The sequence below is a fragment of the Malaya genurostris genome, chromosome 3 (assembly GCF_030247185.1).
Source record: "Malaya genurostris strain Urasoe2022 chromosome 3, Malgen_1.1, whole genome shotgun sequence".
Taxonomy (NCBI): domain Eukaryota; kingdom Metazoa; phylum Arthropoda; class Insecta; order Diptera; family Culicidae; genus Malaya; species Malaya genurostris.
Genome location: NC_080572.1, coordinates 128,562,247 through 128,706,425, shown reverse-complemented (window position 1 = coordinate 128,706,425; position 144,179 = coordinate 128,562,247). Strand labels below are relative to the sequence as shown.

The 144,179-nt window shown below is 37.4% G+C and overlaps 3 protein-coding genes across 5 annotated transcripts; all 3 read right to left on the bottom strand.

Annotated features, from left to right (window-relative positions):
- Positions 1-3,728: 3,728 nt before the first annotated feature.
- LOC131439386 (transcription factor ces-2) lies at positions 3,729-6,168 on the bottom strand. 2 transcript variants are annotated; one of them, XR_009231111.1, is made up of 3 exons: positions 6,044-6,168; positions 4,249-4,529; positions 3,729-4,194 (listed from the first exon to the last, which is right to left on the bottom strand). XR_009231111.1 is itself a non-coding variant. In XM_058610324.1 (3 exons), the coding sequence occupies exons 2-3, from the start codon at positions 4,459-4,461 to the stop codon at positions 4,090-4,092; spliced, it is 318 nt and encodes a 105-aa protein (XP_058466307.1). In that variant the 5' UTR covers positions 4,462-4,529; positions 6,044-6,168; the 3' UTR covers positions 3,729-4,089. The 2 variants fall into 2 exon arrangements, 1 of the variants encoding a protein (XP_058466307.1); XM_058610324.1 differs by having other exon boundaries at positions 3,729-4,190; positions 4,245-4,529.
- Positions 6,169-31,562: 25,394 nt separating this feature from the next.
- On the bottom strand, positions 31,563-51,812 carry LOC131437632 (uncharacterized). 2 transcript variants are annotated; one of them, XM_058607105.1, is made up of 5 exons: positions 51,653-51,812; positions 49,039-49,278; positions 48,770-48,969; positions 48,638-48,710; positions 31,563-32,292 (listed from the first exon to the last, which is right to left on the bottom strand). In XM_058607105.1, exons 2-5 carry the CDS (start codon positions 49,258-49,260, stop codon positions 32,119-32,121), a joined length of 669 nt encoding a protein of 222 aa, XP_058463088.1. In that variant the 5' UTR covers positions 49,261-49,278; positions 51,653-51,812; the 3' UTR covers positions 31,563-32,118. The 2 variants fall into 2 exon arrangements, with proteins under 2 accessions (XP_058463088.1, XP_058463089.1); XM_058607106.1 differs by having other exon boundaries at positions 49,039-49,289; positions 51,653-51,811.
- Positions 51,813-59,870: 8,058 nt separating this feature from the next.
- LOC131439577 (tubulin-specific chaperone cofactor E-like protein) lies at positions 59,871-126,273 on the bottom strand. The gene is made up of 9 exons (XM_058610751.1): positions 125,506-126,273; positions 99,281-99,397; positions 88,017-88,146; positions 87,491-87,957; positions 87,033-87,119; positions 69,971-70,070; positions 69,714-69,898; positions 69,519-69,650; positions 59,871-61,011 (listed from the first exon to the last, which is right to left on the bottom strand). Exons 2-9 carry the CDS (start codon positions 99,391-99,393, stop codon positions 60,822-60,824), a joined length of 1,404 nt encoding a protein of 467 aa, XP_058466734.1. The 5' UTR covers positions 99,394-99,397; positions 125,506-126,273; the 3' UTR covers positions 59,871-60,821.
- Positions 126,274-144,179: the final 17,906 nt, after the last annotated feature.

Below are 144,179 nucleotides of genomic sequence, written 5' to 3'. Positions count from 1 at the left end.
AAGCGAACTCTCGACGTTGACGAGTATTCGTCTGTACGTCTATTACCAAGTTGCTGATGCACGCTTTGTATAATAGGAGTTTCGGAGGAAAGATGATTATTTGGATAATCATTAACATAAAGCGGATACCTGTCTCGAGTACGCTGATGGTCATACTGTGGGTCCTGAATCAATCGCGGTACGAGTGACTGGTGAGCGAGACACTGTTGTTGTATCGAACGCGAAAAGGAATCTCCGCGGAAACCTGTACTGGGGTGATTCGAAGTATAGATTGAATTACGATTATGCTGGATGACATCCAGAGCTTGGTGCTCATTCGGCCAACCCGAGACGTTCGGACTATGCCCATTTACATCTTCCGCAACTAATCCGGAGTCTTCACCTTCACCATGACGTTCCGTATCCGCCAGCCACGCCTCAATCTTTGACGCAATGTCAGCTTCATTGAGTTCCGATAACGATGATGATTCACTACCGTACTCCTTCAGCAACTTGTACTTCTGTTCGAGAAACCGTTTCTCTAAATTTAATTCCTCTTCGAGTCTCTATAGTTCGAGCTTCTTCAGTCGCCTTATTTCGCTTTGGACGGAGCTGCCTTTGTGCTTGAACTTTCCTGCAGTTGAACTGTGCACGGGAAGATTTTGGTTCTGTTGTTCGACATGATGAGAGGACTTAGTGGAAGGGTCACGCGGAGCTTTGCAATTAGGACAAGTCCAGCTTACATTAGCAATGTCCTCCGTAACTTGTGCACATATGAAATGAAACCACTGATCGCAGCCATCACACTGCACCATCTCTTCGTTATCACGCTCTTCACACAACTGACACTGATATTCCCGAATTCTTCGGACTTCGCGTATTGGATTCCGTCTATTATTAGCCGCGGAACCGCTCGTCGATCCGGCGTTAGATTGTCCGACATTGACATCATTTGCATCTTAATTCTGCCCAACAACTCGGGACTGGTCGTTGGTAACGTTAACTTTTACCTGGTTTCTGGAGCTAGGAAGAGGTACGACAGCGGACAATGTACTTCTTACGTTTTCCGTCGCACTGTGTGTTACAATTTGATTATCACATAGTCCTACGAACCCAGGTGTAGGTATTTCGATGTCGCTTGGAGTAGCTATTGGCGATTTCTTCGACATGTTTAGAAGAATTTTTTTAAATGTTGCCGAGAAAGCGAAAAGATCAGCTCCAATTCAATAATTTATTACACAGTGAAGTAGAATTAAAAAATTCCTGCAAAACATTGCGTTAGTTCATTGAACAACTTAAAGTAATATAACTTACTTCTAGTGAGCTAGCTTTCTATAATAATAACGGCAACACCGCTTAAATTCCAGTAACGTACAATCTGCTCACATTAATGTTAGGATTAGTATTTCTTACTTTCACACTAATTAAGAGAAATTCTCACCTTCAGGCTACCAATAGTTTGTATAAATTAGCCAGCAGAATAATGTACTATTAACAAACCTTTCTACTCTTAAGTAAACACTCTTCAGTAGTATGTTTAGGTGTAAATTTTAGTAGTTAATATAAATATTTTACTGTTAAGTAAATTTACTTAGCGATAATGCAAATAGCGTTCACTGATACTTAGCGTCGTTTTTAGAGTATCGCAATGGCGGTTTTTCTTCCGAGTTTAACCGTGTGACGCTTTTGTCGAAGACTACCCCTTCGTCCGCTTCGTCCAGTGTTGCAGCATCAGATGGGGGCACCGAAGCACTGCTTTTCGATGTGGCGTTGTCAACAATGTCATACAACTGAAAATTTTATCATGCAATTATAATCATATTTCCGATAGCATGTAGCAAATATTATGTTGATATGTTAGATGCAATAAAAGATATTCACGATCAAAAACTTATCACTCTCTCAGAGGGTAAACTTTGAAAAGGCTCTCCATAGTAAAGTAAGTCGTATTCAGTAGTAATTGTGGCCCTTTACAACATGGAAGCAGGAATTCAGTAGATTTATTCTTGGTTACTTTGTCTTTCGATTCTATACGGCCCTAGACTGGTCCTTTTAAAAAAATAGTTAGTATCAACCTCCGATTGGACCCCAACCCCTTCAAAGGTTTATACAGTATTTCCCTTGCTTTAATATGAAATCCCGAGAATTAAGAAGTAACAAATATGACATAACATATTTGATATCTAAATCAGACGTTCGGTTGTTTTATTTAGGAATATTTAATTACACTGTATCACGCATACAGAACCAAATGTATATTTTCCCATCATTATGCAATTCAATGTAGAACTCATCATTATTTCAACTGGGAACGAAAATAACCTATCTATTCAACATTTGATGTACTCATAATTTATACAATAAAATATAAAGTTACATCTAGTTCGTGAAATCTGTTACACGCTCTACGATTGTGTTGTAGTATGTAAAGTATGGGAAAATTTATTTTTCACAATACAAATGTGTCATCAAGCAATTCATGTCTGAGTTTGACACCCTATTAACCTTGTGCTGCAGCTTAAACAAAGGATCACGTGTAGTTTTGGTGTTTTCACCTGTTACTATCACACACTATATATTATGGTCGTGATAAACTGTCGTGAAGGGGGGCGGCCCGTTTGGCATAAGGTCATTTGGCATAATACCGTTTGGCATAACGCTGTTTGGCATAATGGTTATTTGGCATAACAGTTATTTGGCATAATGGTCTTTTGGCATAATGGTCATTTGGCATAATGCCATTTGGCATAGTAATAATGGGATTTGCAATATTTTAATCTAATGAAAATTGTCGTATGTGTTTCGATCGATTGATGTTGTGCAAGGGAAACTCCAACGAAATATGTGAAACCTTTTTATATAAGCAACTCACTTAGTGCCAGCACAATATTCTGTTCGTCATAGATGATTCAGGTCGAGACGGCCGAAGGCCGCGAGTGCGCCGGCGACCCGCCGTCGGAAGCGCCGGCCACTGCGGGGGGGGCAGCGCCCCCGCAGAAATCACCTCTGTCTAGTTGCGGGCGTTTGCCCGGATTACCCAAAGCTAGGAGCTATCCCTCAGTTAAGTCCGAACGAGCGGCAGCGAGGTCGGACACCAGGTCATTAAAAACGATGCGGCGTAGCCGCATTAGACTTTTCAAAATTGCACTAAATTTGAACAATTTCTATTAAGCAGCATGTTCATCTGTTATGCCAAATGACTGTTATGCCAAATGACCATTATGCCAAATGACCATTATGCCAAATAACCATTATGCCAAATAACCATTATGCCAAACGGCGTTATGCCAAACGGTATTATGCCAAACGACTTTATGCCAAACGTGGTAGCCCCGTCGTGAAGGGTTGCTTGGGTGGTAATTTAATTGATGGATGTGTTATCATCTCCGATTGGACCCCAACCCCTTCAAAGGTTTATACAGTATTACCCTTGCTTTAATATGAAATCCCGAGAATTAAGAAGTAACAAATATGACATAACATATTTGATATCTAAATCAGACGTTCGGTTGTTTTATTTAGGAATATTTAATTACACTGTATCACGCATACAGAACCAAATGTATTTTTCCCATCATTATGCAATTCAATGTAGAACTCATCATTATTTCAACTGGGAACGAAAATAACCTATCTATTCAACATTTGATGTACTCATAATTTATACAACAAAATATAAAGTTACATCTAGTTCGTGAAATCTGTTACACGCTCTACGATTGTGTTGTAGTATGTAAAGTATGGGAAAATTTATTTTTCACAATACAAATGTGTCATCAAGCAATTCATGTCTGAGTTTGACACCCTATTAACCTTGTGCTGCAGCTTAAACAAAGGATCACGTGTAGTTTTGGTGTTTTCACCTGTTACTATCACACACTATATATTGTGGTCGTGATAAACTGTCGTGAAGGGTTGCTTGGGTGGTAATTTAATTGATGGATGTGTTTTTGTTTAACAGATAATATATGTATCATTATATTGATGTTTATTATACTCGCAAGGCGTAATTATTGATCGTTTTTGCTCATTGGATATGTTTTACTTATGGACGAAAACTATGAAAAATATTTTAGTGTGATGTTTGTTTTTTGATTGGCTCTTAACATTTCATATTAGAGTTTGCGCTAGTGCATATAGCTCCTCCCGAAGAATTAATATTTGTGACTTCAATATTGCATTTTCGCGTTCGAGCAAGGCAGCTTTGAACGCTGTCTGGAATTGATTTGTATTAGGTTATTTGTAGTGCTTCAAAAACATCAAACCTACTCTATCCTCCCTCAGTTTCCTAGCATCTCGAGACTTTTTGGCTGCTTCGTTGTTACGTTTTCGCCTTTCGAAGTATTGATCGTCCTTGTTTTCGGTTGAAATGGGATTTTTTTCATTTCGTTTCTTGTGTGTTGGATTTTTTATAATCCAATTACTCGAAACATTCGACAAAAATCCTTGTTGCAATTTGGTACGAATCATATGTGACATCATTTGTCCATGAGTAACAGTTCCAAGCAATGTATGTTTAGGGCCAGAAGTATCCAAGAAAATATGATTATCTGTGCGAAATAGAACAAATTAAATCCGTAAGTTTAGAAGTATGACGAAATACTTATATCATTTATTTACAGGTTTTAGTACCAGTTTTGTGCGAAGTAAACATAACTATTGAGCAATTCCACAAATTACCTGCAGAAAAGGTGTCAAAATCAGGATTTTTCTTCAACTTCAATGTAACTTTGCACATGATCTCAGAATGACAAACCATTTGTTTTGTATGGGTTGAGATATCAATTCGACTCAATTGGCTCATACAGCCGTACCGTATAGTGCGCTGAAGCTGATGGATAGATTTGAGTACATGTCTTACCAATTTGTTCAGCATGAATTCAATCTGGAACATAAGAACTATAAGGCACCTTTTCATATAATAATACTCCAAATTGATATCAAAACCACATATTTGGATGGAATGTTAGAGGAAGAAATATTCAAGAAATCACCGTTTTTTTTGCAATTTCTTGGTCAGATTTCATTCAAAATTATGAACTATTGGTAAGGGAGAGTGTTCGGTTACCGGCACCCTTTTCTTTTAAGCTTATAACCTCTGACTAAGTGCACATTATGCTTACATCTATACATCAATGGAAAGCTAAAGTCTCTAGCTAACAACTGAAACAGAAACTAAGTTGATATTGTATTAGTAAAGTGATAAATAAATATAAATAAATAATAATTTAGTAAAGTGATAAATTTTGACCATTTCAAAATAGGTCTTTGGTTACCGGCACCCCAGGAAATTTCGCTAAAAATGGAAAAATATAAGTAAAAACTGCAGGTATTTAAAGAAAAAACGAAATTTATTCTTTTCGGAGGCATTTTGGACAAAAGTCTTCATTGTCTGATGGTGACTTCGCCTTGGCTCTCTTGGCCAATGATTTGTATTGTGGCGTCTTTGGTGTTGATAAGACCGGTCTTCCACGGGCTTCGCGGGATTGAATACGTTGCTGCAGTCGAGTTTCTTGGCTTCTTATCCACTAAGCAACGTTTAATGCCATTAATCAGCGCAATGAAGTTTATTTTCCTTGACTTGGACGATTTGTTTGAAGTCGCATGGCAAACAGAGCCAGAGAACCAAAGTTTTTACTTATATGACGGTATTGAAGCCGTCAAGTTGTCCACGTGTTGCATTTCACCTGAGATACCAGGTAATACAATAAGTTTAGCTAGCAAAAACGAAAAGATCGCGCCAATTTAAAAAAGTGTGTAATTTCTGACGAATGTCTGCAAACAATCGAAGTTTCGAAAGTCTGTAAAAAGTCTTTAGACTAAAAAAGGATTACATGTTAAGTTAGACAATGGATAATTTACAGTCAAAGTTTTAGACTTGGCATCTCTGCATATCACTGACAATTTTTCGCGATTTGTCGAAAAAAAACGGGGCACCGGTAACCGAAATCGGTAGACATTTTGAAAATTACGAAAAAAACTTTGGTTGCGAAAATATTGATAGCATCCGGTGTTAAATCACGAAATAGATCTATTTCACCACATAAATATTCAATCCACTCACCTTTCCGATTGATACTTTTCAATTTAGGATACTATGTCATAAAAAACTTTTGTGTTGATTTTCACGCAATTAAAATTTGTTTTAAGTGCTGCAAAAAGTACAAGCGTCTGTTTGCTTTGGTATTCCGCACAAAAAGAAAGTGTTGCTATTACACACACACATGACATTTGTCGGAATGACGTTAGGGGCTGTCCATAAAAGACGTCACGCCGCAAGGGGGAGCGGGGTGTTTCATAAAACGTGACCTTTTGTGACAGAGGGGAGGGGGCGAGGTTTTTGGAATGTGACGTCCAATATTTTCAATGAGCGCATTTTTGAAATACCTAATTATATTACTACTTTGCCCTATTACCTGAAAAAATCTCCACAATAAACGTTTACATTCTATAGGAAAACGTGTATTTGTTGATGTAAAAGCTTCTTCTTGTAAATTCGGAAATGAGTGATGCAGGAAATCATTTCTGTTGTGATCAGCAAAAGTGCACGGAGGAGCGAGTAAATTAGCGAAATTAATAATTTTTGCCTAATATGAGTAAAAAAGAAAAAGATGCCTTCAAACGGTTTAACTTAAGTTATGCACTGACAATTTTTTCAGTAGTTTGATTTTCTAGTACTGATAATAGTATGTCATAAGAATTTCTCTTATCTGATTCTGATGCAGTTTATTCAATTGTACTCCATTTGAAAAAGGGCGGGAGATCAAGGATTTCAGACGTAGATCATGTCATGTCTTATCTTGATCATATGTGATTTTCCTCCACCAACATCAAAGCTTATCGAATCATCCAATGATTGAACTTATATAAATCAAGAATCATTTTAACCCAAACTCACTACCCATTGTGTGACGGAAGATCAGTACCGATATTGATCGATGTGATTTAAAATTCACTGATCAACTGATCTTGAAAAGATTCTTCGGCATTGATCTCGTTTTGATGAGGTTTTGGTCTTTATTTTCTCAGTCCTGTATGCTACACTAAGGAAATATTATTCTTTACCTAAAACAATAATATATCTATGTCGATTTTTCCCTTATATTTATATGGTTTGTCATACATATTGAATGTATTGAGATGAATTTTATTTATTTTGAATTCGTGACAAGTGACATAGGGGGAGTGGGGGGTCTTTGCTTCTGTGACAATTTGTGACAAAGGGGGGAGGGGGAGTAAAAAATCGTCAAAAAAAGTGTGACGTCTTTTATGGACAGCCCCATTATCTGATTTCTGTCAAAAGTTACGGTGGGGTGCCGGCAATCGAACACTGCCGGCAACGGAACATCTTCCCCTATTATTGAAATTCATCAAAAGTGTTATAAATTCAGGTTTGAACCCAGGATTTCATTTCGGGAGGGGCCCACAAATAAGAAATAACGCATCTGACTGATCATTCTTTGTGTGTCTAGTTCTAGGTGTGCATCAAGTAGCTTTTAATTTTTTCGAAAAGTGAGGGCAAGTAATTAGCAATTTAAGTAATTACTCACATACGAGGTCTGTTCAAAAAGTTCCCGGAATTTTTTAATTGCGCGCGTCTGGAGAGTCCGGTGGTCAAAATTTTTTTTTATTGTGTTGGTACATATGTCCCTAATGTATGGTGAAATTTTCAGCTGTATTCATTGTTTACATTCTGTCTTGTAGCGGCTGGTGTAGACGTGTTTTTTTGAGCTCGGCGATTATTGTTAGTTTAAACAATGGAAGAATTGAAGAGTCAAAGAATTTGTATTAAATTTTGCGTGAAAAATGAAATAAAGTGTAACCAAGTGTGCGAAATGTTACAGAGAGCCTACGGTGAGTCTGCTATGAAAAAAACAAGTGTTTACGAGTGGTATAAGCATTTCCAAGATGGCCGCGAAGACGTTGAAGACGACGAACGCTCCGGTCGACCCAGCACGTCAATAATCGATGAAAATGTGGGAAAAGTGGAAAAAAGGCTTATGGATGATCGCCGAATCACTATTAGAGAAGTTGCTGATGAAGTTGTAATATCAGTTGGCTCATGCCATCATATTTTTTCAAATGTTTTGGGCATGAAACGAGTGACAGCAAAATTCGTTCCAAAATTGCTGAATTTTGATCAAAAAAACAAACGCATTACCATCGCTCAGGAGCTGTTAAACGACGTCAACGACGATCCAAATTTACTGTTTCGTCTAGACAATTGGGTCGAAACTAATGGCTTACATTCAGATACACAATTCGGCTTCCGCAGGGGCGAAGGAACGAACGATTGTCTTGCGTTGCTCTCAACAGAAATTCAAATAGCATTTGCTCGGAAAGAGCAAATGGCATCAGTTTTCTTGGACCATCGGAGACAATCAATGTTTCGTATGACCTCAAACGAAATATTGATTGAAAATGCTACGCAAATTCGATATCTGAGAAACTAGAAACAACACAAGAACTTCCGCCGGAGGAAGAGTACACGTTTTTGGCTGGCTTGATTCTCGACACCGCGACTCAAGCTGAGACGAAACGTGTACCCGGCGCGAAAGCCAACATCCGTCCTCTCAACCCGTGGTGGAACAGTGAGTGCTCAGGATTGAACGCGGAGAGATCTCTTTCATTTTTTGAGTTTTGGAAAAACGGAACACCTGATAATTTTATAAACTACGCGAAATCAGACGCTTAAATAAAAAGCTTGATTAAAGCGAAGAAAAGTGATTATTGGCGTCGATTCGTAGACGAATTATCGAGAGAAACATCAATGAGCACTCTTTGGAACACAACCCGACGAATGCGCAACAAAACCACCACGAACGAAAGCGAGGAACAGCTGGATATTCGATTTCGCTAAAAAAGTATGTCCTGACTCTGTTCCGGAACAGACGATCATGCGCGTCGCCTCATCTAGCAGAAACGAAACACCTTTTTCGATGGTCGAGCTCTCGCTTGCGCTTTTATCGAGTAACAATAAAGCTCCGTGGTTAGACAAAATCAAATTCAACTTGTTGACAAATTTGCCTGACTTTGCCAAAAGGCGCTTATTGAATTTATTCAATAGGCTTCTTGAAGATAATATTGTCCCACATGACTGGAAACAAGTAAGAGTTATCGTCATTCAAAAACCAGGGAAACCAGCCTCCGATCACAATTCGTATCGGCCGATTGCTATGCTTTACTGTATCCGGAAATTGTTCGAAAAAAGGATTCTGTTTCGTCTAGACAATTGGGTCGAGACTAATGGCTTACATTCAGATACACAATTCGGCTTCCGCAGGGGCGAAGGAACGAACGATTGTCTTGCGTTGCTCTCAACAGAAATTCAAATAGCATTTGCTCGGAAAGAGCAAATGGCATCCGTTTTCTTGGACATCAAGGGGGCTTTTGACTCAGTTTCCATAAACATCATATCTGAAAAGTTGCATCAGCATGGTCTTTCACCAATTTTGAATAACTTTTTGTATAATCTATTGTCCGAGAAATACATGTATTTCGCGCATGGTGATTTGTCGACAATACGATTCAGTTACATGGGTCTTCCTCAGGGCTCATGCTTAAGCCCCCTTTTATACCACTTTTACGCAAACAACATTGATGAATGTATCAACACATCTTGCACGCTAAGACAATTTGCCGACGACAGCGTTGTGTCCATTATAGGATCCAAAGCTGCCGATCTCCAAGGACCGTTGCAAGAAATTCTGAATAACTTTTTGTATAATCTATTGTCCGAGAAATACATGTTCCGGATTACGTACGCCCTCGAGTGTTCCCTAATATATTTCATAATAAATTTAGAGCAGTCAACTGTGAAAAGGTGTTTTACACTGACGGATCAAACATCGACAGGTCCACAGGCTTCGGCATCTTCAATCAGAACATCACCGCTTCGTACAAACTCAGTGATCCGACTTCAGTTTACGTCGAAGAATTAGCTGCTATTCAGTACACCCTCGAGATCAATGAACCTTGTCCAAAAACCATTACTTCATTATCACGGACAGTCTAAGTTCAATAGAAGCTCTCTGGGCAATGAAGCCAGGAAAGTATCCCTCATATTACCTGGGGAGAATACGGGAACACTTGCGAACTTTATCTGAACGGTCTTATTCAATATCGTTAGTCTGGGTCCCTTCGCATTGTTCCATTCCGGGCAATGAAAAAGGCAGACTCATTGGCTAAGGTGGGTGCATTAGAAGGTGATATTTATGAAAGACCAATCTGCTTCAACGAATATTTCAGTATCTCTCGTCAGAAAACTCTCGAAAGTTGGCAAACTTCAGGGAGCAATGGCGAACTGGGACGATGGTTACATTCCAATGCAATAAAACCAATATCCCTATGGTTTCGACGGAACCTTGGTTCAGGAGGATGAACGTGAGTCGCGATTTCATTCGTGTTGTGTCGCGTCAAATCACTACACTTTCAACGCACATCTCTGGCGTGTTGGGCTCGCGGAGAACGGTCTCTGCACCTGTGGCGCCGGTTATCAGGACATCGAGCATGTCGTGTGATCGTGGGTAGAGTATCGTGACGCCAGGTCGAAGCTACTGGAATCCCTTAGGGCCCGAGGTAGACCGTCTGAGGTTCCGGTTCGGGATGTGTTGGCGAGCCGGGATAGTTTATATATGCTTCTCATATACCAGTACCTTAAACACATTGATATACAAGTGTAATGTGTTATTCTTCGCTCAGAAAGTATAATCTCCACCTACAGGTTCGACACTAACATCCCCCCGATTCTCTCGATCTCCGTCCCTGTCCACCATCTTTATTGGAACTACAAGATCTTTTTTTGTCACTAACTTTTTCGTTCCCCCTTACCTGTCACCCCGTTTCCACAATATTTACTTTTTTTTCATTCTCTTCCGTAACATCACCATCATGGCCCACGGAAGAACGCTCCATTCGAAAACCAGCATGCGGGCCACCCGCCGGGCCTTCGTAGCCTGGGGGTGTTTCCCGCGGACCCACACGGACCGAAGGATGCGACCAGCATAGATAATTACCAACGCCATCTGGAAGACTCATGCAATGTTCAATTCATCGACTAGTGTCGGCTTAAGCAGTGTGCCTAAAATTATATTACATTATTGATTAAAAGAAAAACAATAAAATCTATATTAGCAGGAATATTAGCGTCAACAGTAGTAGCAAAACTGTCAGTAACATTAGTAACACCAACAACAATACAAAATCACCGACACTTCCAAAACACTCACTACCTTCGTACAACTAGCAGACGCACGCGTTCAATTTTCTGGACATCCAAATGCAGGAGCTAGTATCATTTCGACATTTGTGAACTTCAAACGGGGTGAAACAATTATCTCTTATCGAAATAATCCAAAAGAAGTACATCATCATCATACATCAAGAATATGGAATTAAGTCGGACGAAGCCGTAGCAGACCTCTACGCATATCGAAACTATCAGTCCAGTGAGCGGACTTGTCGCTTACAACAAGTACGCGAAAGTACCAACTAACTTCTTTCGAAGTAATTCTAGGAACTGAAACAAGCTGGGATGAAAGTGTCAGAAGCGAAGAAGTTTTTATAAATAACTTTGATGTATTTCGGCACTACCGAAATTTATCTCTTTGTCAGAAAAAATCGGGAGGTGGAGTCCTCATAGCCATTAACTCTTGCTTTCCTTCTGCAAAAATTATTACTCCTAAATATAAAGAATTTGAACATGTATGGGTCAAAGCCTCAATATTGGGTGAAATTCATATTTTCTGCTCCGTCTAATAGACCTCTGCAATCAACTCAAAATAGCCATAAATGCAGCACATGAAGAATATAAACGCAAAATGGAAAACGAAATAAAGCCTTGTCCTAATAATTTTTTTTAACTACACGAAAACTAAAAAGCAACAATTTTCCATCTCGTGTGCATCTCGATAGACATATAGGAAAAAATAGTACAGAAATCTGCAAACAATTTGCAATTTTTTTTTCAAGAAGTATATACATCGTATTCAGAAACTGACCGTGACCGTGAATACTGTTTTTTTCATAGGTACCTGCATTTTCCAACCTCATCTCTGTAACCTATCTATCAGAACACGGCATGACATGACATGTGCTACCAGTGTTGGTGATTGCCGAAAATTTGACAGAGTATTCTGTACACTGCCCATACAGAATCGGATCGCGAAACGAGAATAAGCGACCGTTTGTTTCTTCAGAGAGGATCCCCACAACAGCGTGCTAACCTTTGATTCTCAGAAATGTCATCGAGAGAAATTCTCTCTCGCACTGGTGTCTATTCTATGTTAAATGAGCCATGCCGGGCGTTTGTTGTTGTGATGATATTAGTCTCTCTTTGATGACACTGATTCAATCGTGTGAAGAGTGAAGAGTGAGAGTTCTTTGATACGATAAAAGCCATCCTTGTGTGCTACACTGCAAGCATCACATTTGATCGCCATCAAGAGCAATAGCACTGTACCTTGGGCAGACCCTGTCAGCTTGGAGCGAAATCAATCTTCAGTTCAGCAACGCCATCGCACGGTGTCACATTCAACATATCATGTCGATTGTATGGGTACGCAGTGCTGCTATTTTAGTGCGCACGAATTTGACATTTCTCTCCCTTACTTCTTTGTACGAGATTCGATGCGGACTCGCTTGAGGGCGCCATGCTCGCAAAAAATGTTGTTGCCAATGATTTGTTCGGAAAATGTGAGAGCTGGATATCTTGTTAATATGTTATGTTTCTTTGCTTTGGGTCAGGTACAGGCAGCACACCAAATTCAGTGGTGACCACAACGACGGCGGAGCAACTGAGATAGCAGAAGACGATATCAAAAGACTGCCAAATGGAAATCGTAGCTCTTTACGACAGAGGAACAGAGACAACAGCTATTGATATTATTAATTTACAAAAAAACAGTTAATGTAATGGATGATCTCAAAAATCTTAAATACTCCAAGGGCTAAACATTATCCAGAGGGTACCACTGGATCAGTGTATAAAAAAATTGCACGATCGATTCATAAGTAAACACCACTTCAATTTAATATGCTTTTTGATTTGAATACGTAACCAAAGCGATTTGTTTCAAGATTTCATGTGCACTTTCACTAAGATGCGAGATTGGATTATTTTTCACTTAGCTTTAATGTGTTTTTCCTTTGAATGTGATGTATTTTGCTATTGAATCGAACTATACTTCATTTTCTAGTGGGAATGAGTACAGCACAAATGTATGTGCAAAACACTTCAAACGGTCAACTCTGTATCAATTGAATTCTATGTGGAAAACAATGTGACATTCTCATGAATTGCAAATAGAAACTAGAGGTAACGATATATTTTATCGTTTTATGTGCATTTCATATAAACGTAGCATGTTTTTCGCTAAATATTAACAGTTCTTACACTCATTTTATGAGTTAAGTGTATATTTTCATGAATTTCATGTGTTCTACAAGCAGTGATAGATCAAATGCTTTGCACATGATGCTAGCGTGCAAATTTTTCAGTGCACTCTATTTTCGAAAAACAGAAAAGGTATTAAATTTGATGCGAATTAGAAAGGATTTGACATCAAATTTTTCTGAAGTTGTAGGAATCTCTAAAGTTAATAGAGATAAAATTCGAGTTGTTGTTAGGTCGTCAAATGGTGCGATAACTAAGTCCTCACAAGTCCCTATCTCATGCCTCCTCGAGCGTCTATGATGACATTTGGTCAATAGAACGGCGTCGACTGGGTGCTATCGGCTTCTGCGTTAGTAGCAAAATGAGAGGGTGCGAAATGGCTTGTAGGCTGAAGCCCATCCTAAAGTGCAGTGTTTATCATAGTATATTACAACATATAATTCTGTTGTTTATTACATCATGTATTATTATTATTATTATTATTATTATTATTATTATTATTATTATTATTATTATTATTATTATTATTATTATTATTATTATTATTATTATTATTATTATTATTATTATTATTATTATTATTATTATTATTATTATTATTATTATTATTATTAGAAGAGCGTAACTTACACTGCGAAATTAACTGTTATATTGTATCATAGCATATTATTTCACATATTATCGTCTTACACTATTTTATGTTATTATATACTATGTTGTATGGTATTATAGTGCATTGCATTATATCATATTATATTGTATTATATTATATTATATTATATTTTATTATATTATATTGTATTCTATTATATTATGTTATATTGTATTGCATTATGTTGTATTATATTATATTATATTATAGGCTTTATTAATTTATTTATTTATTTGTCGTCAAACTATAGTAGACCATTACATTGTATTGATCACATTTTAACACGTGTGATATTTTATAAAATAAACATTAATGTGCATTATGTTCTAGGACCTAGGTCGTATTGAATTAAAATATTGTTTGAGCTGGGCTGTCGTCATTGTAAAGTCAATTGCTCCGCAATGCTTATTATAAGTTGACATCATTTGATTTAGTAGGCCAAATTTAGCATAGTTGGTACGATAATGACTTATATAGAATATAGCTCGGTTTCGTAATTGTCGGGAAGGTATATAAAAATTAAGTTTAGACAGAAGTCCAGATGAATCAACCCGATGTGTAACGATGTTATGTATGAATGAAACCATTAATTGTTCTCGACGCTCTTCTAGTGTGTGGATGTCAATGAGCATGCAACGAGCTTTGTATGATGGTAGAGGAAATCTTGCCCAACCTAACTTACGGAGTGCAAATAATAGGAATTGCTTTTGAACTGATTCTATACGTTCCTTGTGAGTGATTGAGAATGGGGACCAAACAATGCTACAATATTCAAGTATAGACCTTACGTAGGCAATATATAATGTTTTAATCGTTTAAGGATCGCGAAAATTATAGCTGAAGTGATTTATAAATGCAAGCATGTTATTAGCTTTGCCTATCATCGTATTATAGTGATCGATGAAAGTCAACTTTTTATCTAACATTACTCCTAGATCTCTAATTCAAATACATCTTTCTACTGTTTGATCGCCTAGTTTAATTGTGATATCTGGTGTGTTTTGTTTCCTACTGAAAGCTATTACTTTACATTTATTGACGTTAAGTTTCAAAAGGCTTTTGTTACACCAGACATGGAACGTTTGCACTTCATCTTGAAATACCACCTTGTCTACATAACTTTTTTTTCTAGGATCAGCTTCATGTCATCAGCATAAATCAACAATTTTATGTGTTTTAAAATAAGAGATATATCGTTTACAAATAAAATGAATAAGAGAGGGCCTAGATGAGAACCTTGTGGAACTCCTGAGGTTACTAGGACATGGTTGGATATCCTCCCTTTAAATCGAACCATTTGCTGACGATCAGTCAGATACGACTCAAGTCATTTGAGTAGTTCAGGACCAGTTCCTATTTTTTGTAGTTTGAATAATAACATAGGTATATCAATGCGATCAAATGCTTTGCTGAAGTCAGTATAGAGAGCTTCTATCTAATTACCCTTATCCATAGCAGCCAGTGAGTAATTGACAAATTCGAGTAAATTTGTATTAGTCGAGCGACCCTTAAAAAATCCATGCTGCATATTAGTGATTCTATTTTTAACTTGATAAAACATTTTTTCATTGATTATCGCTTCAAAAAGTTTAGGAATGCAGGAGATGATTGCAATTCCTCGATAATTACACACATCTGATTTTTTTCCACTTTTGTAAATCGGTACCAAATAGGAGTCCTTCCATATTTTAGGAAAAATACCGGTCATGAGTGATTTATTGAAAAGCCAATACAAGGGTGTGGCTAGTTCTAACGATAGTTTTTTCATGAATATGGGAGGAATTCCATCAGGTCCGGGACCTTTAGAGATATCTAATTTATTAAGCGCTTGCATAATATCTTGGACACTAATGTGATGAATATTAATGTCACAAGCATGTTCAGGGAAGAAATTAAAATATTCACGGTCTCGATCCTCTTCGGAAAACGTAATATAGGTTTCTTGGAAGTAATTTGCAAATAGTGTACAAATATCTTCCGAGTTGTCAGCAGTCTTACCCTTGAAAAACATTTTTGAGGGAAAATTATTAGATTTCAGTTTTTGTTTTACGTAATTGAAGAAATTTTTCGGGCAAGATTTGATTTCACTCTCCGTTTTTGAATATTACTTCTCGGAAACGGTTTCAATTGCCAGATTCAATTGATCACAAGTTTGTAAGTAAGTTCCTAAGTTGACGCTACTACTGTCTCTTTTATATTTTTATGGGCCTTCTGTTTTCGATTTTTCAGATTTTTAATGTTGTCATTATACCATATTGGATATTTATAGTTAAATCGTCGCCTGATTCTCTTAAAAGGTACCTGATCTTTAATAGTATCAAATAAAATCTTATAAAACATTTCCACAGAAGTTTCAACATTAGACTCCCTGAAAATGGTTTGCCAATCAATGTTACTTAATTTTAACTTTATGTTATCATAATTTGCCAAGTCATACTGAAAGACATTGTCATACTCATATTCATCGGGTCTTTTATACTCATGAACAAATATAGACAACTCAATTGCAGTGTGAAATCTTTCATTTTTCCATAAGGGGGTAAGGGATTCGGTAAGACAGAAGTCTTCTTGTGAATTTGTTAGCAAAAAATCTAAGTAACAGTTTTGCTGATTTTTAACGTGATTAATTTGGTTGAGTCCTAAGCATGCAACTTGATCAAATATATATTGGAGGGTTTCATTCTCTCCTACCACTGGTAGTAGGATGCTCTCATTTTCAGAGTCTGGGAAAAAGTCAATGTCACGTTGATTGAAGTCACCATAAATGTGTACTTTCATTTCGGAAGGAAGGTTAGTTATGATTTCTTCAGCAATCTGGAAAAACTTTTCATATACTTCTTTACGGGTGTTGTTTGGGGGAAAATACACTGAGCAGAAAATATGTGTTTCCTCTGCCAGACGAGTTTTTACCCATACGTGCTCGAATTCTTTAATTTTTCTAGTGGTTATGATCTCAGCATTAAATGTTGTAGAAATAGCAATTAGTACTCCACCACCCGATCTCTTATCAGACATTTGCAAATTGCGATCATCTCTGAACACATTGTAATTATTGCCGAAAACTTCTTCACTCCTAACACTTTCATCCCAGCTTGTTTCTGTAGCTAAGACTATTGCATAAGAACTACTTAATATTTTATTACAAATTTCAGTCATTTTCAACGCACTTTTCATTCTATTAAAATTCTGGCCATAAACTATGACCTCCAATGATGACTTATTAAATTGTGCAGCATTATAATCAATAGAGTTGTCGTCGTTTTCTTCTCCTAAGGGGTGTGTCAATGACGCCGAAAACAAGAGTGTTGAGAATTGAGCGCGCCGTACAAAGTAGCTGACGCACCTTTTGGAGTCATCGGGTTGCATCGTTGCGGCGACCATCGTGAGTCATTCGCTGGATATGGATTCAATATCTCACCTCTTTTGAATTGAATGGTTGGTCTATTATTTGCTAACGGTCTAGAAAAGCGGTCTTTCGTAGCAGCAAGAAGCACTCTGTCTGGTGGGAGGATGCTGTTGGGTTGTCTTCGTATTAGATGATCATTAATAGGATAACATGAGACACGAGTATTGCAATTCTCATTGTAATTACTATGATTTCTCAAATTGTTGCTGCTGTTGTTTACAGTGTTGTTCATTTTCAAATTCTTGAATAACTTTTTTTGCTTTTTGTGACTTCTAGCTTTTGCAGCTTGTTTCTGCTGATGTAGTCTTCTAGATTCTCGCGCATCGTTCACTCCAGTCCGATTTCCATACTTTTTAACGCCAAGAAAGCGCAATCCAGAATTATCTACTTTGCATAATTATGCCGCCAAACTGAGGCCTGAGTCATTGGACACTGGTATTTGCACAGGTTTCTTCGCTGCTCTCAAAAAAACTTGACTTGATTTCGTCAAGAATGTCAATGGCCAATGTCGAACTTACGTTCATGGCGCAGCTGGCCGCAGTATCCAGAGATAGCTGGTAGATATGGTTTAGCTCGTTATTCGTATCACGTAACTCAGATGATAATTCGGAAGTCAGTTTTTTTAAGTCATTGTACACATTTTCCTTCATTGCTGACATTGCTGTATCGAACAATGAGGTGACATGGTTTTTAATGGCAACAACACTGCCGGTCAAGCTGCTATTTTTGTTTATTGAAATCAATTCATTTTCTATAGTCGTAAGCAATATTTCTTGGGCATCTATAGCCTCATGAACTAAGCTTGGCTTCTCTTGTTGCATCGAAAGTTTATGCACAACTTCCGTGTTTGAATGGAGTTGACGTTCAAGAAGCTTTTGTTGTTCAACTAGTCTATCGAGGTCCATTTTTGCGTTAACAAGCTCTTGACATGACTCACAGCACGGCAGTATATAAGCGTTTACGTCAATAACTCTTCTATCCCTTCTCCGCAGTGAACCCCGCTGAATAGACACTCCAACACAGGTGGCGTGAAAATTTCGTGGGCATCCAACACATGTCCACATAACCAAGTCGACGGTGGTATCCAAAGCACAAATTTCGCAGGTCATAGTGAATAATAAACAAATAGCAATATTGTTTTGATTAAAAAGCAAATTAAATAAACTCGCGCACCGCGGCTCTTGGAGCAAATTAAAAACGCGTCCGAACTGGTTGACGACAATGATACAATATTATGAGTAGTACTACGTACCTCTGTGCAAAAAAAAGGCGGGTGGGTATATCAGAGACATAACTGGATGTCGTGAATACGAAAACAACTGACATGTTCCTTAACACTTCCGAATATCAATTAGTTGATCAATTGTATGAATTATGCAAGCATTCCCCTTTTTCAAATTTTTCGCCAAATCAAAGAAGGCTTCACTTGATCTCGATTACTGTGAATTTCACACAGCGAAAAGTGCACAAATCTAACCAAACTGTTCTAGATTCGCACTAAACTGAGGATTTGCGAACAACAAATCCTAATAGTTCTTTAGAAAACTTTTAGAGCCATTAGAACGGCTGATTTTGTGTAATGCTCTCCACCGTTGTTTTTTCACCAATGCTAATGACTGGCAGCTGTGACGTAATCGCTCTTGTCGAAAGCGAAACTAGCTGTGCAGACGACACTAAACACATCTGCTCGCAGTGGCGATAGAATCCAAACTGTTTCAATTTTTGTTAGGAGCTTTCTTTTTATGTGATTTCGTTTGTAGCTTTTTCACTAATGGGCGGTCCTAACGGCTATAAAAATAGCCGCATACAGAATTTTAATGTCGATTTATTCATTTCGGATTTGCATAATTTATTGAAAGAAACTTTCAATATGCTGTAGGGATTCGTTTCTAGCATTCAGAAGGACCAAATTGAGGAACTCACTACGATATTCAACACTTTTCGGAACATTTTTCTCGAACGATTTGTTGTACAGCAGCAGGTATTTTGTTTTCTTCCTCAGAAAGCGTTCTGATTGGCTGGTGTTGACATGGGTCAAATGAGACATGTTTTTCAATAGTGTACTATTGAAATACTTCAATGCTTTTGCTATACACGTTTAAGTTGAAAAATTTCGATTCTATTGGTAGTTAGATTATATAAATCCTTTCACAGATCACTGAGCTATGAGCTTTAAAAATACGCGCTTTATGGATTATCTCTTTGATACTCATTTATACCAAACATTTCAGAAAAGTTTAATTTTGAATTGTTTGAGATTATGTCACACAACTGATAATTTTATCATAAAATTGTCATCATATTTCCGATGGCGTGTAGCAAAAATTATGTTGATTCGTTAGATACAACAAGAGATATTCACGATCAAAAACTTATCACTCTCTCAGAGGGTAAATTTTGAAAAGGCACCCCATAGTTAAGTAAGTCGTGTTTACGACAATATAAATTTGTTTTCCTTATAAGTTATCATTTTTAAAGTAAATTTTAACTAAATATCAAGGTCGTCACAAGGTGAGCTTGGTCCTCACTGGTTCCTGTTTCATGCCTACACGTGTATCTGTGGTGACAATTGGTCGATGGAATGCGTTGATGGCAGAATGAGAGGATGAGAAATGACATATAAATTGAAGTATAATAATATCATAGCATATCGCAACATATCATTTTATTCATTCTATTATTTATTATATAATTCATTGTACTATATTATGTTGTTTTTTTATTATTATTTTCATTATTATATTTATTGTTATTATTATTAATTTGTCATCAATAATAATAACATATATTATTTTTATAGATGTGGATATTATTATTGTTATTAGAAGAAAAATATTCTACTTCCTGCAGTATTGCGAAGATAGAAGAGCATAACTGACACTTTATATTAACTGTTATTTTATATATTGATTTATAATATACGTTATACTATTATTTTATATATTTATTTATAATTGCGCGCGTCTGGAGAGTCCGGTGGTCAAAAATTTTTTTATTGTGTTGGTACATATGTCCCTAATGTATGGTGAAATTTTCAGCTGTATTCATTGTTTACATTCTGTCTTGTAGCGGCTGGTGTAGACGTGTTTTTTTGAGCTCGGCGATTGTTGTCTTGGTGACGTTGGGTGCTTCCACGTGGACGATTGTGCTTTTGTTTCGACATCATAACTGTACACCCATGTTTCATCACCAGTTGTGACCCTTTCAAGTAAATTTGGATCGTCGTTGACGTCGTTTATCAGCTCTTGAGCGATGGTAATGCGTTTGTTTTTTTGATCAAAATTCAGCAATTTTGGAACGAATTTTGCTGCCACTCGTTTCATGCCCAAACATTTGAAAAAATATGATGGCATGAGCCAACTGATATGCCAACTTCATCAGCAACTTATCTAATAGTGATTCGGCGATCATCCATAATCATTTTTTCCACTTTTCCCACATTTTCATCGATTATTGACGTGCTGGGTCGACCGGAGCGTTCGTCGTCTTCAACGTCTTCGCGGCCATCTTGGAAACGCTTATACCACTCGTAAACACTTGTTTTTTTCATAGCAGACTCACCGTAGGCTCTCTGTAATATTTCGCACACTTGGATACACTTTATTTCATTTTTCACGCAAAATTTAATACAAATTCTTTGACACTTCAATTATTCCATTGTTTAAACTAACAAAAATCGCCGAGCTCAAACAAACACGTCTACACCAGCCGCTACAAGACAGAATGTAAACAATGAATACAGCTGAAAATTTCACCATACATTAGGGACATATGTACCAACACAATAAAAAAAATTTTTGACCACCGGACTCTCCAGACGCGCGCAATTAAAAAATTCCGGGAGCTTTTTGAACAGGCCTCGTATTATATTGTATGACATTGTATTATATTATATTAAATTAAAATATATTATACTATATTATGTTATATTATATTATTTTGTAGTATTTAAGTATTGTTATTATTATTACTATTGTTACCATTATTATAATCTTTATCATTATCAGCTACATTTTCATTTCCATACTACACATTTCACTTTACACATATGTTATTAAATTGTATCATATTATATTACGTCATATTTTGTGGTATTATATAACATTACATTATACTATATTCTACTATATTATGGTACAATGTTTGGTATTGTTTTATATAGTATTGTAATGCATTACAATACAATAAATACACAATTATAAGTGTATTATATTGCATTGTGATGTATTACATTTTTATATTCTATGCATAATAATATTTTATTATATTCAGTGTCGTATAGTGACCAAACTATATTATAATATATTATGGTATATTTTACTATATTATGTCACATAACATTATGATACTATTATATTCATCATAAAATATTATAGTAGACTATAATACACTGTACCGTACGATTTTGCACCGTTTTATACTATATTGTTTTTTATTGTATTATACTGCCGGAAATTATATTAAAGTGTATTATGTTACATTATATAATACTATGCTCAAGTACATTGTAAGGGAAGAGGAATGGGAGTGCATCAGGGTATCTTACAAGTGAATGACTGGATGAAGGAGTGAAATGTCAACCCGATTCACAGGGGAAAGCTGTGTGTTTTCCCCAGAAGGTCTGAAATGAGTAAGACGCACCCTTCTAAAAAACAAACCATCAGGCAGGTTTAAGCTGGTACAGCGAATTCTTTTATTATATGGCCGGATGTTATTGCTGGAAGGCGCCGGGTCCTCAAAGCCCATTTTGGCCTTCTTAACAGCAGTAATATGAAAGTTATCAAATTCGGATCTACTGTAAGTCTACCTGCATCCACTGGTAATGCCTTGAACTGATGGTGGCTTCACACATACATACATACATACATACATAAAATTCGAGTTGTTGTTAACGATTTGAAACAGGTGAACGAAATTGTAACCTGTAAATTATTTGCTGCTGAATATAGAGTTTACATTCCATCGAAGGAGGTGGAAATTGACGGTGTTGTGACTGAAGCAAGTCTGACAGCCGATGATTTACCTAAAAATGGAGTTGGTCGTTTCAAAAACTCCATGCTTGAGGGAGTTAAGATACTCGAGTGTAAGCAATTGTACTCAGCATCTATTCTCGATGGAAATAAGTCTTATCGTCCCTCAGATTCGTTTCGAGTAACATTTGCCGGATCTGCGTTGCCTAGCCATGTCTATATCGATAAAATTCGTCTTCCTGTTCAGCTTTTTGTACCGCTTTTAATGAATTGCACGAACTGTAAAAAGTTGTATGTCCGAAGCTACTTATTATAGTAATAAATCTAAATGTATAAAATGTCAAAGGCCCCATAAGAACAATCTTTGCGATAAACATATTGAAAAATGTGTTTATTGTGGGGAGAGTACTCATGATCTCTCAGTATGCGCTGCATTTAAGTTGCGTAAAGACAAAAAGTACGGGTGTGTAATGTCAGAGACATAACTGTATGTCGTGAATATGAATAAAACTGACACGATTTCTTTACACTTTCGAATTCGAACACTGGCAAAATTACGATTCTAGATATAAGCAAAACGAATCATGATTTGGGAAAAACAGTAGATTTTCATGTTATGATAATACACCATGATTAAAAGTTCTGGGATCATGATCCATTAGAACTAATTTCGCTGAAATTTAAGCGTAACGCACTTGACGTTGTTGGGTATAACTTCAGGCGTGTTTCTGCTACGATGGTAGGGTAACAGAGGTATTTTGGCCACTTCATATATTTTGGCCCACCTAACAAACTTTATGGATTTAATCGATGTTAACCCTCAGGGTACGGACTATAAAAAAGTTACGTTCAGTACGGACAGGGTTAGCCTAACCCGGCGACTTTGATTGGGTGTATATCGAGCTGTACTTTGTCAATTTGAATAATTTTTTTTAATTTTGTGTGAAATTGTCTCAAAAATATAATAGAGTTGTCAGATTAATCATTTAACTGATTGAAAAAAAATTACAATGAAAAATGTGAACGGGTCTTGAATTTTTTTTGTAAAAAACGTTATTTTTTCAAAATGCAGTAACTTTTTGAAAAAAAAAATATTAACATTGTATAACTCGCATTTGAAAGGTAAAAAGTAGTTCTTACAAATGTCCATAACGGTTTTTTGATTTATTCCAAAAACTATATTTTTTTGAAAAATGAAAATACACGTTTTTTCGAGTTAGCGAAAAAACGTTGTTTCGTTGATTTATGATGATAAAGGTTAAAATTAATTACTTTGAGCAGCAACGCTTCGAGTGATTCGACGCGTTGCCATGTTTTTAATGCGTGTTCTTTAACAAAAAATTACAAGAAACAAAATTTAATGAGTTATAATTCACTACGAGCAGCAAAGATTTCGATATAAGACGTACGTTCAAGTGATTGAGATCTACTACAATACTTCGCTTACACCATGTACAACGCGTTATTTTGAGGTTAGAATCTACAAAATTAAGTAAAGAGTACGTATTCTTACTTACCTTTTTATTCCTCAGCGGCAAACAGACGAAAATTAAAACTTAATTTTTTTTTGAAAATTTTGGATTTTGTAACGTTCGATACGGACTGGGTGTACCACACCCGAGCACAATGTTTATATGTGTCTAGCTCGGACACAAAGCGGAGACTGACTCTGCCGCTTGGGCCTCTAATAGTGTGTACCTATAAGTTTTTCCCCCCCCTGGTCCGGACCCCCCTCGCCGACTTCTCTTCGTATGGCGCTTCTTTCAAATTTCGCTCGGGTTACGGTAACCCAGTCCGTACCCTGAGGGTTAAGTAACCCATGTTGCATCCATTTGAAGCTAATCACATTAAATAACCTATTGCGGAAGGGTTTTTCAAAGATATTACAACATTTGGTGGATATTTTTACAAAGTGGGCCAAAATAAAATCAATCCTAAAGTGGGCCAAAATACCTCTGTTACCCTAGTCATTGCAACATAAATTCAGACGTTATGTTTTAACATATGAAGGTTTCGAATATGAATTAAATCAAATGATGTGATGAACGTATTTTTTACGCGATTTTCACTAATGTCTCAAATGATATACATTTGAATTGCAAAACAGTGAAAAGCACGACGAATTTCTTTTAATCTGAATCATTACAAATTAAAATGTTTTTTGAAAAACGACGACGCCTAAAATAACGTGTTTACTTGCGTTCATTGCTCCAGTTTTGATTTTGTGTTTCAGAATTCAAACGTTTTAACAAACTGCATGATAAAACACGTGTGAATCAAACCTCTTAAAAACAAACTCTATGTCGAATTCTTGCAAATACCACGGAACGATTTTTCCTTATTTTTGTTTTCAAAAAATCGTTTGCCAAATCGTCTTATCTATATATATAAAAATGCAGAGATCATTCTTTGTAATCGCATCACGTAAGAACGGATGGACGGATTGAGATGCTTTTTTTTTTGTTTGATCAGTTTTTACCCCCACCGGGTTCGTACATCAAAAAAATTAGGAAAACTTACCGGAAAAGTGGGAAAAACCAATAAAGTTATTTTGTATGGACAATGGAATTTTCCACTGAAAAAGTCGCAAATGATTGCTAGATCATCGATAGGTGTTTGGCGCATAACGAGTTGCATAAGTGTTTGGCCGTCGAAGAAAGGAATACTAGATCGTCGAATAAATTTTTTGGCGCGCAACGAAATGTTTTGTGTGGAGAATTCTCATGCTTACTTGATTCATGCGATTCGTCATTCCGAGCCACGTGCTGAATTGGGTATCAACATTATTGCTTGCCAATGGATTAATGATGGAACGCATATGAATGTTCTAGGTATACCGTAAAACTTTCTTATATGGATTCTCAAGACCGAACTCCACTATTCGTTAATTGTAGGTGGAGTACTAAGTAGAATAATGTGGTGTCGACTAATGAGACGATTATTGGTACAACTAATAAACGAATGCAGTGTTCATGTAGAAGTTAATGGACACTCATTTACTCATTTTATCTTTCGTTTTTTTTTACAATATCAAACTAACTAGAGATCGTGATAGGAGTGAGGAAGAATATGCAAATTGTAGAGCCATAATACTCAAGGAAGAGTAAGGATTTGAAGATAAAGTGCGGTAAAACACGACGTAACAAGGTTCATTTGTGTAAGCAGAAGGTTTCTCGCATCGTGTAAGTATCGGCTTTCCCAACTACTCGGGTTCTAATTTGCCCGGCTGACCCTTGGTTACAGGGCGGCTCAGATACCACCTTACTTCACTCTCCCTCTCATTAGTTCCTCTAGCTGGTAGTTCCTGGCAAGGTAGATCGGGACGATGACAGCTTTTGTCCTTTGCTTTTAACCAGGGAGGTGAGCTTGGCTCCTTTGTTGGAACCTCCCTAGCGACGGTGGCGAAATAACGCCGGATCGATCTACTCCCCGTAAACGATCTCAGAAGTCACCGCAGTAACTTCCCGGGGAACCTTTTCGACCCTGTTTCGTTCTCCTTGGCTATTAGATGTGAAGGAGAGCTCAGCTCATTCGACTGATCCTTCACAGCGAGAACGGCCGGTTCAATGGCTCTTTTACATTTAGCCTGGGACAAGTCCCACTTTGGTGAGCCAACACCGCACACTTTCACAATTCACAACCAAGAACCGACACTTTTGACGGGTATTATCTTGCCGTCACATACGCGCACTTCACGAATTCGCTATTGTGGCGGACAACTATCACACTCTGACGAACGACGTCTGATCTTCACCTTGGTTGAATTTCTTCTCTCGGGTTCGATGTCAACAGACCACTCTTCCAACTGTCATCCCAGCATAAACCGGTGGTTTTTCAGCAAAGGGAGAGTTGCAACCTAACTAAGCCCAATGTTATTTATTTACAATTATTCTAAAAAAAATTACAGGAAAATGTGAACAAACAGTGGAAACAGTGGTGAGTATGACATTGCGTAACATTACACACTGTTATGAATGTATACAGAATCATGTGATTCTCCACCCAGTGGTAAATTGTTACCTTAGTGGTTTACAATTCAAACTTTTACCTTCTATCAGACGAGTCGAACTTAGCGATGCGAATCATCCGAGTCTCTGGTATGTCAGAAAGTAAATAATTACTGATTAACAAGAATTCATAAATAAACAATATATTTTTTGTATCGTTTATTTATGCCCGGCTATAACCTAATTTTGGTCGTGCGCCGAGTAATAAAATATGAAAAAAAAATTGTTTTATCGCTAAATTGTTAATCGAAAATTGTTCCTGTGATTATCACGCTACGAACATTCATCAAACACGACTAACTAATATCACCAGACTAGCGAGAAGTGACGAACTACAAGTCGCGAGGGCAGCTTCTGTAAATTTGCGGAATCAATTTAAAGTAGTCATCTTAGTTATGTTTGCTTCACTTTTTATCCCATATGTCGAAACCATTAGTTTGAACCATCGCTGTTTGATGCACTGACTCAAAAGATGACATGGTGATCGGTGCATTCGCTCAAGTTTTGCGTAACAAAAGCTTTTAACATATTCACAATATATTTTGATGAATTCGCCGCATCCAAATAATCAGTCAAATAATGGAAAGATACATTAACAGCATAAGACGTTTGACAATTTTGTTATCCGAAAACATAAATTCAAAACAATAATTTCGGGCGAGACGAAGTTCGACGGGTCAGCTAGTTTAAAATATTTATTTAAAATCTTTATATTGTCAAATCTCTATCAGTTGTTGGGTGAAACAATACAATTATGAATATACCTCAGTATGAAATAAATATTTTCAGTAGCTTTTGTTTTTCAATGCCTGCTTCTTGCCTTACCATTACTCTATTAAGCAATTTATCACATCACTTGAGGAAGAGGGTTCAAAGTGATATCCGGGTAGAAAATCAGAGTTACGAGCTCTGAAAAAATACATTTCTCAAGTAACGCATTTTCGGACCATGATTAATTTTCATGGGAAAAGACTTATTGCTCATGGTTTCATGACAAGTTAGAATGATTAATGTCATGACTAGTTAATCATAGTAGCAGTAACGGATTTCTTTTCATGAATTGATAGTTGATCGATTGTGTGAATTGCGAAACTTTCTCCCTTTTCATTACTAAAATTTTCAACGATTTTTGACGTCGATTATCTCATTTCGGTTTTGCATATATCATTGAAAGAAACTATCAAGATGGTGTACAGGATTTATTTCTGCCTTTTAGAAGGCCCAAATTGTGGAATTCTCTACGATATTTAGCACAGTTCGGAACATTTATCTCGAACGATTTTCACACAGCGAAAAGTGCACGAAGCAAATCAAATTGTTTTGGATTTTCACTAAACTGATTATTTCTACCTTCGATTTGCAAAGAAGTAATCTTAATAGCCATTAGAACGGCTGGTTTTATGTAATGTTGTCCACTTTTCGTTTCTTGTTTTCTTTCTCTCCAATGCAAACCATCAGCAGCTGATGCAATCGTTCTTGCTTGAATTGAAACTAGCTTTGCGAACAAACCGACACATCCGCTCGCAGTGCCAAGTGATGCCAAACTGAATCAATTTTTCTGAAGAGGCTTCTTTTCACGTGATTTCAATTGTAGCTTTTTCACAAATGGGCGGTTCTAACGGCCACACATAAAGGCATTTTTAGAAATTTGACGTCGTTTATCTCATTTTGGATTTGCATATTTCATTGAAAAAAACTATCAAGTGCTGTACAGGATTCATTTCTGCCTTTCAGAAGGACCAAATTGTGGAATTCTCTACGATATTTAGCACAGTTCGGAACATATTCCTCGAACGATTTTCACAGCGAAAAGCGCACGAAGCAAATCAAATTATTTTGGATTTTCACTAAACTGATGATTTCTACCTTCGAGTTTATAAGAAATAATCTTACGGTCTGAGGACAGAGAGTCGCGTGTTGAGTTTTAAATCGACCACGTGGCTCGCTCAATTCCCTTTGCGCATCGCATTGTACTCTCTCGTATATGAGCCAACTGTACCGGGTTGCTAGCATACATTTTATTATTTTGATGAGAAGTTTTATCACATTAATCTATCGTATGGGTTGGACATTACATGGATTCCAATGAACAATGAAAAAATATTCAACTTTCACAAAGATAGAATGTCTGTGTGTTTGGCAGCCTTGTCGAGGAAATTTTATTTCTCTCTCCTTTTTCAGAATGCTATCAGGAAACCAAAGCGAAAAAAATGGCGGATGCATTGAAACTGACTTTGTTTCACAAAAAAATACAAGACTTTATTTTTATAGCGATAACATATATGTTTTCATGTACTAATCGCATCTAAACTAAATTATCTAGACTTTGTCACGGTAGATTTATGACACAAGCCTTCAAAGCCGAGATATTCAATGAACAAGTAGAGGTATGCATTTCCGAGCGTTCCATTTTCTGCAGTTTCCAGTCAGAAAAAAATACAACACGATTAATTTGAAACTGGAAACTAGCAAAAAAAAACTACCACTTTACGGTACTGTCCTCAACCCTTAATAGTTTTTTAGATAACATTTAGAGCCATTACAACGGCTGATTTTATATAATGTTGTCTACTTTTCGTTTCTTGTTTTCTTTCTCTCCAATGCAAAGCACCAGCAGCTGATGCAATCGTTCTTGTTTGAATTGAAACTAGCTTTGCGTACAAACCGACACATCCGCTCGCAGTGCCAAATGATGCGAAACTGGTTAAATGCGTCTTCTCGCTTTGACGACCGGAATGCAAATGAGAACTACGACCAGAACGTTTGAGGATTTTAACCACGCAGAAGGTGCGCTCTCCGATGCCGCTGTTTGAATGCGTCTTATCGCCCCGACGTCTGCTTTCATCCAACGCACAAGAAGAAATGATCGATTTTCGACCACGGTTGCCCTTTTATAACGTTCAGTTTAAGATATGTGCCGGACTACCTCAAAATCGTCGTCCTTGCGCGAAAAACCCAAGCAAAAGTAAAAAGTTTTCCGTGCTGCATAAAAATTTTCAGGCAAATTAATTTTTGATTTGTATGTGGTTATCTCACACTGTTCAAAATATTATCCTAAATACCTGATCATATTTTTAATAAAATAGTGAAAGAATTATGTTGCTGCCGTTAATACAAGTCGAAATATTCACGATTAAGTTCTGCCCACGGCTAATTTTGAAAAGGCGCCCCATAGTAATGTAAGTCGTATTCACGACAATTTTTTTTATTTCAGGTTGTTTGTTCGATTTCGCTCTTAAAACACATCAGTAACTCAATGTTACAATAACTTTTGATGGTACTTTCCTTTTTTAAATAGTCGATTGTTCCAGCTACCTGTTGTATTTTCGGATGGCTTTCCCCGCTTAAATGCGTTTATGACCCCGGAAAAACATATTGGATCCATGTTTCGTTCATTGTTTCATACAAACACAACAAATCTTTTTAATTGCGACTAAACAGTGCCAAACAACTCTCAAATATATCGAGTTGGTGTGCTAACCATCTCAGCACACCTAATCTCACGAGCTTTGATTTTGCGATCATCCAATACGATTATCAAATTTGCCTATTTTTTCCGGATGACAGAATACCAGAAATCTTTGTTTCTAATGGATCCAAGTGCGAGTAACACTTCTCAACTCATTGCTGAGTGCTGGACTAGCGCGGTTTTTCCCCTTAAGAAGAAATGTTTTATCAATACAAAGAATTCGTTATTTACATTTTTTTTCGTAAATTAATAAGTAACTTCTCTTATATAACGGTAGGTTTAGTGTTTGTGGTACGATTGACGTGAAAATTTAACTAACTTTCGAAACATAAGAATAGTTTGACATCATACGTATCCCCAGCAAGCCGTTCTAGTTTTATTTATTCGACCAGTTCTTCTGTCAAATTTAAAACTGGTCTACGATGCCGTTCTATTTTTTGTATATTTGAGGGCATATTCAGGAGTGTTCTAGCTCTAGATGCATAATTTATGTCAGATTTAAAATTTAAATCTAGAAACTATAACAAAATAAACTGGCAGTCCCAACAGCATTTTATCTGTGTTTTAAATTTGACAGTAGAATTGGTCGAATAAATAAAACTAAAACGGATTGCTGGGGATACGTTTGTTTAAGTTTCATTTACTTTATAAACCACCCATATGAATCTTGCAGCTGCTGAATTTGCTCTGAAACACGAGTAAAACACTGCTGGGGTTGCCAGTTTTTCTTGTTATAAAATTTTGTAGCTGACATAATTATGCATCTAGAACTAGAACACTACTGAGTATGCCCTTAGGATTTGTGCAGCGTTCAATTTTCAGTTAATCTTATATTTACCTGTTGGTGAGTAGGAATTATCACGAATTTCTATCACATGCTTCGTTGTATGAAATGATATTATCTCTTCACTACCCATAGAATAATTCGATTTCAAGAACTCCTAAGCAAAGTTCGGTGTTCTTTCCTGTCTATAACTTCGAAATGTAAACTTGACGGGACAGGTACGACACAGTGAAAAATGATTACTAATATCCTGCACTAACAGTAATAATGCACGTAAACCGAAGGGTGACAAACATTATCTAAACACGGTGCGTCTACTGCAAAGAAAATTAATATATGCATTATTTCAATTCTCAGCATTGGTATCCCTCTGTCGTAACGTTTAGTTCAGCAATGCTGATTGGTCTAATATTGAGTTTTCACGATAGCACCACCCATTATATGCTCCCACAAGCCACACCTTCTAATATAATTTGAAAACACTGTATCATATAACGGTTGTGTTGATACTCAAGATCGGGACTAAACAATTGAAAACAATATATATATATATATATACACAGATGCATTGCAAATATAGTATATTCTTAATCTATAAGTATTACACGAGTTTGCAAACATGTATATATTTAGAACCATGATTTATATATTTTAAGTTACAGAACTTTTATGTATATTCATAATTCAATACAAGTACACTTAAAATTGGTCGGTATGTGGTTATATATATATATATATATATATATATATATATATATATATATATATATATATATATATATATATATATATATATATATATATATATATATATATATATATATATATATATATATATATATATATATATATATATATATATATATATATTAATATGTAACAATACTTCAATAAATCCTACGTTATCCTAACTTGTAAAGTCTTCATACTTCACTTATTTAACAAAAATGAGTATTCGTTCGATTTTTTTAAAATAATGTTATGGCACTAATATAAAAAAATAATTCTTCAAGACTATAGAATTGTGTCTTATGAAGGATAAATTAATATCACGAACCTAGTTCGCATTGTTAGATTGTATTTATCAAAAAGTTTAAATTTAAAAATTGTTCAACCTCATCGGTTTTCACAGGGAAAAGAATCTCATCATGAGATGTTGATCTTAAAATTGCCAGAGCTTCCTATGGTTATTCAATCGTGAATAATCGCTGTGTATTTTATTTATAGGTCAAACCAGTCAACAAACGTCATACAGAAAAAAATATGAAAACATCATCTGCGTTATGAGACAAAAAAAGTAGCGAATGTCCAAATATTTGATCGGATGTAATAATGCAATTCAATTAGGCCGTTTAAACTTCGCGATATGGTGTCCATAAATTGGCACACGTTGACATGGCAGAAAACATATTATATTCTCTAAGTTATGTATCTCTCTAGGATTCGGAATAGATTGGCTTAGTTGATCACTTTGTACATAATCTTCAGTTTCTCGTGCGGTGGTTCCACAACAAAAATTTGATCACCATCTCCGTCCAAATATTCAGAATATTTAATTTCACTTTTAGTAATAAAACCGAGCGAGCTCACGACACGTTGCGAAAATGCTCCTGTGGCATCTGTTTTCATAATCTGGAAGAAAGAAGAACTTGAATTAAATACAGTATACTAAAACATGAAAAAGTGTTACATTTTGACGTGAAGACGTCTCGCTTTACTGTGAGGCGCCTTCACCCTGTGGACGTATGGGTACTACACTATCGTGGATATCACGAGTTGTACTAAGTGCAGCCGATCATCAAGCAGTAACAAGTTCATGATAAAACGCTAGTTTCGTAGTAAGTATGGTCTCGTTAGTAGTTAAAATATCAAAACTTACTAACAAGTATCAGAAAGAGAGAGTTCCAGGACTTAATTTCTGATAATTTCTGAACTCAGTTTTCGAATTCAATTCAGTTTTAGAAATGATTTATAGATTCCAGATTCAGAATTCAAAACCTGCATGCTTGAACTTAATTCAGGTTCATTTCGAAAAATTTATATCTGTTTCTCCTGATGTCCATCTGTATTGAATCGAAATATACCCGGAAAATACAGCATAATAAAATGGATCGTCATGTACTACCAATTTCTAAGGAATAAATGCAGAAGAAAGCATAAAGTAGAAATCCATAGATCAGCGTTGGAAATTTTCATATAAGATTTTCGGAAACACCAATTACGACCATTATTAGACGTTGCCCAATAACATGTATTAAACATAGCAAACAAATCACCGGTTGGGCTTGTCGTGAATCGAAAGCTCTTTTTACGAACGGAAACGGAAGTTCGCAAAAACAAACGCATTTTAGATGATATATTAGTAAATGAAGGTTCTAACTTCCTAAAATTAGCTTTAGATTTTATATATATATAATAGTGTTCCACAATGGCTCCATATGAATCACGTTGCCGATTATTAGGTCTAATACGCTCGAGAAAAGAAGGAAGATTGCAAAGGTAGTATTTGCAGCGAAAATATTAACATCTGAGATTGACAGTCCGAATCTATTCTCGCAGTTGAATGCTAGTGCTCAAGCTCGTTCTCTTCGTACTAGACCGGGGTTCTTTCATCGGCCTATAGAAAGATCGAAATTTCAAAGAAATTCCTCGTTTCGGTCGATGTGTTCCTCTTTCAACGAGTTCTTTCATTTATTTGAGTTCAACGAACCTGTCAGACTTTTCCATAATCCTATATCAAAACTGTATCGCAAATTTAAGTACCCCTCAGTAACTCGTAATGAGTAAAAATTTCTGAAGAGCCCCCCCCCATTTTTCACGAGGTAACCGATTTTACAATAAGTGTTTTTGTTTTGTTGTATTAGTATCTACGAACATGTTTGTGAAATATTTCGTCGATATTCGAATTTTTTATACTATTTTTAGTTACATTAACATTTATATACCTTTTCATTGTAATGCTTCCTGAAACTCAAGTTCTCTTTCGAATTATACGAAACTTTGCAAATGCATAAACAACTATTTTTGTCATAGAATGACGAGAAAATTGTTTAAAAATGTTCAATTTTACTAAAATTTCTACTTAAATTTTCTAAAGAAATCGATATTAAAGTACCTTCTTCACGCGATTTTTGTTTCTGTTAAATGATAACATGTTGCATATGTTATTGGTTTTCATAATCAACAAAAAAATTTTTGTGCTCAAATAGGGTTTTTGAAATATTTGATTTTTTGTATACGCGCGCTGTATGCAAAGTGCACCGTGCGAGCGAATCGGTATAGTGCGGCAGGGTTCGGTAGGGTGCGATGTCGTCAGTGTGATTGAAGCGAGTTGCGACAGGTTTGGACAAGTAGGCATAGAAAATGATTTTTCGCCTTTCTCATCTCAACTTTTTTTAATTGTAGTATTTCGATTTTTTAGGTAGATTAAAACAGCTTTCTCTATTAAATGTACGTCAGGAAATTTATTGATCACATATTATTTTACAATTTTTTTTTAGTTTTTCGTGTGGTTTGGGCGCGAAAATAGTCAAGGAAAAAACAAAAGTTTGTGATCATTCCGGAAAAAAAGATTAACGATACAAGTTCAGTGCATTTACTGCACTTCATGAGAAAGATTTTAAAATTAGGACCAAATGGAATTCTATCGCAGCCTCACATGGGAAAAAATTTATCTTTGCAAGAACCGTGAAAAGACACGCGTATAAAGTTAGTTTGCATCAAATCGAAACCAATCGAATTCCAACTGCGCATAATCTATTCAATTGAGTAAAGGATTCATTCAAACATATAAACTTTGATTTTTGCATGGTAAACGAACCAGACATTCAGGATAGACAACAACAACATCGATTTAAAAACGTAATGGCGATTGAAACTACACGCGAATGTAAGATTTTTTCCAACAATTACAATTACACATTATTTTCATATTATTCATTTTCTCTTATATATTACAGCAAAAATTCATCGAAATACAACAATTTAAAAAAGTTGAGATGAGAAAGGCAAAAAATCATTTTCTATGCCTACTTGCCCAAACCTGTCGCAACTCGCTTCAATCACACTGACGACATCGCACCCTACCGAACCCTGCCGCACCATACCGATTCGCTCGCACGGTGCACTTTGCATACAGCGCGCGTATACAAAAAATCAAATATTTCAAAAAACCCTATTTGAGCACAAAAATTTTTTTGTTGATTATGAAAACCAATAACATATGCAACATTTTAGCATTTAACAGAAACAAAAATCGCGTGAAGAAGGTACTTTAATATCGATTTCTTTGGCAAATTTAAGTAGAAATTATAGTAAAATTGAACATTTTTAAACAATTTTCTCGTCATTCTATGACAAGAATAGTTGTTTATCTATTTGCAAAGTTTCGTATAATTCGAAAGAGAACTTGAGTTTCAGGAAGCATTACAATGAAAAGGTATATAAATGTTAATGTAACTAAAAATAGTATAAAAAATTCGAATATCGACGAAATATTTCACGAACAAGTTCGTAGATACTAATACTACAAACCAATAACACTTATTGTAAAATCGGTTACCTCGTGAAAAATGGGGGGGGGGGGCACTTCAGAAATTTTTACTCTAATGTCAAAATGAAACCACTGTTTAAATATTTAAATTGGCAACACAAGTTATTAAATTATTGATTTTCAATAACAGCTACCATGGTTACTATTTATAAAGAAATGTAGAATGTAAATAAACGTGAAAGTGATAAGCGGCCCTTACACGAGCATTAAAAATGTCATTACTGAATTATTAATGAACGTGTAATGGTGCAGTAATGACGAGATTTCAAACAAATTTGAAACACATCATTACTTAGTTACATTAAAACTGACATTTTTAATGCTCGTGTAAGGGCCGCTATATGGTTAATGTTACAGGGATTAATCCGAAGTACTCCGTCCGACCGAAGTTGGTTTTCTATTTGGGGTCACCAGCAAGGCCAAAACTAAATTTGATTTTTTTGAAAAACTTGAATGGTACAAAGATCATGTAAAAAATGGAACTATTCTGAACAACATTACTTGAATAGTATGGTCAGATTATTTGAGTTACACTAAATCAAAACATGTGTGTAAATATTGGTATAAACTTTATGTTGTAACTAACATGACTCATGTTGAGTAAATATACTATCCCAATTTAATATATAACCCTGGTTTTCCAAAAATTTTGAATCGTTTTGGTATAATGATACCAACAGAAAGATAGTTATTTCATGTTAAATATTGAAACAAACGAATACATTTTATTACATGTAAAGGGCAATTAACAATCTTAGAAAAACGGACATTTTGCACAACGCAAAAGTAATTTTCTTCGCTGTCGTTGAGCGAAAATTTAAAAAGAATTATTAGTTTGTTGGGTACATCTTTTTAATTAAACTAATCGTCGTTGTGCAGAGTGCAGATTGAGAAACAAAATTTAATTGTATAGAGAAATGTACTGAAGACTTTACTTTGTATCTGTAGTGACCTTTAAGTATTTCATTTTAGGCGGGTGATCGATCTTTCAGTTTAGTAACAGAACTTTGGACCGGTCAGCATTACTACTCTTCCATCAGCTAAAAATCAGTAGTAACGAAGAAAATATCCCACCAGTTGTAGAATTGAGATCCTGAAAGCTATTCTGTCCCAAGTACAAGGCACTGGTGCGACTGATGTACACTGAGCTAAATTTTCTTTTTCACATTATGTGATATTCTAATGATTTTGCACTATTAGCATTTCCAATAATAGTTACAACGACGACACGACCTGCCACTCGTCTATCAAAACTGTATCGTAAATTCAATTACCCCTCAGTAACTGGAGATGTCAAATCGAAAACACTAGTGATTTTTTTTAAACTGGCAGCACAAGTTGATATATTTATTGATTTTGAATAACAGTCACCATAACCTTGGTTACTGCATATCGAAGGCAAGATAAATGTAAACAAAATAAATTTTAGATCGGTTATTATATTACGGAACATTTTAATGGATTTACATGACTCGAGCGAAATGTAAAAATTGAGGAGTATGAGTTATGTCTTTCATAAAGCCAAAAAGTTCAAAATTCAGGTCTAGACTTGAAACCTTGAAACTTGGTGTGAGAAGGAAGGCATGGAAATGACCGACAACGAGCTGAGCGAGGCTAGTGCTCTGCGGTACCTGCATAACGTTCGGTAAAATGATTTCTTTGTGGAATTCCACTAGTAATCCTCGAATAGTGGCCAAAAAGGTGAAATACTGTTTCCACTGCTGCGCAATCAACCGACACAAAACAATTTTGACACCGGCATATTACACCGAATCCTACTGCCCAGAAAAGCTAGCAGTTGAAGTGTACGGATGAATCGCTGGAAGCAGATCATTGCCCTCGTTCGTTGGTTTCATCCATAGTTTCGATTAAATTCCGAGAATCGAGTTCATTAAAATGCTGTTCTGCTTAATTTGGACAAAGTTTAACACTAATAGAACTATTCCACCGCTTTCAAAACATGTTTATTTGTTTTGGGGTTCCTTGATAACTGTCCATAGCAACTTAAACAGTGTTGCTCGAGAAGATTATTTTTATCATTTACAAGGGGTCGCTAGATTTGTGGTAACTGGCGGTGAATCGTTAGCGAACATTTTTAATGTTGATTTATCTTCGGAGTGCCTGGTCGTGTCGTCGGTTACAAGATGTGTTCAACATCATGTCATATATATGATATAATCTTATGAAACATAAAACTCTTCTTAACGTTATTTTTACAGGATTTCCATATAACGAATGGAATTTCCAGTCTAAGTCAAATTTATTGGCGCGTCTTATAACCATTACTAGATATCCGCACAACATACATTGGAACAATCTATGAAGCGCATATTATATTCACTTCGAATTTATTTATATAGGTTCATATACACCATATGACTAGTTTTATAAAATTATATATATATATATATATATATATATATATATATATATATATATATATATATATATATATATATATATATATATATATATATATATATATATATATATATATATATATATATATATATATATATATATATATATATATAACTTTCAATGGAGGTCATACGAATAGCAGATAATTGCCAACTTCTACTTTTCTTTAAGGATTCAAGCTTTACTAGTATTCCATTCGGTAAGGGAGCACCTCATGATATTTGCGAAAGAGAAGTGAGATCCCGAGACTGAAAATAAAAAAAATGAATCTTACTAGACAGATAGAGTAATGAAATGTACCGGATATATATTTCATGGCCCGTTAACGCATATCCTTGAACGAAGTTGGATGAGCGTCGTGTCGTGTCAGCGATTTAAAATTACATTGAGATGCGGAACTTCCTGAAAAAAATGGTCTGGAGCAGTTGATGAATATCGAGGACACAACTATTCACGACTTTCATCGGATTTCCATACAAATTATATGGGATATTTTTATAACTTTCATTATGATAACGTCCAGTTAGATTTTACGTACACATTAAATAAAGATTATAAGTTTCCATATAATTTTTATGAATTATATTCTGCATATGATTCATATGACAAATCTAATGAATATAAATAAGATTTTCATTTCAGTGTAGCATTAGTGTAAATGAGCTCGTAGTAGTTTGATGTACATCTTTCGCCTAGATGCAAATGAAGAATCTATCAGATCCGCTACGTGGATTCTACCGATTAAAAATTAGTTGAATTTTTTATTCAATCTCTGTCCAACCAAACTTAACGTACCTGATACAAGCCCTTTCCGATATTCCGGGATCCCTTTTATCAAATTGTTTTTTTAATTATACTAGGGTCCCTTGGTAACTAGCTCGTAGCAACTTAAACAGTGTTGCTCAATAAGATTATTTTTAAAATCGTTAAATTGATGGTAACTGGCGGTAAATCGTCAACAGACAATTTTAATGCTAATTTTTCTTCGGAGTGTCTGGTCGTATCGTCGCCTGTACTGTAGACAAATTATTAGGCTGAGCATTTGACCATTTGTTTAAGTATTTCAACGTAATTTGTATCTAACTGTTTTAGAATTGTTTTTGTAATGTGAGTTTTTGAAAAAGACAGGTTTGGTGCCTATTTGAAAATGGAACATTGTACACCAACTGAAACGGGTTTTTCTTTGTCAATAGTTATTAGAAAAATCATTAAGACATAAGCCGGATGATAAAACACAACAATAAATAAATGAGTGTGACAATCATTTGCCTATTTTTCAAATTTAAATCTGTTGATGAGAGAGTTTCAAAATTGCATTTTTAATAACATTCTGATTGATTGACATCTTGTACACAACTCTGTAATTTTTTATTCTCTATTTTCAATCCTGCGTTATATGGAAATGCTTAACGAAAACACACCTTGAATTGAATTCACCAAAATACACCTTGAATTGAATTGAACTTGAATTGATTCACAAGTGGCATCTTACTCTGCAAAGCGGCATCTCTCTCAAAAAAAAAATCTTTTTCTGATAATTTATTATGATAATCATTGATTTCTCTCCAAATATATCTATTGGATCAATAAGTGATATTTGTAGTGATAAACGTGTGAAGCGTAATTTATGAGTGACGCCTTAAAAGAAATGTTCAATCCTTTTCATTTTAGATTTCAACTACACGACGACAGAAAACGCAATGAAATTTATGACACAAGATGGTAAAGACTATCACTTTTAACAGTGATTATTCATGATCCATCACAACTATTTTGTTTTCCTGATATCAGCTTATATGAGGAAGATGACGCAAGAGTTGCACAGAATTTAATGGGTAGTGTTAAGTCCAATGTGCGGATATTTACCCTAATCATAACTAATTGGCTCAAGTGGCACGTTCCACTAGTAATTTGGAGATTTGTGCCTTTGCAAAAACATAGTACATATGTGTTTATTTGCTCTCCGAGAGTTTCATAAATATCCGATAGTATTTCGGTAATCATAGTTGTCTGCTACTTCTTTTTAGGGTACAATCCTTAAATTATTTTAAAAATTTTGCATTCACCGAATATTATTTAGATATGCTCAAGATCAGGCACGGCAACTATGGGGAAAGAGCAAGGCACTTTTTGTAGTTCGTCTCCGTAATCGTTCATATTTCGTAACTAAATTACTAAAATCAATAAATAAATTTTCTACAATGAGAAATGTGCTATATTTTAGCAGCAAAATGTTTGTGATAGTATCATAACATTCGGAAGAGAAACTAAACTTGCTTAATTGTTTGCTTTTTATTTGCTCTAACCTTTCCGTTCCCTTCATAAAAATGGTTTTATATATTACAAAGTTCAATCAAGCAATCAGCAGATGAGCGCTGAGTGCACATCAAACATTAGAACCCATTGAGAGACGATTTGTGAGTTGTGAATTGATGTGTTTGTACATCAACACATTGAATCAGATTCGTATGACACTGTCTCGCTTGTATTCCCCATCCACCAGAGTTGCCATGAGCGGCCACCGTTCGAATCGATGCCATTTCAATCCAATTCTCAACACATGTTCTCGTATGCTGGAAAACGCATTCGGTTCAGTAGTCAGTTGTGTTTAGCTCGAGACATGAAATTCAATCGTTTATGGTATACATAACGCTACGGTTCGACTTTTGTTTTCGTACATCAATGCTTGTGCTCGTTTTGAGTACCAGCAAAAACAAAACCGAAAATCAGGGTTGTGTTGACAGTTTTAGCTAATTTGAGATTTGGTTAAAATGTTGGTAGTAGAATAGCAATACGATAAAAGAATGCGGTTTCATTATTTTAATGTTGGAGTCATTTGAATGTTCGGTAAGCGAAGAAGTAATAGCACAGATATTTTGAAGTAGGACTACGTCTTTCTTCACTATGCTCACTACTGCACCCATTTTCAAAATTTCACGACACGAAAGTGTAACGAAATTACTCCAGATTTGATTTCTTAATAACTGTTTCCCTGATTGAGTATTTTCTATAATTCTTTCACGAAACGAATGTAAGATTGTTGCTAATATCACGTTTATTACGAAAACATTGTTTAAATAGAGAAAAACCAGGTCCAATCACGAAACATTAAAATTACCCGAATCTATAAATAGAACCTGTTGGATGTTTGCTAGCTTCATTCGTCATCTAAGACTCTATGTAGATAGATGAATTACCTACTACGACTAATTTCAATTTTGTTTATCTTTTATTCGCAGCTGATAACCTACCCACGCTATGGGTAAAACGCGCCATAGATCCGAGAAGGATCCAAAGGATGCTAAGCGACTGTTTGCTGAGTAACAACCAATACACTGGTCTGCCAGTTGATGTCGAAGAGGAACTGCAGAAGAAGGAAAAAATGCCGCCTTTCCAACTGAAGGACTTCCCACCGACTCTACGCTCGGATTTCAACACGCTGATCAGCAAAGGGACTACAGACAACAATCCGTTTATGTACTGAAGGCTACAAAATAACTGTTCCGGCTTTGAACCACTACAAAGGAGTGGAATTGTACCTGAAGCAGACAAAAGCGGAATACTTCACACACGATATTGCCGCCAACAAACCTATTAAGGTGAAATGTAGCGGAATGCGAAAATCGCGTTTTTGATCAATTATTCAAAAACTAGACCGATTTTCGAAAAACCAAAAACACTTAAGTTTTCGAAATCAAATTCATCATAACTAAGTATTCTTAGAATTTTGAAATTTTGCTTTGCCGAGCCGTAATTGGTTTTTGAAATGTATAAACGGTAACTGTTCCGTTCCACGGGGATGATTTTAGAACTGAAAAGTAGTGTTTGTAGCAGAATTTCACAAAGAATCTGAAAATGCAACTCAAAATTATAAAATTTTAGCTAAAACAACCGAAATTTGAAAAAGTTTACATAAACTTTTCCGCATTTTTTTTATTGCTTGCGCGCTGCTGTTTCGTATTGAGGTGGTGTGAGAAATGCACGGTGGGCACGGTGGCATTATATCGTGAGCAAAATTACATATCAAATAATGACGCGAATTTATGCAGTATTGGGTTTTGTGTTGAAATAAAAACGAGTTGAATACAATAAAATGAGTATTGTAAGAAATCGTTTATTTTCTAAGTAGCTGTAATTGATAATGCTAATAATGTCCAACTCTGTTGTGTTCAATGCATTGATGTTGCTGAAGCAATAATGCTTGGCTGTGTAATATCGTAAAACAGGTATTATTTTAGATTGTAGCATTTTTTTTAGCAAAACTAAAACTTCAACATTGACAAGCTACTGAATGAATTGAATACAAGCCAAGTATTATCGTTCATTAACCTGTGATTCAAACAATAATAATAAACAACTCGAATAAACGTCGTCAAGCAAAGCAAAGTCTTGGTATTACATTTATTGTTGAATATGACCATTTGTTTCAACAGACTTCGCAGCCAAGGAGTGGCGGAGCCGTATTGGGAGAATACTGAATCCACACCAGGAAAATGTCTGGGTTTGGAAGTCTTGGAATACATTACTTTTGAGAAATTTTTTACAAATCTATATAACGAGAGGTAAACCCACTGCGCTCATAAAATGCGCGCAAAATTTTATCCGCTTCAGTTGAACGAACCGTCGCACAAAGCGTACCAAGAAAAACGGCCACATAGAAACAAGAACTTTTTTCAATGATTGAGCGCAGTGGGTTTACCTCTCGTTATATTGGCTTGTAAAAAAGACTGGACGTAATGGATTTTATAATTCTTCACACTTTGAATATATGCTGATTCAATCATCATTGTTAGTGATTACTCTTACACTAGAGCTATAAATCATGAGTAATTATGAATGATTAACATGAGGTTATATGTATATGTATTGACTAACTTGCTAACCATGTATATGCCTGATTTTAGTAGCAAGCATCGATTCTCCTTCAAAAGAACGGTTGAAGACAAGAGAACATTCAAGTATTTTCGATATCTTTGCCAGTCGTTCACCAGGCCCTTCCCGCCGATGAGATAGAATTTACGTAAAAGTATTCACCATTAACTTTTTTTCGGAAGCGACTTTCGGAATTGTATAGCATGATGAGTCTAGAAATGTCTTTTTCAACGATAACGAACCGAAGACCAAACAGCCTCTGGCCTCCGGTGCCAGAAATCATCAATAGTTTAATAATTTCTTAGATTACATTATTGGAATACATTCCAATTATAACTAATAGTTCATCATACCATGCAGTTTAAATTATTTAGTGAATCTTTTCTCAAGCACATATTTGGGGCACGAAATTAAGTTATTTCGTACTTCTTTATTATTCAATCGATTTTGAAAGCAAAATCAAGCGTTGATTCATTGTATTCATAATAATTGAAAAACCAATGAATTCCAATAAGCTTTCCATGCTGACTGGCTCGAAGCTGGCCCTCAATGTATATCACATTGTTTGTATAAATGACAGCTACTTAGAAAATAAACGATTTCTTACAATACTCATTTTATTGTATTCAAGTCGTTTTTATTTCAACACAAAACCCAATGCTGCATAAATTCGCGTCATTATTTTATATCTATTTTTTGCTCACGATATAATGCCACCGTGCCTACCGTGCATTTCTCACACCACCTCAATACGAAACAGCAGCGCGCAAGCAATAAAAAAAATGCAGAAAAGTTTATGAAAACTTTTTCAATTTTCGGTTGTTTTCGCTAAAATTTTATAATTTTGAGTTGCATTTTCAGATTCTTTGTGAAATTCTGCTACAAATACTACTTTTCAGTTCTAAAATCATCCCCGAGGGACGGAACAGTGACCGTTTATACATTTCAAAAACCAATTACGGCTCGGCAAAGCAAAATTTCAAAATTCTAAGAATACTTAGTTATGATAAATTTGATTTCGAAAACTTAAGTGTTTTTGGTTTTTCGAAAATCGGTCTAGTTTTTGAATAATTGATCAAAAACGCGATTTTCGCATTCCACTACATTTCACCTTAAGGTTGTACTTCGAGGACTACCCGACAAAATGGAAGCCGAACTAAAGCAGGCACTGTCGGAGGCTGGCCTTTGATGGTGTTTAAAATGAAGCGACATAACACGAACAAAAAGTATCGAGATCAACTGTACTTGATTCATCTGGAGAAGGGCTCCATCACCATGCGTCAACTGAAAACGATCAAATCGTCATTTCATATAATCTTCGAATGTCAAAAGTATAAACCGGTACATCGGGATGTCACACAGTGCAAGAACTGTTTGAACTACGGCCATGGAGCGAGGAATTGCCACATGAAAAGTCGGTGCGGGAAATGTGCCGAATCACACAATACCAGCGATTGCGTACTAGATGACATCGCAGTAAAATGTGTGAACTGTGATGGCGACCATCCATCTACTAGCAAATCGTGCATACATTTGCGTTGCCTATTTGTATGAGAAGAGTGATACTAATCTAAAAAAACACCCTTCTTAGTCCACTTAGTGGAACTTTCATATATCTTGAAAAATCACCATAGGAGGGAGTACATGAAATTTTCGAAATCGAAAAAATAATTTTAATGCCAAAAGGCTTCGTGAAACGTCGAGATTTAGTGTCATCTCTAGAAAAAAAAAATTTGAAAAAATCGACTTTTTAGGACTTTTAAGTCCCAGAAAGTTGATTTTTTCAAAAAAAAATTTTGATATGACACTAAATCTCGACGTTTCATGCAGTTTTAAGAGTTTCGGCATCAAAAAAAATTTTCGATTTTGGAAATTTCATGTACTCTCCCCTATGGTGCTTTTTCAAGATCGAAAATTTTCAAACCTTAACCAGCTGGGCAGCACCTTTTACGCATGTCAGATTTAGCTCAAATTTTGCATGAGGACATTTTTCGAGGTGCTTAAACTTTTGAGCATTAGCGCTTTACGAAATTAGAGGTGATCCCAAAATATTGGCACCCTTATATGTATAAGAGCGGTAAAGATCAACGTATTTTGTCGGTTACGTCACTTATACCATCATATCTCTGGAACCAAAAGTCACAGCCATTTGATCTTTGAGCTTGATCAATGACCCGAGAGTAGCTTTCAAACGAGCCCAAGTTTGTTAAAGTCTTTTCAGCCATCTCTGAGAAAATTGAACACACACACACACACACAGACATTTTCCGATCTCGTCGAACTGAGTCGAATGGTATATAACACTATGGGTCTCCGATGCTCCGTTCGAAAGTCGGTTTTTCCTGCAATTCTTATACCTTTCTATAAAGAAAGGCAAAAAAGAAATCTAATGAATGTTGTATTTATTGATTATAATGGCTGCCATTTGCATAAGTTTTTTCAACCATACACTATTTTGACAAAGTGTTCAAATATACTTTGGTAGAGAGAAGATACTTTCCAAAAAACTAAAACAAAGTTTGTACTTATTGATTTAATATTATTGTCCGGGAAAATGTACGGAAACTTTCAATCGACACTGCATTGTTTTTTTTTTCGTGTTGAATCACAACGAATACGGTAACCGATATGAAATCATTACTTAACTTTGTTATGTAGTGTATGACATTTACATTGTCAAATTTTGTTGCGGTGACCAGAAATATGGCAATATTGGATTTTGAAAAGGCATTCGATAATATGTGGCGCGATGGCCTGGTGTTTAAACTGCATCGATATAATTTTCCGATGTATTCTGTAAAAATTATCAAAAATTATCTTTCAGATAGAGCATTCCAGGTTTCTCTGAATAATGGACTTTCAGAATAATTCATTATTCCTGCTGGTGTACCTCAAGGAAGTATTCTAGGTCCCATTCTATACAATATATTTACATCAGATATCCCACCTCTTCCGGATGGTGATGTTCTGTCACAATTTGCTGATGATACTTCCATTCTTTACAAAGATCGTGTCATTAATGCTCTGAAGAATAAACTACAGACAGGTCTGAACGCTCTAACTGAATATTTTACAAGCTGGGAAATTGTGATCAATGCAGCAAAAATTCAGGTCATCTTGTTTCCACATTCAAGATCTCCAAAACATGTTTCATCAGACGAATGCCGAATACGATTCGGTGATGAGGTCATCCAATTGTCCGATGAAGTTATCTATCTAGGACTCACCTTTGACAGACATCTGATATTCAGGTCACATGTTGACAAAATCGTTCAAAAATGCAGCATACTCATCAGGTCTTTGTATCCGCTGATTTGTAGAACATCTAAACAGTGCCTGAAGAATCAGATGGCTGTCTATGAACAAATCATCTATCCCGCAATTGAATACGCAGTCCCTGTTTGGCGGCACTGTGCACGAATGCACAAACTTAGGCTTCAGCGCATTCAAAGTAAGATCTTAAAGATGATTCTTAATCTGCCCCCTTGGACTAGAACTAATGAAGTAAATGAGATGGCCTCTCTGGATATACTAGAATAAAAATTCGAACAATACTGCACGAAATTTGAAGGGAGGTGCTCAATCTCTGTAATACAAATAATTCAAAATTTTTCGTATTAGGTTAGGGATAATTTTAAGTAGGTAGATATTTTTTTAATAATTAAAATAAATATTATGATTAAACATTAGTATGTAAAACAAGAGTAACTAAAACACCTATTATTAATAACGAATCGTATGAACAATAAAGATGAAAGGCCAAAGGGTCAAAACACTTGTACTGCAAAACGTTGATGTAATACACAAAAATAAAATTAATAAACAAATATTTATGCAGAAAAACATGTTTGCTAACTCCAGTCTATGAAAATATGTGAACGGAGACACATCGGGTGCGCAGACTGCCATCTGATGTATTTGTCTTATCGCGAATATGTGATCCGCAGTGGCGCGGGCTCCAGTAAATCCCGCTTGCTACGGCCATACGAATTCCGTAGCTTTTGGTGATAGACGACGGAAAAGGAAGGGAGAGTACCTGGTAGGTGGAGTTCAGCGCGATAACTGCAACAATCTAGCTTATCGCCCTTTTTGTAGACGGGACATACCACTCCATCCATCCATTCCTGCGGTAGAATCTCCTCCTTCCAAATCTTAGAAATCATCCAGTGCCGCGCTCTAGCCAGTGCCTCTCCTCCATGTTTGAGCAGCTCGCCTGGTAACTGGTCATTGCCGCGGCTTTGTTGTTTCTCAGCTTACCGATCTCCTCACTTATCTCCGACAGATCAGGTGCTGGGAATCTGTCGTCGGCTGAGCGTGCACCCAGATTGATTCCTGTGCCGTTCTCTGTATCTTGTGCTTCGCCATTCAGATGCTCGTCATAGTACTGCTTCCACGATCACCTCACGTTTGCTTCACCACCACTGGTATCTCTGCACATTTCGGCCTGTGGCGTGTAACCTCTATGTGAGCGGTTCACCTTTTCATAAAACTTCCGTGTCCTTTGCGTGGTACAGCTGTTCTTGTTGTTGATCTTGGTCTTCCTGGTGGCGCTTTTTCCTCCGGAAAGCCGTGTTCTTTCTGTTTCACGCCTGTCTGTATCGTTCCTTGTTCGCTCTCGTGCGGTGTTGCAGCATCCTCGCCCTTGCTGCATTCTTCTCTTCGACCAACTGCTGACATTCGCCGCCAAACCAGTCATATTCTCGATGCGATAACCTCGTACCTAGTATTGTAGCAGCAATGCTACTCACGGCGGACCTTATGTTCCTCCAGCCGTCTCCAAGAGTCGCCGCCCCAAGCTGCTCTTCCGTTGGTAGCAGTTCAACATAATCTGCTGATGCACTGATGAGTCGATGATGAAACGTAAAAACAAGAAATAAGTCATATGCACTTTGCACAAACTGGCTACCCACGAGGTACCAAACCCCCCAAAATGACGAAAATCTGTTAGCGGTCAGTATGCCGTCGAATTTGTTTCATTCATTCGGCACGTCAGGTTAGACATAGCGCTTCGGCGCAAACAAGTGCTTTGTAAAATGCATTAACTTTACGTCTGCTCAGCGGATTATGTTGATCCGAGGGTTTTGCATCAGCAGTTCAACATAATCTGCTGATGCACTGATGAGTCGAAGACGAAACGTGAAAACAAGAAATAAGTCATGTGCACTTTGCACAAACTCGCTACCCACAAGGTACCAAACCCCCAAATGACGATTATGACAGTTGCATATTGGAAATCCTTCATGAAGCAACTTTCCAAATGCTTTAGTTTTGATAATCTAATATGGGCGGAACTTAAAGCAGTTATTTTGAAGATATAAAAGAAAAGTAGCCAATCGTTCAGTTTTATCTTTGTAAAAGATTGGTGAAAGTTTGAACGTGCCTCAATACATGCAGTCAAAATACGACACGGCAAAGGTCAAGGTCCGCCATGTCAATTGCGGAGCGTGTTAAGCATCACAGAGAGAATAAAATACAAACGCAATCTTTTAAAACCGAATGGTCCTTTTCAATACTACAAATCTTAAACGGTCAAACTGCATCAAATCAATTGTTATTACATCTAGAATGCAGTCCTACGTCAATCTCGCGGTTATGTCTTTGGGATTACCTACTCCAAGTTTTTCATCTATTCACCTTCCAAGCAGATTAAATAATGGTTTGGAAAAAAATCACGTAAAGCGTAAAAGTATATAGGGTAACAGAGGTATTTTGGCCACTTCATATATTTTGGCCCACCTAACAAATTTTATGGATTTAATCGATGTTAAGTAACCCATGTTGCATCATTTTGACGCTAATCACTTTAAACTACCTACTGCGGAAGGGTTTTTCAAAGATATTACAACATTTAGTGGATATTTTTATAAAGTGGGCCAAAATAAAATCAATCCTAAAGTGGGCCAAAATACCTCTGTTACCCTATTATTGATACATTGATGTAATCAAAATATCCATTCAATATACAAACCTTTAGAATTCGAAATATTTTTTTTCTTCTAATGTATAATTTTAGGAATAAAATTATATGCTTTTATGAAAACACCAAAAGAAAAGTTTTGAAATCACATCCAACAAATATTCATGCTTATTATATTTAAATAAGAGCACGGAAGAATACAAACTTATTGTTACCTGAAATCCCATTTCCACTGCAATTTCTTCACTCTTCTCCATCAACTTTTTAGCCAATCCCTGTCCTCTAAATCTAAAATAGATTATATATTTTCTAAATTCTCAACAACAAAAAACTCGTCTACCACGCACTTGGAATCAACGGACAATATTCTTATTTCAAAGATTCTATCAACATCAAATTGTTTAAATAAATTAATCCGTAAGTTTTGTTCATAGAGCAGTTTGAAAATCTTTTTGAAGTTTTCGTCATCAATATCGTTCAGCTTATCTAAAGATTTTTCTATATCACAATTCCCATGGAGAATGCCGTTTAAAGCTACACCTGCAATCTGAAAAATGGATTCAAAATAACAATTTCTTATTTATTTCATTTTTCGAGCTGTTTGTTGTTGCCATACCTTTCCCTCTTGAGAAATCGCCATTACACTAACGTTATCCTTTAACGTAGACAAACTGTGTAGTTCTAAAAGACTGTGACCCTGTCCAGGGTCAGTTAAATGAACTGCTTTGTTTAACGGTTCATCGGCGAAAAATGTTTCCTTCAGATGACCAATCACATCGTTATAATATTTACTGGTAATTATTTCCATATGCAGATTGTGTTGTTTGCTGCTCAGCATGATTAATCCGTGGATAATCTAAAATTATGCTTTTTATAGAAGGTAATATGAAAGTTTCTAGTGAAAAACGAACAAAACAAACAAATACATGATCTATTTTGATTTTATTTCGAAAATTATAATAACAAACAAGTAAGTCTAACAGTTTTGTAAAAATATATGTCTGATTTTGAATCTTCCCCTGACTCTCTTGATTCCTTTTGCATATGTGTGTTTAGGAATCTTGTTGAGTAGATTTGATTTCTCTCCTCTCCTGTTCTTTTCCCGGATACCACCAGGGAATTAAAGCGAATAAAATGGTGGACGCATTTAAACTGACTGTGTTTCACAATAAAATATAAGACTTTACTTTTATCGCGACAACATATATGTTTTTATCTACTAATCGTATCTAAACTAAATTATCTAGACTTTGTCATGGTGGATTTAAGATATACACCTCTATTCTGTACTTTGATCGAATGAAAAAATATGCATCCTGTAGTTCGATCAAATGATGCTTTTGTATGGAAAACTCGAACTCGATCGAGATACAGGATATAAAATTTCGTGTTCGATCGAAACAATCCAACTCGAACGAAATACAGAATCGGGGTGATAAGCTTTCAAAGTCGAGAATTCTATGATCAAGTCGATGTATGTTATTCCAAGCGTTGCAATTTTCAGCAGTTCTTCAGTCAGAAAAAAACAAAACGAGCGGTAACCCCAATGAATCATTCTGGAAATTTCACAGAATATTCTCAGCTAAATTTCGAAGACAGGTTTCTTGGGAACTTCGGTTCTTGAATCAATCTTTATTCAAGAGTACAAGAATCAATCTTTATTCAAGAAATACAATTGTAGGTCAACAAAACGGGCGTAACACTATAATCTTTCATTTGTCTTTATTTTAAATCAGTTCCAATTACGTTATTAAGACGATTCAAGGATTCGGCTAATTGACCCTTTCGGTGAAATGGATTTCTACGAAATGGCTTTCGGTGAATGCTGCTGAATGCGTCTTACAGCGTTTTATTTCAATACTCCAATGAAATGATTGGTGATTCCATATTCTACTGGAATTAGAGCGCTGATTATGGAAACCGAAAGATATTCAATCATTAAAAAAGTTTGAATTATTTTTGGACAGTGAGTGTAAACCATTCAGCAAGCCTAAATAAATTGATTGTAAGAAAAAAAAACTTTTTAATTTAGGAAAATTAACTCCCCTCATTTACCAGATTACCAGTTAGATTTATCGATTATACTGGTTCTCGGGTTCTGGTGCAGGGGCCACCACCCAAGTGTAGAGTTTGGAAGGTAATTTGTTGAGTGAAAGAGAGGCGTAGGTTGTGGGCCGTTGTTCATTGAAGGATTCCTCGTCGAGTTTTTCGCACCGTCGGCGCTGGAAAAAACTCGGCGAGGAATATCGGTGGCAACCAAATAGATTTTATCCCGGATCCGGGATTCCAATACACACGCCGGCAGCTTAGTCATCGTCGATGAGGAAAAAAACGTCCCGGATAGTCCCGGACGGTCCCGTCCCGGTATAGTGCGAACAGGCTATTATATATGAGAATATGACTGATATTAGAAAGGTATCATTATACCACTATGTGCATTAAAACAGGTTTATTACTTAATCTTAAGTCGAATTGGTCTCGCCATTTGTGCAAAACAAAAGATTTGCATTCTAAAGACGCGCGAGAAGCTTCATCCAAATCGGAAAAAACCAACCCTGTTTTTGCCATATTTGCTTCTGTTTATTTCTGGGATTACTTGGTATTTTTTCTAATTTCGTAAGAAGCTACACTGATTAGAAAACTTTTGTAATCGTTTCAAAACAATGTTGAATAATCTGAAGATCAGCAACTGTTCGTCCAACATCAGACCAGATGTGTCAATCATGAGCCACGGTTATTAATTTATTCTCTGTATGTATCATGTAATGAGATTTCCTAATCGAGTAACAATTTGACTTTTTAATATATTTTTCAACAATTTCGTCCCACTGCACTTGTCATGCCCTCCCCTATTCACTAATTCTCGCATAGACATAGAAAGAAGTCACGTCTGCATGACCCATCAATACTTTAATAAGGCTCATTTCATAATCTACACACGGAGCTAATCGAAGTAAAGAACAGCATCAGTGAAAGTAACTGCGCGTGAGGTGGCTCTTTATTGACAATGATAATGAGTAAAATAATTGAAGTGCAGAAGTATTGCAAGGCGATTATGATGAGAGTAAAATTTGCTGTATCCTTGAAAATAATGCGTTTCTTCAAGTTGGTGAACGCATTGCACGCCTTATTTTATATGTAACAAATTAAAAATTGATAGTTCAAGTTTGAGTTTATGACAATTTTTTAACAAATCATTTTATTCATTATATAGAACTAGACTTACTAACCTCTGAAAAGTAAAGCTTTTACTTTCTTTAGCAAGCTCTGTAATATAGGTGAAACGCGTTCTGGATACAAAATTGTGGATGCTCACCCCAGTTGTACAAACACCAAACTGATAAGGGATGCTATTAGACTTGTTCTGATATCATGAACGTGATAGCAACATCACTATACAGTAAGAAACACAAAAATCATGACACTTGCTAACCATAAACAAAACTCAATTTATTTTCATATTTAAGCTGTTTATATTTGTATTTTAAAATTCAATACTCATGCATTTTATGAACATCGATAAACATTAAATACGAAAACAACAAGATCTTCGAGTAATTTTTTATTTACTACCTCTCTAATCTGCAATATAAATAAAAATTCTTGAATGAGTTTTGTAAACATACAGTATATAATTTCAATAATATGTTTGCTTAATAGCATATTAAACTTAGGTTGAAAAATAATTTTAGTCGGTAATTTATTAGAACACTTGAAGGTGTTACTTCCTATCTCAGATATTTACACAACCATGTACGCCTTGCGTACATGCTATGGTTTGTACGCATGTCACGCATTTCTAGCAGTAGGATTTTGATACAAGAGCTAGTGAATTCTTGGCATTTTGATTATTGTACTATTTTGTTTATGTCAACAGTCGTTGAATTCGTATGGCTGTTATTATTTCAAAATTCAGTTCACCTTTTTTGAAAATAAAGCAAAGTAACTCATCACTTAATGATAAAAATCTTCATCGAAATTTATTAGTAAAATGTTGAACATCTTTCATATAGAAAGGTTACGTTATCACTATGAAAAACCAACTGTTGAATCGTGGCCCGGTGGACCGAGTGTCATATATCATTCGACACGGTTTATCTAATTGACAATATCTATATATGTGTTTATGTGTTTAGGTTGGCTCGAAGATGGCTGAACCGATTTTCACAAACTTTGATTCAAATTTAAAGTCTTGTGATTCTATACGGAATTCCTGAATTTTATTCGCATCCGACCGCAAGAGAGTGAAAAGCGACGAAATAAAACTTGTGTAAAAGAGTGTAGCCGGGCATGCATATAAAACTGTCCTCAAACATAAATTAAAATGATATAAGATGTTTAAAAGGCAACATAAATAAAATTGAACATAAATTAAATTGATATAAGCTGTTTTAAACGCAACAATGATACCGCTCCCAACTGTCAGAAGCACTTCCGAAAAGAGTGTCAAGTTAGAGCGTAGAACGGACACATTTTTGCGCAACGCTGTGCAGAGTTTCAAAAGCACTGAAAAATGCAAACACCGTCGAAAAGCCCTAACCGAAACACTTCAACACGCAGATAAACAAACAGCAAACTATTGCTCTATGTTAGGATGACCGCTGATGGAAATACATTCTATACAGGCACGTACCCAGAGGGGGGGCCCGAGGGGCCATGGCCCCTCCCGAAATCAGAAACAGAAACAAAAAAAACGTTTGATGCGAAGCTAAGAGTATAAAAACTAAATAAAATGAAAATTAAATACGGGGCTAAATAAAAGACAATAATAATAAGACACTTAACACAGTTCGGTTTCACATCTCATCCAAGTCAGTCGATAAACCAAAACCGCTTACGTTCGGGACAGAAAAAACCAAGTACAGTATTGTGTAGTGAACAATAGAACGATCTCGAAATGAGTGAACCAAACGAACAAAAGCTACCGCCAGTACGAAAGAATACAATACTTCGATACGAGAACTTGAAGGTTTGCTTAAGGAGCAAATGCATCTTGACATTAAACGTGTTCATTTACTTCAATGCAATAAGACAAAAATGTTGTTTATATCCAGTTCTATAAAGAGTTGGATGCAATTCAATTCGCTAGAGATAATAATAATGTGCACTATGTGGAGCATGAAAATATCAAGTACAACATTCCAGTATCCAGCTATAGACAAAACTTTTATTGTTATGAAATCATATATAAGTCAATTTGAGTCAATTGACGCACAGAATAAATCAATATTACTTTGAAATCGAACACGCTATTTACGTTAAACCCAACGAGAAGCCCATATATGGAAGATAGTGCTATAGAAGTGCGTGTGCATGATCTTCCCTCAAGCGTCATCGATCCTTATATTCGCAAAACCATGTCCCAATATGGAGAGATTCTTTCTATCGAAAAAGAAAAGTGGAAGAATTTTTTCCCCGGTATTCTAAAACCGGACAAGGAGACAACTATACCAAAGAACAACGGTACTTCCTTCACACCAACCCCAAGCAACCCGAGTACACCTGTGACAGTCACCAACAACAGTGAAGCATTGAAACCATCCAACGTATCGCCTATAGAACAAAGTACACCAGCTGCAATTAACAGCTTACCATCTAACCAACAAGCAACTGCAAACAATGTACAATAAGGCGCATCTACAGCAACTAGCAACGAATTCAACAACAATACCACGGCAATGGATGACGAGACGAACCACGAACAAACTGCCCCTCAATCCTTGCAGGAGGAAAATGGAAGCTCCTCTCCCCCTAGAAAAAGGGTGACAACGAGATCCAATACAAAAAAAGGCGGGTGGGTAATGTCAGATACATAACTGGATATCGTGAATACGAAAACAACTAACATGTTCCTTAACACTTCCGAATATTAATTAGTTGATCATTGTATGAATTATGCAAGCATTCCCCTTTTCCACATTTTCGCAAAAACAAAGAAAGCTTCACTTGATCTAGATTACTGTGAATTTCACACAGAGAAAAGTGCAAAAATCTAACCAAACTGTTCTAGATTTGCACTAAACTGAGGATATTTCCTTTCGATTTGCGAACAACAAATCCTAATAGTTCTTTAGAAAACTTTTAGAGCCATTAGAACGGCTGATTTTGTGTAATGCTCTCCACCGTTGCTTTTTCGCCAATGCAAATGACTGGCAGCTGTGACGTAATCGCTCTTGTCGGAAGCGAAACTAGTTTTGCAAACGACACAAAATGCATCTGCTCGCAGTGGCGATAGAATCCAAACTGATTCAATTTTTGTTGAGAGACTTGTTTTTACCTGATTTCGTTTGAAGCTTTTTCACTAATGAGCGGTCCTAACGGCTATTAAAATAGCAGCATATCGTATTTTGATTTCGATATTTCATTTCGGATTTGCATTTCATTGAAAGAAACTATCCGGATGCTGTACGGGATTCATTCCTACCTTTCAGAAGGACCAAATTGTGGAACTCACTACGATATTAAACACTGTTGGGAACATTTTCTCGAACGATTTGTTGTACAGCAGCAGATATTTTGTTCTTTTCCTCAGAACGCGTTCTGATTGGCTGGTGTTGACATGGGTCAAATGAGACAGGTTTTTCAATAGTGTACTATTGAAATACTTCAATGCTTTTTCTTTCAACGCTTAAGTTGAAAAATTTAGTTTCTATTGGTAGTTAGATTATATAAATCCTTTCACAGATCACTGAGCTATGAGCTTTAAAAATAGGAGAAAGGCAAACGCGCCTTATGAATTATCCTCTTTGATACTCGTTTATACCAAACATTTCAGAAAAGTTTAATTTTGAATTATTTGAGATTATGTCACACAACTGAATATTTTATCATAAAATTGTGATCATATTTCCGATGGGGTGTAACAAAAATTATGTTGATTCGTTAGATACAACAAGAGATATTCACGATCAAAAACTTATCACTCTCTCAGGGGGTAAATTTTGAAAAGGCACCCCATAGTAAAGTAAGTCGTATTCACGACAAAAAAATTACCTAAAAACTTAGCTAAATCGGCCACGTAAAGCATGTACGCAAATAGGCCTGAATAAAATATCTTTTAAATAAAAAAAACCTGTTTTAATCCACCTAGTGGTGTAATGATGCCTTTCTCATATCAATCAAACTATCATATATAATACTGTGGTATTCTTCAAAATTATTTTTTTTTTCGATTCTTAAAAGAATAATCGAAATAGATTTGTTTGACCGTCTACTGATAAAAACTATCAATTGGAAATGATTTGAGGTCGATTTAGAAAACTTTTCACGGTTTTTCGCTCTTTTCTGTGATGGTATAATATTTTTAACACACTTTACCCAATATTTCCGACAGTTTCACTTTTTCTGTACCATTTAATTCCACTATTTCACTGTCACGTTGTTACACTTTCACAGAGTCACTATACTTTAATGAAGCATAACAAACGTTACAATACAGATACGCGTATTTCGGAATGTTACTTACATCCTTCTTCAGTGTATCGGTTTTATAAGTTATTAACAAACTTATCGCGCCATCTATGAGAAAAGTTAGAACACATATTTTCTTATTTTTGCACATTTTACCCTCATAAAGTTAGTGCAAAAAACGTTACATACACACATACGCACATACACACACATACATACACACACAGAGACATTTTGCGTACTCGACGAACTGAGTCGAATGGTATATGACACTTGGCCCTCCGGGCCTCGGTTCAAAAGTCGGTTTTCACAGTGATTGCATAACCTTTCTATATGAGAAAGGCAAAAAGACACTTAGCTGTTCTGGATGACTGGGAAATGAAAGTGCGTGAGCTTACCATAGTTGAGCAAGATTCTGCTACTTAGAAAGATATCCTGCCGCTGCAGAATCTTCGCACATACTTATTTAGGACTAAAACGACGAGCGCAAGTGCACTTCGAATACATGTTTGGCTGGATCCATTATTATACGCCAGAGAAATGAATGATTTCCCGACAATGGACTGAAGTCGTCGCGGCATGAGTGCCTGGAAGGGAGGCTCAATGGTTCGGAAAGATCATGATGCCGGTTTTCTGGGATTGTCATAGTGTACTTTTGGAGTACTTAATTGATTAAAGACCGAAATCGCTGTGAAAGGGCCTTACATGAAGCACATGAGCATCGCTACCATAGTTAAAATCAACGATTTAGTGCTCCAATCATTTGCTCATCCACCTTGTTCACCTGATTTGGCCTTCTTGAACTGTTATCTGTTCCAAAAGTTTCGTTTTGGAATTTTCGACCGCTACTTCCGGAACCTGATACCAAAACATGTACAGCTCAAGTAAGTTTGTATGACCATTAACTAATATAATCAATAAATTTAGAAGACGCTTTCCGTTCTCCACGAATCGAAGTAAGGGATCTATCTCGGACCACTTCTCAAAATTCATCACAAGTCTTGTGGATTTGTGTGCTCTTGAAATGGACGTTTAGAAGGTCTTAAACATGCGGGATTGAAGTGGCATGACAATAAACGTTAAGAAATTTAATACAATAACCTTCTCTCGGTCATAGTCACAAATTTTATTTAAATACCAAATAATGATAGTTCCAGTGTAAAAGTTTAATGTGTCTGTTAAATCTTCAATAACATTATTTTTTTCATTCTGGGCCCCTCCCGAAACCAAATCCTGGGTACGGGCCTGATTCTATATGCAGCCACGACACACAGATCGACCGTGATAAGCATTAAGCGAAATTTAGCTAACAGCGAGGTGGCATTGGCTTTCCCCGTACTCACAATAACACGACACACACAGAGCGGACCTGCATTTTAAGTAAGTGAGATGAAATAAAAGCAAGTGATCATCCCAAAAATCACACTTCACATTCGTACAGGAATCAATTTGTTCACTTGATCAGGACTCCGCATGAGAGACCACGTCACGAGCCCGTGCTGGTCAAGGATCCCGTATCTAGATTAGGAAGCCTTTCGATTCTCAAGTCGAGTAAGATCCCACTGTCATGTGATGGCGATTATCGTGTATTATTAGTGAGTGGAAGGCAGCGGGGTGCGTTATCAGCTGGTTTGTGGAAGGAGCGAGAGCACTCTACTCCAAAAGTCCGTGTACTGACTTACCGTACAGTGACGCTGGACAGAACCAGCGCCAGTACGAAGATTTCAGCGGCTAACAAATCGGGACTGACAATATTGCACAAAGAGCTAGATTGCCTGGTCTTTCATTGCATGCTGGCACATTGAGGCGACGAACGGCAGTGAGGCAGAAGCCTGTACAAAGCTGACATGAGGAAATGAAGAGCTGGTTAGTTTTGCATTCTGGCATTTAGGAAGGTGAGCGGCAGTGAGGCGGAGATTGGTTTAATGGGTGGCGAGGATAAATAGAATAAGTAATAAATAGAAATGAAAATCAGTGTAAATGCATGGATTTGGTAATAGTAAGAAAAGGAAGAAAAAGATAAGGAATAGAAATAATAAAGAGAAAGAGAAGATTGAATGTCGGGTGACAGCATGTAGGATTGAATCAAGGGGAGGACGCTTAGAACAATGTGCCAATCACACATTAACACAATGCGTTGGTGCATTTATCATTATCGGCACTCGCGTTTTCATACAGTTGCACAGTAGCGGCACACAAAAGGCTCAGTTTTGACAAGTAGCTGTTTCATGGGGCACAGAGTGGCACACTTAGACTCACAGTATATCAAGTGTTTTTTAGAGGCACAATATAGTTTGTGTTAAGCGACTCTCCCCTTGGATTGAATATATTATCATGTACCAGTATCGTAACACATTTTTATTTGAGTTGGTGCACATTGCCCTTAGTGCTTGCGTTTTGGTCCACTTTTGGTAGTTCTGCTCTACCACAGCTAAAACATTGTAACACTGGCGCCCAACGTGGGGCAATTCAGCTATGTCAGCAGACTCAATCTGCCAACCATACTCACTTCATTCGTACAAACAAGTAAAACATCGAATCAGATGTGAGCAGAAACACTTTTTAGGAGCTATGGAGTTCGGGATAAGGTATTACAAAATACGGCGGTAGACAAAAACCAGAAGCACCGCGTGCCGTTCACGAACCGGAAGAAATCGTATCGGACAATCCAAAACATACAATCTATGAGTGGTAAGATCTACTTGCCCCCCCTCTGGGTACGTGCCTACCACCAATGATAAACGATGTATCGTGCCATTTCCGGATACGAATTCTAATTACATCGACGGAAACAGCCTTGGGAAAAGGTCATTGCTACAGCCATAGTACATGCAAGCGAGTTCGCTCATCAATGTTCCTTTCGGCATCTTTCTCATTCGGAGCGCTCCGATCTCGTGTTCGGTATCGTCAGCAGTTGTTCGGATATCATCGAAAGCGCCCAGTCGTTCGATGGCAGCAATTTTTATACATGCCGACAATATTTGCGCCAATACTATACAATACATGAATTACCAGTATATATTTTTATTATTAAATTAATTACAAACTATTTATTTTATAATGAAACGATTTTTATTACCTTTATACAATAGAAATTAATATAATTCACTTTTTTGAAAGCTATCTGTTTAATTATTTCGATTAAAAGAAAATTGTAAAACTTCAAGGTTTTGGGAGTAATTCTGTTGATCGCGCCCCTATTGCCCTGAGAATTTTATGTAAATAAATCAAGGTTTAAGTCAGAAACTAACCAGTAAATTAGTGTTTCAGAATATTTACAAGCATAAACAGAAAACTATGGTTCCACCCTGACCAACCATTCAAGCACCAAAAGCAAGATGCTGATTATTTGGTGGGATCAAAAGGTATCTTGTACTATTAGCTTCTTAAACTAGAGAAAACTCGAAATACTAATCACGGATGAAATTGAACCAAGTATTGCTCAAAAATGACCAGAGTGCACCGCACGGAATGAGTCATTTTACTGCACAAAAACTTCCCAGAAAATACAGGAAAAGCAGACAAAAACATCATTTAACTCAGATGTCCCACCCGCCATAATCTTCAGACTTGGCCTCCTCTGACTATCATTTTTTTCATCGATGTCTCGCGTAATTTGCTGAGCAGTACTTCGATAGTTATGTAGATGTGTGAAAATAGCTTCTGGACAACTGGATTACTTCAAAAGATGACCAGCTCTTTCGACGTGGTATTCGTGAGTTGGTGGAAAGATGGAAAAAATGCATAGCTTTCGAAGGCAGACACTAACTAACAGACTAACAAGACAACTTATGAGAACAGTATTGCAGGGACAATTTGTCAATTTTTGAGAAATCGATGTAAGTTCGATTATAATTCGATAATTAATTCCCGTGCTTCCGAAATCTGTAGCCGGTACCGTAATGAGTTTTTTCAGTCGCTAAACGGAACGTTTTTCAAACTACTTTAAATCAATGTTCAGTTTTAAGGTATTCGAATTGCGAATTGAACTCACTGTTACTCTATGTGATATTATTGCTAGACATAAAATAAGAAGGATTCATTGATGCATATTCTTTTATATTTCTTATCACTTTTCTTACTATTTTTCTAATTCATCACAATACATGTATTATATGATACTTTGTTTCAATATACATTTTCGTTTAGTATTAGTATTAGTATGCCTGTTTCATTTAGTACGGATAGATTATCTTTTGTTTCGATAATTTTCTGAACAATTCTTCAGAATACGCATTCACTTATTACAATAGATTATTTTACATCTAAAGGCTCTTTTTCTTTTTTTTTCAAAACGCATTGTAATAAAGTTACCAGCGTTAGTCTAGCTTATATTATTTGAAAATTGCACCCCTAATCAATGTTCTAGTACAAATTACTTATTCAAGTCAAACACAAAGAATAGCTGCCGACATTATTTCAATCAGCCTCTTATCAATCTCTATATACACAAGTCTTTTTTATGCCGGAGATACGTACCGCACAAAACAATCGCCTAGAAAAACCACATAACGTCGAAGTTCTCTAAAAATCCGCAAAATTTTGAAAATTCACGAAAAAATGTTGGGCCCAGATGCCTTAAAAATTCATGAAACGTCGAGATCTCCTGTTGATGTCGAAAATTTTTTTGTTTTGAAAGTCTCAGAGTCGACTTGAAAGTATTGGTTTCGAGAGTGGTGTTTTCGACGTTTCATGCAAAATAAACTGAGAGAGACTTAAGTGTATATGTGATACATAGAGTAGTAATGTTATATAATATAAACTGATAATAGGAATAAATCTACGCTTTGTTAAATAAAATATTATTACAAAACATTACAAATATACTAAGCGTTTATTATGTGACATTAATTTCTATTGCCTTGTTTTTAGCTGCGAATGTAAATTTAAAATGTTTGCTTCATTGTAAGCGTCAATGGCAGTCCAATTTTTACTGTATTCAGTTGAATCTTCCAAATACACACGAAAAATGAACTAGTTTTTTGTGTGTTAATGTTTCTGGTCTACGATTATCTCGTCACCAGAACGGATGTTGTAGCTATATAATCGTTTGTGTGGATACTTCATTTCTTCCAGCCCTTGCAAGTCACGTAGATCTTGATCGACGTAAAATAATCGCATCTTTGCAGCGGGCAATCCGACGATGCGCTCTAAACGTGCTTTAAGATCAACCACAGTTCTACGTGAAAAAAAATAAAAAAAATATGTAAATGTGTATAATTATATGTATATATTTTAATAGGTCTATTATACCAATAGTCATCACATTAGTAAGTCACCATATTATTTCATCGATTACTCGACTTTTGATCAACGAATTGTGATAAAATCGAACACAATATCTTCGCTATGGCTGTAAGAAGCAATATCGCAGAAAAAAAATGTTCGAAAATTGTGAATTACTGCTGTTATAGCAACGCGAAAACTCGAAACGAATACACCTAATTTCATCTTACTCTTAAAGTCAAGCTATCGAACAGGGACAGCAGATCTCGAGCGGAATGCAATACTATTTTATGTCTTAGTCAATCACATATAAATAATTTACAATGATTTAGCATTATTTCTGCAACTAAGAAGCGGATTTATTTGATTGTTGGACATAGTAAGGTCAAATTGTTTCCGTTCTTGATTATAGTGACACATTATTCGATAGACCGGACTATTTTTGTCTTTCTCATATAAGCCCCGGAGAGTCGAATGTCATACACTATTTTACTCAGCTCGACGAACTGAGCAAATGTATGTGTGTTTGACAAATATTGTCACTCACTTTTCTCGGAGATGACTGAACCGATTTTCACAAACCCCTATGAAGTTCCTGAATTTCATTCAGATCTGACTTCCGATTCCGAAATTACAGGGTGATATGCACCGAAAATGTGAAAATAATATCACCCACTTTGCTCGAAGATGATTGGTTCCATGGTCTCATACAAAGTTCCTGAACCGATTCTCACTAGCTTAGATTCAAATTGAAAGTTTCATGGTCCCATACAAAGTCCCTGAATTTCATTTGGACTTCCGACTACCGGTCCAGAATTACATAATGATATGCACCAAAAATGTGAAAATAATATCACTAACTTTTCTCGAAGATTGCTGAATCAATTTTCACCATCTTAGATTGTACTGAAAGGTCTTAAGATGCCATAAGAATATTCCAATTTTCATTCTAATCAAACCCATGGTTCCGGAAAAAGCATGCTGATCATAAAAATGTTAATTTCAACAATATTTTTCCATATAAGCACCTCTTTATATTGGCTAGTGAATTTCTCTAGTTTGTAGAACATGAGAGTCTGTAACCAAATAAACCATTGATAGACCTGTAAGTGATTTGTTGAATTTTATCCAAGTCCGACTACCGGTACATTTTTGTAGGTCATCGGGTGCAGATGTAGCGTGGAACGCAAGTGCTCAATAAGAAATCTAAGTCGTCTTAAATTCATTCAAATTTATTAGTTTTGGAATCCTCATGAAATTTTAAATAAATTGTTCTCTGACATCAAGACGATGCAAGTAGTTGTTTTCGAGATATTGTGAAAACAAAATCAAAGAACAATCACTGGTTTATAAAAATCACAGGTTTAACAAAGGAGTACCACCACATAGAAAAAAACCTGTTTTAATCCACCTAGTGGTGTAATGATGCCTTTCTCAAGTACATATATTATTGTGGTATTCTATTCAAAATTTTTCTCTTCGATTTTGAAAGAAACCAAGAGATTGTTTGTGCATTAACTAGTATAATATACACAATAAAACAGTTCTTCGATTGCGTAGGTCATCCTTAAGAAAACGAAGTGGGTTCACTATTATATGCACTTCCGGCACCGGAACCCGAGAACCGGTATAATCAAAGTTGGTTCGTACGGCCACTATATATATATATATATATATATATATATATATATATATATATATATATATATATATATATATATATATATATATATATATATATATATATATATATATATATATATATATATATATATATATATATATATATATATATATATATATATATATATATATATATTGTTTATTATTATATGGTTGAAACCGCCAACTAACATGACATACAAACTCTACTAGTACGCACTCTTAATTACGATATAAATGTTTGTTGCATCCGAAAATATGCAGTAATTTTTGGTAGGACCATAAGACCTTTCAATTGACCCTAAGATTGGGAATAACGGTTTAGAGTCCAGTTTATAACATTTTTTACGGTTTTTGTTTCACCAGTTTAAGTGACGGTGTACAATATTGAACACACTTTACCCTATAATTCTGAAACCGGGAGTCGGATCCGCATGAAATTCAGGAATTCCGTATGGGACCGGAAGACCTTTCATTTGAATCTAAGTTTGTGGAAATCGGTCAAACCATCGCTGAGAAGAGTGAGTGAGATCCTATTTCCGGTGCTTCCGGAACCAGATACCGGGAACAAGCATAGCCGGATTCAGTTTGTTTAGTTGCCTACTGATAATGACTATCGATTTGTGTAGTTTTGAGACCAGTTTAGAATTTTTTTTACGTTTTTTGTTTCGCCGGTTTAAGTGATAGTGTACAATATTGAACACACTTTACCCTATAATTCCGGAACCGGAACCGGAAGTCGGATTCAGGAATTCCGTATGGGACCGGAAGACCTTTCATTTGAATCTAAGTTTGTGGAAATCGGTCAAACCATCGCTGAGAAAAGTGAGTGAGATCTATTATATATAAGTATATATGACCTACCGCTACATCGATACATGATTTCGAAGAAATACCATCAGCGGCTTCACTGGTCTTAGCATGTCCCAACATAGTGATCTAGCGGATGATTTGACGAATCAAAATGTTGAGGTGTTCAATAAAGGGATTTCAGGAATTAATGTATCTCCTATAACAGTTAGAGAGCTCAGATCTAAAAACTATCATCAATAAACGTATTCCAAAATCGTTGAAGGCATCGAGAAACAGCTATTTGACCATCCACCACAAAATGAATCTGAAGAAAACAGTGAAAGCTAAGGCTGCAGCATGTGAGTGAGATCCATTTTCCAGTATATGATTACTATCTCTCGCCGTTAATCGAAAACCGGGAACCAGGAATCGGAAATCGTTATTCAGCTTTAAGTGACAATATGAACATTTTGAAATTCTTCACCCTGTAATTCCGCAACCGGAAGTTGATACCGGATCAAATACAGGAAATCCGTTTGGGACTTCAAGACTTTTCATTTGAACCTCATTTAGTTCAAATTGGCTAATCCATCGCTGAGAAAAGTAATGTTTTCGTCTGTATGATAGTAATCGCATCACGCAAAATTTGGACGATACCTTATTTTGAAACAGACCAATGAACCGAGCGTCATTTTTTTTCGTTCAACAAATCTGGCAGACAGAGGTCCATTGTTGAGCCTTTTTCAACATGAGAAGTTGGAGCCCAATTGGACTAATTTTACTGGAGAATTTAGAAAGTTTTTATCCACTCATTTATTTAAATGAACAGTACATACCTGTAGAATACTTCTATTTTATGTAGAATAACAACAAATTTTCTTTCTATATGAAGATAGCACAAAATTTCCGTACAATTTTTGTCAAAGTAAAAACAACAACAAACCGATCCTGAAAACTGAACGATTATTTCGTGCAGTATACCGTTTAATATACGCTCAACGACTAACAAAATATAGTCGCTTGCTGAGTGGAAAATGATGACGATGATGCTCAGATTGTATATTAATCCTCCGCGCATAGGACTAAAACCAAATACGGTATAAGAGTACGAATGAGAGCAAAATTATGAGTGGGAGTAAGAGTGTGAGTATCTATGAAGAACAGCTTCAGTAAGAGAGTGCACGCCGACGAGTTGGCCAACGAAAGAGTGAGCGGTGGAATATGCACACTCACACGGGAATTTTAGATGTATTGATGGCACACGAGTGAGAGTTATTTGCACAATACGAGCGAGCTTAGCAACATTGCTGGAATGTTCGTGAAATGTTACCCTTTTTAAAACGGAATTGGATATTATTCTAATATTGAGGATTATAAGAAAAAATATACATAAGAAATGAGTAATGTAAATAATTACATTTTTTAACTAATAGAAATAATGGATCATTAAAGGTTCACTCAGTAAAAACCATTCAAGCGAAGAGGTTGTGCTTCGATTATACTGGCTCGTGAGTTAACGGCTGCAGGTAGTTAAAACTGCTGGTGCTAAACACCAAGGCAATATTCGGGGCGTTTCCCGACTGGAAAGCTTGCAACGAAGCCCATCCCGTTCATACGCACAGAGGTGTAGAGACACAAAGGAGCCATCGCATAAAGGTGCGAAGACGAAGGGATGCAAAGCCACAGAGGTGCTAAAGCAACCCAGTGCTTATCTACCAGGTACCAGAATTTGTAAGCTGCGTAGGATCGAAAGAGACGACATATATCGCGAGGTGCTACACTGCAAGCATCACATTCGATCGCCACCAAAAGCAATAGCACTGTGCCTGGGGTCAGGTACAGGCAGCACACCAAGTTCAGTGGTGACCACAACGACGGCAGAGCAACTGAGATAGCAGAAAACGATACCAAAAAACTGCCAATTGGAAATCGTTGGATGAGCTTCACATCGTTCTTTACGACAGAGGAACAGAGACGACAGCAACAAGATAGATTTAATTTATTTTTTTTATTTCTCTTATAACTGACATTTTTGCTATACATAAGTTTTCATTTTGATATTATGAATTTACAAAAAAAAACAGTTAATGTAATGGATGATCTCATGGAAGATCATCCGAATCCGATTTCGGATACTAGTAAGATCTTAAATACTCCAAGGACTAAACATTATCCAGAGGCTACCACTGGGCCATGGATAGTCTATTTTCGAAAAAAAAAAGAAAAGATATTAAATTTAATTCGAATTACAAAGGATTTGACATTAAATTTTTCTGAAGTTGTAAAAATCTTCAAAGTTGAAAGAGATAAAATTCGAGTTGGTGTTAACGATTTGAAACAAGCGAACGAAATTGTAACCTGTAAATTATTTGCTGCTGAATATAGAGTTTACATTCCATCGAAGTAGGTGGAAATTGACGGTGTTGTCACTGAAGCAAGTCTGACAGCCGATGAAAACAAATAGCTTGCAAGACCTTTTTAAAACTAGGAGGAGGAACTACTCAGAATTTTGAAAAATTCTTGATTTTAGAAACCAAGTACAAGAGCATACTTCGGCCCAAGAAATGTAGCTATCCTACGCAGAGCATTATTTGGGAGTCTTCTCCAAATAATGGTTCCATTGATAGCCCCTTTTCATTAATGGAATTTTCCATAGCACTCATGTCTTGTAGCAATAACGCTCCTGGGTTGGACAGAATAAAAATTCAACTTGGTGAAAAATCTACCCGACCTCGCAAAAAGACGTTTGTTGGAATTGTTCAACATGTTTCTTGAGCAAAATATTGTTCCACCTGACTGGATGCAAGTGAAAGTTATCGCCATTCTAAAACCGGGGAAACCAGCTTCCAACGACAACTCATATAGACCCTTTGCAATGTTGTCCTGCATCAGAAAATTGTTCGAAAAAATTATTCTTCGACCTCTCGACACTTGGGTCGAGACGAACGGTTTGTTGTCAGATACTCAGTTTGGCTTCCGTAGAAATAAAGGGACGAATGATTGCCTTGCATTACTTTCGTCTGACATCCAAATTGCCTTCGCTCAAAAACAACAAATGGCATCTGTATTTTTAGACATTAAAGGAGCATTTGATTCAGTTTCCATTGATGTTCTCTAAGACAAGTTCCATCAACATGGACTTCCAGCAATTATAAATAATTATTTGCACAACCTTTTGTCAGAGAAATGCATGTATTTTTCACATGGCGATTTGGCAACATTCAGAATTAGCTACATGGGTCTCCCGCAAGGCTCATGCCTCAATCCACTCCTCTATAACTTTTACTTGAATGACATTGACAGCTGTCTAGTAACCCCATGCACACTAAGACAATTGGCAGATGATGGCGTGGTTTCAGTTACTGGACCAAAATCTATTGATCTGCAAAAACCATTGCAAAATACCTTAGATAACTTGTCTGTTTAGGCTGTTCATCTGGGTATCGAATTCTCTACGGAGAAAACAGAGCTGGTAGTCTTTTCAAGAAAGCATGATCCCGCGCAGCTTCATATGATGGGAAGAATTATCAAACAGGTTTTGACTTTCAAATACCTCGGGGTGTGGTTTGATTCCAAATGCACGTGGGCAGGACACATTAGGTATCTGATAACAAAATGTAAACAATTAGTAAATTTTCTTCGAACAATAACAGGATCTTGGTGGGGTGCTCATCCGGAAGATCTAATAAAATTGTATCAGAGAACGATACTTTCAGTGATGGAATATGGATGCGTTTGCTTTCGTTCCGCTGCAAACTCTCATATTATCAAACTTGAGCGAATTCAGTATCGTTGTTTGCGAATTGCTTAAGGCTGCATGCATTCGACACATACAATGAGTCTTGAAGTTCTGACGGGAGTTCTTCCATTGAAAGATCGTTTTTGGAAGCTTTCATCGCGACTGCTAATAAAATGTAAGGTACTGAATCCCCTGATTATTAATAACTTCGAAAGGCTAGTTGAGCTTCAATCTCAAACAAAATTCACGACAGTATATTTTAACCATATGTCACAGAAAATCGACCCTTCAAGATATATTCCTATCCGTCACAGCCTCCTATACGTCCCTGACTCAACTTTATTTTTCGACACATCCATCCAGCGCGAAGTGCGTGGAATCCCGGAAAACCTCGATGGAAATCGCCAAATTATTTACAAGTAGGTTCAGGCATATCGACTATGAGGAAATATTCTACACGGACGGATCACGAATTGAAGGTGCTATTGGGTTTAGTATATTCAACAATAATGTTTCGGCTTCATTTAGGCTTCAAGAACCTGCATTTGTATATAGCAGAGTTAGCAGCAGGTCATTATCGTTTGAGTGTAATCGTCACATTATCTCCAAACCATTATTTTTTCTTCACAGATAGCCTGAGTGCAATTGAAGCCATTCGCTCAAACGCTGCTGGCAAAAATAAACCGTTTTTCATGAGCAAAATAAAACAGTGCCTGAACGAAATATTGAATAATAATTATCAAATCACAATAGTTTGGGTCCCGGCTCATTGCTCCATTCCAGGCAATGAAAGAGCCGATATTTTAGCCAAACGTGGTGCTATTGAGGGTAAAATTTATGAGAGACCGATTGCTTTCAACGAATTCTATAGCTCGTCTCGCCAAAGAACACTTGCCAGCTGGCAAGCTTCTTGGGATAAAGATGATTTGGGTCGGTGGATGCACTCAATTATTCCGAAAATATCGACAAAGGCATGGTTCAGGGGACTGGATGTGAATAGGGATTTTATTCGTGTGATGTCCAGACTCATGTTCAATCACTACACGTTAGATGCACATCTCCTTTGAATTGAACTTTCCGAGACTAATCATTGTGCTTGTGGCGAAGGTTATCGCGATATTGATAATGTCGTTTGGACATGCGTGGAGTATCGTGATGTCAGATCTCAACTAATAAATTCCTAGCGTACCCAAGGTAGACTATTAAATGTCCCAGTTCGCGACATGCTTGCTTGTCGTGACCTTACATACATGAAACTTCTTTATCGTTTCATTAAGCCCATTGGAGTTCCAATTTAAATTTTATTTTATGTTAGACCCCTTTCTCTTCCTTGAGTTTAACTAATAGTCAGCTGAATAAAAGTGATGAACTGATACAAACAAACCTAAATAATTATAAGATCATTTACAAAATAAATGTATTTTATTCAATGTAATTTATAATAGCAAATAGCTTGATGATGTTTAGATTAACTAATGAATACCAACATATGTTAATAATATGATATTCGAAATGTATTAGGTTTGAAGTACTATGTATTGTGGATGCCACGGCGAAGAAAAACTTATGTATATTGCCTATGAAATAAACGAATTTATGGAAAAAAATATCATCATTAAAGGTTGGAAATTACCAATAAAAAAAGATTCCAAAAATTTATGATTTAAATGCCATCAAAACTTTTAGGATTTGGAGTTCCTGGCAAGATTTGTCGCAAATTGACCCAAACTTGAACAAAACTCGTCCATTAGTCTAAAATCTGCTGCAAAAGTAGGCCATTCTGAAGCCATCAGATCTTCCCCAAGGCAAATGTGCGAACTGATTCAGTGGAGCATCAAGGTCGTTAATCTCAGATTGATCCAAATTTTGACCGATTCCCTGGTAAAGCAACATTTGAGGAGGAAAAAAGTGAAACCAAACGTAAGCGTACGCTAAAGTGAAAAACTAGAAGCGAGAGCTAAAAAAAGTTTTTTAATTATATCTAAAGTAAATTAAACTAGACCCGAAGCAAAGATATTGTATCCGATCTTATCATAATTCATTTATTAAAAGTCGAGTAATCTCCAAAATAATATGGCGACTCTACTAATAAGATGAATAAGATGATAAGATCTTAAATTACCCATCGAAAGGAAATAATTATACGTTATATATTATACCTCTTTCAGATAACATTACGCGAATCAATTCTAAGTCTTAAACACGGTAACTATTCGATTAAGTATATTCGAAATATGCATGTTGAACAATAAACATAGTATACATACCTATAAACGTCAACTGTTCTCTCCTCACTAGAATCCCCATACGTGAATGTGATTTTGACTTTTCGTTCGGGTCTGAGATCAATATTTACAAGTGGATCCAACTTTCCATGCACAGCAGTTAGTTCAAAATATCTATAATAAGAAATATTTCATGAAACCTGTATATCCATAAGAAGCATAAACTTATATGGAAACCTTTCTGGACGGTCACTTTCTGGTTTATCTAGATAGTAGCGAATGAAAGAACGCTCTGCATCTTCACGTTCCACGGGACCAATGACATCTCCACCATTGAGGATTTCGATATTCGGCAAACGTGCGACCAATAACTGCCGCCGTTCATGCTCAGTTGAATCACACATTTCCCATAAAGGCCAGCACTAAAATTATTGTTATAAAAATTAGACAATGGGTTTGGATTCAGATAGTATAATGTTTTAAACAGCACCCACCTGAACACGTAAATTTTTTAAAGCTGGAAATTTTGATAACCGATCAATATCGTCCCAGGAATTGATGTTGGCATTGCTTAAATTTAATAACACTAAATTCCTACAAATAAACGGAGAAACATATGACAAAATTTATTCGTAATTTTTTATTATTCTTATCCTATTATGGTATGTAACCAGCCAAGTTGCGTTCGAAAATATTAGAAAAGTAATAACTTGTCACACGTGAGTTGTAGAATGCACACGTTGCATGCATTCGATCATAAAATTAAGTGCAAGAATTTTACATTATTCATATTCCTATGTAAAAATAACTCAGCTTTTCGATGCGAATAATTTGAAAATCGAAAAAAAAGTAGAAAATGCCAAAATCGAAAATAAACTTAATTCCTATTTTTTTCGATTTATCTCCTTATATTACATTTTGGTTAAGATGTTGAAAATAACAAAGCAGGCAGTTGTTCTTTTTAGTCAACAACTCGTACAATAGCAACGGTTGTCATTAGTAACCAAATGATATAAAAGTAATTGTCAGTCTTGGGAAAACTCAGTCGTTAAATAAACTTTGCTCTTAACGTTCAACCGTATTTCTTTACAGGTTATGGGTCCAGTCGCGCCATACCTACGAGTAAAGTGATAAAAAGTTACGTTTCGTGAAGCTGTAACAGATTCAGGATGTCCAGAACAAAGAAAGCAGGGATCATCCAGTTTGCTGGTGAAGGTTACGAAACGTGGTACTTTCGAGTAGAGTCTCAAATTTCGGCTTAAGGAGTAAAAGAAGCGATTACGGAAGACCCACCGATGACCCACGGATGAAGAAGCTAAACTGGAATCCCAGGAAGTGGATAGTCATCTGGATTATGTTCGCGATAAGCAAACCGCGAGAGAAATGTGGAGGTCGCTAGAGAACACGGGATTTGCTGCTCAAACGTACATCCAACGTTCAATGACCATCCCCCGAATGGTTGAAGGAACGTCACTAGCGGATCATTTTCGTCGGTTTGATAAACTTGGACGACAATTGAAAAATGCAGGTGCTACAATAACCGAGCTCGACATGGTGAGTCAGTTGTTTATTTCGTTGCCACCTAGTTACGATGTGGTTACCACGGCGATGGAAAATTTGGACAACGAGCAAATAATGATTGAAACCCGAGGGGAATGACAGTAATTTATTTTATGATTGCTAATAAGAGATTTATTCCACTTTACATTACTTGAACCTCAAATGCTTCATTTTTCCTCATACAATTAGACTTATAAGAAGTAAGCTGTGCTTTTCAAGGCACCTTCGGTCTATCAACAATTTATCTACATTTTTCATGGATTTTCATGAATAATTTCTCAACGCACCGTTGCATGGTTACTGCTATTACAACACGTACATTAATATCGTTAATGACAACTGACGAGGAAATTTCATGTTCAAAAATATCTTGTACCTGAATTGGAATAATAAATTGTAGGTTAAAACCTTAATTTAATAACAGTTGATTTTTATCACAGTATTTTGTAGGAATTAACCATATAAACTAATCTTCATTGGTGAGATATACAAGTATTTGGTAATATCACATATTACTAATATTTGATGATGGTCGCTTTCATGCATAAGTATACTAAATAGGATATCATATCTAAATAGGATTGCTTCTATGTAAGTTAATATTGAACACGACGTTAATACACAACAGAAACAAACTAATTGCATATTTGTAAAGAATGTATGAAGCCTGTGAGATTCAATATTTACCGGAATTTAAGAAACATTGCGTTACATAAAAATTTAAAACACTGTAGTTTATATCTTGGACTGACCATTAATATAAGATCGGCGATTTATACTATGAACTGCCGAACGGGGTTTATTACTGAATGCAGTAAACCTCATAGTTCACTGAATGTTATATAGTTATTTAGAAGATTACAAATCTATCAGTGTGAACTTTTGCTTTGACCAGAGCTTTTGGAAATTCCAAGATACACTCGATCGAGATTTGGTCGGTTCTGTATTTCTGTGGAAACCGTCCTTGTTTTTAATCATTCCGTCATCGAGAGGTCGGACCAAACATTTATAACCATATTAGCCTGTCAGAATTTGGCTGGCGGATTTTGAAATTGATATAAATCAGTGAAAAAATGTGACAATTTGATAATTTTTTGCAGACCTGTCAATCTTTTCTCTTGATGAAGATGTGTGCCATCTACATAGAGATGCATAGGGATACGTAATCTCTTGTTAACATTAATGAAGAATAATGTTCATTTACAGGAATTTTGTTGTTTTTGCATTTCAATCAAGTAAATTTTCGTCTCAAGACTAACTTTTTATACGAAATCGAGATTGTTTCAATACTGTCATCCCCCTCGTTGAAACCGTCAAGCGTCTTCTAGCAGAGGAACAAAAGCGTTGTGGAAGGGAATGCAATTCGACTCCTACTAACGGATCAGATGGAATGGTGCTGGTAACAAAATTCAAAAAGCGAAACAGTAACCAATCGAAGTTTCTGAGAGAATATTATCTTTGTGGAGAGGTTGTCCCAAAGCAAAAATTCGATCTGGTCTAGCTCAGATAGCAAAAGATCCAATCGATAATGAGATTGCACTAGTTTCCGGCACGGTAAAACCATATAGTAATCAAGAAATCTTATGGGTTCTAGATTCAGGTGCGAGCAGTCAAATGGTTAACAATGAACAGTACTTTCAAGAAATCCACGAACGAAATAAGCCGTTGAATATAGACAGTGCAAAAGATGGCAAGACACTTACAGCAATCAAGGAAGGAACCGTAAAAGGCAAGGTATGTGTCAAAGGAAACCAATATACGTTCTCATTCGGGCATGTGCTATATGTAAAAAAGTTAAAATACAACCTACTATCTTTGGCAAGACTGCCGAAAGCGAGAATACAGATGAAGTTTAAGCCAGATCGGGCAACTTTTATAAAGGATGGCGAAACCATCGGAATTGCCAGTTTGAAGGGCAATTTGTTCTATTTGCGAATGAAAAATGTTTTCAATGGAAAAGTTTTGGCAGCTGATTGCGATGCGGATCTACAGACTTGGCATAAATGGTATGGACATCTCAATTATAAAAGTTAATTGAAATTTAAAAAATCGAAGACGGTAAATGGATTGAACGATGTCAACGATGATGGTAAATTTTGTGATGCATGCATTGATGCCAGCATGGTTATACAGCCGTTTAACAACACAAAACCGCTAACGCGAAGACCACTAGAACGTGTACATACGGACGTGTGTGGACAAATAACTCCTCCTACATTTGATGGACATCGATATTTCCTTTCATTTATAGACGACTATGCACACTTTGGAGTCGTTTATTTGCTAGGAATAAAAGATCAGGTATCCGATTATTTTAAAGCATATGAAGCAATGGTGACAGCCAAATTTGGTACGAAAATAGCAAATCTGCGCTGCGATCATGGCAGTGAGTATTTTTCAAAGGAACAGTTGACTTTTTATCAGAGAAATGGCATTAAAATAGAATCAACGGTAGGATATACCCCGCAGCAGAATGCGTGGCGGAACGTTTTAATCATACTTTTGTTGAAAAGAGTTAAACGCACCAAAATATCTCTGGAGAGAAGCAATATTGAATGCTGTGCATATTACCAATAGAAGTCCAACTGAAGCAATAAAAGGTCATCAAACGCCGGCAGAAAGGTGGCATACAAATAAACCGGCTGTGAGCAAGCTGAAAGTGTTTGGATGTGAAGCTTTTTCTTTGATACCGAAGCAAAAACGGAATAAGCCTAATTCAACGGGACAGTAATGTGTTATGCTTAGATATGCGCTAACCGGATAACGACTCTGGAATCGAGAATCACGAAAAATGTTTCTGGCTCGTGATGTCCGATGCATCGAAGCAGTTTTTCCATTCAAATCGTCGAACGACAATGTTGATAGTCGAATAGTAATTCCTGAGGAAATATCGCCAGTTTCTGAAAGGAAAAATGAGCTGAGGGTAATGGATCAAAATGAAACTTGTAGTGGCTGGCTAGCTAGTGGTTCTTTTCTCAGGGTCTGTGCTCTAGAGGACTCACAACCGTTACTTATCACGCAACTAATACGGCTCACAATTCAGAACGGCACACAGAACAGACTTGAGGGCTCAATAGTAGGAAAATAACAAGCAAATATCTTCATTTTACTAATTTATTAAGGGGTTCACAAATCGATTGGGAATTGGGGATAGGGATTCGATGCGGCCGAACCGGAACCGATGGAGCTCATGCAGCTGGATGCACACGAAGAACGAGAGGGTTATAATAATCTCATACCTGCGAGATAGCGATATTCCGAAGGGCTCACCGGCCACCAGTACCACTCGCAGTTGAATGGTCACTCCGTTAGAAGTAGGATGCTTAGCTCTTCGACAGGATCCTTCTCCGGTCGAAATACGAATATATGTCGACTTCACCTGCTGAACCAACAATACGGTCGTCGTCCTCCTCTGCGTTGGCTTGCTGGATCTCTTTCGAACTTAACACCGCACGTGGGAAATAAAATAGCTGAAATTTCCACGTTTTGCCTTTTTTGTATCGAACCGCGTCCGAACGCCTCAGCAGTTTACGGCCGAATTCCCTTTCCAATTCTCCGATACTTTTCTTGTCAATCTATCCCTCTTTTTCCTGTCCCTCTCGCTCTATCGGATACAGTGGTGTTGCGATGAAGAAACGGTGAAATGCGCACCCACGTTCGTTGCTGGGATGTGAGGAGTGGGATTCTAGGGTTTCTTTTCTAACGGGCAATATTCTAATTCTATAATAATCTATAATTGACAAACAACTAACTGACTAACAAAATTCTAATTCAATTCAAATTAATTTAGGCAAAAAAAACAAGAATATTTTGTGTGCGGTACTGCCGAAATTGTGACCGGTTTATCAACGGTCCTCCTGTCAGGAAAAAAAATGCTGAAATCTGTTCAGAATTGGCAATTTTTCTCGATACATCGTACAATCCGCCAATGATCTCTCTCAAACCACTCGAGTACATCGGAGCAATAGTCTGGAACAGGTTATCGTTAAAAGGTTCTATTTGAAACACATCCTTTAGGACACCAGTGAAACAGTCAATATATTTATTTTCGTTACCACCAAAAGCTTAGGAAAAACTTCCTAACTTTCCTGATAATTTTGACTTCCATAACTTCTTGAATTTACCCTAATATTTATGGACAGTCTAATCTAAACCCCTGACAATCTATCTGCATTCACGCGGAAATATCCAAAACTACTCTAATCTAATTATTTCTACTGTCAAACTTTCTGCATTCACGCGGGTACCCTTAAACATACCTTCGTTTCTCTTTCATTCATTTAACTTTTTCAAAAAACTATACCTATGTTAACCTAATTATCCTTGAAGTCTTTGTTTACGACTTTAAGGAGACGTTAGGGCCAAATATATCACCAACGTACTAAACTTTCTATACCTGCTTCCTTGGGAAGATCAATGTTTTCTTATCTTCCGCAATTGACACGATGTAGAACTTTTATCTAATTCATCTACAGCCTTGACGGTTACTTTAATAAAGAATCAAAGGAATCACGTTCAATGATCATTGATTCAATTTTATATAATGGTCTTGGAATTGAAGATGTGAAGCGCTATTCTTCGTTAAATTAATATTAGAGGTGGGCCAACCGTGCGCATACAGCGAACCTGACAGTGGCTGTCAAAACAAAGATAAGATGGCTGTGGTATAATTGCGAGTAAATTCACTGTTTACTTCACAGGGAAAGGATGTTCTACCATTTCGGACTTCGATTATTGCCTCGAGGGTCATGTGTTTGCTGAAAAGGGATGTTTTTCTTTTTTTTTGTGCTGATAACAATGTTTGTCTCTATTTTAGGTTTCGAGTTGGGTTGCGGAATAAAAGTTACTATATTTAAGACTGATCATAATCCAACAGCTTTTATCGGATCGCGAAAAGACGAATATTTATACATTTGAGTTTTTTTTTCGAGATCTATTCCAGTAGTATCGTTGGAAACAAATTGAGTTAAGGCTGGATCACCCAGGTTTCAGATGAAGGGCAGGCCACACTCCCAGTGGCTTTCCGTCGAGGTCTTCCAGCTCATACGAAGAAGAACCTTTCTTATTTTCGATTCGGGCTGGCAAATACTGTGGTCCGTATTTTGCATTATAACTTTCTAATACCAATTGTTCAATCTGGAAAACGTTACCGTGTGTTCGGTGTCTTAGATTGCATCGTTTCTGTCCCTCCCTGTGGGCTTTTGCTAAATTGCGCTGAACAAGATCCGAAATTTCATTAAATAATTCCTTCTGGTGGGACGTTCATTAGGCGATTTATTTTCATCGTTAATAATCGTCTGATGTTCGGTCCCTTTCCAATACATTTCGTACCCATGGGTCGTGAAGTGAGGGGTAAGTAGGGTTGCAGTATGTATTGATAAATTCAAAATTGTTTCTATTTCGGATAGTTTACTATCCCTCAGTATTTGACCATTCTTCACATACGATCTTATTGTTGCGTTATCCGTTCTGTTCACTCGTTCAACGGGATTAGCCTGTGAGTGGTAACGGGAATTGAGCCAATGCCGAATGTCAAAGCAGGAGATTTTTTAATTCTTTTGAGAGAAAGCAAGTGGCATTATCCGTAATTATTATCTCTGGGATGGAGTTACGGAAAAACCATTGATCCCTCAACGTTGTGCATAAAGCTACACTATCGATTTTCTGAAATGGTACTAGCATAATTCATTTACTTAACAAATAACTACCGAAAGTATGTACTGGTTTTGTTTTCGACTTTTCGGTAGAAGACCGATGAAGTCCAGTGCAATAATTTGCCATGGATGGGTCGTTATGCGTTGTTCGCACATCGGGGGTGTCATAACTGCGCTTTAGTTTCCTTTGACGGTCATGCGAGGCCAATAGAAACGCTGCCGGATACGGGTGAGTGTTTTATCAATTCCTAAATGCATAGATTCATCATGATATCTCTGGTCGTTTATCGGGATCGGGGACGAATTTCCAATCATATCGAGAATCGTGGGGCGAGTCTGGTACTAATACATATTTGTAAAGATTTCCCTCTTTAACTTGAAAATCTACAGTTTTCAGGGCTTTCCTGTAACTTTTCCACCCAACCTTCATACCAGGCGCATGCATCACTGACTGCAGCTGCGGAGACGGACCTTGACAACGCGTCGGGTAGTATATCATCTTTCCCCTACGATGTACGACAGTCATGTTATGTTGCTGCAGAGAAAGACACCATCGACTACATTTTGATGCGGTTTTTCCATTTAGAAGACATTTTATGGGTTAACGCGGATGAGTTAGTCATCAGTGTGAAATGCGAGCCTTCTATATAACCTCGGAATGCCTCGATGGCTAATAGGGCGACGAAAGCTTCCTTCTCACACGCATGATAGTTTCTTTGCGGAGTTGTCAATTTGTGTGAAAAGTAGGCAATAACTCTTTCGTGTCCATCTTGAATTTGAGTTAAAACGCCAGCCACAGCGACATCGCTGGCATCGGTTTGAACCAAGAATTCTTGAAAAAAAAATCCGGACATGCCAAGATAGGAGCAGAAATTAATTTCTCTTTTATGTTATTAAACGCTTCCTCAGCGAAGTCTTTCCAGGCTATGGTCTTAGTCTTGGTCTTAAGTAAATCCGACAAGGCGGAAGTTGTTCCTCTAAAGTCATCAATAAATCGGCGATAATAATTAGCCATTTCCAGGAACCGACGTAATTTGGTTACCGTTGTTGGTCTCTCGTATTCCACGATAGCTTAAATCTTATCGGGATTTGCGCGAAGACCTTCAGTAGAAAGCAGGTATCCCAGGAAAGCAAATTCACTAACACCGAACTTGGATTTCTCTAGGTTGATGGACAGGTTGGCCTCTGGTAGACGCCTCTCAATCTTGCGGAGTAACCTTAAGTGCTTCTCGAACGTCTCCGAAACTACGACGATATCATCCAAGTATACAAAGACGTTCGGTTCCAATTCACCATGCCCCAAGACCTGATCCATAAGTCGGGATAGGGTGGCAGGACTATTAACTAATCCAAACGGGAGCCTAGTGAATTGGAACATTGCTCTGGACGCTGAAGGCTGTATATCTTCGAGAAGTTTGACCCAAAGGAATTTGAAGGAACGCCTCCGATAAATCAATCGTACTTAAATATTGGGCGCGGGGTATTTGTCCCAGAATTCGTCAGGGATGGGGCAAAGGGTAGGCGTCACGTATGGTTTGCTCGTTGATTTTACGAGTGTCTAAGCAGAGACGGACCTTGCCTGTAGGTTTGATTACCGGTACGATGTTTGATGATCAATCCGAATGAGCTCGTTCGATTATTCCGACTCGCAACATTCGTTCTAATTCCTTTCCCACTTTTTCCTGTACCTTGGGAGAAAGTGTGAAGGGGTATTGGCGCACTGGAGGTTTTCCTTTCCAGTGGTCAGCAATCTCAATGTGATGAGTTACTAAGGGGGTCGTCGTTAACTTCTCTGTATTAGCGACCAAGAACATTTGCTTTACTGATTCTAACCTATCGGTTTCGTTTACTGTGAGCATAATTTCTTCGCTTCTCTGGCGAAGTCCGTCTTCTTCACATATGCATATGCATACTCGGATATGGTTGGCCAAATTCAAATTTTACCCAGAAATCCATTCCAAGAATGCAATCCACGATGAGCCCTTTTATCACCAAAGTTGGCATTATTTTGATCTGTCCCTGAAAATTAAAAGGGATAAATAATTGTCCTAAAACGTTGAGTTCCGATCCGCCGGCTGAGCGTACAGTAACTGGATGATATAGGGGTTTTAATTTCACAGTGTTGAACCTAGCGTGCATTCTTTCCCTAATCAGGGTGAGCTGGCTACCCGAGTCGAGGAGACCTTTCGCAAGCTGACCGTATATTTTAATACTAGCATATGGTCTATTGTCATTTAGATTGGAAAGAGATATGGTAAGTATTCAGGATATTCGTGTTCAAAGTCATGTTCTTTAACGGGTTCCCAATACTTTGGAAGTGGGGAATTCAACGGTAACTTGCTCACGCCGCTGGCTGTGGCAGTCGGCGATTTTCGATCACCTAAAAAAGCAAAGTCTTGGCATAACATTCCTTTGGTGGAATTTGGCCTTTCTGTTTCAACAGACTTCGCAGCCGATTCTTAGTGTACAGAATCATTGCATGGCTACTGACACTAAGAATCCTTCCAGGTCGGGGCTCGAACATACAACTGGCTTGTAAGACCAGCATCCTATGCATAGAACCGCCAACCCGGGACCTGCAGCCGTTTTTTTCCTCACCGACTAGTAATGACTTACTTTGATGGTGTCCCGAGGCAACTTTGGACTCCTTCAACTAGATATCTTTCTTTGAGTAATTACTATTTTTTTGGTTTATAAGAATTGTTATTCTGATCTAATTGTTTGATAGGGGGTTTACTTGCATTGCTGATTTTGTTTTCGGATTTACCATTCCTGGTTTCCGAAACCACGTTGGTGGATTTTTCAATACCAAACAGCTTCGACGCATCAATCACATGACCTGCCTCTAACAGTTCTGTAAGGTGACTTATTGGCTTCCACAACATGACTTTTTGTAGTCCATCCTCATGTTTCGCTGTAAGATATCTTACTTTTCAGCCTCGCTCATGGGTACTATCATTGATCGAAACATACTTTCCATATCATAATAGTACTCTTGGAAGGTTTCGTTCCGCTGCTGCCTACGTTGATAGACTCGAGTGCGTACAAGGGAATCGAGTTCAGGGTGAGCAAATGTTTTACGCAGCTCATTGACCAGATGAGACCAACTCAACAAGCGACTGGACGATCGCATGAAGAAGTTATTGTTCGTGAAGTATAAATGGGTTGATTATATGTGGATGTTGGATACCGTGATGTAGTTACATTCAATAGATAGCGATCAACAGTTGAAGCTATACGTGGGAGCGAATTAAAAGAAGTTAATGTAGTTAATGTTCGGCTAACTGAGTTGTACGATGAAATGTTGATAACGGAAGTGGATATAGAAGTAACCGTATTGTAGTCTTTACGGATGGTTCTTGTGTATGTGGTACACGGTAGTAAATTACTGGTGATCTCAGGGCAATATGGTGAAAACGAATTGGAGGGATCTCGTAATTCGGAGGAAGTCTGCGTTTGCTTGAGATTTCTCAAGGCATACATGTCCTGTTCTAGTTTTTCAATGGCTTTTTTATGTCAGTTATGTCGGATTTGTCTACACCGAGCAGTCCTAACCTAAGTCCTAATAACTCAATTATCATTCCCTGATCATTTTTCAAGGAACTGTTTTGATGAGATGGTAATATTGGTTCCCAAACTGTTGTTGAAATAATTCCCGAAGGAAATTCGGGGAGAGAAAGAGACTTTCGAGGAATATTCCCTGGCTCAACGAATAGTTCGTGCAAATTTAGTATTTCAGAATCATGCAGCTGGCTTGTTGCGGACTTTCCATAGAAATATATATTCAAGTAAAATATCAAACGTTCCCGCATTTTGTTTAGGGCGCCTATCTCTTCTAAAGCTACATAGTTTTTCAATAATTTAGTTCGGTTTCCCAAATGCAGTAATAATGACTGGCATCTAGGTGGTAATTCTTTTGGTGCTTGTTTAATGATTCCTTCAATATGTGCTAGCTTACTCTCGCACGCTTTCATTTCTTCACTCGGTGCTCGTTTTAGAATTCTGGCATTTAGTGAATCTTCTTCTTTCTCTTGCTCAAGCCTTTCTCGCAAAGAACGGCGTTTTCTAGACATTGTATCATCCTGTCCAAATAACACTTCCCTAATTTCTAGTTCGAAATCAAGTTCATCTTCATTGAGATGAACTCTTATATCATAAAAATAAGTCTCTAAATCATGTTCTTGTAACCCTGTCACTGTACGTTGAGCTTCTGCCATGTTTAAATACGAATTTACACTAGAAAGTGAATTCCAAACAATCAATGAAAGAAACAAAGCAACGATCTTATTTCAACTTTATATACTATTTCAAAGGAGTTTCTTCACGATGTGTTCCAAACAAAATTTCATTTACTGGCGCCTTTTACGTTATTTCGCGTTTACCAGTCAAAGAGACTTTTTGATGATCCAACAATATCGAACAATAAGAAAAAGATCACAACAAACTGCACGATACACAATAGGCGATTTCGTGAATCTCCCAGAGCACGTAGAAAAAATATTCTCAGCAATACTGAGAATATTTTTTGTTTTTACGCGGATCGCCGGATTATCACCTCCGTTGGAAGTAGGATGCTTAGCTCTTCGACAGGATCCTTCTCCGGTCGAAATACGGACACGGTTATATGTCGACTTCAACTGCTGAACCGTATGTTACTCTGATGTTGACGGTCACCTAAATGAATCAGAATGGAGAAAAGCAATCTACCATGAATTGGAAGCAATGCGGATGAACCGTACTTGGACTGTAGTGAAATGTCCTACTAAAATACAACACCTACAGTGTGAATGGGTGTTCAATATAAAGACAGATGCTGATGGGAAACCTTTTCGCTATAAAGCAAGGCTGGTCGCCAAGGGACACAAAAGCAACATATAGACTACGAGGAGACGTTTGCCCCTGTAAGCACCTTCAAGCAACAAAGGAAATGGAATTGATCTACAGACGAAATCTGTCAGAACCAACATTAGCTGCCTATGTGGATGCAGACTATGCAAGTGACGAATCTGATCGAAACTGTGTTTCTGGATTTTTGCTGAAAGTTCAAGGAAACACTGTTGCCTGGTCTTCAAAAAAAACTACAAGGATCAGCCCCATGGGGTTGTTCGAGCCGTTGATGTGGAACAAGGCAACCAAAATTTCTAATAATCTACAATCAAAAAGTTCAATCAATCCGAACCAACACCGAACATCATTTGTCTTGATTTGCATTTGTTTTATGACCGACGAAATTACACCATTATCCCAAATATATGCAATTATGTTTTTGTACATACTTGCGATATCGATAATTAAGCTTCTCTTCGCCAAGCTTGTCTTCAAATTTTTTATGCAAGCAGTTTTTTAGCGTTAAGTTTCTCTACCATTCTACGATTTCGGTTGAAGCGATAAACTATTTCTCATTATCAATCGAGTTCATCTAATATAAATTAGAAATTAATTTTAAGCACTCAAAATTTATCCAGAGGTAGTTATCAATTTCTCATGGGGGCTGAGGCCAGTGTGTTTTAGGGCGTTTCAAAGGGCTATTTTCACGCTTCAAATCTGATTTTCTCAGAAACGGTGACGAATATAAAAAAAACCCAACTGACAATCTCTTAGAAATTTAGTTTAGATTATTCTGTGAAAATTTCAGAATGATTGTTTGACTTTAGCGGTCGGGAAAGTCTTTTTTCTGAAGGAAGAGTTGCATAGCTGAAAACGACAACTTTCAACTTGTTCATTGAATATCTCGCCTTCAAAAGCATGGATCAAAAATCTATCCTGACAATGTCTAGATAATTTAGTTTAAATGCGATAAGTGCATAAAAACATACATGTTGTCGCGATGAAAATGAAGTATAAGTTATTTTTGTGGAGGTAAGTCGATTTCTATGTCGGCGCCATTTTAGTTCCCTGGTAACGTAACGAAACATGGGAGAGAAATAAAATCGGCTCATCAAGGCTGCCAAACAAGCGGTAGCTTTATTGGATTTTATGTAATGTAGTCAAACTTGTAACCGAAAATATCAAAACTTTCTTGGCCACTCGGCCACAGTGAGAGTCATTTTACACATTTACGAGAGAGCATGAAGAGAAATGTAATACGCACAGCGAGCGACACGGTTTTACGCTAACAACTGGCATTTGAAGCTTCAACTTCAAATCGTTTTATGGCACGTTTTTGTCTTGCTGTCTAGCAACAACCTACCTCTAGCATGCTAGGAATAGGACTGAAACGTTAGCTTTAATTTCGCTTCTATTTATAGATTCGCGTGCTTCCAACAGCTTCGCTTTTGCATCGATTGACCAATCAGAGCGATGCTCTCTCTTTTATACATCGCTTACTCCTTCAAAACCGTCGACTATGGCAGGGAAATCCGGTATGCTGGAGATTTTTTGCAGACAAAATAGGACACTGCTAGCTATTAATCAACATTTCAATGATATACAATTTAAAATACATGGCTATGAACATTCAAATCAATACGTAGAAATATTTCCTATCAAATGATGAAATAATATTAATAATTGATACAAAACAGACTGAGCTGTAAGTGTTTAAAACCTGACCACATTTCTACGTGTAGTTTCTCTTGAGTTTCTGATTTGCACCCCTAATAAAGATGTGTTCCACATAAAAAAAAACAATCTACCGTAGCGATGCCATCAACTGAAGGTGAACAGGTTGCCATGAGTTCTTGTGTAAGTGAAACTATATGGTTGACCGGTTTAATGACCGATCTTCGTCAAAGCGTTCGGCTGCTTCCCGTTCCAATTGATGAAGACAACCAAGGAGACATTGCATTAGCTGAACGAGAAGATACAAAGCGAATGAAACACATCGACGTGAAGTATCATTTCATTCGAAATGCAGTCTCTGATGGAAAAATCAAATTAATATATACTACAACTCAGAAACAGCAAGCAGACATTCTTACATAGTCGTTACCTGCTCCAACGTTTGTAGTATTAAGGAACTAACTAGGCTTAGAAGAGAAACAAAAATAAAAACTAAGAGGGCGTGTTGAAAATAACAAAGCAGGCAGTTGTTATTATTAGTCAACAACTTGTACAATAGCAACGGTTGTCATTAGAAACCAGATGATATAAAAGTAATTGTCAGTCGTGGGAAAAACTCAGCCGTTAAATGAACTTCGCTTCAAACGTTCAAACCGTATTTCTTTACAAAGGAAAGGGTTCCAGTCAGCTTTACAGTCCTGTCCAAAATGTATGCCGTCACCGTAATTTTTTGTTTCATGCCGAATTAGCATATACGCGCCATATAAACGCCTCATTCAATATGAGGAAATTATATTATCATATTATTAAAAATGACTTACTTTTCACTATACGGGGTCGGGTGTCAATTAAACAATGAAAAGCTAGTCGCGAAACCTTGTTCTGTCATTTGAGGCAAAGCAAAGTCCTGGCATTAAATTCCTTTTGTGGAATTTGGCCTTTCTGTTTCAACAGACTTCGCAGCCGATTCTTAGTGTACTGAATCATTACAAGGCTAGTACTTTGGATCCTACTGACACTAAGAATCCTTCCAGGTCGGGGCTCGAACATACGACAACTGACTTGTAAGACCAGCGCCCTATGCATTGAACCACCAACCCGGGCCTCATTTGAGGCAACGTCTTTTAAATATTTTAAATCACGAGCCAATCACAGCTAGCTATAATGATGTCATCCTCTCGACCATTTTAATCGTACGAAACAGAATTTATAAATATATGCTTCCTAACTTTTTTTACTCAGTCAACGCCTGATTGTAAGCGAGGGAGACAGTTTGACTAGCGAGTGGATGACAAAACTGATAGATAGTTAGATGGTGATTTTTTGATGGATTTGCCACATTAAACGTGATTCGAAAGCATTACTTCAATATTGTACATTTCAAAATGGACTAATTTGTCGAGTGTGCATACTGGAACAAACTGCTAATTTTTCCCCCGGTGAATGACCGATAGGTTAAAACCGGGCTAAAATAAACAACTAACAAACTGCTAAATTTGGAAGATCATAAGTGAAAATATTATACAAACGCTCAAACCTGTTCGTACGGGTAGAAATTAAGATTTACAATTCTGATGGCTAACCTAAAGAGTAAAAGTTAAATAATTTTGAATAATTCTGATAAAACCAATATGAAACTGGAAACCAAACATTTTTGATATTAGACGAATTCCGTATTCACAGTTGGCAACACTCTTTCAGATTTGAATGAAACTTACATGGACTTTGTCATAAAGTCAGGTTTTTTTTTAGAAAAATGACAAATCGTTTAAAAAAGTGTTGCCCTAGAGGTTTTCATAAAATCAGACAAATTGTCTAATGAAAATACTGAAAAAAAAAAATCCTTATCGAGTCCTGCACTGAAAAAATTGAATATAAAATATTTAAAATCGATTTACCGATAAATAAATATTTTTGATTTTGATAATATTTTGTCAAAAATAAACAACTGCGGACAAAAAATTGTTATCACCGAAGGCTTTTTGCAATATTCTGATTGTTTAGGGACCAGAAATTTGATTTCGCACACAAAATTCAATGGAACTTTTTTGTTGAACAATTTCACTCATTGTAAAAAACGCCGAGTGCACTTTTAATACTCCAGAAAAAACAGACGTACACTAAACACTAATGATCAATCCTGAAGACTGTAAGTCGTAAATAAACTGTTTAATCTCAAATAAACTGTTTGATTTCAAATGCCTTTGCTTTTTCTCGCACACAAGATGTAAAATCGAAACCATAAATGTTTCAAAAATTGCTTTTGGACAAGTGTTGAGCACGGTCAATAATTTTGGTAAATAACAATATTTTTGATCAAGTCCTCTAACGCAATATTTGAAAATGTGTTTATCTTTGTATGTATTTTCAAGTTTTTCTCAATTATTGTTTGTTCAAGCAAACCCCAATGCAGTTTATGATGCTTTGAAGTGCAATTCCAAATGATAAGTTGAGTTAATTGTTAAATGTTAATAAAAATCAAATGAGGTAATTTCCAAATCTAAACTATTGAATGTTTATTTCCAGATAATAAAATTAATGTAGAAATATAAACGAAAACTAATTGATTGTATAAAACTGTCAGTTGTTCTTGTCTTTGTCCTATATATTTTTTTTTAGAAAATCACCTAAGAACAATACACAGTTTTGTCCACATATGTCAAAAGAAAACATATCCAATGTAGAATTTTTCTCCATAACCCAACGGAAATGCCGACTAAAAATATGACCGGTACAATGAAAACAGCGAAAAACGAATATTGGCGACACAAGTTGTCAGAAACAGTTATTAATTCGCAATCTTTTCCAATCCGGAGAAATCGTTCTGACAACTGAAATGCTGAGAATGTAATGAAACACAACTCAGCAGACTTTCCGGTAAAAAATAACTAAATATATAATCTGATAGTACACGTCTGCCATGGTTAAACTTTTAGTCTCAGACTGCCATCCAATACCGCAGGTAAACACTTATCAAGCCTTTGCCCTACAAATCGAATTTCTTTTTGATTCTTCGGTTGGAGAATGACGCGAGATTTCCTTGAGTGTCTATTGCCGTCTATTTTTCGTACCCAATCTTAAATAAACATTCGTTCTGATTAGGAAGAAAACTAGTTTTTTCGCCCTTTCTCTCTATTATAAATTTTAAACTGAAACTTTCTCATATTTCTCATAATATCTGAATGTGTGGATTTTCGCAAAATATTTTTTTTTATTCAAAACAAACAAACAAAAAGGTTTGTCCATGACCTAGTATAACCTACAGAGTGAAACAGTTCTCTGAAAAAACAAAGTGAGTTTCACTATTGCAGGTACTTCCGAAACCGGAATCCAGGAACCAGTATAATCGAAGATGGTTGGAGAAAAATGACTGGGATTCATTTTTGAGTCTATAGTCACAATCTGTCGGTCATCAAAAACCGGGAATCAGAAAAACCGAAATTAATTTGTTTGGCCGTCTACTGACAATGACTATGGATTGGAATAGTTTTGAGGCAGGCTTAGAAATTATTTCACGTGATTTACTCGCCGCTTCAAGTGACGGTATAAATATTTTAGCAATCTTCACCCTGTAACTACGCAACCGGATGTCGAATCCGGATGAAATTCAAAAATTTATGCCTAATTTTCTTTAAAACTTCCAATTGGATATTTTGTTAACTCATACTGCTGTATACTAGTTCCACCCCGAGCTTCTTAAATATTTATCTATATTTCCTTTGAAAAATCGGATTTCACGTTAGCACAGTTATTTTTTGTGAAAATGCTCAACCTGAATTTACAATAGACAACACCGTATCATGAATATGGGCACCAAAGAATGTAACATGAAATGGCAAACCTGAAATGTTTGTGACTTCCATCGTTCATCGGCTGCAACGACGTTGTAGTTGGCAAATCTCCCGTAGTATCTGACGACTGAAGTGATCTGAAATTTACATTATGATTAGAAGAATAATTTCTTTATGTTTCGCTTATTAGTGCATTTACTTCAGCTTATTAGTGCATTATCAGATTATGTTGAAGTGCTAATGCCATTTCGCATATAAACATAATTCGCTAAGCAAACGTAAAGCATTGATGGCATACTGGCCACTACGAGATTGTAGTCATTCAGGGGTTTCGGTACCTCATGAATACCGGTTTTTGCTAAAGTGCACTTGACTAATTTTGTTTACGGCTTATCAGTGCATTAGCAGATTATATTGGACTACTAATGTCAAAGCGGTACCTATGAGGTACCAAAATCCCTGAATGCAATCATTATTTTTAGGAGAACACTGTTTCATTAAAACTTACTCAATTGGGCAATCAGCTAGTACCAAAGATTCCAAATTGGGAAATAATCGTCCTACCCGACAAATTTCGTTCCATTTGCTGATATGGTTACCTGTTAAGTGAAGCTTCTTCACACCGAGATGAGCTTCAGTCCATTTATATAATGAGTTCTCGGGATCTGATCGTTTTTGGGCGAATGGATCATAACTTTCCGTGTTAACAGTTCCATTATTTCTCTCCTGGTCTTCGACGATAGTGTCGATCAGTACATGTGTGTATTCGTTAAGGCTCAAGTGAAGCTCCTCGAGCACCGGCAGAAGCTGCAAAAGAATATCTACACCATACCATTCCAGCTTCGTATTATTCAAAACCAAACTACGAAGTCGATCCATTTTGCAGGGATGAGGATTTTCAATAGGACTATTCAATCGATTGAGGCTTAAGTTGACGAATTCAACACGTGGCATATGTGAAAGGATTCGGAAAACCTACAATAAAATGGAATAATGAAGAAAATATTTTAAACATACATTCTATCATTTCTTGCCTCATCCCAATTCTCCAGTTTATTCTGGGCTAAATCCAGTTCTCTAACGGTACAGCATTTTCGGCGTAAGTCATCTGGCTCTCCAGCTTTGTCAATGTTGCAGTCATTAAGAATCAGTAGCTCCGGCACGCTGATTTCAATTAAAAAAAGGTATACTGTTTACTATACAACATCATTCGTTTATAAACTCACATTATATTCGCGCATAAACTAACACAAAGTTTCAAAAGATTAAACCAAATTTTTCATTAGAATAAATCTAGAAGACATTCTTAGAGCAATTAAAGAATTCTCTTGGTGTTGGAAGTCTTTTTTCGATTTCCGCAAAGCTCACCCCAATGGGTAAGTTGTTAACAATATAGACATGTGACCAGTTGATTTCCGTAGACGACGGGGGATTGATGTTAGTTCCATGGACTCTAACCGAAAAGCACGTATAAATTAACAGATTCTTTGGGTGCAATTTATGCACATCATTCAAGATACAGCAAGAACCCATTTCAATCCACTTAGTGGTGTAAAGATGCCTTTCTCATATTACTCATAGAACCACAAATATTACTGTGGAACTCATAAAAAATCTGTTCAATGAATAGAAATAGAAATGCTTATTATGACCCAAAATCTACAAATCAAAAAATCCTGTAGTTCCGGGTCCATGCCAAATTCAGGAATTCCATATGAAACCGTAAGACTTTTCGTTCAAATCAAAGTTTGAGAAAATTGGTTTGGAATCAGTTGGAAAATCGACCGTTCTGGTTAAAAATGTTCATACAGTGCGGCATTTTTTCATGCAGAACGCAAAGCCTTCTATACCGATGTTGAACGATATACTATTCAAATATTGGAACGACGTTGCAACAAATGTTTAAGGTAAATGTTTCCAAAGCGATTGGCAGTTACATTATATAAATCCATCAACAAATTACTTAGACATACGCGTTCAAAATTATGACGGATGAAGGCTATGTGGCTTGTTTTGCATTTTTTAATTGATTTAATTAGTATAGTGAATAGTAACACATTTTAAATCGTGTTTTGATATGATTCGGTGATCCGGTGAACTGTTCGTAACTATTTATTGATGGGCCCGTTAGTCCTTGAAGTTCAGTGGTAATGATGGTATCCATGGAGAACTTATTTATTATCTACAAATCAAAATGTGAATTACTTCGCGTCCATATGTTTGTCTTTATATATAGAAAGTAAACCAAATTATTGGAAAACCGACTTATGCTCGGAGCCTCGTGCCTAGTGCTATATCTAAATGGTCTGTGCAGTGTGCACCTTTCACAGATTTTTCTCTCCGCTCAATCTTTTTTTGTAGATGGCTAAACCGATTTCAACAAACTTAGACTCATTTAAAAGATACTGTTAGTTCAAAAATCAAGTTCGAAGATCAGGTTCTAGTTCTTGTATAAGTGACGTAGCCGACAAAACACCCTTTATTTTGTTCAATTTTCTTGGAGTTGGTTAAACCGATTTCAACCAGTTTAGGCTATTGGTTTTTTCCTAATGCGAAGAGAGAATAAAAGGAACATGGAAGGAAATTGTGAAGTGAGTGAGGTGGGAGCACAAAACATAAAGAAAGAAATCGTTCGGCATCCCCGATGCTGAGCAATCGTCAGTTGCCAAAATGCACAGTTAATAAAACCTCGAACCCCCGAAAGGATTTAGAGATTTCACAGAACCAACTTCAGTCTGCATTCCCTTAAGAAAAGAAAGAAGCCAAATTCCACAAAAGTAATGTAATGCCAAGACTTTGCTTTTACAGAAAGGATTCATTCACTCCAGGAAGAACGATGAACCGCGCTGACTATAGATCCTTGACACATTTGGTGACAAACAATAGAATATCCTTCAATTTTCGCTCCGCATACACCATTTTTTTCTGAACTAGCGGTTATTTCGACATTGGTAACCTTAATGTTACATCTGATTTGACAGAAAGTTAGTTTTATCCTTCGGCTGAACGAATATGGTTGTGTATACGCTTGAGTAACGCGTGAAAATAGTGCAGTTTTACTTCGAAAATCATGGTAATTGTGCGAAAATTACGAATAAAAATGGGAAGGAAAGAGGCGCTGCCAGCTCCGTATGTGCGTTTTCTTTTGAAAAGATTGAGAGAAACTGGCACTATTATTGACAATCCAACGCGTGATAAGCCAAAAACAGTGCACACAACCGAGAATATCGCTGTGTGTGTGTGTGTGTGTGTGTGTGTGTGTGTGTGTGTGTGTGTGTGTGTGTGTGACGCCAGGAACATCAGTGAAGCGTCGATCTCAATAATTGAACATTTCGGAGACATCGCTGAGACGAATTTTGCATAAAGACCTTGGTATGACAGTTCAATTAGTTCAGGAGTTGAAGTTACGAGACCATCCGATGCGTTATCGCTTCACCAACTGGGATTGTAATCAGCTTGAAGAAGACGCCGATTTTTGCCAAAAAATCATTATTCTCGGAAGAGGCACATTTTCACCTTGGCGGGTATGTTAATAAGCAAAATTGTCGCATTTGGGGGACGGATAACTCGAACGTTATCATGGAGAAGCCGATGCATCCTCAGAGAGTGACGGTTTGGTGCGGATTTTGGTCTGGCGGCATCATTGGGACATTTTTCTTCGAAAATGAGGCAGGAGCCGCCGTCACGGTCAATGGCGAGCGCTACCGCGCCATGATTAGGGATTGGTTCTTCCCGTTACTTGAAGAGGAAGACTTGGACACCATTTGGTTTAAACAAGACGGCGCTCCGTGCCACACAGCCAACGCTACGATCGATCTTCTGCGCACAGTCTTCGAAGATCGAATTATCAGTCGAAATTCGGATGTCGTTTGGCCGCCTCGGAGCTGTGATTTGACGCCGTTAGACTATTCTCTTTGGGGGCTGTGGACAAGCCAGAGACAATTCAAGCCTTGAAGGACAACATTCGTGCAGCCATAGCTGAAATAAAGCTGCACACAATCGAAAAAGTACTAAAAAAATGGACCAACCGTATGGCGTACTGCAAGGCCAGCCGAGGCAGCCATTTGAATGAAATTATATTTCAATATTAGCCGAAAGGATTGTACTTTAATATGAAAAACGTGTTTAATCCACCTAGCAGTGAGATGATACCTTTTTTTTACCAATCTGCATGTGTTTTTTGCATGAATATTCTTCGGTGTTTAAGTTTTCATGACATTATTTTAATGACCGTTGTTTTAAGCGACAATTTGAGATTTTAATCACTCATTACTCTGTAATGTCGAAACTGCAAATCGGATCGAATTTGAATCTAGAAGTGTGATAATCGATTAAACATGCCATGATATGTAAGTTCCACTTTAGAGTTTACGGTAATTTAAGATACTTCCAGAGCCGGTATTCAGGAACCAGCATAACCCAAACCGATTCGTATGGCCATATGACGAATAAATTACAACAGTTTTGAGTCCAACTTTGAAGCTCAATCCCATCTTCTATATCGGTTTGAATTTTAAAAATTCATCATCATGTAATTCGAGAACCGGAAGTCATAATTGGATGAAATTAATTAATTTTTGTATGTATGTATAAAATTAATTAAATTTGTATATAAGTTTATTTTAATTTTAATTTTTGTTTCTGATATTTGATTAGGCTTTTTTGAGAAAACGATTGAGCTTTGAGAAACGATTTTATACTGGAACCGGAATTCTAAAATCGGTATGGCCGAAGTCAGATAAATTCACCTGAATAGCTGTATAGTTTACATTTGTTTCAAAATATTTGAAAATCAGTGAAGACATCTTTGAGAAATCATAGCACGAATTAAATTTTTAGGTGCCTTCTGAATCGACAAAAAGTTAATTTAAACCTGATTAATTTATGTGGAATAGACATTTTTATACCAATCACCTTGTATCCCCGAAACCGGATGTTGGATCTGGCTGAAGAGCAAAATGTTTTATAAAATCTTGAAACTTTTCATTTGAATCTTAGATGATTCTTAGAATTCATTTGAATCTTAGATCGGTTCAGCCATCTACGAGTAGAATGAGCTACACAATTTTGATTTCGTTTCATATATCATCCTGTAGTTCCGGAACCAGAGGTCGGAACCAAACATAATTCAGGAACTTTGTTTGGGAGCATACGACTTTTCGTATGAATCTGAATTTGTAGAAAAGAAATTTTCCGAGAAAATTGAGTGAAATTATTTGTCAAACACGCATTTGCTGATCTCGACGAACTGATTCGAATGGTATATGGATGTTATGTTCTTCCAGCATTTATTGCTGTAAGTAGTTTAAAACAATATAATTAAAAAAAATCTGCCATCATCTGGTTTATATATGTCATATTCGAACGATTATGTTGCCAAAAACGAGCCGTGCTGAAATCGGTCCGAGGCAAAATGTCATGGAAAAGAATGCTGTACACAGTCTTTTTGGTACTTAGAAACAATTGTATGTAACAGAATAAAAAATCGTGTTTTCCGTTGCTCCCAAGCATTTCTTTGTCATACAGCGCTCAAAATTCCTACTGCTGGAATAGGGGGAAAAGTCGTTTACACAAAAATTTCTATATCTCCGTTAAAAATGGACGGTTTTTAACAATCTATGGCTTGTTGGATAGGTATTATCGTGCGGAATCTAAGTCTGAAAACATATTCTGTTTTCAAGGTCAATTGTGACAGATACTGTCAAAAAACTGAAAATTTTGACATAAAACTTCGTATAACTCAAAAAGTAAACATCCGATCTCAAAACCATTCAATAGCGTTTTGGGTGACGGGGAGACCTTTCATTTGCAACTAGTTTGATCAAAATCGGCCCAGCCATCTCTGAGATCTCGACCTCTTAGTTGACAACACACATACAGACACACACACAGACATTTGCTCAGTTCGTCGAGCTGAATCGATTGGTATATGTCATTCGGCCCTCCGGGCCTCGGAAAATTTTTCGAAAGTTTGAGCGAATTCTATACCTATTTTTTATATATATAAAAAAAGGTAAAAATAAATTTTGAAATCGGATGAACCGTTTGTGTTTTATTGCATGTTAAAAAAAATTACATGGCGGACTCTGGACAGACCCTGTCTCTGAGCGTATCTCTTCCCGATAAATCATCTTCTCTGTTAGTTTTTCATTCATTTGGCTTCTCCAATACATATGTTTCCGATCAGTCATTGCAAAAAAAAACTGAAAAATAAATTCGTTTACCACAAATGCTGAAGTACCGATTGTATTCCACACAGAATCGCGTAGATTTTTTGGTATACATATGGTTGAAAATATATCAATACGAAAAGTAAATTAATATTTAACAACATTTTCTAAAATGGACTCTTGCCACTCTGGAAAACCAGCAACAATCTATGCCTGCAATTTCAAAGCATTTTGTACGAGTTCTCCATGATAAACTTTCAGCGGTTTTTTAACCAGTTTGATTTCCAATAGCCCAACCAATTTATTTTCCATGAGAAATCCTTCTACAATTGATCTGATTCTAGCAGATCAATGTAACATTTGTAGTGAACTGACTTTGATTCAGATCATCTACCAATAACATTCAGGATTTCGAATTACGCAATGATTAATTCAATTAGTAATATACCACCTAGTCTAGTTTAAAGATCTCACATCGAAAATAATGTAAACTCTGAAATTGTTTTGGGAAATATCGATACAGCCATACATTATTTATATCATTATATTATTAAGATTAGGAGTCTATCAGTTACAAAAGCTCAAACAAAAAACTCTCTCATTTACATCAACGTTCTTGTTTTCCTACTATGGAAAAGTTTAGGAACCTTTAGAAGAAAATTAAACATAGACATTAACTTAACAAACCAAACCAGTTTCAGCTCTCAAAGAAGGAAATCGAATACTCCCTGTAAACGGTGGATAAGATAAAAGTCGACAGCTTTTCCTATTTTGTGAACCCAACTTTTCCTATTTTGTGAGTCCTAATCTCACACAAATATGAGCATAACACAAGTATTGTCTCAAGATGGCATTACTTTCATTAGCAAACTTAAAAACATGAAGGATCCCAAGAATTTTTAATAATTTCATTGAAAACTTTCCCGATGTTACCTTGAGACTTTGCCAACAATTTTGCAAGTAACACAAAATAGATTACTTATTCTAAAACATAATACAAATCCAACAGAAGTATCCAAATTATCCTATGAGCTTTCATTGAGCTGTTTCTGACAACTAAGAAAGTTCGGATGCTTTCAGATTGGTTCAAAACTGCTGTTAAACCCCTAAAAATCATTGGACGAGACATGGAGTGTTGGCCCAATTTCCAATGGATTGTTCAATGTAGAACCTGTGTGGGACAGTAAGTTGTTTCAACACTTTTTTTTATTTACTAAACAAAGTCCTTCGGACTAATGTCTCAATGGACTAACAGAGTAGAAAAATCCCATCTGAGTTGAAAAATGTATGTCTTTCTCAGATAGGCATAAAAACCACTATCTTTTAAAAACAATCACAAAAATTACATAACTATACAACTACTTAAAAGCTAATACAAACAACTTATAACAAATTAAATTATATCAAATTATCTATAGTCAAATTAATGCAGATCGCTTGAATTTTTCAACGAAGCGGCGGGAAGGGTCTCCAAACTCAAACAACTCTTCTACTGCAGTGAATGTTCTTATGCATGCAGTAATTGGCTCGTTGTATCCGAATACAGTCCTATGAATTCTGTTCTGAAGCAGGTTCGTGTTACGCAGTGATCTATTCGGCATTCGAAAATTAAGGTCATAAAGCAGTTCAGGAGCATCAATCTCTCCGTTGATGCACTTAGCAATTATCAACGCCTGTTGAGCTTTTCGACGTCGCTGTAACGAGTCGATTCCCAGCAATTGGCATCTATCTGAATATGGTGGCAAGTTTACTTGATCTCTCCACGGTAAATTTCGTAATGCCATACGAACGAATCGTTTCTGCACTCGTTGAATTCTAAGGTTCCACGATACTTGATACGGATTACCGACACGTTTTCGAGAATTGGGCGGACGAGTGAGCAATACAAAGCCTTTAAAGTCCTTTTCAATCTTAACGATGAAACCCAATTGACGTGTTGCTTTCGAAACGATTTGTGAACGATAAACATCGAACGTCAGTTTAGCATCCAACTGTACACCACGATCACACACTCGATCAACTCTAGAGATAATTGTACCATCAATGTTATAGTTAAATATGACTGGAGATGAAATCCGATGAAATGTGATGACTTGGCACTTAGCTACACTGAGTTTGAAGTAGTTTTTCCTGCACCAAACGGTGAACAATGTAAGCAGACATTGTAGTCGCCGGCAATTATATACACTACGAACATACAGATACAGTTTTAAATCATCTGCGTAGATTAATTTACATCCAGCTCCTGAAAGCAACGCCACATTGTTGAAGAATAATACGAATAACAAGGGTCCTACCTTGTGGGACACCTGATTTACTAGAAAACTCGGATGATGTGATGTGGTCTATTTTCACGCGTAATTTCCTATTGGAAAGATATGAGTCCAACCAAGATACGAGTTGCGATGATAATCCAAGGCGAGATAATTTGCAAAGAAGTATTTTATTTTTTTTTGTCAAAAGTAGTTTTTAGATCGATATAGATAACATCCATTTGTGTTTTAGCTTCATACTAGTTATGCACTGGGATGTGAAGGCCAATAAATTCGTTGTAACTGATCTCCCAAGCATAAAACCATGCTGATCGACCTCTGAACCAAAGAGCTGTAATGGACGAGCTCCTGTGATTGTCCTACGATGAATGAAAAGCACTATTAATGTATTGATCCACAGACACAGATACAGATAATCCAACCTGACAACACTATTGCTTAACAGATCGCAGAGTTTGCTGCATTAAATCAAAGAGAGTGTTAATGCTTATACCATTTATTAATATATGACAATCGTCGGCAAACCGGGCATCCAATCCAAGACCATTAAGTTTCCTTATCAAAACATCAGCGGCTATATTACATAAAAGTGGGGATAGTACACCACCTTGAGGACACCCACAGACACTCAACTTTCTTATATCTGCTTGCTGAAGCGATGAACAAAGAAGTCGATTGCTAAGCATTGCGTGTATCCAATTTGTGATATTTTAAGATATGCCATGACCACGGGATGCTTCTAGAATTGAATTGGAAGGACATTCAATACTTAGGAAAACTCCAAAGTAAGATTTTTTGTGAGAGAGCTTTTTCAATGTTGTACACAACATCATGTAAAGGGTTGTAGTAGACTGTCCACGCTGGTAAGCATGTTGCATTTCATGTAGCTGATGCACGCCAATGGTTTAAGAAGAAATGAGCTAAGACTGATAGGCCTGAAACTCTTCGCTTCCTCATAAGTGTCGCGACAGCCTTTAAGAATAAATTTGAATTATTTTCTTTAAAACATGTTTGAAATGCTCATACCCTAGAGACGAAACACCGGCTGAGAGTCTCTTTAATAAAGAAAACTAAAACTATGTTCATACCCTTACTGCAGTTACACTGGGAAAACTCCATCCGTTCCAGGAGACTTGAACGGAGCAAAACTTTCAACTGCCCATGTTACCGATTCAATCGTCACAATTCTTCGAGCAAGTGCCCAAGAATCGTAACTACCTGAAAAAGTCCCAGGAACAGCTGTCGGTGATGGCTTCATACATTCTGGAATGTAAGTGTTAATAGGATAGTGAAGTACATCACCTTCATCAAATAAGTACTCATCATCTGAAGTTCTTAAGGAACCGACATGAAAGTCCTTCGATTTCGAAAGTAACTTGTTTAATATACTAGCCTCGTTGAGAGTAGAAACATATGTGCAAAGGCTTTTCCAACCATTCTAACCAGGTCAATTAGGGTTTCAATTGTTGGTTGGTACCTGTAAAATCTAGTCACCAAGCCCTCTCTATATATGTCTCAGATTGTAGATCTGGGATTACGATATGTGACAATAACAAATTTAACGTTTAAACTGTCTATGCCATCAATAGTCATACCAACGGTGACAGCACAAATATCCCGAGTTGTGAGCTCCGATATGAGAGATATATTGGCTTATAATCGCCTATACCGAACTATGGAAGGATTTTCTTATATGTTTTTATCATTTAAATTTCACGAGTTGCGAAGAATTAAATCGTCCACTAGGCCAGAGCTTCGCTTAACACAGTAAGGGTAAAACCAAAGATATTCCGTTCACGACTGCATTATTTAATCTCCTTCAGCCATTCAGTCATCGACACAGAAATACACCTTTACTTGGGAGCTCCTCTTTTTATGGCCTTTTACGATATGGAACAGGAAACCAGTGGATCAATTCTTGGTGGAAAATAATTCCGCCGGATGCCACACGGCCAACCTTTTGGTGGACTTATACCACCGAGACAGGTGGGTTGTTGCGTTATACTTAGACAGTTGGAGAACCGCTACCGACACTACAAGGCTATCTAGGCTGCTTAGGAAGGGGAGTTGACATTGATGGTCAACTTCCATGAGTGGCCGAGCAGCCAATCATTTATTGATCATCAAAAGGGACGATAAAGTAACGGACAAAGCGATGTTTTTTTATCACATTAATTTCTAAGTTACTATTAGGTTATTTGATAGGTTCACAAAGCTCGTGACGAAAAGTTTTTTATTCGAAGGTATAATCGTATAAGTGACGTAACTAGTCGCACATTTTCTATTCAATTATTTTATGTTTTCAGATGTGGTTCAATAATCAAATTCAAATTTTTCATTGCTGATACTTTCAGCTAAGCGGATGTTCGGACAGGCGACGTATTGGACCCGAATGAATCTACCTAAATTTGTGTCAAATGTTAGCTCAACGAAAAAAATAATTTAATAGAGACTATTTGATTGGCAGTCATTATCAAACCAACTTTTCTTACCGAATAACGTTTCTACAATCTCTTACGGTAATTATCAAAACTCGCAGATTTCGTCCATGTTGACCGACTACTAAAATTGGTCGTGTGACGATGTTATTACAAAATTTGAAAACTTAAGAACTAAAGGTCCATTTCCTTCAAAATTACAACGACTTCGCACAAAACACTGAGGCACACATAGACAGTGTTTATTTTCTAAAATTATGTTGAGTGGCCAGGTCGCGCGAGCAGCTCAACATAAACTGGACGAAATGTAAAATCAATTTGAAAATGGGTATGTGCACGTAGCATAAATTCGTTTTTCTTCCCTTGAAATTATCAAAATCCGTACGGCTACCTAGCCAAAATCTGTTTCGTCTGAGACGTCAGTTTAGACTTAAATTTATTAACGATCACGGGGGAGTTTAGAAAACACCGTGATTGAAAACGATCCTACAGCTTGATGACCACTCTGAGTATTTGATCAGCCAGATAACCAGTTAAATATTTATAGGATCAATGTATATTTTAATAAATATGCAAAGCCACAGTTAATTTCAGAGTAATGTTAAAAAGTGATTTAGAATATTTCGACCATTGATCATTTATGGAACGAGAAATGCCAAGACCTCAACTATATAGCTAACTTTCAAATTGAATTGACAATAATCCAAAGTCATCGAGGGGTCGTGTTTAATTGTATTTACATGAAAACAACATGATTTTATTTTTGCTTTCATGCGTCATGAGTTGTGTTGTGAAAAAGCTCAATTTAATAATTCGAACTGCTACTGAATGAATGTTGTCCAAACTGTTCTTTTGCAGATTAATGTCTTAATCAATCATCTAATATGCTAAAACCATTAGTTAGAGAAAAATATGTCACCTTTGATCAGTGCATTGGCAAGGGTAAAATGAGAGTTGGTGCATTCGTTTTGAATTTTCGCGTCGCTATAGCAGCAGTATTGTACATTTGTCGATTTTTTTGTAACATTGTGACATTTCTTAGAGCAATTGTAAAGATATTGTATTTGTTTCGATCGCAATTCGTAAATTGGAAGTCCAGAAAATCGCAAAATAACTTGGCGAGTCTACTAATAAAATGACTAATGGTACCGTAACCCTATTTCATATTATTTTCACACAAATGATGTTCATCGCATTCCCATTGAGCATAGTTTTATTCAAAAGTCAACATAAATAATTTTTAATTTCAATAAACACTTAGAGACATATACGAGCGAGACGGAACGGTTAACAAAACAAAATACGAAACAATGATATAATCACCCATTAATTCAATTATTAATATAACAATAGGTAAGCGTGACATGGTATCGTCGCTAGAAAAAACGCATTGAATTTTGCATATTATATTTCTTACCTTAATCTGGCTGGCAATTTCGGTACGAAAATAGATACCAACGCTTCATCTGATTTATCTTTCTGGTCACCTAGACCATATTTCGCGTCCAGAGCTTCTAGTAAAGTTGGCATTATGCTGCAATTAGAATTAAAGAAAAAATAATAGGTGGTCAGCATTTTGTTTACTGGCTTTTCTATTTCAATGACCTTTCCTTTTTTCGTTTGTTTTGTTTGTTTCATATTTGGTCAAGGTAAGCTTATCCGATCGAAATCACTTCGGTCCAACAAAACCTAGTTCACCAGCCTGTCAATTATATCATTACACTATCTATAACTAGCGAAATGAAAAAGCAAGTCGAAAAAAAACTCGAAGATAGAAGCTGTGGAAACATGTACAAATAGTTTATAAACGCAATGGTTTGACCATGACAACGTAAAATGTATCGACGGAAAGTCTCTCTGTCTAACCGGATAAAGTTGCAAAATTGAGCTCGAAAAACTGCACGCAGCAGTGAATCGTACCAATATTTCTCAATAAAAAATGTAAACGGTACAGACTGTATTCGTAACAAGGTCGAGATTTCAACGCGATTAATTATACACTTGTTGGTGAGGCATTTGCAAACCTTCAGTCATCTTCGTGAAGTTTTTAATTTTATTAAACCGTATAATATTGAATTTATTATTATAACATAATGTGATAATATAATATCATAACATAGAAAATTTGGACGTATTTTCGATGTGGGAGAAAATAAGAAGGAGGGGATTGGAGAGTAGGGGGGGGGGGTATTAGTAAAATAGAATTATATAAATTTCAAACGCACAACGAGTATAAGCACAAACGTTCACTAATTTTTGTTTCAAAATTTCAATGCATTTACGGTTCAAATTTAACTGCTAGGCGGAATTGGCAGTTCAATTTGAACTGCTTTAAGAACCTTTGAGCCGAAGGCGAAAGGCGAAGAAAACGAAATTAAATATGTTTTTTTCGCACAATCCGGTTACTTTTTTCATCCCCTTTTTTGAGCAGGAAATGTACTTCACCCGGTTACCAGTCAATCATTGCGTTGTGCGTCTGTATCGTATCGGTATTTTGCCATCCTACCCGCAGTAAAGCACATTATCAACACTGATCAGCATGGCTTTGTCAGAAAACGATCAACAACGACTAATATGATGAGCTACGTTTCTATACTGATTGACAAACTCGAAAAACGACTACAAGTTGATGCGTTGTACGTTGATTTCTCTAAAGCTTTCGATTGTGTACCCCATCTGCTCGCAATAGAAAAATTGAGACGTGGTGGTTTCCCCGACTGGCTGACAGATTGGATTTTTTCGTATCTCACAAATCGCATAGCCTCAGTTCGTGTAGGATCTATTCTTTCTGATCCTTTCAAAATTACATCAGGTGTTCCCCAAGGAAGCCATCTAGGTCCACTACTCTTCGTATTGTTCGTGAATGACCTATGTAGAGAATTATCGTCGCCTAAAGTAATGCATGCAGACGATCTCAAAGTGTATCGCATCATTACTAGCCTTGTGGATTGCTGTGCCTTACAAATGGACGTTGAAAAAATTATTGACTGGTGTGACAGAAACGGTATGAGTATAAACATAAAAAAATGCAGTGCAATTACTTTCTCACGATCGCAATCTCCGATCGTATTTGAATACTCTATGATGGCTGTTCCAGTTCAACGCGTTTCTGCTGTCAAAGATTTGGGCATCGTCCTTGATCGTAAGCTTCGTTTCACCGGACAATTATCTCTAGTTACGGCAAAGGCTTACGCAGTTTTGGGACTTATCAAACGCAACACCAGAGGCTTTGATGATGTGTATTGCCTAAAGACAGTTTACGTCGCTTTAGTATACAGTATTTTGGAATACGGAGTAATAATCTAGGCACCCTACCACAACGTCCACATCGATCGAATCGAACGAGTTCAAAAATGTTTCATTCGATTTGCACTACGGCGACTTCCATGGCAAAACCGTCTTCAATTACCTAGCTACGAAAATCGCTGCCCTCTGATTAATCTTCCTACACTACAAAACAGACGAATTTTCCTTCAGCGACTGTTTATCTTCGACTTGCTTTCAAATAACATCGACTGCCCAGCGCTTTTGGAGAGATTGCATTTTAATATTCCTGGAAGATCATTGCGGAGAACAGACTTTCTTCGACGATCAGTCCATCGCACACAGTACGGTCAAAACAATCCTATGGATGTTTGTTGTCATCGCTTCAGTAGTGTTTATCCTTTATTTGATTTTACAATGAACAAAAACGCATTTAAAATTAAAATATTTATGTTAGGTTAATGATAGTAGTTGTATAGTAATAGTATGTGCGATAATTTTATTTTAATCGAAGACAAATTTAAATAAATAAATAAATAAACTGCTTCTGTGTTTCAATGTCTTCGTTAGTGAAACTTCGAAGAATTTCGAATTGTATCCGCTTCGGTACTGGCCCTGCTTTCCTATATAGTCATCTACGTTTGAAACGGTATATACTATTATTACTTTTATTACCTAGGAATGATTGGTCTACTAAAGCTAACTTTTCTAATCTTCTCTGATTGTTTCTATCTTTGTCGATTTATTTTTTTTTGTTTGTATTTTTTGCATCCGCACAGCAGGATATAAACGATGATTGATGAGTGAGTTGGGCACTAGTATGGAACTAACTGATAGCAACGAATGTCAGAGTACCAAGCATTCTACAACGCAATCTAAGAAAGAGCTATATTCAACATGCAATCAAACTACTAGGTGTGCAGACCTTGATCGATGCTGCCCACGCTATTTGCGGCTCCCAGAGATAACAAAAAAGGGCATGATTTCATTTCCCTTGATAAGCCAAAGGACAGGGGAAACAGATATATATATATATATATATATATATATATATATATATATATATATATATATATATATATATATATTATATATATATATATATATATATATATATATATATATATATATATATATATATATATATATATATATATAATACATGTTGCAATCTCTGCATACAGAAATACCACCACTCATAGGAGATTTGATTAGCATATTTCAGTTCTTCCAACGATCAGTGCCATATGCCGAGGACAATGAGCAGTTTTATGGTCCTTTGAGAAATATATTGAGTATTTTAATAATCGTAGTTTAGTGCTGAGAGTGATGGAGTTAGATTAAGAGAGTAATAAGGTATTGTGAAAAGGGAAACTACAAAGTATTCTACAATACACAACATTGCTGTATGTATTACATGTATTTCGTATAGAAATACTAGGTGTTGTTTGGTGAAATGGTCCATGTGAACCGTACTATTCCAGAAACACACATCTCACACTTTCAGTTAGAAGATGACATTTGTGTCAAAGTTAAAGAAATTCAAACCTCCTCGATCTGAGACTGTATTTACACCTGTCCGAATCAGTTTCGTCATCATTGCAATATGTCATAGCATCAGTGCCGGCACTGAACCGAATCGGAAAGGTTAGAAAATTCCTTCACGGTTCAGAATATGTCAATATACTTTTATTACTTATAGCAATAGTCCTCCTTTTCGAATGAAATTCACCAGCTCTGGACGAATGTGATATATTAATATTCACCCCAACTGCATAAAGTTATTCCAAATTGGCTACCAATTCCAGGTATAAGACATTTGACTGCTTTCATCACAATGTCGAAAAACAAATACCAGGCCAAAGTTTGTTTTGGTTTCTCCAGTTCGCGTAGCAACAAAGTAGTTTGCCGTTTCTAATCGAATATGTTCATGTAAAAAGCTCCAATTTAAACAATTCGCGCGTAAAATCTATTCGTAACAGCCCAATAATTTGTTGGTCGTGTTCCCAGTGTCGACAATCGTTTAGTCTACACGATTCAACGGATGAAATTCTGCAGTTAATCCTCCAACGCACCACCTCAGCTGTTGGTTAGTTGGCGACTTAATGAGTTCTATGCAAGTTTTTTGCCGTATGTACTCAAATGCTTGAGCCATACCCAACAGCACCACCAGCACTAACTTTTAGCCATTGTCAGTCATCTCCAACACGATTACCAACGCACCAGTACCACAAAATAACACCAGATTGCATATCTCCTGTCCAACACCCGCAACAAGCGAATCTATGCTGATTCCTTCCACCGCCAACCCAACTTCTACACATTCACCAAATAATAGCATTCTTTCTGCTACTACCTTCACTTTCACCAACAACACCAGTTCTACAGTAATGAATCAAGCTTCTATCGTCATGCCAACCTTGTCAGTACCACCTACATCTATTCCTGCTGCTAGGACTTACAAGGATTGTACTACACTCTTCAAACACTGGGCCACTACGTATCATGCCATCAATGATCTACACAGCACCACCGCACCGCAATCTACTACAAGCTCATCACGCTCTCTGTCGGTAGCCAGAAGCAACAGTACCAGGCAAGCCAACATTGAAATTATCTCTAATGTCTCGTACGAAACATATAATCAGTTTCTCTTTCATTCAAAACAATTGAGATCAAGTAACGTTTCTCCTCGAGTACCAAATGCCAATTCCAGAAGTACTCCATTCAATAACCAAACATTATCATTATTAGTAGCTCCAACATAGGTATCCGTTCCCGTAAATACCGAAAATTGGTACTATCTTACAAACTTCCTGCCTAGTGAATCCGAAGACAGTATTATCAGTTACATCCAAACACGTACTAATTGCAACCGTGAATCTATAAAGTGTAGAAACTCACTCAAGAAAATCGAAACCAAGAACAACCGCTCTCTTTCATCTCATTCAAACTGAATGTTCCTGCCTTCCTGGAGCAGCAAATTACTATATCTGATTTCTGGCCACAGGGTGTTACGATCACTCCTTTTTGGAACGCAATTGCTGAAGGAACTTAGCAAGACCGTGTACAAGTCAGCCTGCACGTCTCACACCGAGCTTGAATCGTCTCCTTCGTATTCAAGACATTCGCAAGAAGAATTTTCAAATTTAATCATCACGATCGTTTGTAACAGCTTCACTTCCGTCCGTCTGATTTGCAACCAATGGTACCAGTGAAACAAACTCTAACATCGTTAGTTTAAATTTCTATTATCAGAATGTTGGTTGGCTCTCTCTCTCTGTCTGATTACTATCTTGCTTGTTCTGACGGTGCATATGACGGCGACGACAGCGTACGAGAGTAAAAAATAGTCCTACCATAACAAAACTTTCTTAATTATAATTAATAATAATTTTCAGAAAAGATTCATGTAGCCTTGAAAAAGATTGAAGCCTATAGGGGGTGGTAGGGTCAAACCATGAAAAAAAATCATAATTTTTGTGAATTTTTTTCAGAATCATCGTTCAGCAAAATAAATTCAAACGTTTTGCATGATAAAAAGCATCATTCGAACAACATTTTGTAATTTTTTCGTGGAAAAATATTGAGAAAGAAGTTGGTGAAGATGAATTTTTGAGGACGCTTCTTAAAAATCATGATTTGCGGTGTCCACTGTTTCTCAGCGCAGATTAATCAGAAGTGAACAAATCAAAGCGGCATAGTTGGAGTAGAAGTTTTTCTAGACCCCAACGTATCTGTTTAATTTTTTTTTAATTTTTAGTGATTGAAAACTACGATTTTTCACCAAAAAAAATCGCCATATTGTATTGTAAAACCTCTCCAAACTAACAACGAAAAGGAAAATGTTGTTGGTTGGGGTCTAGTTTTTTATATGTAGAAAGTGTGTCAAAAATTTGAAAAAATTGCTGCAGTAGTTTTTGAATGACGATAGACACGAACCTTCAAATCCTGCTGTCGAGAAAAGCGCGTCCAAAGCTTTTTGTCTATAAAATCAATGGAAACAATTTATTACTCCGGGGAGCCCGTAGGGTCTACATTTTTAAAAAATCAATTTTTTTCTTCTATAATTTATTATGATGAAACATTTCAAGAATGTTTTGTCAAGTTTTTAAGTCAATCGAAGCAGAAATTCTGTGTGCAAAGCCCTTATTTCTTCGCAGTATGAGATAAGCAAAGATGATTCCTATAACTTGCGTTATGTTTTTTGCACTAACTTTTCTCGGAGATGGGTGATCCGATTTTCACAAGCTTAGATTCAAATGAAAGGGTTTGTGGTCCCATACAAAATTTCTGAATATTATTTGGATCTGACTTCCGGTTCCGGAGTTATGGGGTAAAATGGACAAAAAATTAAAATACGTGTTATAATTTTTCTCATAGATGGCGCGACCGACTTTCACAAACTTATATTCAAATGAACGGTCCTGTTTTCCCACACGTTATTCCTGAATTTTACCTGGATCCGATTTCCGGATTCGGAAATATTGGGTAAAGTATGTTAAAATTTTATACCCTCACTGAAAAGGGCGAAAAACCATAAAAAAAATTCTAAATCGACCCCAAATTCTCTCCAAGTGATAGTTTTTATCAGTAGACGGTCAAATAAACCGATTTCGGTTATTCTTTTAAGAATCGAAGAAAATAATTTTGAAGAATACCACAGTATTATATATGATAGTATGACTGATATGAGAAAGGCATCATTACACCACTAGGTGGATTAAAACAGATTTTTTCACAGATGACACATTACTGACAGCAGGTGAAAAATTCACATTTCATTTCGCTTGCATTTGGTGTCCAAACAAGCAAATCACTCTAATATGTTTCAGACAAAGATAAACTCAAGATTACGAAGTCCCATATTAATTAAAGAAAAACACTTGTTCGGTAATCGTGAACCCGAGATCTCAGTCATAGTATACTTTTAGTAGCCTCTTGTTAAAAAGCGTCGATAAACATAGAAATGCGTCTCAAAAATATCATGGTTACGCTACAAAACCAAAAGAAAATAAACAAAAGTTTGCAAGTTTCGCGTAAAATTTGTTTGGATCTGATTGCTTATAAAGCAAATTGAATTTTATCAATATTACTAAGGGATTCATCAAAGAAACTTTTCTTTGAATATTAAATTGAAATAAAAAAGTTTGTTTGGGCATACCTTTCGACTACTATTTCTGGTACTTCCGAAAACGGGAACTGGGAGCCAGCATAGCTGAAATCGGTTCGTTTGGTCAGCAAACGAACCTAACAGCATAACCTATAAATTAAACCTATAGTTTTGGATCAAATTTAAAAGAATTTTTACGTTTTTGCATTATCGCTCTGTATATCAGGTTACAATTGCATACACTACGCTGTTTATCCGGAACAGGAAGCCGGATCTGGATAAAACTCTACATCAATTTATGGAAACATAGAACTTAGAACAATTTATGGAAACATAGGCACTGCTCGCCGATGATGACGCAAATAGGTGAATAATTTGTTGCTAATTAGTTACGGTTATTTTGAATTTGTTGCTCAATTTTTTTAAAATATTTTAGAGTGCTTCGCTAAGTTCATATGAATTGAGCGAAGCCCCGCTCCCAAATATGCTTCAAAACAAATCGAAGCCCAGTAAATAATTTGTTGCTAATTAGTTACGGTAATTTTGAATTTGTTGCTCATTTTTTTAATTTTTTTTGAGTACTTCACTAAGTTTATATGAAGTTAACATATCCCCTCTCCAAAATATGCTTCAAAACAAATCGAAGCACATTGAATGATTTGTTGCTAAATACGAAAATTTCATAAATACGTTTATTTCATAGGCAATATAATAAGTTTTTCTTCGCCGTGGCATCCACAATACATAGTACTTTAAACCTAATACATTTCGAATATCATATTAGTATGTTGGAATTCATTAGTTAATCTAAACACTGGGCTTCGATTTGTTTGAAGCATATTTGGAGCTTCATATGAACTTAGCGAACTACTCAAAAAAATAAAAAAAATTGAGCAATAAATTCAAAATTACCGTAACTAATTAGCAACAAATTATTCACCTATACGCTTAATCATCGGCGAGAGGTGCCTCGCTAAGTTCATGCTCATGTTTTTGTTTAAATCTAAGTTTGCGAAGATCAGTTAGGCCGTTTCTGAGTAATTTCTGAACTATTTTTGATAATTTTATTTATATAGTGGCGCCATTAGTGGTTAATAAAGGAAATAATTTTATTATAGCTTTGCGCTGTTGCCATTTGTTAACACTGAACAAAATAGTCAAAAACCTGTTTTAATCTACCTAGCGGTGTAATGATGCCTTTCTTATACCAATTATATTTTCATATATAATACTGTGGTATTTAAAATATTTCTCTTCGATTCTTTAAATAAACTAAAGAGATTGTTTGTGCATTAACTAGTATAACCTACAGAATGAAACAATTCTCTGATCGGTTCGGACATCCATGAGAAAACTAAGTTAGTTCCACTATTGTAGGACCAAGAGACCTTTCATTTGAATCTAAGTTTGTCAAAATCCGTTCAACCATATCCGAGAATCACCCATACACAGACATTGCTCAGCTCGACGAACTGAGTCGAATGGTATATGACACTTAGCCCTGCGGGCCAATTTTTAACAGGCGATTTTCAAGTGATTACATAACCTCTCTATACATTCGTAACCGAATGTTCGAAGTGAGCACACGCGTTTTTTTAACAATCGGCATCGGTAAGACGAAGGTGCCTATCACAGCAGAGGCTGTAGTATAGGCATTAAATAAAAGTGATAAAAAGTAGCATCCCCGCAAGTGAGTTCTGTCTGTGCACCGGTTTTGTATCGGTATCGACAGTAGACGCTATTGTGCTATCCTCGGGCAGCAGTTATTTCTATTGTTTGCTACCCGCATCGCAGCAGCCAAATCCTGAGTCAAGGTTACGCTGAAGCACAACGAAGGAGTGAAGGAGCAACTCACCTAACAGCTTACCGTGACATACTGTTAAGTATTTTCTCAAACTTTTTCTTTCAACTTTTACTATTCATATATTTTCTTTTCATTTTATTTCTTTCTTTCTCATTTCAAGTGCGGGAGACTTCTTTACTCCCGCACTTTAAATATGAATATTGATGACAGTGGGGGTGTCTCGGAGGAGGGCGAAGCTGAACGAATGAACGAAGAACATTTAGAGGCTGAGTTTGCTTCCGAGATGCCATCTACCCCTCCTATACCATCTCCCCCTCCGATACCATCTCCCCCTCCGATACCATCTCCCTCTCCGATGCCATCTCCCTCTCCGATGCCTCCATCTCCCTCTAAGATATTGCCTGCTCGCCAAAAAGTTTACCAAGACGATGGCTCGGGGGGTCCGTGGGTGGTATACTTCCGGCCCAAATTAAAGTCTCTCAGAGTTTTAAATATTGCTTGGGACCTGGAAAAACATTACTCGGCAATAAAAACAATAGATAAGGTTTCGCCAAACAAGTTACGCGTTGTTGTGTCCGGCCTGAAGCAAGCAAACGAGATTGCTACCAGCGAGTTGTTCACGAAGGAGTACCGCGTGTACGTCCCGTCTCATGTGGTGGAGATCGACGGTGTGGTCCGTGACGAAAGTCTGACAATCGAAGATCTGATGAAGGACGGGGTAGGCCGTTTCAAAAACCCCGACCTTCAACCAGTGAAAATTTTGGAGTGCAAGCAATTGCACTCCAAATCGATAGATGATAAATTTTACCAATCGGACTCATTTCGCGTGACTTTTGCCGGATCTGCACTTCCAAATTATTTGGTAGTGAGTGGAGTTCGTCTACCTGTTCGGCTGTATGTACCGCGGGTAATGCATTGTACAAGCTGCAAACAGCTAGGTCATACGGCAACCTATTGTTGCAACAAACTGCGATGCGGCAAATGCGGAGAGGCCCATGAGGACGATCTCTGCAGAAGAGCAGTGGAAAAGTGTTGCTACTGCGGGGAGAATCCTCATGATCTTTCGGTGTGCCCTACGTACATACAGCGTGCGGAGAAATTGAAGCGATCCGTGAAAGAACGTTCCAAACGTTCTTATGCGGAAATCTTAAAAAGAACCACTCCATCGACCCCTGAGAACCCGTTTGCAATCTTGCCAGTTGAAGAGGATACCTCTGACGACCCAGGCGAAGGACCTTCCTACACACAGGTTGAAGGAAGCAGGAAAAGACAAAATCTGGCTTCTCCCAAGCTTCCTCGTAAAGGCCTCAGACTGTCCTCTTCGTCACAAAAGAACCAAACGGAAACAAAAAGTGCTGACTCTAAACCGAAGCAAACACCTCCTGGGTTCAAAAAACTTAGGGATGATAAGGAGTACCCAGCACTTCCTGGGGCATCAAAAAACCCGAATGACTCCAAAGCACAACCAGAAAATCCAACAAACGCTGGATTATTGAAATTTTCTGATATCGTGGACTGGATATTAACAGCCTTCAATATTACTGATCCTCTGCAAAGCTTCCTAACTGCTCTACTGCCAACAGTAAGGACATTTTTAAAACAGTTGACTGAACAATGGCCCCTCCTTGCAGCGATCGTATCGTTTGATGGATAATTTACCACTGAGAATCGAAGATATGATCATTGTGCTTCAGTGGAATTGCAGAAGTATCATCCCAAAACTTGATTCTTTCAAACACTTAATACATACTCATAATTGCGATGTATTCTCCTTGAGTGAAACTTGGCTTACTTCTAACATCAACCTCGACTTCCATAATTTTAACATAATCCGCCTGGGCCGAGAAGACTCTTATGGAGGGGTACTTTTAGGGATTAAAAAGTGCTATTCATTTTATCGTATTAACCTCCCCTCGACACCGGGAATTGAAGTTGTTGCTTGCCAAATTAATATTAAAGGCAAAGATCTATGTATAGCTTCTATCTACATTCCTCCCAGAGTCTCGATAGGGCATCGTCGGCTTGCAGACATCATAGAACTTCTTCCTTCGCCGCGGCTGGTTTTAGGGGACTTTAACTCGCATGGTACAGGATGGGGCTGCTTATATGATGATAATCGTTCTTCGTTAATCCAAGATCTGTGTGACAACTTCAATTTGACAATTCTAAACACGGGAGAAATGACACGGAACCCTAGACCGCCAGCACAACCAAGTGCGCTGGATTTATCCCTTTGCTCGACTTCGCTACAGTTAGATTGCAAGTGGAAGGTAATCTGTGATCCTCACGGTAGCGATCACTTGCCGATCATAGTTTCTATCACCAACCGTGGAAGACCATCGGAAACAATCAATGTTTCGTACGATTTCACACGAAACATTGATTGGAAACGTTACGCGAGCTCGATATCTGAGAAACTAGAAACATCACAGGAGCTTCCTCCGGAGGAAGAGTATACATTTTTGGCTGGCTTGATTCTTGACACCGCAATTCAAGCTCAGACGAAACGAGTACCTAGCGCGCAAACTAGTATGCGTTCTCCCAAGCCATGGTGGGACAAAGAGTGCTCAGAGCTGAAAACGAAAAAAGCTTCAGCCTTCATCTCGTTTAGCAGGAACAGAACTCCAGATAATTATCGGAAATACGCGGCGTTAGAATTTCAAATGAAAAGTCTGATTAAAGCTAAGAAACGCGGTTACTGGCGAAGGTTTGTTGACGGATTAACGAGAGAAACAGCAATGAGCACTCTTTGGAATACGGCCCGTCGCATGCGCAATCGAAATCACGCGAACGAAAGCGAGGAATATTCTAACCGCTGGATATTTGATTTCGCTAAGTAAGTATGTCCTGATTCTGTTCCGGAACAGAAGATATCCCGCGTCGCGACATTGAATACAAACGAAACACCGTTTTCGATGGTAGAGTTCTCACTTGCGCTCTTGTCGTGTAACAATAGAGCCCCAGGGTTAGACAGAATTAAATTCAACTTGTTGAAAAATCTGCCCGACTCTGCCAAAAGGCGCTTGTTGAATTTATTCAACAAGTTCCTCGAGGGTAATATTGTCCCACACGAATGGAGAGAAGTGAGAGTTATTACTATTCAAAAACCTAGAAAACCAGCCTCCGATCACAATTCGTATCGGCCGATTGCTATGCTTTCCTGTATTCGGAAATTGTTGGAGAAAATGATTCTCTTCCGTCTAGACAATTGGGTCGAAACAAATGGATTGCTTTCAGGTACACAATTTGGGTTCCGCAGGGGCAAAGGAACGAACGATTGTCTAGCGTTGCTCTCAACAGAAATTCAAATGGCATTTGCTCGTAAAGAACAAATGGCATCAGTTTTCCTCGACATCAAGGGGGCATTCGATTCAGTTTCCATTAACGTTCTATCTGAGAAGTTGCATCAGCATGGTCTTTCACCAGTTTTGAACAACTTTTTATATAATCTATTGTCCGAGAAACACATGCATTTTGAGCATGGTGATTTGACGACAAAGCGATTCAGTTACATGGGTCTTCCTCAGGGCTCATGCTTAAGCCCCCTTTTATACAACTTTTACGTAAATAACATTGATGAATGTATCAACACATCTTGCACGCTAAGACAACTTGCCGACGACAGTGTTGTGTCTATTATAGGACCCAAAGCTGCCGATCTCCAAGGACCATTGCAGGATACCCTCGACAACTTGTCGACATGGGCTTTTCAAATGGGTATCGAGTTCTCTACGGAGAAAACTGAGCTGGTTGTATTTTCAAGGAAGCGAGAACCTGCGCAATTACAGCTTCAACTAGGGGGTGAAACCATAGCTCAGGTTTTCACATTCAAATATCTCGGGGTCTGGTTCGATTCCAAAGGTACCTGGGGATGTCACATCAGGTATTTGAAACGAAAATGCCTACAGAGAATCAATTTCCTTCGTACAATAACCGGAACTTGGTGGGGCTCTCACCCAGGAGACCTGATCAGGTTGTACAAAACGACGATATTGTCAGTAATGGAATATGGATGTTTCTGTTTCCGCTCCGCTACGAATATTCATTTCATTAAACTGGAAAGAATTCAGTATCGTTGTTTACGTATTGCCTTGGGTTGCATGCAATCAACCCATACGATGAGTCTTGAAGTGCTGGTGGGCGTCTTACCGTTGAAAAACAGGTTCTGGGATCTCTCATATCGACTGCTAATCCGATGCGACATTTTGAATCCGATGGTGATAGAAAACTTTGAAAAGCTCGTCGAGCTTAATTCACAAACCCGTTTTATGTCCTTGTATTTTGACTACATGGCTCAGAATATAAATCCTTCTTCGTTTGTTCCCAATCGTGTTCATTTTGTGGATACTTCTAATTCTACTGTGTTTTTCGACACATCCATGAAAGAAGAAATTCGTGGAATCCCGGATCCTGTACGCCCTCAAGAGATCCCAAAAATTTTTAATAATAAATTTAAAGAAGTCGACTGTAATAAAATGTTTTACACTGACGGATCATATCTAGACGGGTCCACTGGCTTCGGTATATTCAATGTAAATTTCACCGCTTCCTATAAACTCAGTGATCCAGCTTCAGTTTACGTCGCAGAACTAGCTGCAATTCAGTATACCCTTGAAATCATTGACACTCTGCCCACAGATCACTACTTCATTGTATCGGACAGTCTCAGTTCCATTGAGGCTCTCCGTTCAGTGAAGCCTGGAAAGCACTCACCGTATTTCCTGGGGAAAATACGGGAACAATTGAGTGCTTTATCTGCAAAATCATACCAGATTACATTGGTTTGGGTCCCCTCACATTGTTCCATACGGGGCAATGAGAGGGCGGACTCGTTAGCCAAGGTGGGCGCACTAGAAGGTGATATCTATGAAAGACCAATCTGCTTCAATGAATTTTTCAGTTGCTGTCGTCAGAAAACTCTAGCTAGCTGGCAGAATATATGGAATAGTGGAACTCTGGGACGATGGTTACACTCAATAATCCCACAGGTATCGACGAAAGCTTGGTTCCGGGGGTTAGACGTGAGCCGAGACTTTATTCGTGTAATGTCAAGGCTCATGTCTAATCATTATATGTTCAGCGCGCATATCCGTCGTGCGGGGCTCGCTGAGAGTGGTGTCTGCGTTTGCGGTGAGGGTTATCATGACATCGAACATGTTGTTTGGACATGTGTCGAGTATTGTGATGCCAGGTCCCAACTCATAGGTTCCCTTCGGGCCCGAGGTATACCACCCTTCGTACCAGTCCGCGACGTCTTGGCAACTCGAAATCTTCCTTATATGACTCTCATCTATAACTTCTTGAAAACTATTAATGCTCAAATTTAGTGCTCTCCCTATCTCTTTCTCGTCTACAGCTCTACCGCACTCTTCTTTACGTTGCTGGAAGTATGGCCTGTGTAAACGATGCTTCGGAGCATGCACCTGCCTTGAACTGACTGAGTTGCTGGAAGCTACCCAAAAACGTCACATCAACGTCAGAACACACCAACGAAGCATCCCAATCCAGAATAATCTCTTCATTGCTACAAGCTGAAAAACATGAAGATTCATCGAACGCAAAATGTGTCTAAAAGATGTATGCCACAAACCAATGATGTATTCAAATTTCAATTCAATACTGTGTAGGTCCCACCCTCCCTATGTCCCCTTACTAACTGGGGAGTATGCCGCCCCGTAATACGGCATCCCTTTCTCTCTCCCTAACAACAAGACAATCGGCCACGTTAAGCTAAAGCAAATGAGCCTAATAAAAATTTTATTTGGAAAAAAAATAACCTCTCTATACAAAAAAGGCAAAACTGTCCAGCGTTTAAATAAATTGATTATTTGATGATACTTTTGTGACTCGTATTTTCAATATACGGCGAACTAACTGCCCGTAATTTTCCTAGCATTTCTACGATGGCCATTTATTTCTCTCCTCCATTCTAAGAATCTAGACCATCCCACGAATTATTTGAACTTTTAATCAAAATTTGACAATCGAGCAGTTATTTTTTATCGAAATTTATCTAAAACTGTAACCCATTTCAAAGTTTGACTGATGGAAAGTAATTTGGGTCTATTTTGCTCTGAAAATGAAATAATAGCAAGTGGTGTAATAATTGCAATTAAGTGAACATAAGAAGAACTTCAAGATAAACTTACTTTGTTTAACAATGTTTTGAAACTATTTATTGGGGTATATTCTTTCACAGAAAGTATAAAAAGCCCACCAAGAGCCATTTTTTCTAAGGGTCTGAAATAGTTGCAAGATTTTTGCCTTTCTCATATCACTGTGAAAACCGACTTTTGAACCGAGGCCCGGAGGGCCGAGTGTCATATACCATTCGACTCAGTTCGTCGAGTACGCAAAATGGTTGTGTGTGTATGTGTATGTGTGTAACGTTTTTTTGCACTAACTTTTCTCGGAGATGGCTGAACCGATTTTCACAAACTTAGATTCAAATGAAAGATCTTGTGATCCCATAAAAATTCCCGAATATTATTTGGATCCGACTTCCAGTTCCGGAGTTATGGGGTAAAATGTGCAAAAAATTAAAATATGTGTTCTAACTTTTCTCATAGAAGGAGCGACCGATTTTCACAAACTTAGATTCAAATAAAAAGTTCTGTGGTCCCATACGTCATTCCTGAATTTCATGCGGATCCGGAAATATAGGGTAAAGTGTGTTAAAATTTTTATACCATCACTGAAAAGGGTGAAAAATCGTAAAAAAATTTCTAAATCGACCTCAAATCTTCTCCAAGTGATAGTTTTTATCAGCAGACGGTCAAACAAACCGATTTCGGTTTTTCTTGTAAGAATCGAAGAAAATTATTTTGAAGAATACCACAGTATTATATATGATAGTATGATAGTATGATAGTATCATTACACCAAAGCAAAGTCTTGGCATTACATTCATTTGGTGGAATTTGTCCTTTCTGTTTCAACAGACTTCGCAGCCGATTCTTAGTGTACAGAGTCATTGCATGGCTAGTACTATGGATCCTACTGACACTAAGAATCCTTCCAGGTCGGGGCTCGAACATACGACAACTGGTAAGACCAGCGTCCTATGCATTGAACCGCCAACCCGGGATCATTACACCACTAGGTGGATTAAAACAGGTTTTTTCAGTGTTTTCAGTTCAGTCGATTAAAAAATCATGTAACATAATGTGCTGAAAATTTTGTTATAATAGAATATGTTTAAGAGAATATCATCAATATTATACTCCGACCTCCACGAAGTCGAGGCTAATAATAAGGCCGCTGGCGTTGACCAACTACCAAGCGCGCTACTGAAACGCGGTGGTAATGCGCTAGTGAAAGCACTGCACTGGGTCTTTAACAAGATCTGGGAGGACGAGATTTTACCACATGGAAGGAATCGTGTGTCCCATATACAAAAGGGTGACAAGCTAGATTTCCGCAATTACCGCGCGATCACCGTGTAAGCGGTTACTCTCTCGAATCATTATTGACATCAGCAGAGAAATTCAGAGACGCATCTTGTCAGGAAATCGTGCTTACTTTGGACTGCACGCTTCGATCGAGTAAAATTTGCCGTCGTACGAAGTTAACTATCTACTAAACGGGCATGAGTTCTGGACAATGCTGGCGGAGGATCAACGTGCACTGGGTGTTTTTAACGGAAGGTGTTGAGAACCATCTTTGGCGGAGTGCGGATGGTAGACGGTACGTGGAGAAGATGAATGAATGAACCATGAACTGCACCAGTTGCTGGGAGAACCAATCCTCGTCCAAACGGCCAAGGTTGGGTGGTTACGATGGGCCGGGCATGTTGTTAGAATGTCAGAGAACAACCCGGTTAGAATGATCCTTCATAATGATCCGATCGGTATGAGAAGAGGCGCGCAGCGGGCAAGATGGATCGATCAAGTTTAGCACGAGATACCGAGGCTGGCAGCGAATAGCCACGAACCGAGATGAATGGAGACGCCTCCTGTATACAGCAGAGATTCGCGTGGTCTACGATTATGATAATTAAGTTTAAAAACACGACACGGTCTACGACGGGATAATTAAGTTTGAAAACTGTTGAATTTTCATCAGTTTAAATGTACTTTTCTGACAAATTAATTACAAGTGGCAAGATAATTGAATATAGAGTGTCATACAATTTGAATATATCTACTATTTGCTTGGCTGGCGAATAACTGAACTGACTATGGCGCAATATGAACCCCATCGTGGTCTCCTAGCCTCCGGTTCAGTAGCCCTCGCGTAATACTAGCGTAGTGTTGAACAAAACGCGTCAGCGAGTGATTGGATGGCAGCCGATCAACGCTAGGATGTGTAAGTTGAGAATTGAAGGCCGTTTTTCAACTACAGCAATATTAAAGTGTCGTTCAGAAGCACCTTCGTCCACCGCAAGAACATCCACAAAGATACCTGAAGATCGCTTAATCCAAAACTAAATCGATCACGTTTTGATCGACGGAATTTTTTTCGGACATCAACAATGTTCGCACCTACCGCAGCGCGAACATAGATTCGGACCACTATTTGGTTGCAATATGCATACCCTCAAAACTTTCGATGTTGGGTATCACATATCGAAAGCGAACGTCGTTGAGCAAGCAAACGAGGAGCAAACGAGGAGCGATACAGACAGGAGCGGAACAGATTAAACTCGGTATCCCGTAGAAAAAAATGTCAGTAGGAAGATCGAGTTCGCAAAGCGATGGAACTGCTGTTCCGTACTAGTGATACCAGAAAGTTATACAAAATGTGAATCGTTTAAGAACACGAACGACTGTGCCGGTCCCAGATCTTCAAGAAGTCGAAGAGGAGATAGGCCAGTTGAATCATAAGAAGTACGCTGGCGTTGACCAGCCACTAAGCGCGCTACTGAAACAATAGTGAAAGCACTGCATTGGGTCGTTACCAAGATCTGTAAGGACGTAGCTTTGCCGGAGGAATTGATGGACGGAATCGTGTGTCTCATCCTCAAAAAGGGTGACAAACTAGATTGCTGCAGTTACCGCGCGATCACTCTGGTGAACATCGCCTACAGGGTACTCTTTCAAATCTTATGTAGTGAACTTTCACCGATTGCAAACGAATTCTTAGGATAATATCAGGCAGGGTTAATAGCCGAACGTGCTACCATGGACCAATGTGCCCATTTATTTATTTATTTATATATTTTAAACAACAGACAAACTAAAGTACTAATGATTATTTCTAAGAATATTCAAAAAATTCGCTTTTATTCTGCTACGAGGAAAATGGAAATCGAATCCCATCGATACGCCATTGAAGGTTCGCTGCAATCCAATAACGGCACCGTTGATTCCGTAGTTAGTACGACGTAGAGGCATTCTGAGGAGGTTGTTGTTGCGAAGAGCTCTAGAACGAACGTTGATGTTGATTTCACTAAGTAGTGTAGGGCAATCAATATTGTTCGTCAAAATATCGGCAATCAGCATTGCACGGAACAGATCTCGGCGTACTTGTAGAGTATCGAGTCCGATGAGCATCGCACGGCTTTCATATCTAGGCAGCTGGTGAGGGTTATTCCAGGGAAAACGACGAAGAGCGAAACGAACGAATCTGCGCTGTATTGATTCAAGTCTTAAAGCTCCATTGTGAAAATGAGGGTTCCATACTGACGAACAATATTCGAGTGTTGACCGTACAAGCGAGCAGTAGAGAGATTTCAAACAATATATATCTGTGAATTGCTTGGCGGTTCTCATGACAAATCCTAGACAACGAGAAGCTTTTACCACGATGTACGAAATATGCTGCTTGTAATTCAATTGTTCGTCGAGAAGAACGCCAAGATCTTTGACACAATTGACTCTATCAATCACTGATCCTCGAAGACAATAATTGAAACGAATTGGTGTTTTTTTTTCGTGTGAAGATGATAATCGAGCATTTGCTGATATTTAGCGTCATTTTATTAATTTCACACCACACACTACCAGCAAAAGCAAAAAAACTCCTTGGAAACATTTTCATTGATCTTAACCGCCAGCCGTCGATTGCAAAGATACGATTGAATCCACCGAAGAATGTTGGAACCGAAGCCCAGTCTGTCCAATTTGGCAATTGTGATAGCGTGATTAATTTTATCAAAAGCAGCAGAGAGATCCGTGTAGACAACGTCCGTTTGATGACCTTTAGACATAGCATCCGTTATAAACGTCGTGAAAGTTAGTAAGTTAGTGGCCGTTGAGCGTTTCGGCATGAACCCGTGTTGAGTTTCAACGATGTACTGCTTGCAGTGATTAAAAATAGGTTCCAAAACGATAAGCTCAAACAATTTAGGAATGGCGTTAAGAGCGGTGATACCACGGTAATTGTCGACGTTCTTCTTGTCTCCTTTTTTGTGCACAGGAAACATATAAGCAGATTTCCAGATATCAGGAAATACTCCAGTCATGAGTGACAGTCGGAACAGAAGACATAGAGGTACTATAATACCACTAGAGCATCGCTTCAAAATAACTGCCGGGATACCATCGGGTCCAGCAGAGTATGAAGACTTCATTTTTGCGATTGCTGTTTTTACGGAACTTGCGCTTATGTTCATTGAATTCATTGACTGTCCCAAAACGGGAACGTTAAGTGCCGCCTGGGTGATTTGGGAAGGTGCTAAGACTTCTCTAGAAAATATCTCAGAGAATTTTTTCATGAACATTTCGCAAATTTCCTGCATGCTAGAACTTGTCTGTTCATTGTAAAACATAGATGAAGGAAGATCTGACTCCTTCCTTTGCTCGTTAACGTGCTTCCAGAATGATTTTGGATTAGACTTTAATCTCCTCTGTACACTGCGTAAATAGTTGGCATAGCAACGTTCAGCTGTCTTTTTGTAAACTTTGTTGATTTCTACGTAGTTTCACCGGAGCAACAAACCTCCGTTCTTAGAATATTTCTTTAGTGCTGTCCTTTTTAAACTTTTCAGTCGTCGTAGTTCTACGGTTTGCCACGGTACTTGTTCGGGTGGCTTACTAATTTGTTTAGGGACATATTGGTCAATAGCATACATCAGAACGTTGGAAAATGTTTGAGCTGCAAGATTAACATCGCCATTGTCAAGAATTTCACTCCAGTCAATGCTTGTAAGAAATGCAATAATACTATTGTGGTCAGCTCTTTTAAAATTATATCTGACGATGTGAGATATCTTGCAATTGTTCAACAATCGATTCCATTCAAGCTCAATGTGCAGAGGAGGATGATGCCTAACAGACTTCACCAGAGGAGAGGGTGCTGCGCTGATTTTAGGTGCACAGTCCGAGTTGCTTGAAAAACATAGATCGAGGATTCTATTGTGCTCATTTTTAACGTGATTTACTTGACGCAGTAAATTAAAACTGTACCGGTCAAGCAAGTTGATAATACCAGCGTGAAACGAGGAATGCATTGGATCTGCAAACAGAAAACCATCGGAAGCTGTGAGCCATTTCAGGCTTGGAAAGTTGAAATCACCGACGATAAGTATTTCATCTGCCGGATGCATATGGGCAGCAATGACATCTTCTAATCACTGAATATGCGAGTCAATCAATGATAAATCACGAGTCCGATTCGGTGGAATATAAACCACACAGAGAAACAACGAACAGTCGCTCAGTTTAATTTGCACCCATACCTGCTCGACACAACTCCCAGATGCGCTAATAATTAGCCGTCCTTTCAAGCGGCGGTGAATAGCAACGAGCACGCCACCACCGAAGCTCTTCGAACTGTTGCATGGGTTACGATCGCCACGGAAAACTTCATAATTGGTGCCAAATGCTTGCGTAGAGAGGGTACTATCACTCAGCCAAGTTTCCGTTAACGCGATAATTTAAAAACATTCATCCGAACAAGCCAGTAAGTAATCGGTCAGGCATGTATTCATACCGCCGACGTTTTGGTAATACAATAGAACCGATTGCGGGCTGGAAGCAGGAAAGAAGTCAATGCCGGTATTGTCCAAACGTTTTGTATACTTGCTGGCGGTGACGGGTTGGAAGACCTCATCGCCGATCTCGCACACAGGACCGGGACGTCTGATGAGCGCTGGCTGCAATGGCTCGACTGTAGCGAGCGGGTCAGAGGCTTCCATAAAACCAACTGCGGTGCGTCCCGGTGTCTGGATTGAAAAAATCGAACTGGAACCGGAAAACGAATCAGCACAAGCAAAACTAGAAATTGACGAATACTTGCCAAGGTGGAAAGTTTGGAAGCCCCCTTCACCACATCCGCCCGCAGGACCGGGACGACTGATGAACGCTGGCTGCGGCGGCAGGACTGGGTCGGAGGGGTCGGAGGCTTCAACATTGCCATCAACAGTGCGTCCCAGTGTTCTGCATTCAGTTATTGCTGGACAGCTACGTCCGTTACTTCCGTTAATGTAGGCGTTGGAGACGAATTCGCAGGAGTAAGGTTCCGAAATTTTTGAGTAGACTTTTCCTCGAATTCTCGAAAATATATACCTTGTGGCCAAGTTGCTGGATCCAAAGCAACGGATTCCAAAGCAGGATCGAGGCCAACTTTAAACGAAACAAACGTCATGTTGCTAATGTCAGAACCTTTGGCAACCAACTTGACTACCACTGGATCCTGAGTCATTCCCAAATTGGCACGTACTATAGCGGAAATGTCATTGTTGGTGACATCCGGGCGAATGCGTGACAAATACAACCAAAATTTATCAATTGGTTGTTCACACACTGGAACACAAACGACACTTTCCCCTATTTGTTTCGACCCGGTTTGACACGCAAAACCTTCGAGATCAGGTCCGCGAGGCCTCTTGGCTGGACGACGATATTCAGAGGATGGCCAAGGCCGATTGAACGGTTTAGGTGCTTGTGGTTTTGGCTTGGACAACGATTTGATCTCGCTTTGTAGGCCGTTTATTGCTTCCGTGAGTGACATCAATGGAGACTTTTCATCTGCCGCTTTTGTAATAGATCGAAGATGTGAATTCTCGAATAAATTCGCACAGTCATCACACATCCAAAAGAGATTTTTACGATGCGTAGTGAAATAGCCCAAAAGAGCACGGGAGACACCAGAACATGCCATATGAAACATACGACCGCAGTATCCACGACAGACAACTGAGTCGATGCCGGTGATAACCTGGCAGCACTTGGCACAATTCTTCTCCATGCTTATCTCAACGGCAGGAAAGCGCCTTTAACTAGGCTTCACACAGAACAGGGGTATGCGGGGAGCTTGATCGAGTCGGTTGCTTATTGTTCAAATAGCAGCACAGCGTATATCACTAGGCACAGAACGAAAGAATGCAAATCACTATCCGATTTACAGCTGACGGCCAAAAACAACACTTTAAACCGGTTCAGACAGCAAACGGTCAATCACTCATCAAAAACTTAAGCGAAACGATTACGTAGAAACAACTTAAAAACGCATAAAATACGGACCGAAAATCACAACTATGGGAGTTTGTTCACTTATTCACATCACTTATTCATCCATTTCAAATCATCCTACGATACAATCGATCGAGATCAGTTATGGAAAATCATGCACAAGTACGTATTTCCGGACAAACTGATATGGTTGGACAAGGCTACGATGGATCGAGTGATGTGCGTTGTTCGAGTACCGGGGATAAACTCGAGTCTCTTTTAAACTCGCAGAGGGTTTTTCTTTCGTGTCTGCTTCGCAACATTGCTTTGGAGGGTGTAATAAGAAGAGCGGAGACTGACACGAATGGCACGATCTTCCGAAAGTCTGTCCAGATACTTGGTTCCGCTGATGATATTGACATTATAGCACGCAACATGGAGAAGATGGAATAAACAAAAGAAGATAGAAGAATCGGATTAAAAACTAAGGCATGCAGGCGCGGCAACTATGGGGGGCAAAGCACTTTTTGACCCCCCCCCCCCCCCAAAAGATTTATTGGAGGGGCCATGTCCCCCCTATATTTTGACAACTGGAATAAATATTAGAAAATTTGCTAGAGATATCTTATGATATAACACTTTTTTCTGTTATCCCCGTAGCTGGTCTCCGTAATCCTTCATATTTCTTAACAAAATTACTAAAATTTTATAACTAATATACTGCAATGTGAAATGTGCTATACTTTACCACTTTCGAATATTGGTTATTACTGGAATAGTAGGGAAAATGTTCGTGATTTTTACTTGGTTGCTTTATATTTGCTCTAACCTCTCCGTTTCCTTTATAAAAATGCCTTATATATTGCAAAGTTCAATGATCTGTAGTAATGATTTTTTGTGCCCCCCCAATATTTCATGGAACTTATCGCCCCTGAAGGCAGGGGCTTGAGGGAAGATAATGTCAGGCACCTATTACAAGTTCTGATCGGCGGTGTGTGTAAAATATTATTTATTCATTATTTGTTGTGTGTTTTGTGCAATGTTTGTTTTACATTTCAAGTGATTGGGCCCTTTGGCCCTGCATCTTTGATAATATTAAGTATTTGTAATACATGGTGTTTGTAGTTTTGTCTGTTCGTAAAAATTGAGATGTGTGTCTTAACACATTGTTAAAAGAAAGTTATTTGAATTGAAATTTCCTACCTACTTTTATCTAACCTGAAATTTCCTACATACTTATATCTAACCGCTTCATGTGGGCTAACTATGTTTAGCCCAGATTGTGTGAACACACAAACTGCCGCCCAGCTCGTTTTCTTTCTCTAAAGATGTTATCAAAGGATTTCCGTTATCTGCGCCCTCGGACGAAACCAGCGGAGGAACAGGTCTTGGTTTTTTCTTCAACACCTTTGCCATAGACCAGAAGGGCTTGGAAAGGGGAGTTATTTGTTTAAGGGTTTGTTGAAACTCTTTTTTTCGTAGATCTTCCATTCTTTTTAGGATTACCCTAGTTAGATGATTAAAGGTGATCTTCTTATGAGGATCACCTGTTCTTTGATATTGCCTCCGAAAGATATTTCGGAGACGGATTATATGTTTGGTTAAACTGTCTATTTGGAGAGAGGTACCCAACCTACTATCTAACGGAATCGTTCTGTCCTTGACTACAGCAATCGCTTGTTGAATTTTAAGGTATTCATCCTGCGAGTGACAAAGCAGCTTGGTCCCAAAACTGCAAAGTTTGAATGTTGGATTCACGTTTAACGAGTGCAATGCCTTTTTCAATAAGCGATACTCCGCATTGACAACCATCAAAGGCGGAAGTTTAACTTTTATCTTCTAGGTCACTGTTTTCCAATTGGGATCATTAATATTATCCGGATCAGCATCTGGATTGCAGTCAACGTCTAGTGACGCGAACGAGTTCATCGTAGCCACCGACACATGGCTGGCAATCGATTTGCTGGAATCCGTAGATTTCTTCCGTTTCCGGTCGGGATGTCGGGAACGCTCCCTCCTATTCTCTCTGTCACGATTGGTCGCTTTAAGCGACATTTGATTCAAAGCGCTCGTCTATAGAATCAAATTTATCTCTACCGAAATAAACACGTCCGAACTGCTCCAAGCAAAGCTTGGATCGACAGTGATAAAATATTAGGTGTTGACGAGTTCGTGTACTTGGGCTCACTGGTGACTGCCGATAATGACACCAGCAGAGAAAATCAGAGCATCTTATCGTGCTCACTTTGAACTTCACAGGACGCTTCGATAGAGCGAAATTCACCGTCGTACGAAGTTTACTATCTACAAAACTCTGATTAGACCGGTTTGCCCTACGGGTACAAGTCCTAGACAATGCTTGTGGAGGATTATCATGCACTGGGTGTTTTCACCCCTGAAGGTGTTATGAATCATCTATGACGGAGAAGGCGAATGAAGTATGAACCGAATCAGTTACTGGGAGAATCAACCCTCGTCCAAACGGCCAAGGTCGGGCGAATACAAACCAACTTTCATCAGATCATTGAATCTAAGTTCTATTGCGTTAACACAAGATGTGTACAACATTATAACGAGCAGATTATTCGTACTGTTTTCGTTGCCATCACTTGCAGCCTATGTGTGTTGCACTATCTGTTTAAACCTCATTAGTCTAGATAGGGAAATTAAATGACACTAAGAGTTTTCAGTACCTGCGCAGTTTACATGAACATTGCTTGTTTTGTCTTTCTCATATAGAAAGATTATGCGATCATTGTGAAAATCGAAATTGTCGAAACGCGTATCAAATACCATTCGCATCAGTTCGTCGTAAAGTAACATTTTTGTGCATTCACTTTTCTCGAAGATAGCTGGGCCGATTTCAACTTATTTAGAGTCTAATAAAAGTCCCATATTTATCTAGATCCAACATTCCGAATTAGAGGGTGATTTGCGTAATAAGGAAACATATGCATTGGCGATAGTGAAACTTGTTAGTTGATGGTCAAACAGACTACTTTCGGCAATGCCGGTTACCAGTTCCGAAGGTACCGGAAATAGTGACCATTAACTCCAAAATACAAAACTCACTACGTTTTCTCAGGGATATGTAGACCTCAAATGAAAGGTTAAGGTGACAATGCAAAAAACGTAAAAACGTTGAGCAATCGCTCCAAAGTCTTGTTAATTGATGGCCACATCTTCAAAACTAGTCCAACTTTTCGAAAATACCTGATTGTTCCGAAACTTTATAATTAAACTTGCATAAATTTCTCATATTACCTGTGATGAGAAAGGCATTATAACACCACTAGGTTGATTAAAACAGGCTTCTTTTCGATCGGTCACAGCTTCTTGGCTCCATATAGTTTGCGTACAATTGCATTTGTGTAGAAGTGCCTCGTTGAGTCGTGTAAGCGGCCCTTAAACGAGTGTATTTGTCTGACTACTCGAGATTTTAACAAATACTGAAGATGATGTGATGGCTACGATATATATATATATATATATATATATATATATATATATATATATATATATATATATATATATATATATATATATATATATATATATATATATATATATATATATATATATATATATATATATATATATATATATATATATATATATATATATATATATATATATATATATATATATATATATATATATATATATATATATATATATATATATATATATATATATATATATATATATATATATATATATATATATATATATATATATATATATATATATATATATATATATATATATATATATATATATATATATATATATATATATATATATATATATATATATATATATATATATATATATATATATATATATATATATATATATATATATATATATATATATATATATATATATATATATATATATATATATATATATATATATATATATATATATATATATATATATATATATATATATATATATATATATATATATATATATATATATATATATATATATATATATATATATATATATATATATATATATATATATATATATATATATATATATATATATATATATATATATATACACAAAGCCATTCAAATACAGTTTATTTCAGATACACATGTCTGTCATGAGATTACCTTTGTTGCTAATACTTGTTTGTTTCGCACTCGGTGCTTACAAGAACATCTGTTAACTTTCTTTCTATATCACTATTCCACAAATATATTTGTTTTCGATAACAATTTTAACTGATTCCTGATTTTTGTTCACTTTTTCCTGACACTTTGTTTATTATCATACTAGATTGTATAACACAGAGCCTGTTGAAGCGATTTCACTTTTTAGTGGACAGTGCTTTGTTCTTGTTGATAGACAATTTATTAAATTGCACGTAAACACCCACAGCTGTTTTCACATCAGACATCTAAACAGCTTTGTATACTAATAGGTTATTTTTACATCACTATTTTGAACATTGAAACTTCATGTTGCGAAATTTTGTGTCAACACAGTGACAAAAATAGAAGCGTAGTTTTAAATGTACTTGAAACTAGAACTGTAGGTCAACATGATCGCAGTTAATTTTTTTGATTTATTTACAGGTCGGTCCAATAACTAGTGCTCAATAAGTTATATTGCTATACATTTCGTCACATCTAGCAAAAGGTAAACACATATGTATCACTAGACACTACATGAACGAATTTTTAACTGACTTCATTTCAGAATAAAGAAGCTTGATATTACAATGTTTAGTTTCTACCATATTATATTATGGTTTGGTTCAACGAGTTGTTAGTCAACGACTCCTGTACTATCAAATACAAATGAGCATTTTCGTAGTGTACGCTACAGAAACAAAGCAGACAAACTATGATCGTTGTATTTGCAAATATTACAGTCAAGTCGCAAAAGCACGGCTAGGGATGTCGGATTGTTGGTCGACTAATCGATTATTAATCATATAATCAACTCAAACTTAATCGATTAGTTTGAATAGTTTGAAAAATCCAATACAAAGATCGAATATTTTATCGAGTGATCGATTAAACTCGTGTCGTTGATTAGAATTTAATCGATTTGATTACACAATTATATCTGATTTTTGAATAATAGAATAATTCGAAAAATCACACACCTCTAAGCACGGTTCAGAGGCAGGGTTACCATGTTCACAGATTTCTCAACACTTGCAAAACCGATTCTGGTGTCACAGATTTTTCATATTCTAGGAATGATCACAGAATTTAAAAAAATTTCAATATTTTTGTAAGTTTCTCCACCAAGATTTTACAGATGTTTAAACAATTCGTGAATCACTGATTATCTATTTTGGAAAACATTTTTTTTTATGCTTTGTGATGATGTACAAATCAGCTGTTTTTCAAAGAACGGCGAATCTAACATTGACAGCAAATGGAGAAAATCATCGATGAATGTTTCGACTTTTTTTTCGTTAGCCAAGATCTAGGACAGGACCTGACAATTGTTAATCCACTTTTAGGACCAATTTCGGACCAGCTCGTGATTGGTTGAATTGACATAAGCAAGTACAAGTTGTTGAAATCAATATTATTGCAGGATGGTAGAAAAAGTGTTGTCAGTATCGTCGGTAACAATGTAGCTTGATATTGGATATTTTATTTTTCGGGTCATCTTTTCAAAATTATTAATTTCAATATGATTTAAGTTCAATTTGTTTTTAAGTCCTGTCAATGTGGAAAGTATACGAGTACATTTGAAAGTATACGAAGTGTGATATGGACGAGAATATTGATTATGTTGGTTGAGAATAGCACCGAATCTTTGGATACTTCTGTATGTTATTATTTTTCTCAAATAGAATATGTTGAATACTTTAGTTAATAAAGCTGCAAAAATTAATTACCCAAAATTGAGTGTTTTAGAAAAATTTTATTAAGCAGTTTCAACTTTTTTTTTCTTTTTTTGTTTGATCAGTTTTTACCCACACCGGGTTCGTACATAAAAAATGAGGAAAACTTGCCGGAAAAGTGGGAAAAATCCATAAAGTTGTTTTGTATGGACAATGGAATTATCATCAGACTAGCGGTGAAGCAACTAATGGACAACCGCTCAAAACAGGTTTAATCCTTCCGATAATCCAATATTAATTACCATTAAATTTTTCAACGTCTTCAGTCTACAATTAAGCCTTACAATGACAAACAACAAGTCGCTTTTGGAAATTTGCGGAATCAACCAATTTCAAGTATTCATCTTGCTCATCTCTGCTCCACCGCTCATTTCATATGTCGAAACAATTAGTTAAAGGTTCCACAAACAATATCCGGGAAACAGCATTGTTGAAAAACTCAATGGCAGTTTTCTCCACTATTGCTTGATGAATCGAAGAAACAATCAGTTTATTCAGAAAAAATGTGCCTGTGGGCACTACTGTGCGCGCTCTAACGACACCCCTCGATCAACCAATTGTGAACTACGACACGTTAACACTTTATTATGATCAGGCAATAATTGAGACAATAGAAGACAGATTACCTCGAGAGCAGTGAATTATTAAAAGTTGCGGAATTATATCTTATTATAAGTATATAATTATTTTGTATTGGTATTAAAAATTAGTGAATTGAACTACTCTAAAAGATTAAAGTTATATTGATTGGATTAACTACTTAGGTAATATTTACAATTAGAACTGAATTGATTTATACTGTAGTGACCACATCCTAACCTAAAATTATAAATACATATTCTATGGCGATTACAGATACAGTGGATCATTGTGGTAATAATAATATCGAATTGAGTGTCAGTAAAGTTTTACTGTAAAAAGCAAGCAAGATAGTGATTGTATACAATATATGCACAATCTAACGTTTACATCGATAGGTTACAAAGCCTTTATCAGTAGGCTCGTCAAAGGAAACCAACGTTCAATTGTTGAAGAGAATCACTAAATGTAAGCTATTAACTACTTATGATCTATGTGAACCTAGCATACTAATGATAAAATTAATACAGGTAATTTGTAACACTTGTTACAAACAGCAGAAAATACTTTCTCTTCATCGAGAACGCCACGTCTTACAAATTACATTTATATCCTAGACATCAGAATCATGTCAACCAAAAGTAAGAGATCGTCCGGAAGGCAAGATGGAAATTTTCCATCGGGAGCCAAGGAGTCTGAACGTGAAAACCAATGTACCGAAATGACGTTTGCAAATGTCGGTAAAGACATGACCGGTAAGGTCAACAAGCAGACGGTATTATCCGCACCAAGAGAACGCGTCTCAAGGAAAAAGGATAAAATACAACAGCGAAAAAGGATAAAATACAATAGCGAAAAATCGCAAGATCGGATACACCAGTGGGTGGATCAAATCCAAACGCTAACTGAATCTAAAGAAAGTACCTCTCATCGGGAGCCAAAGAATTTAGAAAACCAGAGGTATGATTTCGGTCGTCAATACCAGTTTAGTCGTCAACGTCAGTCGCCAGAATTGCCACCAAATCCAGTTCTACAGCGAAGCCTAAATCGAAATCTTTCTTTGGTACATTCAACTACCGATTTGGATGGAACTCTCAATCGTAGTCAGTTAGCGGCACGTCATGCAATCTCAAAAGAACTACCCGGCTTCAGCGGCGACCCGGAAGAGTGGCCACTTTTCTATTCCACTTTCAATAGTACGACTACTATGTGCGGTTACACAAACGAAGAGAACGTAGTTCGTTTACAAAGATGTCTAAGGGGTCGTGCCTTGGAAGCAGTTAAATGTCGTTTGCTGCATCCGTCCAATGTTTCAGGCATATTGGCCACTCTGAAAATGCTTTTCGGTCGACCAGAAATCATTATTCATTCAGCGATAGGAAAAATTCACGAACTACCTGCACCACGGGCAGAACAACTAGAGTCGTTGCTTGAATTTGCATTGTCAGTTCAGAATCTATGCGCAACAATAATCGCATGCGAAGTTGAAGATTGGAAATACAATGTCACATTATTACAAGAATTGGTGGAAAAATTGCCGCCTTCTACTCGATTGGATTGGGCTAAATATCGGCGATCACACCCTGATACGAATCTCAAAGATTTAAGCGCATGGTTATAAGAACTCGCCGAAAATGCGAGCTTGGTTATCGTTCCAAAAACGAGTTCCAAACTCAAGCTCTGCACAAACATCACCGCAAGATGAATTAGACAAACAGCGAGCAATTTCTGGACGCCAGTTAGAATCTACTTCTGGATATACTCACACGCATCGAGACCAAAAGACAAGCTGTATCCTCTTTAGAATTGTTCCAGTAAGACTTCGTAATGGTAAAAAGGTTGTAGACACCTTCGCGTTTCTAGATAATGGATCATCTCTTACCCTAATGGAACAGGAGTTAGTATCTGAATTAAATCTTAACGGTAAACCACAACCACTCTGTCTCACGTGGACCGCAGATACGCGCCGATATGAACCTGATTCCAAGACAGTGTCTGTCGAGATCGCTGGACTAGACCAATCGAAATGGTACTTAATGAATAATGCTCACACTGTTCATTCAATGAAACGTTTCTAGATAATGGATCATCTCTTACCCTAATGGAACAGGAGTTAGTATCTGAATTAAATCTTAACGGTAAACCACAACCACTCTGTCTCACGTGGACCGCAGATACGCGCCGATATGAACCTGATTCCAAGACAGTGTCTGTCGAGATCGCTGGACTAGACCAATCGAAATGGTACTTAATGAATAATGTTCACACTGTTCATTCAATGAAACTACCTACGCAATCGCTTAACATAGAGGATCTACAAGAAACATATCCTTATCTGCAGGGACTACCAATTAATACATATCAAGATGTACGACCCAAAATTTTAATAGGTTGAGATAACACAAACCTAGGATTCCCAAAGCAAAGCCGGGAGGGCAAACTTAATGAGCCCGTTGCGACTAAAACCAGTCTTGGCTGGGTAATATACGGTAGTTGTGGAGGCATTTCAACGCAAGCGTACAAACAATATAATTTACACATATGCTCCTGCAACTCCATAACGGACGAATCCATGAACAATGCCATGAAGCAGTACTTTTCTCTGGAGGGTATCGGAATCACTAAGCCTGAGAAGCTTTTGAAGTCCGCAGAAGAACGACGGGCAGATGTTTTACTTAACACCCTCACAATAAAACATAATAAACATTATGAAATAGGGCTTCTTTGGAAATTCGACAATGTTCGCCTCCCTAATAGTTTACCAATGGCCCAACAGAGGTTCCGATGTCTCCAAAAGCGCTTGGCCCACGTCCCTAATCTTGCTCTAATTCTTCAGTGTAAGATTAAGGATTACATCGATAAAGGGTACGCTCGTAAGCTCTCGCAATTCGAACTGAACATGCCTCAGGACAGGATCTGGTATCTACCAACCTTCCCTGTGATAAACCCAAACAAACCATCAAAAGTGAGAATAGTCTGGGATGCAGCCTTCGGAACATCGTTAAACTCTGTTCTTTTGAAAGGACCCGATCAGCTGACCTCATTGTTATCAATTCTGATACAATTCCGGGAACGCAAAATTGGTATTTGTGGAGACATCCGCGAGATGTTCCACCAAATTAAGATAAAAAAGGAAGACCAGCACTGCCAACGGTTTTTATGGCAAAATGAACGTGAGGAAAAACCGTCAACATACGTCATGAAAGTGATGATCTTTGGGGCTTGTTGTTCGCCCAGCTGCGCACAATTTATTAAAGATCGAAACGCCCAGAGGTTTGTTGATCGCTATCCAGAAGCGGTTAACGCCATAGTATTCAAACACTACGTCGAAGATATGTTGGCCAGTTTTGAATCGGTACGAGAAACGGTGCAAATAGCACGAGACGTTGAATATGTTCACTCACAGGGCCGTTTTCAGATGAGGAACTGGATATCCAATTCTACAGAAGTAATGGAGGCACTTGAGGTAAACCCTAAAGGAAAGGATGAACCTAAACATCGGTAACGAGTTTGCAATCGAAAAGATTCTAGGATTATGGTGGCAAATTGAGACCGACGAGTTCAAATTCAAAGCATCACCAAAACATGACATTCAGATATTAACTGGTAAACGCCGTCCAACAAAACGTGAGGTACTTAGCACTCTCATGGCCATATTTGACCCGCTTGGCCTGATTGCAAACGTGCTTATACATCTTAAAATTCTTCTCCAAGAGATTTGGAGGTCAGGTGTAGGGTGGGACGACCAAATTCGCGATGAACAATTCAATAAATGGAATCAGTGGCTGCAAATCCTTCCATCAGTTCAAAATGTAAGAATTCCAAGATGTTACCGTGACACTATAACAATCAATGGGAAAGTCAATCTACACACTTTCGTAGACGCCAGTGAATGTGGATACGCAGCAGTAGTTTATCTTCGGTTTGAGGAAAACTCAAAAGTCGAATGCTCCTTAGTTGGCGCCAAAACCAGGGTGGCTCCATTAAAGTTTATATCCATCCCGCGTTTAGAGCTTCAAGCTGCCGTTTCAGGAGTACGACTAGCAAATACAATAAAAGACGCTCTCTCTTACTCTATTTCAGAGTGTTTCTATTGGTCTGATTCACGCGATGTCTTGTGCTGGATAAACTCTGATCATCGACGCTATTCACAATTTCTTGCCAACCGCGTGAGCGAAGTTCTTGAACAGACTGAAATGCATCAATGGAGATGCATCTCAGGCAAAGAAAACGTGACTGACGAAGCTACAAAATGGACCCGAGTTCCGGATCTTTCTACTACAAGTAGATGGTTCAACGCACCACATTTTATACAATTGCCATCGGACAAGTGGCCATTTAAGCCTTTCGGTTCTGAAACCACTAACGAAGAAATTCGGCCTCATTTTCTCGTACACAATATTATACAGCTTCCGGTAAATCCCATCGAAAATTTTTCTTCATGGATACGGGTTCTACGCGTGACAGCATACGTTATTCGATTCGTCACGAATTTAAGGCATACGATTGAAAGTCGTCCAAAAAAAACGGGTCAACTGGTAAACGAAGAAATTAAAGCGAGTGAAAATCAATTATTCCGTCAAGCACAACAATCGACATTTCCCGACGAACTAACGTCGCTATCTTAAACTACACTCATCGAAACTTCCTAAGTCCAGTCAGCTCTATCGTCTTAGTCCAATATTAGATGAGAATAACGTGATGCGTATACAAGGAAGAATTAATGCCTGCGAATTTGCCACGGCTGACGTAAAACAGCCAATCATACACCCAAGGAATGACCCGGTTACATTACTAATATTAAACCACCATCACACCAATTCGATTCTACTATGCAATTGATGGACAAACGCTCCAGAGAGTTGACCATGTTAATGACCTTGGTGTTTTGTTAGATGCCAAACTTACCTTCAATCTGCATCGTTTATCTATAATATCAAAAGCGACACGGCAACTAGGTTTTATTGCAAAGATCGGGCGGGACTTCAAAGATCCGTATTGTTTGAAGGCGTTATATTGCTCTTTGGTTCGTCCAATACTGGAAAATGCTAGCGTAATTTGGAGTCCTTATCAACTTACATGGAACTTACGGATTGAGCACGTTCAGAAACGATTTGTTCGTCTTGCTCTAAGAAACCTTCCCTGGCAGAATCCGCTTGATCTTCCACCATACCACGATCGCTGTCGACTGATCGGACTCGACTCATTGGAACGACGCAGGAAAATTCAGCAAACTACTTTCGTGGCAAAACTGATCAACGGGGATATCGACTCACCGAAGATTTTGTCTCAACTCGATTTTCGTGCTTCACAACGATCACTGCGCTCTACCAGTTTATTTCAGCCGAGATTTCATCGAACGACGTTCGGGTATTACGAACCGATAACATCATGCTTGAGGACATTTGGCACCGTTGAACACCTTTTTGAATTTGATGAACCATCACACAAATTCGTGCAGAAAGTACAGCGATCTACAATTTTATGACTTGACTAAACATATTCATTAAGACCATTTTATTGTCAGATGAATAAATTTAATAATAAATAAATAAATAAATAAATAAATCACACGCTTTATTATCACATGAATCATGAAACGGCGCTGAATGAGATTCGACAACGGTTCTAAACTCCACGTCTGCGGGCGACTTACAGGAAGATTCGAAGGAACTGTCAGTGGTGCAGAAATCAAAAAGCATTTCCAATTACTCCTGAAATGGGTAGTTTACCGACAAGTAGATTAGCTGCATATGCGAAACCGTTTACTTACTCGGGTATTGATTATTTTGGTCCAATGACGGTTGCAGTTGGTAGACGAGTGGAGAAACGTTGGGGAGTTATTATCACATGTCTTACAACGCGAGCTATTCACGTTGAAATAGTACACAGTCTATCCACAGACTCCTGCATTATGGCTCTAAAAAATTTTATGGCTCGACGAGGAATACCTAGGGAGATTATCAGCGATAACGGAACAAATTTCCGTGGTGCCAGTAACGAATTTAGAGCTGGGAGCGGAAACATTGATCATGATCAAATGGCGACTGAATTCGTTAGTTCGGAAACGAAATGGAAATTTATACCTCCTGGGTCTCCACATATGGGTGGAGCCTGGGAGAGATTAGATCAAAGCGTAAAAAGAAATTTAGATCGAATGAAATTGAAACGGCTTCCTAGTTACGAGGTGTTAAGAAACGCTTTGATACAAATCGAAAATACAGTGAACTCTCGTCCTTTGACCTATATTCCGATCGATGATGAAATCGCTACCGTTTTAACGCCCAACCATTTTTTGATTGGTTCATCAAATGGCTCAAAACCAGATATTCTATTTGATGACAGCGGAATAGCACTGAAGCGAGCATGGCACACGCCACAGCTAATCGCAAACCAGTTCTGGCGGTTATGGATACGAGATTCTCTTCCAACGTTAACCAGAAGAACTAAATGGTTTGAAAAGACTGCGCCCATCACCGTAGGAAGCATTGCTATTGTTGTAGATCCGAAGTTTCCAAGAAACTGTTGGCCGAAAGGGCGTGTGATAGCTATCACTCCCGGGAAAGATGGTCAGGTTCGCAGTGCGGCAGTTCAAACCAGTTCCGGAATCTACGAGAGGCCAGCCGTCAATTTAGCAGTACTTGATTTAGAGCGTAAGTAGTACTAGCGTACTGGGGGGAGTGTGGGCACTACTGTGCGCGCTCTAACGACACCCCTCGATCAACCAATTGTGAACTACGACACGTTAACACTTTATTATGATCAGGCAATAATTGAGACAATAGAAGACAGATTACCTCATGAGCAGTGAATTATTAAAAGTTGCGGAATTATATCTTATTATAAATATATAATTATTTTGTATTGGTATTAAAAATTAGTGAATTGAACTACTCTAAAAGATTAAAGTTATATTGATTGGATTAACTACTTAGGTAATATTTACAATTAGAACTGAATTGATTTATACTGTAGTGACCACATCCTAACCTAAAATTATAAATACATATTCTATGGCTATTACAGATACAGTGGATCATTGTGGTAATAATAATATCGAATTGAGTGTCAGTAAAGTTTTACTGTGAAAAGCAAGTAAGATAGTGATTGTATACAATATATGCATAATCTAACGTTTACATCGATAGGTTACAAAGCCTTTATCAGTAGGCTCGTCAATGGAAACCAACGTTCAATTGTTGAAGAGAATCACTAAATGTAAGCTATTAACTACTTATGATCTATGTGAACCTAGCATACTAATGATAAAATTAATACAGGTAATTTGTAACACTTGTTACAAACAGCACAAAATACTTTCTCTTCATCGAGAACGCCACAGTGCCAAACAAATTGATATTTCTGTTTTGAATTTCTGCTCGAAGACAGCTAAGAAAACTACTTTTGCGTTTTGCAACAATGGCAGTTTTTCTGAAAAGATAAATTGCCTTATAAGAGAGATCTACAATCTCTTTCAATGCACTGACTCAAAAGATAAGATAGCGATCGGTGCATTCACTTAATTTTTCCGGAACAAAATCTTTTAACATGTTCACAATAATTTTGTTTAAAAGGTCCTTAAACAAATAAAAAAAAAATTTGTATGAAATTTCTTTTTCAGACCGAAGTTAGTGTGTTAGTAGTAGTACGAATTCGTCGTAATTCATTTATTTTGGGCTAAATAATCAGTGAAATAATGTAAAACAGCATTACCGTTTGACAATTCTACTGTCAGGAAAGATAAATTTGAAAAATAATTTCAAGCGAGACGAAGTTCGACGGGTCAGCTAGTAATTCATGAAGGACTTCGTTTATTAATCGTAGTGGGGTGGTAGCATAATGAACGATAAAAGACCAAACAAAATCAACGAATAACAATAATAATAATAATGAAGACGGGAATCGATCAAAATAGATGAAACTAAACGACATACAGAACAAGTTAGATGTAGAAAAAGTAAAGGAGCAGCATAATCATTCAAGAACGAGCAATATGGAAAACAATAAAAAGATAACGGAGATAGAAAAACGAAGGGTATTATCGATTTATTAATTTTAGTTGGTTTGACGTAAAACCCTGTTAGTTTTTGCAATGACTGAGCGGAAACTTATATTGGAGAAGCCAAATGAATGAAAAACTAACAGAAAAGATGACGCTACCATTTCGCCACTCTCAATCTTGTTATAGACACTCTAAAACGCCAGTCAGACATGGTAGATCGTACATCGAACATGATCTATATCCTGGCCGTCACCCGACCGATACCTTACACCCAAACATCTTTTCTGTCCACCAAACACTAGTCTTCTCGCTTTATACCTATATGTTCGCTTAAGTATTGAGTAGGATAGTGTATTTATAATCGCTCGTCACCTTCTTTAATGGACAGGTCCTGTCTCTGAGCGTATTTTTTCCAATAAATCATCGTTTATGTTAGTTTTTCATTCATTCGGCTTCTCCAATATATGTTTCCGCTCAGTCATTGCAAAAACTGACAGGGTTTTATACCAAGTGCACATCACTATTTTCTATTTCTACGTTTCGCCTTCGGCTCATCAGTGCGTCAGCAGTTTTAGTTTACATAAACCGCTGAGCAGACGTAAAGTTTATGCTATTTGCATATACACTTTTTGCACCGAAGTACTATGTCCTCACAAGCGTGCCGAAACAAACGAAACTATGTGACGACGCTCTGGCCGTCAACAGATTGAAGTTATTTAGGGGTTTTAGTACCGCATGGGTATCAGTTTTGTGATAAGTGCACATAACTATTTTCTATAGCTGAATTACCCGGCGTTGCTCGGACGCAAAAACAATTCTATAAATTGTCATGTCCATTGAAATACTCAGATCGTAGTAAAACACAACTTAGACGGCAATCCGATTGAACAATAATCCGTATATGTTCAGATTGCACACGGTCAATGTCCCATCTCAGATCTCACAATAATCATAATTTTATGTTTAATTCCTTTTGCTATAAACATTTAAAACACCTTCCCCTCTATAAATACCTCCTTAGTAACCTCTGACTTCCAAAATGTATATGTGCTCGTAACGTACTTGAACTAACATTCCTCGTCACATCTACAATATTTTATTCTTCCATGGCTTCAAACACTTGCTACTCTCCTCGTTATAAAATTCTTCTGAAATTATTATTTCCACGTAATCGCTCCAGATTGTGATAATGATAATTTTTATCTGTTTAGCTGTTTATCATCTTTATTTTATTTTTATTTATTTATTTGGAGCAGGAAAAAGCCCAATGGAGCTGAAATAATAATCTCTCACTCCAGCAGGCATAAAACCTCCTCATCGTTTATATCAACAGATTACAACAATCCAACAGATACATGTATGTACTTGATACTATCAAATAAAACTAAACCTAGCTAATACCCTAAATCTTAACTACATTCGTGCTATAGAATAACGATTAAGTTAATACAAATATTGTCGTAAACTTATTTCTATCCCCTGGGTCGACAGTTTTCTCAATTTACATAAAAAATGCGCATTGAATGTTTGATTTCTTTGTCAATTCAGCTCCCATTGTTAAGAATACTTATTCCAAGTCTCTCTTGTGAATATTTTTGTGACCCTCACTTAGTGATCAAGAAGTACCGTTTTTTTCGTAAAATCTGATCAATTTGACTTTATACTTTCCATGTTTGGGGCACTTGCTACACTCCCTCTCCCTCAGAATAACCTTATACCCTAATTTAATGTGAAAGTAGTATCTGTATTAGTTTATTTAGTTGTATTATTATTACTTCAGGATGGAAGGCTATTGGTGCTCACAGCCCCCTCCCCAGATTTATGCAGAATGGGGTTCAACATTTTGCTCTCGAGGGATCGACCAGTTGGATGACGAGGTCGGTCCAGTGATGCCGGTTGGAGGGTAACTTCCAGTTTACTGGCGCCTCGACGACCCAAAACTGATGCTATGTCGCGGAACTATTCGACTAGTCTCCACTAAAAGATCTAGTTTACACCAACGGAGGGTTCGCCGACGAGGGAAGTCCTCCCGAACCGACGCTTACGGTACACGTCTACGACCCGACCGAAAGGATGCCTAAGTCGATCCAATGATTCCGGTTGGAGCGTGAACTTGCTCTCGGACCTCTGAATAGCGTAGAAAGTATCTGTGCTCGTCAAAAAATGTCGGTGGGGAGGAGATAAAAACTGATTTTCAAGATCCTGTAAGCCTTCAGGTTAGCTCAGTGGGTGGTTGAAGTGAAATTATGATTATACTCACACATACTCGTTTGAGAACTCAAATGCATACGGGAACTCCTGGAAACCGGACTATCAGTTTATGCTATAGCTCATCCAAAAGGTCAGTGCAATCTATTTTCCTATGGTATCCGCTCAAAAGCTAACAAAAGAAACAACTTTACGCATGCTACCAACAACGACAAGGACTGTTGATCTCTCTTTGGAGCCGAATCGCGTGAAATCAAGGTGTATGTAAAGTTCTCCGTTAACGGATTTCTTTCAAGCAGTAATCTGCCGATGATTTCCTTACTTCGTTTATTCGTCCGTTCTTATTTGTAGTTCTTACACGACTGACCTAATGCTTGCTTCTGCGCTTAAATGTATTATTTCGCTCCGATTTATTCTCGTTCTTATTTATTCTCTCTCTTAGTGCTCTTTTATGTTTTCATGAGGGGTAGGACAATTCAATTGGTTATGTTATCCTGCCTCTACATCCCTTTTCTGCCCCAATAAAGAAAGTCTCATTTAAAGTTAGAAAAAGAAAAAAAATAGCTACTCAAAATATCGGGCTGGCCTTGTAGTTATTCGCTTTGGTTGTTCCGCAACCAATGTATCTTCGAGGTTTGTCTTGTTATCATTATGACATGAAATATGAATATTTATGGCCCAAGATTGTTGTTTGGTTGTTTCACACTTTTTTAGGTGAGATATTGGGCGTCTGTACTGGACTCCATGATCATTCGCTACAATGACGTCACTACAGTTTCTCCTAATTACAGTGCACTTTTCAGAACGAAACGTTGGCTCAAGTTTTCCCATTTCGTAGTCTTTAATCATAACAGTATCGCATTCTTCAATATCTGATGGTTTGGCATGACGACGGTGATCAGCATACAGCTTTCCTTTCATTTTCCTTATCATATCCTTATCTCGGATTTCCTTATCTCGCTTCCAGTAAGGTTCTATTCTTAGTGACGGTAGAAGTTCCTTTACGGGTCTACCAATGAGCAACTCTATTGGGGACTTATCGGTAACCGAATGTGGCGTTGTATTATATGTGTAACTATATTTATCAATGGATTTCCTCCAATCCTCTTTCATAGCCTTGGAAATCATCAATGTTCGGAGGATTCCTTGGTTTTGTCTTTCGACCAAGCCGGCCATTTGTTTCCAATAAGGTATAGTACGAACATGTCTGATGTTTCTCTCTACGTAATAGTTTACAAACTCATCGCTGGCAAACAGTGGCCCATTATCAGATCGGATTCTTTCCGGGTACGTGTTTTGCTTAAATATGCTCTCCAAGGCTTCAATAGTTTTTCTTGAGTTGGTTGGTTTCATTTCGACAACGATGAGAAAACGACTGTAACAGTCGACTACAACCAGAAATGTAGCACAATCCTTTACTGAAAAAAATCTAAAGCCAATTCTTGCCAAGCACGGGCTGGCATTGTCTTGCGCACCATCTTTTCTGGAGGGCTCTGGAAACTGACTGCCGCACATCCTGCACACTCCTGAATTCTGTGTGAGACAGAATGATTATGTCATCCCTAAAGACAACACCGTATATTACCCCCAACTCTTTCGAAAATGCTTGGTATGCAAATACACTATGTGGCAAGATTTGAGTTTCTATTGACTTCATAACGGTTTTCAGTACTTCATCTGACTCAGTCTCCTTTTTGATCTGGCTCAGGGTAATGGCCGATGGTCCTTCGCCTATTCCGAAATTATGGTGCTCTGAAGAATCATCGAAGGGCATATCTACCTGCGGACATAGCCTTGAAAATATGTCAGAGATGTTCTTACACCCGGAACATATTTAACTGCATTTAGGTCGCAGCGCCCACGCTTTAGCTCTTATGCAAGCACGCTTTCCTTCCCGCCAATTATGTACTCCAATGTTTTGTGATCTGTGAAGTCCGTGAAGTGTTTTCCGAACAAGTACGGGTAAAATTTTTCAACGACCCAAACGACTGCGAGCGCTTTGCGTTGAGTTTTTGGATAAACTCTTTCCGTTTTGGTGAGACCTTTAGGTGCAAAGCTTATAATTCTTGCCATGTTCAAATTATTTCTTTGGGTTAACACAGCACCAAGGCCAACCGGAGACGCATCGACATTAAATTCAGCTTCGTCCTTTGGATCGAAGAAACCTAATCGCTGTACCGTGCTAGTTAATTCGTTGCGTAAATCATTAAATACATCACGTTGTTCATCTCCGAATGACTCGATGTCGCCTCCAATGAATAGTCGCAAAGCCTCGGTTCTCGTCGACAAGTGAATGAATGAACTGAGGTTTCGAATCGCAGAGATTTTATTGTATGCTGGGTTAATTCCTCTTCCACTTATTTTAAAACCTAATATTTCAAGCTATTCTACTCCTGTGTGTGTGAGAGAGAGAGAGAGAGAGAAATAATGTCACTCGATTTTCTCAGACTACTGAACCGGTTTTTAACAACATTGGATTCAAATCAAAGGTCTTACGATCCCATAGATTGCTATTGAATTTTATCCCAATCCAATCCGGAATTACAGGATGATGCACCAAAAACACGATAAAAATGTCACTCCCTTTTTTTTAGAAACGGCGTGACCGATTTTCACAAACTTCAAACGAAAGGTCTTATGGTCCCATAGATCGCTATTGAATTTTATCTCGATCCGACTTCCGGTTCCGGAATTGCAAGGTAATATGTGCAAATCTATGAGAAAATGCGCATTCAATTTTCTCGGAAATTTCTTACCCGATTTTTACAAACTACGATACAAATGAAAGGTTTTGAAATTTTTAGAAAAGTCTCCGAAAAATTGATCCCGATCCGACTTCCGGTTCCAGTATCACAGTGCGACTAGTAAAAATGTTCAATTTCGTGAATATTTTTTACAAGTGATGGCGATACAAGGTGCACATTTTTATATAATTTACTGGTAAATTCATTTAGCTGGCAGATCCTGTTAGTTGGTGGATATATAAACCTACATGGGGCTACTAGTGCCCGATTTCCGCTTTCGAACGCAGACTAATAGTGAAGAAAAGCTCCAAAAACGGAACTCACTTCGATTTCTCAGCAACGGTTCAACCGATTTCCACAAATCCTGATCCAAATTTTCCAGCTTTTCTCAGTGTCTTTAAAAACAGTGCAATTTCATCTAGAACCGACTTCCGGTTCCGAAATTATAGGGCAATGAGTATAAAAACTTTCAAACTATCATACCAAATGATGCAAAATCGGTTCATATCAGTACGTGCTGGTACGGAAGAAGAAGAAGAAAACGCACCCACCTATCGTGCTTTGTTCAGTTTTGTATAGCGTGCAGGGTTGCTACATTTAAATCTATATTAAGATCAAATTCAGCAGCCGCAGGATTCATATGGGTGGTCTATAATATAACTGAAACTGAAACATACCCAGCAAGCCGTTTTAATTTGTAACGTATCCCCAGCAAGCCGTTTTAATTTGATTTATTCAGTTTGACAGTTCTACTGTCAAACTTAGAATTGGTATACGCTGCCGTTCTATTTTTGCCTTTCTCTATGTGTATGTGTGTGCACTTTTCGAAGATATTTGAACGCGCTGTTTTCTCAGAGATGGCAGAACCAACTTTAACAAACTTGGGCTCGTTTGAAAGCTACTGTCAGGCCATTGATCAAGTTCAAAGATTAAATGGCTGTGACTTTTGGTTCCAGAGATATGATGGTATAAGTGACGTAACCGACAAAACACGTTGATTTTTACCGCTCTTATATATAAGGGTGCCAATATTTTGGGATCACCTCTAATTTCGTAAAGCGCTAGTGCTAAAAGTTTAAGCACCTCGAAAAATGTTCTCATACAAAATTTGACATGCAAAAGGGGTGCTGCCCAGCGGTTAAGGGTTGAAAATTTTCGATCTTGAAAAAACACCATAGGGGGAAGTACATGAAATTTCCAAAATCGAAAATTTTGTTAATTGCCGAAACTCTTAAAACTGCATGAAACTTTCTGGGACTTTTAATATTTTTTTCTAAATCCCAAAGTCGATTTTTTCTAAAAACAATTTTTTCGAGATGACACTAAATCGATTTTTATTTAAATTTTAAAACTGACATCAATTATGCATCTAGAACTAGAACACTCCTGAACATGTCCTAACTTGACATAACTGTTTGCAAATTGAAAAGGTGATGGTAGTTTACACCAAAGAAATTTTTTGATTTTATTCAAGTTTGAACAAGTTTGACTTACTCATCTAGTGATAAAAACATAAGGAATATGAGAAAGGCATCATTACACCACTAGGTGGATTGTATAAGATTTTTGCCTTTCTCTATAGAAAGGTATTATAATTGCTGGAAACCCCGACTTTTGAACGGAGCCTCGGAGACAGGTAGTGTTATATACCATTCGACTCAGTTCGACGAGATCGGAAAATGTCTGTGTGTGTGTGTGTGTGTGTGTGTGTGTGTGTGTGTGTGTGTGTGTGTGTAAGTGCGTGTGTGTGTGCACTTTTCGAAGATATTTTTACGCGCTCAATTTTCTCAGTGATGACTGAACCGATTTTAACAAATCTATGCTCGTTTGAAAGCTACTGTCCGGCCATTCATCAAGTTCAAAGATCAAATGGCTGTGACTTTTGATTCCGGAGATATGATTGTAAAAGTAACGTAACCGACGAAACGCGTTGTATTTATACGCGCTCTATTTTCTCAGAGATGACTGAACCGACTTTAACAAACTTATGCTCGTTTGAAAGCTACTGTCCAGCCATTGATTGAGTTCAAAGATCAAATAGCTGTGACTTTTGGTTCCGGAGATATGATTGTATAAGTGACGTAACCGACAAAACGCGATGTATTTTCACCGCGCAAGTTTCTTGAAGATGATCAAACAGATTTTAACAAACTTAGGTCCGTTTGAAAGCTATTGTTAGGGCATTGCTCAAATTCGAAGACCAAATGGCTGTGACTTTTGGTTCCGGAGATATAATGGTATAAGTGACGTAACCGACAAAACACGTTGTATTTTTACCGCGAAAGTTTCTCGGGGATGACCAAACAGATTTTAACTAGCTTAGGCCCGTTTGAAAGCTTTTGTTAGGCCATTGATCAAGTTCGAAGACCAAATTGCTGTGACTTTTGATTCCGGAGATATAATGATATAAGTGACGTAACCGACAAAACACGTTGTTTTTTACCGCTCTAATGTATAGGGTAAGGGGTGCTACCCAGCTGTTAAGGTTTGAAAATTTTCGATCTTGAAAAAGCACCATAGACAGAAATCTAATTTTTTTATGCCAAAAGTCTAAAAATTGCATAAAACGTCGAAATTTAGTGTCGCCTCAAACAATTTTTTTTTTAAAACCGACTTTTTCGGGATTACATTAAATCTCGACGTTCCATTCAATTTTAAGACTTTTGACATCAGAATTTTTTTTTTTCGATTTCGGAAATTTCATTTCATTCTGCCAAACCACGAGTCTTCAGCCGTTCTTTTGCTAAGCAAAGATCTATGGGCACTTTGGATAACAAAAAATTTGGTGTAGTTTTTAAGCTTTCCTTCATTGATAGAAATGCAGGCTTCGATTATTGCCAACCCATGCCGTGGCTCTCTGCTAGCGCGTGCCATAAATTGTCGATCTCATTGAAATTTCTTCGTATAAATTTCGGTAACTGTATTGATAACTGCGCCTGAGTCTATCAAGAACTCCACTGGTACATGGTCTATATCAGAGATGGCATTTCACCAGAGTGATACACGCTAGAGTCAGATTTTTGCCACACCGAGGATGAAAAAAACGAAGCACCGCACAAAGAGGAAAGCGCACTTCTTCTCAGTGTCGAATAGACAGCATTTGAGTGTGTGCTTGTGGTTAAAGCAGCTGGCGCGAGTGAAACACATTCTCTTCGCATGAATCGCTCACACGCGCTCTCGCCTAAATACACCCAAGTGACCACTGGCGCGTGATGGTGAGCGAACACTTCTGTGAACTTCAATTAATAGAGAGTAGATCTGGCCTTGCTATGAAAAATTTTACGATAAATTGTTTTATTTTGCTGATTTTGCGTGTCCACGCTTCATCTACGAAAACCATACAGCAGAGTGCTCACCGGCGTGTACACCTCTGTGAAAGTATCT

Bases quoted from the DNA above. Each gene is read 5' to 3' on its own strand.
- LOC131439386 (XM_058610324.1), bottom strand. From the start codon at position 4,461: ATGATGTCACATATGATTCGTACCAAATTGCAACAAGGATTTTTGTCG. The intron at 4,191-4,244 runs GTTTGATGTTTT...AATTCCAGACAG, and splicing joins ACTGAGGGAGGATAGAGTAG to CGTTCAAAGCTGCCTTGCTC.
- LOC131437632 (XM_058607105.1), bottom strand. From the start codon at position 49,260: ATGCTGAGCAGCAAACAACACAATCTGCATATGGAAATAATTACCAGT. The intron at 48,970-49,038 runs GTATGGCAACAA...TCCATTTTTCAG, and splicing joins CGATTTCTCAAGAGGGAAAG to ATTGCAGGTGTAGCTTTAAA. The intron at 32,293-48,637 runs GTAACAATAAGT...TCTTTCTTCCAG, and splicing joins CAGTGGAAATGGGATTTCAG to ATTATGAAAACAGATGCCAC.
- LOC131439577 (XM_058610751.1), bottom strand. From the start codon at position 99,393: ATGCCAACTTTACTAGAAGCTCTGGACGCGAAATATGGTCTAGGTGAC. The intron at 88,147-99,280 runs GTAAGAAATATA...AATTGAAATCAG, and splicing joins AAATTGCCAGCCAGATTAAG to CGTGCCGGAGCTACTGATTC. The intron at 87,958-88,016 runs GCAAGAAATGAT...ATTTTATTGTAG, and splicing joins AACTGGAGAATTGGGATGAG to GTTTTCCGAATCCTTTCACA.